Source organism: Oncorhynchus clarkii, chromosome 19 (assembly GCF_045791955.1).
Source record: "Oncorhynchus clarkii lewisi isolate Uvic-CL-2024 chromosome 19, UVic_Ocla_1.0, whole genome shotgun sequence".
Classification (NCBI taxonomy): Eukaryota; Metazoa; Chordata; class Actinopteri; order Salmoniformes; family Salmonidae; genus Oncorhynchus; species Oncorhynchus clarkii.
The window spans coordinates 6897217-7041395 of NC_092165.1; the positions used below are offsets into that span (position 1 = coordinate 6897217).

The 144179-nt window shown below is 42.1% G+C and overlaps 5 protein-coding genes across 7 annotated transcripts in view; 2 read left to right on the forward strand and 3 right to left on the reverse strand.

Annotated features, from left to right (window-relative positions):
• The window catches only part of LOC139374659 (equilibrative nucleobase transporter 1-like), a 4558-nt gene extending 4175 nt beyond the window's left edge, over positions 1 to 383 (forward strand). The window contains exon 10 of the mRNA XM_071115712.1: positions 59 to 383. Coding sequence (XP_070971813.1) covers positions 59 to 199 — 141 coding nt within the window. The 3' untranslated portion in view covers positions 200 to 383. The remainder of the gene's footprint in view (positions 1 to 58) is intronic.
• Positions 384 to 3363: 2980 nt separating this feature from the next.
• Positions 3364 to 14862, reverse strand: LOC139374654 (uncharacterized). 2 transcript variants are annotated; one of them, XM_071115705.1, is made up of 5 exons: positions 14513 to 14862; positions 12828 to 13225; positions 9720 to 9784; positions 9156 to 9313; positions 3364 to 8873 (listed from the first exon to the last, which is right to left on the reverse strand). In XM_071115705.1, exons 1-5 carry the CDS (start codon positions 14754 to 14756, stop codon positions 5953 to 5955), a joined length of 3786 nt encoding a protein of 1261 aa, XP_070971806.1. In that variant the 5' UTR covers positions 14757 to 14862; the 3' UTR covers positions 3364 to 5952. The 2 variants fall into 2 exon arrangements, with proteins under 2 accessions (XP_070971806.1, XP_070971805.1); XM_071115704.1 differs by having other exon boundaries at positions 13778 to 14836.
• A 19997-nt stretch (positions 14863 to 34859) lies between these two features.
• Positions 34860 to 47695, forward strand: LOC139374658 (uncharacterized). Its single transcript, XM_071115711.1, has 8 exons — positions 34860 to 34938; positions 37300 to 37405; positions 38542 to 38655; positions 39240 to 39353; positions 41673 to 41976; positions 42416 to 42455; positions 43878 to 44147; positions 44289 to 47695. The coding sequence occupies exons 2-8, from the start codon at positions 37353 to 37355 to the stop codon at positions 44606 to 44608; spliced, it is 1215 nt and encodes a 404-aa protein (XP_070971812.1). The 5' UTR covers positions 34860 to 34938; positions 37300 to 37352; the 3' UTR covers positions 44609 to 47695.
• Positions 47696 to 69933: 22238 nt separating this feature from the next.
• On the reverse strand, positions 69934 to 115955 carry LOC139374100 (calcium-binding protein 2-like). Of its 2 annotated transcripts, none has more exons than XM_071115091.1 (7): positions 115858 to 115955; positions 111643 to 111825; positions 75966 to 75996; positions 74866 to 75000; positions 74622 to 74731; positions 74280 to 74427; positions 69934 to 70394 (listed from the first exon to the last, which is right to left on the reverse strand). In XM_071115091.1, the coding sequence occupies exons 1-7, from the start codon at positions 115918 to 115920 to the stop codon at positions 70369 to 70371; spliced, it is 696 nt and encodes a 231-aa protein (XP_070971192.1). In that variant the 5' UTR covers positions 115921 to 115955; the 3' UTR covers positions 69934 to 70368. The 2 variants fall into 2 exon arrangements, with proteins under 2 accessions (XP_070971192.1, XP_070971193.1); XM_071115092.1 differs by lacking the exons at positions 111643 to 111825; positions 115858 to 115955 and adding exons at positions 90282 to 90494; positions 90984 to 91041.
• Positions 115956 to 121798: 5843 nt separating this feature from the next.
• Positions 121799 to 136563, reverse strand: LOC139374101 (prostaglandin D2 receptor 2-like). Its single transcript, XM_071115093.1, has 4 exons — positions 136385 to 136563; positions 135709 to 135821; positions 133774 to 133922; positions 121799 to 123091 (listed from the first exon to the last, which is right to left on the reverse strand). Exons 1-4 carry the CDS (start codon positions 136561 to 136563, stop codon positions 122159 to 122161), a joined length of 1374 nt encoding a protein of 457 aa, XP_070971194.1. The 3' UTR covers positions 121799 to 122158.
• Between the last annotated feature and the right edge of the window lie 7616 nt (positions 136564 to 144179).

The window sequence follows — 144179 nt, forward strand, 5'->3', positions numbered from 1 at the left end:
CGTGTAAGGTTAAGGCTACGCTCTCAAAAGGGCTGTCTTTGTCATCTTTCCTCCTCAGGTGAACATCGCTCTGACTCTCCTCACTCTACTGGCGTTCATCCATCCAATCAACATCTTCTACCACTGCAGGAAACTGACCAATCAGAGGGAGGATATGGCCGGCGGTGCTGACATCACATTGGCTGAGGCCAAAATGTAGGGCACATTACATGATGGTCCTGAGCCAAGGGAAACAGGAATTGTCTTATTTCTAAATGTTTAAAGGGAATATGTGAATATTTAAAATAATAAAACGCTTTTTTTATACTTATGTTTTACAGTAATCCCATATTCCATCAGTATGTTTTGTTGGATAGTTGTCAATAAAAATGATTATCCATTAATGTGTCCTCATTTTTAAGCATAAGTCATAGCAGACTGTCATGCCGGAAGTCGTCAATGAAAACAAACTGGTTTTCGGTTAAATTGAATCACGCAGTCCAAAACAAACCAGTTGGCGATCACATATAAATTTAGGCTGATAAAGATTGGTATTCAAGGTTTTCGTCTCGTGTAGGCAAGAGTTGCAATTTCCGATTCACACCCAATATCCCGAGTTTCACAACAGCTTTAGAAATGGAGGAAACCACGTTTAGCTACAATTTTGTTCCGAGTCGAAGGGTGGATGAAGTGATCGACGTGATGCGTTCTAGTTTTACACAACTTCAAAAACAACGGATCTTTACATATGTCAACAGAGGAAGTCGTGGTTTTATTTCTGTCCATCTCTGAAGTGCCGTTGGCTCGTTGTATGGGTTCTCTGCAAAAAGCGTTACTGGCGGAGATAACCAAGCTGTCGAAAAGTCAGGTCGCCGACGTTCTTACGGTGAAAGGTCCAGTACCGAGAACGGAGAGAGCAGAGTGCTTCAGTTAGCGGCGGAAGAAGCTGAAAATGAAGATGTCAATTACGACAACGATGGCACAGACACAGGTAGTTCATTCTACACACACAATCAATATAACATACAAAACATTGTCCAATATGTGTGTAGCTTACTGCTGTATAATTGATTGTAATCAAACACACAGTAGAGAAGGTATTTTGATCAAGTTTGGGGGTACATTTATGAAATGTAGCCCATAACAAGTTAGGAGATAAAAATCGGTTAAAGTTATTGCCAATGTTGACGCTTGCCTTACTTCCCCAACAACAACAGGTCACATGTAGACCACAGTGATACCAAAGCAGACCCGGATCCAGCATACTGTGGCAGTGGATCAAGCCTCCACCACACATGCAGTCATCTGTGGCCATATGTTCAGGACAGGATGATGCACCTACGTGTCCACACGGGAGAGAAGCCTTACTCCTGCTCCGACTGCAACAAGACCTTCCACAGACAGGTAGGAACTGGGTAGAAGTAGCAAAACATGATTTCAGCTTGTGGTGAGAGTGATAAGCTCTTTGGAACTAGCTACTTTCAGTGCCAACCTACCCATTGTTATTTTTATTGGCCGACAGGAATCTAACACAAACTACTACAGGGGGGGCAAATTCTTCTCCAACGCCATGGCAGTCGCCACCCACGAGCGAGCAGCCGTTTCCGTGCTGTGAGAAGACGTTTGCGACCGCCGGTATGACGAAGGCGCACGCCCTGTGCCACCTGACTGAGCAACCTCACCCGTGTCCCCAGTGTGACCATTTCTTCAGAACAGTGTATGATCTGAGTCATCAGCTGGTGACACAAAGCCCTTCCTGTGTGAGAAGTGTCCCAAGGCCTTCAGGACAGCCAGGATTCTGCATAACCACAAGGTCAGTCAAGTTAGGTTGAGAGGACTGGTCCCTGGTTTTGCTGTCAGTGATAATGTAGGTAGGAAACACTGTTCATAAGGGATTGAGGAAGTGTAGGAGCGATGTGGACTCCTGTATTTACTCTAAACAATACTACACACAATGGTAAACTATAGGTATGCTTTAAGAATGGTTGTTTTTGAAATTCTATATTTAACAAAAAAAAATCTTGGCATATTAAAGGACTGGCGATGAGAATAGCTAAATGGCGCCGTGAGAAACTCAACATTGTTCCCTGTATTAGGTCCACCACATGGAGGACAGTGACCACGCCTTTGAGGACTGCAACAAGACACCCCTTCACCTGAAGCTCCACTCAGAGGACAAGCCCTCCGTCTGTCCAGACCGTGGCAAGGGATTCCTCTGGCCCGACCGCCACCACCGCCGTACCCACGTTACAGAGCCCAAGTCCGGGAAGATCCACGTGCCTGCGGGCGTTCACCAGGGAGTGACACCTTAATGTTGAGCACCGCGTCGAACGGTCCACCCCCATGGGTCAAAGTTGAACTGTCATCTGGATTGGAGGCGAAGACTAGGACAGTCCAGGTCAAACCGCCTTCGTTCAGGTGTTTTACAGGTCTGAACTGGATCACCACAGCTGTGACGAGGAGACGGAGACATAGACAGTTCCAGCAGAAGAGGAGGATCACAATGAAGAAGTCAGAGCAGTTTGATGTTGAAAGAAGAAAACGTGTTCCCGTCTTATAAACTACTTCTGTCAGTGTCTAGTAGTACACTCCATAGACACCAGCTTGTGTCAGGTAGCAGGGAATACAGGTCTAGGACCAGTTGTTAGAACGCATCTTGTCAGCACCAAGAACAGGTCTAGGACCAGTTAGACTGCAGCTTGTGTCAGGGCCGGGGAGTGCTGTAGCAGCAAGAACAAGTCTAGGCACTGTTGTTAGAATGCAGCGTGGGTCAGCAGGAAGAACAAGTCCCAGGCCCGTTTTTATGATTGTAGCCAACCAGGGAGTGGGACAGCCTCTGACCTTGTTCCAGGCACCTGTAGTGAGGTTCACAACTCCTGGTAGAGTCACAGCACCATCTACAGCCCAAACAGTGAAACTACTCTGCGACTAGTTTACATGCCTGTGGTATCATCCAAAGCAACACCCATAGCACCAGTATAGTATCCAAACCCATAGTAACACTAGTAAATCCCTGACAAGTCTCACCCGTAGCAGCTAAACACAGTAGCAGCACCAGTCACCTCCATGGCCAGACCAGACATCACAACTATGGCAGCACCAGTCACCTCCATGGCCAGACATCACAACTATGGCAGCACCAGACATCACAACTATGGCAGCACCAGTAACTCCCAGGTGAAGACCAAACAGAAGAAAATGTTTTCAGGCAGCACCAGTCACCTATGGCCAGATCACAACTATGGCAGCACCAGTAACTCCCATGAAGAACAGAAGAAAATGTTTTAGTTAAATAAATTATATATAGAACAGGGAGGGACCCTTTTAGTTGCAAAATGTTTTGCTACAGCGTGTAACCAATTCACTCAGTCATAGCTACTACTCCTCCATGCTAACAGTTGGCTGAAGTAAACCCTGATATGAGTGTCAATGAAAAGACCCACTGAAACATCTCTCTAAAACAAAGTTTACTTACAAATACCCAAAAGCCATTGACAGTAAGAATGTACACAGTGATAAATGCTATTTGTATGACCAAACAAACTGATCAGATATACTTCAAGTTTCTTTCATAAAGAGCCATTCTAACATGCAAACAAACACAGGATGAAGAACTGATGATGTCACCATGTTTAGGATTACAAATGTGTTAGTTTACTATTCTAACATTTAATCCTCGGAACATTTGATTAAACAGTTAAGACTATAAAAGTTACATGTTCGAGTTCTTGTTAGGTCTACAGCATAATGTACAGTGCCTTGCGAAAGTATTCGGCCCCCTTGAACTTTGCGACCTTTTGCCACATTTCAGGCTTCAAACATAAATATATAAAACTGTATTTTTTTGTGAAGAATCAACAACAAGTGGGACACAATCATGAAGTGGAACGACATTTATTGGATATTTCAAACTTTTTTAACAAATCAAAAACTGAAAAATTGGGCGTGCAAAATTATTCAGCCCCCTTAAGTTAATACTTTGTAGCGCCACCTTTTGCTGCGATTACAGCTGTAAGTCGCTTGGGGTATTTCTCTATCAGTTTTGCACATCGAGAGACTGACATTTTTTCCCATTCCTCCTTGCAAAACAGCTCGAGCTCAGTGAGGTTGGATGGAGAGCATTTGTGAACAGCAGTTTTCAGTTCTTTCCACAGATTCTCGATTGGATTCAGGTCTGGACTTTGACTTGGCCATTCTAACACCTGGATATGTTTATTTTTGAACCATTCCAATGTAGATTTTGCTTTATGTTTTGGATCATTGTCTTGTTGGAAGACAAATCTCTGTCCCAGTCTCAGGTCTTTTGCAGACTCCATCAGGTTTTCTTCCAGAATGGTCCTGTATTTGGCTCCATCCATCTTCCCATCAATTTTAACCATCTTCCCTGTCCCTGCTGAAGAAAAGCAGGCCCAAACCATGATGCTGCCACCACCATGTTTGACAGTGGGGATGGTGTGTTCAGGGTGATGAGCTGTGTTGCTTTTACGCCAAACATAACGTTTTGCATTGTTGCCAAAAAGTTCAATTTTGGTTTCATCTGACCAGAGCACCTTCTTCCACATGTTTGGTGTGTCTCCCAGGTGGCTTGTGGCAAACTTTAAACAACACTTTTTATGGATATCTTTATGGATATCTTTAAGAAATGGCTTTCTTCTTGCCACTCTTCCATAAAGGCCAGATTTGTGCAATATACGACTGATTGTTGTCCTATGGACAGAGTCTCCCACCTCAGCTGTAGATCTCTGCAGTTCATCCAGAGTGATCATGGGCCTCTTGGCTGCATCTCTGATCAGTCTTCTCCTTGTATGAGCTGAAAGTTTAGAGGTACAGCCAGGTCTTGGTAGATTTGCAGTGGTCTGATACTCCTTCCATTTCAATATTATCGCTTGCATAGTGCTCCTTGGGATGTTTAAAGCTTGGGAAATCTTTTTGTATCCAAATCCGGCTTTAAACTTCTTCACAACAGTATCTCGGACCTGCCTGGTGTGTTCCTTGTTCTTCATGATGCTCTCTGCGCTTTTAACGGACCTCTGAGACTATCACAGTGCAGGTGTATTTATACGGAGACTTGATTACACACAGGTGGATTGTATTTATCATCATTAGTCATTTAGGTCAACATTGGATCATTCAGAGATCCTCACTGAACTTCTGGAGAGAGTTTGCTGCACTGAAAGTAAAGGGGCTGAATAATTTTGCACGCCCAATTTTTCAGTTTTTGATTTGTTAAAAAAGTTTGAAATATCCAATAAATGTCGTTCCACTTCATGATTGTGTCCCACTTGTTGTTGATTCTTCACAAAAAAATACAGTTTTATATATTTATGTTTGAAGCCTGAAATGTGGCAAAAGGTCGCAAAGTTCAAGGGGGCCGAATACTTTCGCAAGGCACTGTATGTTAAGTCTGATTTCCTCCACAGTACCAATACATCTTCATTTGTTTGTTTCAGCTGCAATATATTTTATATAGTGTTATTCTCAGAGAACTAAATTAATCCTACAGACACTATGAAAATTCAACCTTGTTGGTTAACCAAATATGTAGTATATATACACAATTCTGAAATGTAAAAAATATAAATCTAGAGTTTTCCTAAAACAAATGAATAGGTTCAGAAGTCCCAGACTTCGGACGGTAAACTAGTTTAAACAACAGTATATGCATTCAGTAAAACATTTTTTGTAATACTTAAACAACACATGTGTACAGTAGTTATGCTAACGGTTCAAAGAATGATAAGGCACTAACCGAAAAGGGACTTCTCTCTGAATTTAGTTTATATCTACACACTGAAAACACAACAGTAACATGTTTAACAGTCCAACATTTTAACCAAGAAAGGTTAAGTCTTTTAAGTTTCAGAGATTGAGTGATAGTCTTCACAAAGTCCATCTCATCAACTTGGAGAGAGAGAGAAGACCCATAATTAAATCTATGTATTGAGTGACAGTCAGCAAGTTGTGTTCATCCTTTCAGACCGTTGTGTAACCCTGTGTGGTCGCGGTCAGACCGTTATGGTGCAGAAACAGCATCTGGTCAAGGCCCTCTGGAGGAATATTGGTTCTCTTCCTCTGAGTCACCCCCCCTCCATCCTGCAGGAACATCTGGACGGCACTGCCTGCGACAGCCGGGGCAGCTAGGTAGGCACGTGCCACTTTGGCCAGCAGGGGGAGCTGTCCTGATCTAGCCTTCCACCACTGTAAAGGCTCCACGCCCAGGGTGGCCCCCTTCTCTGCTCTGAAGACAGACAGCTCAATGTCCACTGTCTCTTCCACTGAGGGCTGCTTGTTCTGGGACTGGGAGCTGAATAGGTCCCCTAGAAGGAACTCCATGCCAGTCTGCTGGGAGGTGGGCTCCAGTTTCAGCTCCATGTTATCACTCTCACTGTCGTCGTTCACAGAGCTACCGGTGGCTTCCTCGTCTGAATCACTCTCTGTTCGCTCTTTGAAACTGACCGGGGTGATCTCCTTCAGCCTTTTGCTTCTTCTCAGGACGTCTCCCTCCATCTCTCCTGATGAGGTGGTCGAGGAGGATCCCCTCTTCTTCCTCTTCCTGCCCCCTGGAGACGCTGCCTCGGCCCTCCTCCGGTCCTCCTCTACGATCCGGACCACTTCTTTCTTCAGCCAGGCGAAGGTGGTCGCCTGCTCTCTGACGTCCATGAAGCCCAGGCCGTGAAACTGGGGGTCGAGGGCGCACGCTACACACAATACCTGGTTGATCTGGGGGTCGTTGTATCGGCGGGAAAGGCCCCACCTTATCTTCTTTTTGAGTTCCTTCAAGATGGTGGAGTCGTTGCGATGGCGGGGGTGGGGGGCGAAATGTCGGTCGAGCAGGCCGGTGAGGATGGGCTTGACCAGCGAGAGCCTGGGGAACGGTTCCTTGGCCAGGGTATGGCACGCCACTTCTAGGGGTTTCAGCAAGGAGGAGAGATCCTCCAACACCTTCCAGTCAGATCGCTTGGGCACAGGGACCAATGAGTTGGAGCTGTCGGTGGTGTCAGATTTAGCACGGACAGCGGAAGTGGAGTTTGTGTCATGTTTGTCAGCGGTTTTCAAAGCGGCAGTCGCCCCCGAATCCAAGTCAGTGGGACTTCCTGTGTCTTGTCCAGTTTGGATCTCACTGTCTATTTGTTTTAGTGTCTCAGAGATCATGTTTTGATGGCGGAGGAGCGTCTTAACCACACTGTAAAGCCCATTCCAGCCTGGTTTCCCATAGGCCCAAGCCTTCAGCTCGGCCGTCTCCTGCTTCTGTAGGACTACGATCAGTTTCCTGGCTGGGTGAAGAGTTACCATGTCTTTATCATGGAGGGAGAAGAGGCTGTAGAGAAGGTGTTGGAATACACAGAGGGTCTTTAAGATGATGGAATGACTCATGACTTCCTCTATGCAGCTCTGAACAGCTGTGAAGAAACAGGGTATGGGTGGAGAGTGGGACTCCTCGCTAGTGGAGTTGGCTCGTTCGATCGCTCGTTCCAGACCTGAGAGATCATCAGAGGATATGGAGTCCTCCATCTCCAGGAATGTGGTGGAGTTCGGGTGGTGGTGACGGGCACCTCCACCCACCCCTTCTCCACTTCTCTCTCTCTTCTTCACACATACCTTCATCTTTTCCATCTCTTCGCCCCCAAGCAGGATGAAACTGGGCTGAGAGATGTCCCACTCCTGAGCCACGGACCTCACTGTAGCCTCGACCACGCTCAGATCCATATCCCCAGTTCCCGTCTCACCCAGACGCTGCGTGGCCAAAGCCAGGTTATGGGAAGTGAAGTCAGCGTTGATGAAATGGGCCCACAGGGTGGCGTATCTCTCCTGGTCTCCCTGCCAGTCATGACACCACACGTCAGCACTAACAGCTACGTGGTGAGATACTTGGTTCTGGGTCTGTGAGTGGAAACGGGCAGCTTTTCTTGTTGAGGAGCTGGGTTTGAATTGAACTGGAATATTAGGCTTGGAAGTATCTTCCTCATTGAACCCAGTGCTGTTGGTCAGCAGCTTGGCCCAGGTCTTTCTTCCCTCGGTGTGGACGTCCCTCAGCACCTCCTCCAGTAGAGAAGCTGAAGGAATCTCCTTGCAGGAAGGCAGCAGGGTCTGGATCAGCTGCTTGAAGCCCTCCCCCTCCACTGTATCCGGGGGCAACAAGTCTTTGATGAGGAAGTTAGTGATGGCTGTGGTGGTTTGATTGGTCAGGAAGTTAGAGAGCGTCCTCTGTCCCGGTGTAGCGGTGGAACCCGCGGTCACAGTATCGGTCACTGCTGAACTGCCGTTCCCACTCCAAGTCCAGTCCTCATTACTGTAGTTGCTGTTGGTGGTTCTGTGGGTGGAGGGGCTGCTAGAACGAGGTGCTCTGCCGCCCGTAGTGGGGTAAGGCCTGAAGCGCGAGGACGAAACCCAGGGCTTGTTGCCGTCCTTGATTACGTCCCGGCGCTTCATATGGTGCATCTGGACCAGGTGGTTCTCCAGCTGGGTGACAGTAGCACTGTAGTCCACCTGTTGACCACACAGCTTGCACATGACTTTGTCCTTGTCCAGCGGCTGGCCGTTGGGGTCCGGCTCAAACCCAAAGAACTCCCATACGGGGCTGTTGGGCTGAGAGGGGCTCAACAGTATCTCAGCACCCTTTACAAAGTCGTACTTCACGGTTGTTGCCAGTCCCGTCTGATTGGTGTTTTGAGGTGGGTTGAGGACAGGGGTGGGGTCAGTGGCATCAGTCTGTAACCCGCTACTGACATCACTGATGACTGGCAGGGGGCTCCCTGATTGGCTGTTGTCTGACCAGCTGTAAGAGCCATTGGCGTCTGGGAGACTGCTAGTTCCGCCCACTGGCACGACCTGGATGTCACGGAAGATCCGCAGTAAGATTTCCTTGTCCCCGAATTCACACTTGATGTTCTCACCTGTGAGAGTGACAGTAAGAGAGAGAATATTGTGTTTAATAACAGTGTTCGTGTGAGTCAAAATATAGGCACTGCTTTATTTAGCATCTCCCTGATCAGTTCCCTTTTACTACAAGATAACAGCGTAATTCCATAATTATTACCAAAAACATACTTTTCCATCACATGGGACGAATACTAGGAAGCTCCAATTGTTATCAAGTAATAAATAATATTATACCAGTTAATAACGCCGAACAACGTTAATTCCGTTGCGCTAGACATCTCAATCACCAAACGTACCGATCCCTAGACCCAGCATGGCAGCGTACTCCTGGCCAATCCAGACCTTGAGTTCTGTCCCCTCAGGGATGGGCTGGGAGACCCTGTAGAAGATCTGACCGCGGTACTGGAACACCGTCAGGTTGTGTTCTTCCTCGCAGGCAGCACACGCAACATACCTGAACAGGGATGAGAGGCATGACAATGCAGTGATATTAACATTGCATAGCCCATGGAGCAGTTTCCCCAGACACAGATGAAGTCTAATCCTGGACTAAAAAATATTCTCAATGGAGAATCTCCATTTATCTTGTTTTTCAGTCCAGGACTAGGCTTAATCTGTGTCCTGGAAACAAGCCCTAAATGTATATCTTGACTAAAGATGATATTCACATAGATATGAGACATATGAAGTAGGGATGTCTGTTTAGACATTAGAAACATATTACTAAATTACTTATATTCACTGGGTTAACTAATAAGATCACTACAGGAATACGTGTTTAAATTGAAAAAGGTTAAACAGATCGCTGACAACCCGAAAGACTAAATGCAGACATCATTGTTTCAAACTTAACTTCTCACCTCATCCAGTTTGCTTTGTTTTCATCTGAGGCATCTACGAAGTAGTAGGAATCATTTTCTTTGATCTGGGAACAAGAGAAGAGAATCAACTATTAGCTGATTTGTAGACCAAACTGACCACATTTGCATGTAGTTTACAGTGTATAGGTCAGCCTTTATCAAGACTATACTGAACAAAATGTAAATGCAACATGTGTTGGTCTCGTGTTTCATGAACTGAAATAAAAGATCTCAGAAATGTTCCATACTCACAAAAAGCTTATTTCTAAAAAAAATATTGTGCATAAATGTGTTTACATCCCTGTTAGCGAGCATTTCTCCTTTTCCAATATAATCCATCCAGCTGACAGGTCTGGCATATCAAGAAGCTAACTAAAAATTATCATTACACAGGTGCAGCTTGTGCTGGGGACAATAAAATGCCACAAAAATTTGCAGACAATACAATGCCACAGATGTCTCAAGGTGACGGAGCGTGCAATTGGCATGCTGACTGCTGGAATGTCCAGCAGAGCTGTTGCCAGATAATTGAATGTTAATTTCTCTACCATAAGCCGCCGCCAACGCCATTTGATTGCTGGATCGAATCCCCAAGCTGACAAGGTAAAAATCTGCCGTTCTGCCCCTGAACAAGGCAGTTAACCCACTGTTCCCCGGTAGGCCGTCATTGTAAATAAGAATTTATTCAACCTTATGGCAAGCCTCCAATTCAGGAGTACAACTGTGCTAAACAAGCCTCCAATTCAGGAGTACAACTGTGCTAAACAAGCCTCCAATTCAGGAGTACAACTGTGCTAAACAAGCCTCCAATTCAGGAGTACAACTGTGCTAAACAAGTCACATAATAAGCTGAATGGACTCACTGTGTGCAATAAGTGTTCAACAGGATTTTTGAATGACTACCTCATCTCTATACCCTACACATAAATATATGTAAGGTCCCTCAGTCAAGCAGTACATTTCAAAACAGATTCAACCACAAAGACCAGGGAGATTTTCCAATGCCTCGCGAAGGGCAACTATTGGTAAATAGGTTAAAATAAAAACAACAGACACTGAATATTCCTTTGAGCATGGTGAAGTTATTAATTACCCTTTGGATGGTGTATCAATACAACCCAGTCACTACAAAGATACAAGCGTACTTCTTAACTCAGTTACCAGAGAGGAAGGAAACCGCTCAGGGATTTCACCATGAGGCAAATGGTAACTTTAAAATCAGTTACAGAGTTTAATGGCTGTGATAGGAGAATACTGAGGATGGATCAACAACATAGTAGTTACTACACAATACTAACCTAATTGACAGAGTGAAAAGAAGGAAGCCTGTACAGAATAAAAATATTCCAAAACATTCATCCTGTTTGCAACAAGGCACTAAAGTAAAACTGCATAAAATGTGGCAAAGTAATTAACTTTTAGTCCTGAACACGTTGGGGGCAAATTCAATACAACACATTACTGAGTACCACTCTCCATATTTTATAGCAGGGAAGTCATCACGAAGGTTCGCAGTGGCTTGTGGGTCTGTGTAACCACGTTCATACACACCCAACCACACGAGCAAAACATTTTAATGTCCCCCAAACTGCAAAATGTATGACAAGACCTGAAAATAGTTGTCTAGCAATGATCAACAAACCATTTCACAGAGCTTGAAGAATTTTGAATATAATAATGGGCAAATGTTGCACAATTCATGTGTGGAAAGCTGTTAGAGAGACTTACCCAGAACGACTCATAGCTGTAATCGCTGCCAAATTTGCTTCTACTCAGGGGTGTGAATATTTCTGTAAATATTTCTCTTTTTACCTTTATTTAACTAGGCAAGTCAGTTAAGAACAAATTCTCATTTTCAATGACGGCCTAGGAACACTGTTCAGGGGCAGAACGACAGATTTGTACCTTGTCAGCTCGGGGGTTTGAACTTGGAACCTTCCGGTTACTAGTCCAACGCTCTAACCACTAGGCTACCCTGCCGCCCTTTCATTTTCAATACGTTGATAAAATGTCTAAAAACATGTTTCATTTTGTCATTATGGGGTATTATTTGATTTCAGGCTATAACAACAACATGTGGAATAAGTCTAAGGGTATGAATACTTTCTGAAGGCCCTGAACATACTCTGTTACACAGCTTCCATATTGTAATGAAACCAGCAGGGAGTAAGGCTCGAACCCTCAACCTTCTGGCCAGACGCCCAGCGCGCCATCGACTGTGCCACAAAAGCATGCTGAAGTGGCAGAGTCGATATCCGCGCTTATAAACCAGGGTCGCTACAATATTCTGTTACACCGCGATTTAGTCAGGATGGTGGATCAGGCTAATATCCACCTGTCCATACTGACAGCCCAGGCTAATATCCACCTGTCCATACTGACAGCCCAGGCTAATATCCACCTGTCCATACTGACAGCCCAGGCTAATATCCACCTGTCCATACTGACAGCCCAGGCTAATATCCACCTGTCCATACTGACAGCCCAGGCTAATATCCACCTGTCCATACTGACAGCCCAGGCTAATATCCACCTGTCCATACTGACAGCCCAGGCTAATATCCACCTGTCCATACTGACAGCCCAGGCTAATATCCACCTGTCCATACTGACAGCCCAGGCTAATATCCACCTGTCCATACTGACAGCCCAGGCTAATATCCACCTGTCCATACTGACAGCCCAGGCTAATATCCACCTGTCCATACTGACAGCCCAGGCTAATATCCACCTGTCCATACTGACAGCCCAGGCTAATATCCACCTGTCCATACTGACAGCCCAGGCTAATATCCACCTGTCCATACTGACAGCCCAGGCTAATATCCACCTGTCCATACTGACAGCCCAGGCTAATATTCACCTGTCCATACTCACAGCCCAGGCTAATATCCATCTGTCCATACTCACAGCCCAGGCTAATATCCATCTGTCCATACTCACAGCCCAGGCTAATATCCATCTGTCCATACTCACAGCCCAGGCTAATATCCACCTGTCCATATTCACAGCCCAGGCTAATATCCACCTGTCCATATTCACAGCCCAGGCTAATATCCATCTGTCCATACTGACAGACCAGACTAATATCCATCTGTCCATACTCACAGCCCAGGCGTATTTGAGGCAACTCAGAGGGCCGCGGGTCAACTCTCCTACGAAGGGTCCAAACGTCCACCCCTGATGCAGTGACAGGGTCTTGGCAAACACCCCTGCCTCTTCCTCCTCTGCTGACCCCCCAGGCACAGGCCCACTGCCCCACCTCCGCAGGCTGAGGCACGGGGGGATGGAACCCACCGCACGGGGGTCACCGCCCTCCAACCATGGCTCACCGCAGACCACCATGTCTGGGATGAAGTGAAGCGATCTGTCAGTACCGTGGCCACCACCGAAGTTACCATGGCCACCACCGAAGTTACCATGGCCACTGCCGAAGTTACCATGGCCACTGCCGAAGTTGCCTTGGGAGCCGTTGTCGTTGTTGTAGTGGTGACTCTGCTCTGAACCTGGGTAGAGGTGGAGAGGAAATTAGTAGAAGCTGTCTGGACTGTGGATGGAGGAAAATGCACACCAGAATCAGGCTGGCAGCAGGACACCTCTGTTCTCTACCCCCAGAAATAGAATATGAGCAAGCAGACTGCAGTCTCTTTCCCTCTCTTACACACACACACTATTGGGGGGGATATATACAGTTACATAGAGATATTATTTGACGATATATAAATATTTTTTTGTGCTGGTCAGTTGTACCTGCACCAAAACTCCAGTATTATTTCTTCATAGCTTGTTCTCAATGTTTTAAAAAATGATGAGCAAAAACAACATCAGCGCTTATTTTTTTACAGGACTTCCCGTGACTGATCAAAACTCATGTTCATGGCTCTCTCTTGCCCCTTTGAAGCAGACAGTGAGCAATGTTATATGTTTGGACATTGAATCACAATATCGAATCGCAATACATATCGTATTGGCACCTATGTATCGTGATAATATCGTATGGTGAGGTCCCTGTCAATCCCCAACACACACACGGTGCAAATAACTTGCTGATTACACACCTGATGTCTCTGATGATTGACGAATGGAGGCTCCAACACCACCATCACCATACATGAGTTGATAAAACACATCAGGGTGGTGAGCCCTTAAATGTGATCTCAGGTTGGTCGGGCTCCCAGTTTTGCACGGAACTATCCTTCGGCACAACCGACAAATGGCCTCCTCCTTATTTTCAGGCTCCCCTTTATCATTTGGTTTTACACCAAAATGAACCCAGACTGTGGATGTAGCTCGTTTCTTTGAGACTAGATCCATCGTTCAATGGCTCAAATTTGCTAGTTAGCACAGTGAAATAGGTTTACCTGGATACCACGATATAGCCTAAAGATTAGGCCTCCCGATGATGAAATCCTAAACGGTTATCGAGTTACACACAATAATTACCAATTTAGAATGTTTACAGAATATACCGCGTCTGTACATTGTTACTTAATTGCCAACAAATTCAGCAACATATCCGACGAACAACAAGTTAATGTGTACGATATCAGTGACCCTTAAAGGCGATATCCGATACTTCTTTCTCATCGAGGACAGAGTTTGACTGACATCTCTGGTTGACCAATCATATTCAGGCGTTTTGGTGCGTTAGCAAATCATGTTCAAGTATTGAGTTGTATATCATGCATGACAGCGAGTGAAAGAAAAAAAATAGACAATATTATGTCCCCAAAAAAGCATAGGCTACAATTCTAAAAACGTTTGAATGTAGGCTACCTTGAATGTAGACTCACCTGATGGCTCAAAATAGTACCCATGCCCAGACGTTGCCGATATAAACTCAGAAAATATATCAGGGTGTCGTAGTCGCAGGTGATGTCTTAGATTGCTCGTGTTTCCTCCTTTGACAAAAACAATCCTCCGGCATAACCGGCAAACCGCCTCATCAATATTCTGAGGCTCTCCTTTCTCGTTTGGCTTAAAACCAAAATGCACCCAAATTGCGGATTTGACTTTGGGTTTAGAGACAAGATCCATTCTCACGACCGACCATTATAATCTACGCGTAGCAGTAGCCTACACTCGGTTGAGGGCTGGTCTTTCAATTTGGGTGCGCTCGTTCTACTGACCGCCCAGTAACCTACCCCGTCGAGGCATGCGTGCACTCGATATACCGGGCTCAATTTTGCAAGTGTCACCAAATGTGCAGTCTCACTTAAAAAAGTGAGAAAAATATGTATACAAGTATTGAAATATCGAGTACTATGGGTGGGCTGCATGGAAATGTAGGAAAACAACTACAGAGAACGTCGTGGTATACCACTGGCCTATGCGAAATGCACAGCATGGAAGTGAGTGAAATTGAGAGAGAGAAATCGACACTGGGTAATTTAGTCTTGGGGAAAAACACATCGAAGCCTACAATTCTAAAACGTTAGGAATTCAACATTTGAATGTAGATTTCAATGCCAGTGCAAATGACTTACAGCAGAGCAGACTCACATGATGGATCAGAGAAGTAGTATCCATTGCCGATATAAACTCAGAAAAACAGTAGGATGTTTTAGATTACTCATGTTTCCACTTTTGACACAAACAATCCGACATAACCTGTAAACGGTCTCATCAAGAGTATGAGGCTCTCCTTTGCCGTTTGGCTTAAAACCAAAATGCACCCAAACTGCGGCTTTGACTTCAGGTTTAGAGACAATACCCATTTTCACGGCTGACCATAGCCTATAATAATAATAATAACGAAGGCGTCCACGCGCTTCCCAGCCGAAACAGTTCGGAAAAGTTCGTGCATATATTATGACGACATTTTCTGACGTTTTGGACGTCGGCGAGGGTTTATCGGATGTTCGGGCACACAAAACATTTTCTGGAGGCAAGGCGAAGATCAGAGCCGAAGTCTATGTACACCCCTTCCTCCGTGATTGGTCAACAGTAGGACTCTACAATAAGGTCTTTGTTGTCGTCCAACTGGAGACAACTCGTTTTAATTGAAAAATACTGCACTATACATCTTAGTTAGATGTAAAATTGCGCAAAAACATCAAAATGAATGACAGATTTATTGAGTTATGTTAGAATCACTTTGACTATTTTGAGAAAGTACAGGTTACGGCGTCTCAAAATGGACAAACATGACTATTGCCGCTTTCTTCTCGGTTTTCAAACGAAGGTATTTTTTTAAGAGACTTTACGAGCAGTGCGGTTCGGTTCGACTAGTCGAGTTTGGCTCGGCACCAGCTGAACTTCTTTTTCGGCGGTGTTTATCAGCGGTTGGCATCCAACGTTATGGTGTCTTACCGCCACCTACTGTACTGGAGTGTGGGCCAGAGACAGGGAGCAACTAAATCCTACCTGCCAGCCCCGTTGCTCTTAAAAAAAAGATAACAAAATATTTGAGACTATATCTAATGACGTTCAACTCAATGCACTCTTTAAACTAATGTCCTGTATCCCTTTCTCCCTCATACTAGATCTCATCCCCTCTCATGCTCCACATGCTCCACTGTCTCTGTTTCCTGGAAATACTCACATTTTCCTGTTGGAAGCTTTCCTATCACATGTAAGGTCTTATTCAACTGACTGTGTCCCACCCTTAATCTTGTAAATATAGCCTCCTCTCTTCTGTTCCTTCCTGCCGTTCTCCCTTCCCCAACTTTCCTCCTGGGCCTGCTGATACTGAATCAGACTGATGGATAGTTCTCCTCACCAGGGCCTGGGCCTGTTTATACTGAATCAGAATGATGGATAGTTCTCCTCACTAGGGCCTGGGCCTGCTGATACTGAATCAGACTGATGGATAGTTCTCCTCACTAGGGCCTGTTTATATTGAATCAGACTGACAGATAGTTCTCCTCACCAGGGCCTGGGCCTGTTTATACTGAATCAGACTGATGGATAGTTCTTCTCACCAGGGCCTGGGCCTGTTTATACTGAATCAGACTGATGGATAGTTCTCCTCACTAGGGCCTGGTTATACTGAATCAGACTGATGGATAGTTCTCCTCACCAGGGCCTGGGCCTGTTTATACTGAATCAGACTGATGGATAGTTCTCCTCACCAGGGCCTGGGCCTGTTTATACTGAATCAGACTGATGGATAGTTCTCCTCACTAGGGCCTGTTTATATTGAATCAGACTGACAGATAGTTCTCCTCACCAGGGCCTGGGCCTGTTTATACTGAATCAGACTGATGGATAGTTCTCCTCACCAGGGCCTGGGCCTGTTTATACTGAATCAGACTGATGGATAGTTCTCCTCACTAGGGCCTGTTTATATTGAATCAGACTGACAGATAGTTCTCCTCACCAGGGCCTGGGCCTGTTTATACTGAATCAGACTGATGGATAGTTCTCCTCACCAGGGCCTGGGCCTGTTTATACTGAATCAGACTGATGGATAGTTCTCCTCACCAGGGCCTGTTTATACTGAATCAGACTGATGGAGAGTTCTCCTCACCAGGGCCTGGGCCTGTTTATACTGAATCAGACTGATGGAGAGTTCTCCTCACCAGGGCCTGGGCCTGTTTATACTGAATCAGACTGATGGATAGTTCTCCTCACTAGGGCCTGTTTATACTGAATCAGACTGATGGATAGTTCTCCTCACCAGGGCCAGGGCCTGTTTATACTGAATCAGACTGATGGATAGTTCTCCTCACTAGGGCCTGTTTATACTGAATCAGACTGATGGATAGTTCTCCTCACCAGGGCCTGGGCCTGCTTATACTGAATCAGACTGATGGATAGTTCTCCTCACCAGGGCCTGGGCCTGCTGATACTGAATCAGACTGATGGATAGTTCTCCTCACCAGGGCCTGGGCCTGCTGATACTGAATCAGACTGATGGATAGTTCTCCTCACCAGGGCCTGGGCCTGTTTATACTGAATCAGACTGATGGATAGTTCTCCTCACTAGGGCCTGTTTATACTGAATCAGACTGATGGATAGTTCTCCTCACTAGGGCCTGTTTATATTGAATCAGACTGATGGATAGTTCTCCTCACCAGGGCCTGGGCCTGTTTATACTGAATCAGACTGATGGATAGTTCTCCTCACTAGGGCCTGTTTATATTGAATCAGACTGATGGATAGTTCTCCTCACCAGGGCCTGGGCCTGCTGATACTGAATCAGACTGATGGATAGTTCTCCTCACTAGGGCCTGTTTATATTGAATCAGACTGACAGATAGTTCTCCTCACCAGGGCCTGGGCCTGTTTATACTGAATCAGACTGATGGATAGTTCTCCTCACCAGGGCCTGGGCCTGTTTATACTGAATCAGACTGATGGATAGTTCTCCTCACCAGGGCCTGGGCCTGTTTATACTGAATCAGACTGATGGATAGTTCTCCTCACTAGGGCCTGTTTATACGGAATCAGACTGATGGATAGTTCTCCTCACCAGGGCCTGGGCCTGTTTATACTGAATCAGACTGATGGATAGTTCACCTCACAAGGGCCTGGGCCTGTTTATACTGAATCAGACTGATGGATAGTTCTCCTCACTAGGGCCTGTTTATATTGAATCAGACTGACAGATAGTTCTCCTCACCAGGGCCTGGGCCTGTTTATACTGAATCAGACTGATGGATAGTTCTCCTCACTAGGGCCTGTTTATACTGAATCAGACTGACAGATAGTTCTCCTCACCAGGGCCTGGGCCTGTTTATATTGAATCAGACTGATGGATAGTTCTCCTCACCAGGGCCAGGGCCTGTTTATACTGAATCAGACTGATGGATAGTTCTCCTCACCAGGGCCTGTTTATACTGAATCAGACTGATGGAGAGTTCTCCTCACCAGGGCCTGGGCCTGTTTATACTGAATCAGACTGATGGAGAGTTCTCCTCACCAGGGCCTGGGCCTGTTTATACTGAATCAGACTGATGGATAGTTCTCCTCACTAGGGCCTGTTTATACTGAATCAGACTGATGGATAGTTCTCCTCACCAGGGCCAGGGCCTGTTTATACTGAATCAGACTGATGGATAGTTCTCCTCACTAGGGCCTGTTTATACTGAATCAGACTGATGGATAGTTCTCCTCACCAGGGCCTGGGCCTGCTTATACTGAATCAGACTGATGGATAGTTCTCCTCACTAGGGCCTGTTTATACTGAATCAGACTGATGGATAGTTCTCCTCACCAGGGCCTGGGCCTGCTGATACTGAATCAGACTGATGGATAGTTCTCCTCACCAGGGCCTGGGCCTGCTGATACTGAATCAGACTGATGGATAGTTCTCCTCACCAGGGCCTGGGCCTGTTTATACTGAATCAGACTGATGGATAGTTCTCCTCACCAGGGCCTGGGCCTGTTTATACTGAATCAGACTGATGGATAGTTCTCCTCACTAGGGCCTGTTTATACTGAATCAGACTGATGGATAGTTCTCCTCACTAGGGCCTGTTTATATTGAATCAGACTGATGGATAGTTCTCCTCACCAGGGCCTGGGCCTGCTGATACTGAATCAGACTGATGGATAGTTCTCCTCACTAGGGCCTGTTTATATTGAATCAGACTGACAGATAGTTCTCCTCACCAGGGCCTGGGCCTGTTTATACTGAATCAGACTGATGGATAGTTCTCCTCACCAGGGCCTGGGCCTGTTTATACTGAATCAGACTGATGGATAGTTCTCCTCGCTAGGGCCTGTTTATATTGAATCAGACTGACAGATAGTTCTCCTCACCAGGGCCTGGGCCTGTTTATACTGAATCAGACTGATGGATAGTTCTCCTCACCAGGGCCTGGGCCTGTTTATACTGAATCAGACTGATGGATAGTTATCTTAGTTTCTCATACTCTTAGGTATAGTCTCAGTAGCTGCCCCACACTCCTCCGTCCACCACGGGACTGCTTTCCTCCTCCTCCTCCTCCCTGAACTCTTAGGTATCGCCTCAGTAGCTACCCCACACTCCTCCGTCCACCACGGGACTGCTTTCCTCTTCCTCCTCCCTGAACTCTTAGGTATTGCAAGGCAGACTCTTTCCCTCTGGCTGCATCCATCCTGGTCCCTCAGCCATCAGTCAGGCACTTCAGATCTTTCCTTTCCATTCAGATATTCCATCACTTGTCCATTTTCATCCCCCCCCAGAGCTTGTTGTGGTGGGCATTAAAATCCCCACACCACATGACCGTACTTCTATCCTGGCCCTCCACCCTCTCCAGCACTTCTAGGTCCAATACCTGACACAGATTCTAGTAGTTCACTACCACTATCATCCCTCCTCTCAACCACACCTCCACCACCACATATTTCTGTTCAATACCTCTGCCTAGCATCCTGTAGGGAAGTCCTTGCTTCATGAAGGTGGCACATCCCCCCTCTCCCACTACATATCTGTCCCTACGAACCACTACATATCTGTCCCTACGAACCACTACATATCTGTCCCTACGAACCACTACATATCTGTCCCTACGAACCACTACATCTCTGTCCCTCCCTCCCACTACATATCTGTCCCTACGAACCACTACATCTCTGTCCCTCCCTCCCACTACATATCTGTCCCTACGAACCACTACATATCTGTCCCTACGAACCACTACATCTCTGTCCTCCCTCCCACTACATCTCTGTCCCTACGAACCCCTACATATCTGTCCCTACGAACCACTACATCTCTGTCCCTCCCTCCCACTACATCTCTGTCCCTACGAACCCCTACATATCCCTGTATTATAAACTCCACATTCGGTTTGAGTCATGTTTCCTGCACACAGATCACATCAGCCTTAGCTGGCATATCCACAATGAACTGCTTGAACTCCTGCCCATTGGCCAACAGGCTTGGAGCATTCCATTGTTGTATTACCACCATAACTAAGATCCAGTAATACATGGCTCCACCCTCCGCTGATTGAGGTCATCTCCCACCTCTTCCCATGTCAACCCTGTCATACTCAGATGTCTCCCAACAGCTTTCACTATTAGCTTAATCTTCTCCGTTTCAGACTTTACTTCAGCAGTGCTGTTGATAACTCCTGCTATGAACGTCACTAGCTTTCTCTTATCTACGTATACCATATCGCCACCCACCTGCCCCATAATCCCCGGTCTAGATGCTCCTACCCATCTCTCTCTTGAACCTGTATCTCTCTGGACCTGGACCATCCTCACTGCTTCCGTATAAGACACCCTTCACTCCACTCTCACTTGTTGTACCACTGCCTTCTTCATAGCCTCACACCCACTTTATGTCACACGATGAGCACCCCCACAGCTGGGGGGCACTTTGGGTTTACACCATCCCCACATTTCCCATACTCATGCTCCTCTCCACGCCTGGCACATCTATTTTTCTCTTTACAGGCTGTTGCCACATGCCTCAACCTCTGGCATTTATAACATCTTAAAGGCTTCGGTACATAAGCCCTCACATAATAACTCATATATCCTATGGTTACTTTATTTGGCAGTATCTGGTCCTTGAAGTGTAGATTGCGCTATCTACCCTAACTCCACTCCTTGTTGCTTAGTTGCTTGACGACTTCCCCCATCAACTTTTTTTTATCACAGCCGTCAACCTTATCAGACTCATCGCCCCCTACTCCCCCATCCTCCCTAAACATCAGAACCACTTTATGCTCCTCCTCACCTCCATGCTCCTCCTCACCTCCATGCTCCTCCTCACCTCCATGCTCCTCCTCACCTCCGTGCTCCCCTCACGTCTTATCTTGCCCTTCCTCGGCACTTTCTACCTCCGAACATGGCGCAGATTGAAAAAGCTCTCGGAGTGAAGCAAATAGAGAAGTGGAAGGTGGTGTGGAGCAGCCGGAATGATCAAGCAGGGAAGCAGTGGATTAAAGGTGTGATAACAGGAATGCCTGTGAATTTGGACGAACTATCCCTTTAAATCTAGTCTGTTACACTACAAGGTAAGGAAACCAATGTGTCAGTTTGTAATTTGGATGAACTATCCCTTTAAATTGTGCTGCAGGAGCATGTGGGTTGTGTTCACTGTACTGTATGTTTTTCACACTCTAGATTAAGGATGCTAAATCAAACTGAACATGCATTCTTTATTGGCTTCCAAAGGAAAGCGTGAATTTAATCCATATGCTCTGACCAGTGGTTGTGGTTTTGGCCGTGACTTATTGACCAATGATAATGTAGCATATCTGTTTTTAGCGCATGACTATACATAAGAATATACACCAAAAGCATTATGGGTAATGTGTGTAGATTGATGAAAAAAAACAAGATTCAATCCATTGTGGAAAAATTCAAAAGGTGTCTGAATACTTTCCGAATGCAATGTATATGTATATATATACATACATACACACACGTATGTATGTACTGTATGTATATATATATGCATAATTACATACACACACTACCGTTCAAAAGTTTGGGGTCACTCAGACATTTATTTTACATTTTTAAGAAAAGCACCTTTTTTTGTGCATTAAAATAACATCGAATTGATCAGAAATACAGTGTAGACATTGTTAATGTTGTGAATGACTGTTGTAGCTGGAAACGCCTGATGTTTAATGGAATATCTACACAGGCGTACAGAGGCCCATTATCAGAAACCATCACTCCTGTGTTCCAATGGCACGGTGTGTTACCTAATCCAAGTTTATCATTTTAAAAGGCTAATTGATCATTAGAAAACCCTTTTGCAATTATGTTAGCACAGCTGAAAACTGTCTCAAACAGGGGAAAACAATACATGTCGTCTATGCACTGAAATAGCGAATGGAGGACGCTTTTTCCCAACTTATGTAACCGATGTGAAATGGCTAGCTAGTTTGCGCGGTGGTGCGAGTTAATAGCGTTTCAATCGGTAACGTCACTCACTTTGAGACCTTGAAGTAGTTGTTACCCTTGCTCTGCAAGGGCCGCGGCTTTTCTGGAGCGATGGGTAACGAGCTTCGAGGGTGATGCTTCGAGGGTGTTGATGTGTGCAGAGGGTCCCTGGTTCAAGCCCAGGTTGGGGCGAGGAGAGGGACGAAAGCTATACTGTTACACTTAATATTAGGCAAGTTGAGAAATAAATATAGTAAGCCTAGCCTATAGAAAACTGATGGGATCCTCCTCTTTTTAACATCACTGTTTTCTCATGCAATTTCATAGCCTTTAGAAATGTTGAGCAACATGAGCTCTTGGGCTCTCATCAAATGTTTTTTTCTTAGATTTTTTTATAACATTTGCATTGATGTCAGAGTGATCAGAGGGACAATAGAGTGCTGAGTACCAGGCCGTTATCAAGTTTGGTAGGCTACTAATGACCATCAGCAGCATCAGAGCTTAGAGAAGCCTAATTACCATGACTAATCGGTCACATGGAGTTTGACTGCCATCCTGACTCGTGACTGCCGTTGTGGCTGTAATATGGTCACCATAACAGCCCCTGTAAGAGGCATTCATTGTTACATCCCTGTACATACAAGACTGCAATTACAACCAGTTGCATGTTGTTATTACAGTGTAACTATGAATTATTACAATTAATGACAATACTTGTTAGTGTAATCACATATATAATTATACTATAATATGGACCCCTTTAAAATGAAGCGTTACCAAGATTTCTATGTCACATGAATGGGTTTCCTGACATGATAAATACTTCTCCAGGCGCTGTGAGATCTGATAAGTTCGTAGCGTAACTGCAAAATAAAGAGGATCTGAAACACCACTTGTTCTTGATTAAATGGGTCAGGTGTTTATGAATTACTAGGCTACTTGTGAGGTTAATGAATCACGGTTCTCCGTCAGATACATATGGCCTAAAATGGTGGAGTGGTGAATACTACAGTCTATAGACTGTCTGAAACAAATTCAACTCTACAGTTGGTGACAAGAATTGAATTAGAAACTACTGGCAAGAAAAGGATCAACTAAATCACGTGATGATGGTGCACCTTTACAAGTAGTCCATCTAAATCACATGATGGTGCACCTTTACAAGTAGTCCATCTAAATCACATGATGATGCACCTTTACAAGTAGTCCCTCTAAATCACATGATGGTGGTGCACCTTTACAAGTAGTCCATCTAAATCACATGATGGTGGTGCACCTTTACAAGTAGTCCATCTAAATCACATGATGATGGTGCACCTTTACAAGTAGTCCATCTAAATCACATGATGATGGTGCACCTTTACAAGTAGTCCCTCTAAATCACATGATGATGGTGCACCTTTACAAGTAGTCCATCTAAATCACATGATGGTGGTGCACCTTTACAAGTAGTCCATCTAAATCACATGATGATGGTGCACCTTTACAAGTAGTCCCTCTAAATCACATGATGATGGTGCACCTTTACAAGTAGTCCCTCTAAATCACATGATGGTGCACCTTTACAAGTAGTCCCTCTAAATCACATGATGATGGTGCACCTTTACAAGTAGTCCATCTAAATCACATGATGGTGCACCTTTACAAGTAGTCCATCTAAATCACATGATGATGCACCTTTACAAGTAGTCCCTCTAAATCACATGATGGTGGTGCACCTTTACAAGTAGTCCATCTAAATCACATGATGGTGGTGCACCTTTACAAGTAGTCCATCTAAATCACATGATGATGGTGCACCTTTACAAGTAGTCCATCTAAATCACATGATGATGGTGCACCTTTACAAGTAGTCCCTCTAAATCACATGATGATGGTGCACCTTTACAAGTAGTCCATCTAAATCACATGATGGTGGTGCACCTTTACAAGTAGTCCATCTAAATCACATGATGATGGTGCACCTTTACAAGTAGTCCCTCTAAATCACATGATGATGGTGCACCTTTACAAGTAGTCCCTCTAAATCACATGATGGTGCACCTTTACAAGTAGTCCCTCTAAATCACATGATGATGGTGCACCTTTACAAGTAGTCCCTCTAAATCACATGATGATGGTGCACCTTTACAAGTAGTCCCTCTAAATCACATGATGATGGTGCACCTTTACAAGTAGTCCCTCTAAATCACATGATGATGGTGCACCTTTACAAGTAGTCCCTCTAAATCACATGATGATGGTGCACCTTTACAAGTAGTCCCTCTAAATCACATGATGATGGTGCACCTTTACAAGTAGTCCCTCTAAATCACATGATGATGGTGCACCTTTACAAGTAGTCCCTCTAAATCACATGATGGTGCACCTTTACAAGTAGTCCATCTAAATCACATGATGGTGCACCTTTACAAGTAGTCCATCTAAATCACATGATGATGGTGCACCTTTACAAGTAGTCCCTCTAAATCACATGATGGTGCACCTTTACAAGTAGTCCATCTAAATCACATGATGGTGCACCTTTACAAGTAGTCCATCTAAATCACATGATGATGGTGCACCTTTACAAGTAGTCCCTCTAAATCACATGATGGTGGTGCACCTTTACAAGTAGTCCCTCTAAATCACATGATGATGCACCTTTACAAGTAGTCCATCTAAATCACATGATGGTGGTGCACCTTTACAAGTAGTCCATCTAAATCACATGATGGTGCACCTTTACAAGTAGTCCATCTAAATCACATGATGATGGTGCACCTTTACAAGTAGTCCCTCTAAATCACATGATGATGGTGCACCTTTACAAGTAGTCCATCTAAATCACATGATGATGGTGCACCTTTACAAGTAGTCCCTCTAAATCACATGATGATGGTGCACCTTTACAAGTAGTCCATCTAAATCACATGATGATGATGCACCTTTACAAGTAGTCCCTCTAAATCACATGATGATGGTGCACCTTTACAAGTAGTCCATCTAAATCACATGATGGTGGTGCACCTTTACAAGTAGTCCATCTAAATCACGTGATGATGGTGCACCTTTACAAGTAGTCCATCTAAATCACATGATGGTGGTGCACCTTTACAAGTAGTCCATCTAAATCAACTGATTTATCACACTAAACTAATACAGCAGCCATCAGCATTACATTATCAGAGTACTGAGGCAGTGCTGGACAGATACCTTCATTTGTTAATGCTGTACAACAAGACACAAAAAAAGAGAGAGGGAAGTAGTAAAACAAGGTCAGTGCTGTGTACACTGAGTCTGTAATGTTACCATCTGTCATTGTTTTGACTGGTTGGCTGGTTGATTTCATAAAAAGATCTCAGCATTCTTTTACAAAAATACATATCTCTTGATTCATCTGCTAAACATCAAATGAACAAAGATGGACATGATTCATCATTTATAGTATTTTTACATACAAATTGTTTATAATAAATAATACATTACTGAATACATTTTGTTAAAATTCTGGTGATTGTTGCTATGTCACTTAAAATATGTATGAACAAATAGAGAGAGTGAAGTAACGGAACAGGTGGAGAGAGAGGAGAAGGGGAGAAAGGTGTAGAAAGAGAGATGAGGAGAGGGGGAGAAAGGTGTAGAAAGAGACGAGGAGAGGGGGAGAAAGGTGTAGAAAGAGATGCGGAGAGGGGGAGAAAGCTGTAGAGAGAGAGATGAGGAGAAAGGTGTAGAGAGAGAGATGAGGAGAGGGGGAGAAAGGTGTAGAAAGAGAGTTGAGGAGAGGGGGAGAAAGGTGTAGAAATAGAGATGAGAAAGGTGTAGAAAGAGAGATGAGGAGAGGGGAGAAAGAGAGAAGAGGAGAGGAGAGGAGAGGGGGAGAAAGGTGTAGAAAGAGAGATGAGGAGAGGGGGAGAAAGAGAGATGGGGAGAAAGGTGTAGAAAGAGAAGAGGAGAGGGGGAGAAAGGTGTAGAAAGAGAAGAGGATAGGGGGAGAAAGAGAGAAGAGGAGAGGGGGAGAAAGGTGTAGAAAGAGAGATGAGGATAGGGGGAGAAAGGTGTAGAAAGAGAGATGAGGAGAGGTGGAGAAAGGTGTAGAAAGAGAGAAGAGGAGAGGAGAGGGGGAGAAAGGTGTAGAAAGAGAGATGAGGAGAGGGGGAGAAAGGTGTAGAAAGAGAGAATAGGAGAGGGGGAGAAAGGTATAGAAAGAGATATGAGGAGAGGGGGGAAAAGGTGTAGAAAGAAAGAGGAGAAGGGGAGAAAGGTATAGAAAGAGAGATGAGGAGAGGGGGAGAAAGGTGTAGGAAGAGAGAAGAGGGGTTGGGGAGAAAGGTGTAGAAAGAGAGATGATGAGAGGGGGAGAAAGGTGTAGAAAGAGCAGGTTGAAAGAAAATATATTCTGTAATTTAATCTCTGACCACTCTCTTTATATCATAAAGACATAGAATATAATGAATATTGGGTCTCTGTACCTCTGAAAGCATCCCTTCACTCCCATCATGTCTGATGTCTCTGACAACATCTCAGGACCAATCAGTTCCACAAAGTCCTCTGCTTCCACCTAGCGGAACAAAGGAGTGATTACAACTGTCACAGCTATTTCGAAAAAAACTGTTAGGAATACTGTTTAATGTTTTCTGATCTATGTTTGTTTGTAGTACTGCTTTAAACCATGAGTGAGCTGAAGACATTTCCACTTTATTAAACATTTTAATGGACAGTAAATATGTTAAATTCAATAGAGAATCTCAAAAGTTAGTTTCTTGTTAGGCATACATCTTGGCCATAATCAAATGTGTTTTACTCGACAGAACCAACAAAGATGCATTTGTTTGTTTCAGTTACAATATGTTTTATATGGTGTTATTTTCTCAGTTTACAAAATCATGAGAGATAATTTATTTGAACATAAATATTTTCCATATAGCAACAGCATTGATGTATTGTTTTCTTAGTCTCAGTTTTAGAGTTATCCTTGTAAACAATTTCTGCAGACACTTTATCAAAATAAAACCTTTAGTAAAGTCTACCTTTTATTTATATAAAATGGTTAGTAAATAGAATTTCAGCAATGTAACAAAATATACAGTGGGGAAAAAAAGTATTTAGTCAGCCACCAATTGTGCAAGTTCTCCCACTTAAAAAGATGAGAGGCCTGTAATTTTCATCATAGGTACACTTCAACTATGACAGACAAAATGAGAAAAAAAATCCAGAAAATCACATTGTAGGATTTTTAATGAATTTATTTGCAAATTATGGTGGAAAATAAGTATTTAGTCACCTACGATCAAGCAATATTCCTGGCTCTCACAGACCTGTAACTTCTTCTTTAAGATGCTCCTCTGTCCTCCACTCGTTACCTGAATTAATGGCACCTGTTTGAACTTGTTATCAGTATAAAAGACACCTGTCCACAACCTCAAACAGTCACACTCCAAACTCCACTATGACCAAGACCAAAGAGCTGTCAAAGGAAAGCAGAAACAAAATTTTAGACCTGCACCAGGCTGGGAAGACTGAATCTGCAATAGGTAAGCAGCTTGGTTTGAAGAAATCAACTGTGGAGCAATTATTAGGAAATGGAAGACATATAATACCACTGATAATCTCCCTCGATCTGGGGCTCCACGCAAGATCTCACCCCGTGGGGTCAAAATGATCACAAGAACGGTGAGCAAAAATCCCAGAACCACATGGGGGGGGGACCTAGTGAATGACCTGCAGAGAGCTGGGACCAAAGTAACAAAGCCTACCATCAGTAACACACTACGCCGCCAGGGACTCAAATCCTGCAGTGCCAGACGTGTCCCCCTGCTTAAGCCAGTACATGCCCAGGCCCGTCTGAAGTTTGCTAGAGACCATTTGGATGATCCAGAAGAAGATTGGGAGAATGTCATATGGTCAGATGAAACCAAAATACAACTTTTTGGTAAAAACTCAACTCGTCGTGTTTGGAGGACAAAGAATGCTGAGTTGCATCCAAAGAACACCATACCTACTGTGAAGCATGTCGTTGAAAACATCATGCTTTGGGGCTGTTTTTCTGCAAAGGGACCAGGACGACTGATCCGTGTAAAGGAAAGAATGAATGGGGCCATGTATCGTGAGATTTTGAGTGAAAACCTCCTTCCATCAGCAAGGGCATTGAAGATTAAACGTGGCTGGGTCTTTCAGCATGACAATGATCCCAAACACACCGCCCAGGCAACGAAGGATTGGCTTTGTAAGAAGCATTTCAAGGTCCTGGAGTGGCCTAGCCAGTCTCCAGATCTCAACCCCATAGAAAATCTTTGGAGGGAGTTGAAAGTCCGTGTTGCCCAGCAACAGCCCCAAAACATCACTGCTCTAGAGGAGATCTGCATGGAGGAATGGGCCAAAATACCAGCAACAGTGTGTGAAAACCTTGTGAAGACTTACAGAAAACGTCATTGCCAACAAAGGGTATATAACAAAGTATTGAGATAAACTTTTGTTATTGACCAAATACTTATTTTCCACCATAATGTGCAAATAAATTCATTAAAAATCCTACAGTGTGATTTTCTGGATTTTTTTCTCATTTTGTCTGTCATAGTTGAAGTGTACCTATGATAAATTACAGGCCTCTCTCATCTTTTTAAGTGGGAGAACTTGCACAATTGGTGGCTGACTAAATACTTTTTTGCCCCACTGTAAGTCTACAGTTTATCTAAAACATAAATTAATATGTTCAGTAATGTAACAAAGAGTCCCATCAACAGTACACACTAGCTTAAAAAACAGAACACAAAATAGCTTAAAAAACAGAACACAAAATAGCTTAAACAACAGAACACAAAATAGCTTAAACAACAGAACACAAACTGGGTTAAACAACAGAACACAAACTGGGTTAAACAACAGAACACAAACTGGGTTAAACAACAGAACACAAACTGGGTTAAACAACAGAACACAAACTGGGTTAAACAACAGAACACAAACTGGGTTAAACAACAGAACACAAACTGGGTTAAACAACAGAACACAAACTGGGTTAAACAACAGAACACAAACTGGGTTAAACAACAGAACACAAACTAGCTTAAACAACAGAACACAAACTGGGTTAAACAACAGAACACAAACTGGGTTAAACAACAGAACACAAACTGGGTTAAACAACAGAACACAAACTGGGTTAAACAACAGAACACAAACTGGGTTAAACAACAGAACACAAACTAGCTTAAACAACAGAACACAAACTGGGTTAAACAACAGAACACAAACTGGGTTAAACAACAGAACACAAACTGGGTTAAACAACAGAACACAAACTGGGTTAAACAACAGAACACAAACTGGGTTAAACAACAGAACACAAACTGGGTTAAACAACAGAACACAAAGTGGGTTAAACAACAGAACACAAACTGGGTTAAACAACAGAACACAAACTAGCTTAAACAACAGAACACAAAATAGCTTAAACAACAGAACACAAACTAGCTTAAACAACAGAACACAAACTAGCTTAAACAACAGAACACAAACTAGCTTAAACAACAGAACACAAACTAGCTTAAACAACAGAACACAAACTAGCTTAAACAACAGAACACAAACCAGCTTAAACAACAGAACACAAACTAGCTTAAACAACAGAACACAAACCAGCTTAAACAACAGAACACAAACCAGCTTAAACAACAGAACACAAACTAGCTTAAACAACAGAACACAAACTAGCTTAAACAACAGAACACAAACTAGCTTAAACAACAGAACACAAACTAGCTTAAACAACAGAACACAAACCAGCTTAAACAACAGAACACAAACTGGGTTAAACAACAGAACACAAACTGGGTTAAACAACAGAACACAAACTGGGTTAAACAACAGAACACAAACTGGGTTAAACAACAGAACACAAACTGGGTTAAACAACAGAACACAAACTAGCTTAAACAACAGAACACAAACTGGGTTAAACAACAGAACACAAACTGGGTTAAACAACAGAACACAAACTGGGTTAAACAACAGAACACAAACTGGGTTAAACAACAGAACACAAACTGGGTTAAACAACAGAACACAAACTAGCTTAAACAACAGAACACAAACTGGGTTAAACAACAGAACACAAACTGGGTTAAACAACAGAACACAAACTGGGTTAAACAACAGAACACAAACTGGGTTAAACAACAGAACACAAACTGGGTTAAACAACAGAACACAAAGTGGGTTAAACAACAGAACACAAACTGGGTTAAACAACAGAACACAAACTAGCTTAAACAACAGAACACAAAATAGCTTAAACAACAGAACACAAACTAGCTTAAACAACAGAACACAAACCAGCTTAAACAACAGAACACAAACTAGCTTAAACAACAGAACACAAACTAGCTTAAACAACAGAACACAAACTAGCTTAAACAACAGAACACAAACTAGCTTAAACAACAGAACACAAACCAGCTTAAACAACAGAACACAAACTAGCTTAAACAACAGAACACAAACCAGCTTAAACAACAGAACACAAACCAGCTTAAACAACAGAACACAAACTAGCTTAAACAACAGAACACAAACTAGCTTAAACAACAGAACACAAACTAGCTTAAACAACAGAACACAAACTAGCTTAAACAACAGAACACAAACCAGCTTAAACAACAGAACACAAACTGGGTTAAACAACAGAACACAAACTGGGTTAAACAACAGAACACAAACTGGGTTAAACAACAGAACACAAACTGGGTTAAACAACAGAACACAAACTGGGTTAAACAACAGAACACAAACTGGGTTAAACAACAGAACACAAACTGGGTTAAACAACAGAACACAAAATAGCTTAAACAACAGAACACAAAATAGCTTAAACAACAGAACACAAACTAGCTTAAACAACAGAACACAAACCAGCTTAAACAACAGAACACAAACCAGCTTAAACAACAGAACACAAACTAGCTTAAACAACAGAACACAAACTAGCTTAAACAACAGAACACAAACTAGCTTAAACAACAGAACACAAACTAGCTTAAACAACAGAACACACACCAGCTTAAACAACAGAACACAAACCAGCTTAAACAACAGAACACAAACCAGCTTAAACAACAGAACACAAACCAGCTTAAACAACAGAACACAAACTAGCTTAAACAACAGAACACAAACTAGCTTAAACAACAGAACACAAACCAGCTTAAACAACAGAACACAAACTAGCTTAAACAACAGAACACAAACTAGCTTAAACAACAGAACACAAACTAGCTTAAACAACAGAACACAAACTAGCTTAAACAACAGAACACAAACTAGCTTAAACAACAGAACACAAACTAGCTTAAACAACAGAACACAAACTAGCTTAAACAACAGAACACAAACTAGCTTAAACAACAGAACACAAACTAGCTTAAACAACAGAACACAAACTAGCTTAAACAACAGAACACAAACTAGCTTAAACAACAGAACACAAACTAGCTTAAACAACAGAACACAAACTAGCTTAAACAACAGAACACAAACTAGCTTAAACAACAGAACACAAACTAGCTTAAACAACAGAACACAAACCAGCTTAAACAACAGAACACAAACTAGCTTAAACAACAGAACACAAACCAGCTTAAACAACAGAACACAAACCAGCTTAAACAGAACACAAACTAGCTTAAACAACAGAACACAAACCAGCTTAAACAACAGAACACAAACTAGCTTAAACAACAGAACACAAACCAGCTTAAACAACAGAACACAAACCAGCTTAAACAACAGAACACAAACCAGCTTAAACAACAGAACACAAACCAGCTTAAACAACAGAACACAAACCAGCTTAAACAACAGAACACAAACCAGCTTAAACAACAGAACACAAACCAGCTTAAACAACAGAACACAAACCAGCTTAAACAACAGAACACAAACCAGCTTAAACAACAGAACACAAACTAGCTTAAACAACAGAACACAAACTAGCTTAAACAACAGAACACAAACCAGCTTAAACAACAGAACACAAACTAGCTTAAACAACAGAACACAAACTAGCTTAAACAACAGAACACAAACTAGCTTAAACAACAGAACACAAACTAGCTTAAACAACAGAACACAAACTAGCTTAAACAACAGAACACAAACTAGCTTAAACAACAGAACACAAACTAGCTTAAACAACAGAACACAAACTAGCTTAAACAACAGAACACAAACTAGCTTAAACAACAGAACACAAACTAGCTTAAACAACAGAACACAAACTAGCTTAAACAACAGAACACAAACCAGCTTAAACAACAGAACACAAACCAGCTTAAACAACAGAACACAAACTAGCTTAAACAACAGAACACAAACCAGCTTAAACAACAGAACACAAACTAGCTTAAACAACAGAACACAAACCAGCTTAAACAACAGAACACAAACTAGCTTAAACAACAGAACACAAACTAGCTTAAACAACAGAACACAAACTAGCTTAAACAACAGAACACAAACTAGCTTAAACAACAGAACACAAACTAGCTTAAACAACAGAACACAAACCAGCTTAAACAACAGAACACAAACCAGCTTAAACAACAGAACACAAACCAGCTTAAACAACAGAACACAAACTAGCTTAAACAACAGAACACAAACTAGCTTAAACAACAGAACACAAACTAGCTTATTAAACAACAGAACACAAACACAACAGTAAAAAAACAACAGTGATGTGAGGATGCAGAAAGAACCAGTGGAGGCAACAACAGGCAGATAGCAAGGAGAGGGGGGCCAGATGACGTTGGGACAGACATGTCCAAGTGTCAGGCCAGGTTGTCCTCAGTCACGGTCCAAGAGCCTCAGGCCCTCCAGAAGGGGAGACTGAGAAAGAGAAAAGATGAGGGTTAGTCAGAGCATGACAAAGACAATAGTACACACCACATGCACTGAGGGTAGAGACTAAATTGTGTTGCTGTGGACACTGGGTAATCTGACGAACACTCACATACTTGTTTGACCTCTCTGTGATACTATAGGACTACTTATGTTACTTGTTAGTTGAGGTAGCATTCAATGTCCTGCATTTGTGTTAACCATGGCAACCAGCATTGTAAATAAAGAGATGTGCAGAAAGATAATCAGCCTTGGTGTCTGTGGATCCTTTCCCCTTATGTCAGCCAGGCCTATATTTTCAAAGAAACACCATTTATTACAATCTCTAGTTGAGGGCGGCAGCCTAGTGGTCAAGAACTTTAGGCCACTAACAGGAAAGGTTGATGGTTCAAATCTCCAAGCAAGGCAGTTAACCCCCCAACAACAATGTTAATAAAGGCAGCACCACTCTGATTAAAAGGGTTGGGTTAGTGTCTGTTTTCACAGTCTAGAAGGATGTTAAATCTAACTAAACATACATTCTTTATTGGTTTTCAAAGGAAAGCATCCATATGCTCTGGCCAGTGGTTGTAGGTTGTCAATTACATATTGACTGATGAGAATGTAACCTCTGTTTTTACATTACATTATCAGGTAAATTGACTGAGAACACATTATCATTTGCAGCAACGACCTGCGGAATAGTTACCGGGGAGAGATGAGCCAATTGTAAACTGGGGATTATTAGGTGACTGTGATGGTTTGATGGCCAGATTGGGAATTTAGCCAGGACACCGGGGTTAACACCCCTACTCTTATGATAAGTGCCATGGGATCTTTAATGACCGCAGAGAGTCAGGACACCCGTTTAACGTCCCATCCGAAAGATGGCACCCTACACAGGGTAATGTCCCCAATCACTGGCCTGGGGCATTGGGATATTTTTTAGACTAGAGGAAAGAGTGCCTCCTACTGACCCTCCAACACCACTTCCAGCAGCATCTGGCCTCCCATCCAGGGACTGACCAGCACCAACCCTGCTTAGCTTCAGAAGCAAGCCAGCAGTGGTATGCAGGGTGGTATGCTGCTGGCAAATTAAGCTACCAGCTTTATTGCAACAAACATCGCACATGTCTCTATAATTGACTACACAACCAAAATAGGCCTAATAATGCTTGAGTTTATTAAATATTTTTCAGCAAGTTTCTAATCATAATAAGAGCATGTATAGACACAAATTGCGAAAACCATTAGGTTAAAGATGTTTTAATTCAAATCACTTGAAAATAAACAATAGCATAAAATTGTCTTTGTTGTTATTTTAATTTGATATCACTAAACCCAAGCTATTGGCTATGCAAAAAACGGGTTGGGTCTCTTAGAAAAGGTTTTTAGAAGAACAGAAGGGAAAGTCGTTTGTCTTGAATGTATAATATAACATAACAAATATAATATATCCTGGCCAACCTTTACTGACCGATGCAGTCGCAGATGAAATTGAAAGTACTTCGTTGGTTTCCTCCCCTTTTTATAGACGTGTCAATTATTTGCTCCTGTCTCTACTGAAAATGCAGCTGGAAAATGGTAAGTCATGTTTTATAAAAGTATTAGGTTAAGATCTGTTTGATGACTGGCAGGTAGGTATGCTATTTATTATTCAAACTATGCGAAACTTTAGGACTCATAACGTTGTAACAATTGCCTTTCCTCCCAGGTAGGATTTGAAGTACAAATCTAATGACACATATCTCGCAGAATGACAGATTGCGCACAATGAAGTTCACGAAAATGGTTTTACAATAAATATTAGACCTAACCCTATTTTTTTTTTGTTCTCAGCATACATTGTCAAATGTTTGGCCTCTGCTATTTTACTCGGTTTAAAAGGCGGTACTGGACAAGTAAACTACCTGGAGGCGTTCCAGATAGTATTCCAGGAAGTATTTTTTTGCAGTTGTGCTGGGAGCATAGGCGTCACTTACATAAGGCCAGTGGAAGCTAAGTTTTCCCTAAAGTAAATTGAATTGCCAAAAATTATATAGCATTATTAACGTACTACTGTCTATACACAAATACATTATACAATTATTCGAAATTGACTACTAAAAGCGTGATTTTGCCACAGATAAATAAAAAACTGTATTTATTATTTTGAAAGTTCTAACATATTTTATGAAAAAAACATGTTGTATGTTTCTGAATGGTGCATCATGCTGCCTTATTGACATTATGATTTAGTGGCACAGATTAACCCGGGGCAACCTGGGCCATTTGAATTGAATCCCCAATGACTTACTTTAGGGTGTGAACTGGTATGGTCAGATTTTATTAAAACATAGCTATGTTAACAATGCTTGTTATGCATTTGTTGACATTCATCCAAGGACACATTGACTTGCATTTTCTCATGAAATCATGTGACTTATAGTTAGAGAAAAGGATTCCAGTAAAGTTGGAGAACCAGAAATGTGACACCTGTTTGATAGATCACACATTTACCATCTAGAGTTGCTATCTTGTCATCTTTTCCCTAACCACATTGGAACATTCTAATCTTCTCTGTCAGATAAATATTGCCTAAAATATTTAATATTTACTTAGCATTATATTATAAGAGTTTTGAGGCAGTGCTGGACAGACACCTTGATTTGTTAAGACACTTATTTATGTGTGTACTATATTGTAGCCTACTAGTGAGCATTACTGTCAGTCCATGTTTTCATTATACTGATAACTACTGTAGTGTATCCTACTAGTGAACATTACTGACAGTCCATGTTTTCATTATACTGATAATTACTGTAGTGTAACCTACTAGTGAACATTACTGATAGTCCAGTCCATGTTTTCATTATACTGATAATTACTGTAGTGTAACCTACTAGTGAACATTACTGTCAGTCCAGTCCATGTTCTCATTATACTGATAACTACTGTAGTGTAGCTTACTAGTGAACATTACTGGCAGACCAGTCCATGGTTTCATTATACTGATAACTGATGCACTCAGGATTCCATTCCATGTTTTATTCATGCATTAGAAAGGTACAGAGCTAGTGAAGAACAATGGGAGAATAATTGTAAAAATATTTTTTTCCCCCAATTTTGTGGTATCCAATTGGTAGTTACACTCTTGTCTCATCGCTGCAACTCTCATACGGATTCTGGAGAGGCGAAGGTGGGACAAGGATGTCCCTGCCGGCCAAACCTTCCCCTAACCCAAGCGACACTGGGCCAATTGTGCGCTGCCCCATGGGTCTCCTGGTCACGGCCAGCTGTGACAGAGCCTGGACTCAAACCAGGATCTCTAGTGCCACAGCTAGCACTGTGATGCAGTGCTTTAGACCACTGTGCCACTCAGGAGGCCAGGAGATTCTTAATTAGGAAAATATCGGTCCACACCTTTACCCCTCCTTCCTCCTTTTCTCCATGACCCAGAAACCGAGAAGTGGTGGATTAGTAGGCGAGTGGAGGAGTTTGTTCTCCTCCTTGATTATTTCCTTCGCACAACTGTTTCCTACCGGCGGCTATCGCGGCTATCGCAGAAGAGTTTCTTGGAGCAGACAACCATGCACAACTAGCTACATTCATTTGGTTAACTTTAGACATTTATTTTGGGAGTCCACCCCTGTAAACGTCATAATCATGATGCCAGGAGATAATCATTTCAGTCATGTGCATTTGTTTCCATGTTTCCTTCCCTATCCTCCTCTCTTCGATTTACTCAAAAGGAAGAGAGGAGAGGAGTCAAACAAAACCAATTGGGAATCCCCACCAATTGTATCCCCACATTGCTTTAGGTAAAGTCCAACAAACTATATCAGAACTTCCATTCTTATAATCATAAAATAATACAACAGGAACAATGTGTATTGGACTTTTTACCAATCACTAAGTTTTTGAGTCAAAGGTTGTATTAATATCTGGGAATTTTGTTATTTACAGATTGATATGGGACCAGTTCTCTTCAGGATTGTAAGGCCTCTCTGAGAGTTATAATGAGTTATCATCAAGGGGAGCCCATGGATGATGAGACCATGGACCCTAAGAGGTATGTACAGGTTTCCTTGATTTTTATTTAACTAGGCAAGTCAGTTAAGAACAAATTCTTATGTTCAATGACAGCCATGGAACAGTGGGTTAACTGCCTTGTTCAGGGGCAGAATTACAGATTTGTACCTTGTCAGCTCGGGGATTTGAACTTGCAACCTTTCGGTTACTAGTCCAACTCTCTAACCACGCTACGCTGGACACCACACATGTAGTCTTAAAACTAGACAGTAGTCTTAAAACTATCAGGCATGCAACAACCTGTGTCAAAGGTTTAAGAAATAGCATGTTTAGTCAATATAATTTTGTTTCATTAAAACAATAAGGTTGAACAATTATTGAAAGATAAATATGAACAAAAATAAGCAAGGGTAAAAATGTGAGTTTTTATCAATGGAGGCAGTTAAGTATGTTTGTCCCATGGAGGTGCACTTAGAACATAGTCTAAGTTTAAGCATGGGTAGCGTCATTGACGGAGTTAACCATTTTGAGGTAGTCAACAGGGTGGGGCTTCGCATCACATAATTCAGGTCAGCAGGAGGGATCAGCCAGTTAATAATACTCCTGAGAAAATATTCTATAATGGCAGGTGGCAGTAAATCAACAACCTTGGCTTTATACCTGTTCAGACTATACACACCACAGGGCAGTAGATGGTGCTCTGCACCCTTTTAGTTTATTTGTGAACTGCCAATACACTCATAGAAAATAAATTACTACTTTAAAATGGAGATGACCCTCAATGGCGTTGCCCATGCAGTCACAGAAGACAGCAGTGCAAGGATAGGTGCGCCATCTTCCTATATCTATGGTTTGGCTTCAGGTGGACAGTACATTTCCACTGTACATCTAACCCCTAGTGGGCAGCAGCAGCCAGGCCAAGCGCTGGCGTGGTATTCTCTGCATTGATGTCATTGACAGATTTAGACGAATATGACTAGTTTGTGGAAACAAATTGACTGCTTCACCAACATTGGCTTATTGTTTCCATGCCCCGACAAAACACTGACCAGGAACTAACCAAGAGTTGTTGGTCTTGGATTACACTGTCTCTGTACACCCATGCAGATTGGAGATAGAATGTGAGATTTTTTAATTATATTGTTTGATAAATGATGGATCTTATATTTCTTGAAGTGTCCATACTGAGAAAAAAAAGTCACCAACCCCCAGTTGTGATTCACTGAAGAGCAACCAATCGATGGGGTTACCTATTTCTTTAAAGGAGGGAATCTCTACTCAAGATGAACGGTGAGATTATACTCTAATATTAACCTTTTACTGCAGTGGGCTAAAACAGAGTGTTTCTTGGTAGTCTTAAAGAAATATACTTTGAAACAAAAGTCTACACCTCACACACATGATTATGGGATTAAAAACACACCTGTACCATGTCAGATATGGAGTTGAAATGTATTCAATTATGAGTTTTGTATCATATTAAACTTTATATACATCACAGAAGACTGAAATATAACAAAACCGTTTGACATAGAAACACTGGATTTTCGCCAGGTTTTTAAAATAATGTTTATTAATTTCTGAAAAATATTAGTTATATTCCACCCATGAGGTCATGAGGTCATTTAACTGCAGGTAAGGGCTACAGACAGTTAAATGAGGATACAGACCGATATTCTAATAATTAAGCCACTTTGTAATGCTTATATTCTATGGGGCTGTCCTGCCACTGTGCTGTTCCCTGTTAGTTTAAAGTGGAGAGACTTTACTCAGAAAGAGGAGTAAGATTACATTCTATTCAATTTGATGTCAACACTTATTAAAAGATTTTTGTTACTTTCACTTTTCAAAGTTGTGAATTTCTGTACTTGCAGATGCAGCTATCTGGAGCGAACATCATCATTTGGGAGTAATCTAAATTTTTCATGTGAGAGTGACCAATCATTGCATTTCACCTATTTTATCAAGGAGGGAGACTATGAACCAAGGTGAGATTTTATGATTCCATACATAATTCTAAATAGCAGTTTGTGTCATTACGATTAAGTGCTGGCAGAGGGCACACTGACATGTTTCATTTGAACAGTGCTTGGGTTATTAAGTTCAGTCGCCTATTATCAACGCAGAATCAATCTCTGGTAAGAAATGCTTTCCTCTCCATCTTAAATAAGCATGCCCCATTCAAAAAATGTAGAACTAAGAACAGATTTAGCCCTTGGTTCACCCCAGACTTGACTGCCCTTGACCAGCACAAAAACATCCTGTGGCGTTCTGCATTTTTTAACCTTTATTTAACTAGGCAAGTCAGTTAAGAACAAATTCTTATTTTCAATGACGGCCTAGGAACAGTTAACAGTGGATTAACTGCCTGTTCAGGGGCAGAATGACAGATTTGTACCTTGTCAGCTCGGGGATTTGAACTTGCAACCTTCCGGTTCCTAGTCCAACACTCTAACCACTAGGCTACCCTGCCGAATAGCCCCCGCAATATGCAACTTTTCAGGGAAGTCAGGAACCAATATACTCAGTCAGTTAGGAAAGCTAAGGCAAGCTTTTTCAAACAGAAATTTGCTTTGTGTAGCACTAATTCCAAAATGTTCTGGGACACTGTAAAGTCCATGGAGAATAAGAGCACCTCTTGCCAGCTGCCCATAGCACTGAGGATAGGAAATACTGTCACCCCCCCCCCCCCCCCGCTCCTCCTTCACCCAAATGAACTGCAAAATCTGGATCCCTGCAAATCAGCTGGGCTAGACAATCTGGACCCTCTCTAAAATGATCCGCCAAAATTGTTGCAACCCCTATTACTAGCCTATTCAACCTCTCTTTCATATCTTCTGAGATCCCCAAAGATTGGAAAGCTGCCACGGTCATCCCCATCTTCAAAGGGGGAGACACTCTAGACCCAAACTGTTATAGACCTATATCCATCCTGCCCTGCCTTTCTAAAATCTTTGAAAGCCCAGTTAATAAACAGATCACCGACCATTTTGTACGTCTCTGTATATATCAATGTTGTCGCTCTTGCTGCTGATGATTCTCTGATCCAGCTCTACGCAGACAACACCATTCTGTACACATCTGGCCCTTCTTTGGACACTGTGCTAACAAACCTCCAAACGAGCTTCAATGCCATACAACACTCCTTCCGTGGCTTCCAACTGCTTTTAAATGCTAGTAAAACTAAATGCATGCTCTTCAACTCTTCAACAACAAGATTGCTGCCCGCACCTGCCCGCCCGTAAAGCATCACTACTCTGGACGGTTCTGACCTAGAATATGTGGACAACTACAAATACCTAGGTGTCTGGTTAGACTGTCAACTCTCCTTACAGACTCACATTAAGCATAATTCAATCTAGAATCGGCTTCCTATTTTGCAACAAAGCCTCCTTCACTCATGCCGCCAAACATACTCTCGTAAAACTGACTATCCTACCGATCCTTGACTTCGGTGATGTCATTTACAAAATAGCCCCCAACACTCTACTCAGCAAACTGGATGTAGTCTATCACAGTGCCATCCGTTTTGTCACCAAAGCCCCATATACTACCCACCACTGCGACATGCATGCTCTCGTTGGCTGGCCCTCACTAAATATCCGTCGCCAAACCCACTGGCTCCAGGTCATCTACAAGTCTTTGCTAGGTAAAGCCCCACCTTATCTCAGCTCACTGGTCACCATAGCAACACTCACCCGTAGCACGCGCTCCAGCAGGTATATTGCACTAGTAATTCCCAAAGCCAACACTTCCCTTGGCAGCAGAGAACTGGAAGGAAGGCGGCCAATGACTGGAACGAATTGAAAAAATCTCTGAAGCTGGAGTCTCATATCTCCCTTTCTAACTTTACCGATCACTGTACCTGTACACAGCCAATCTGTAAATAGCACACACACCTCATCCCAATATTATTACTTACCCTCTTGCTCTTTTGCACCCCAGTATCTCTACTTGCACATCATCATCTGCACATCTATCACTCCATTAATGTATTAATGCTAAATTGTCATTATTTTTGCCTCTAGGGCCTATTTATTACCGACCTCCCTACTCTTCTACATTTGTACACACTGTTCATAGATTTGTCTATTTTTATTTTATTTTGTGTTATTGACTGTACATTTGTTTATGTGTAACTCTGTGTTGTTGTTTTTGTCATACTGCTTTGCTTTATCTTGGCCAGGTTGCAGTTGTAAATGAGAACTTGTTCTCAACTGGCCTACCTGGTTAAATAAAGGTGAAATAAATCAAAAAAATTATCTAGTCAGATTAAAGACCCTCCCTGCCTTTACTCCATCAAACAGAATCCAACCAGGAGAGGTGGTCTGTGATATCTGCTCTGAGGTCAAAGCTGTGAAGTTCTGTCAGACCTGCAGTGTGTCCTACTGTGAGACCCACATCAGACAGCACTATACAATAGCAGCACTGCAGAGACACACAGTGGTGGATGTGACTGGAGACCTGGTACAGAAACTCTGTCAACATGACTTCAGTCCTCTGGACGTGTTCTGTAGGACAGACCAGATGCTGATCTGCAGTCAGTGTGCAGAGACAAACCACAAAGGACATGATACATTCTTTCATAATAGAGAACAAGCTGGAAGACAGGTATATTTATCTTCTTCACACTGATACCTCTGCATATTAAAAGGATGGTTCACAGAACAAATAAATGTATAATTTCCCACTTACTAATGCTGTTGTCGATCGACTCATGCAGTTTTGGGCCAGTTAGATTTTAGCATAAAGAGTAACTGCCACACATAATTTAATTAGCTTTTGGTCTGGGAAAGCTAGTGCTATGCAGAGGCTACTGAAAGTGACTAAATAAACCAAATATGTACTGTCTATCTATCAGCAACAGCCAAGCAGAATGGAAAACCATAGAAATAAGCATTTTCAGAGAAATATCCTCTAAAGAGCAATCCACAGTTGTTCAATGCAAATAATGCATATTCATCAAATCTTACCAGTTGTATATTCAGCACAATCACAATGTTGTGTTCTCTATAAATTATTGATTCACTCTCCCTTTTCATTGTTAAAGGTATTTGAAGACGAACATCAAAGTCAGAACTTAGTTGATGGTAGGTGTATTTACAGTCAGGATATTAACTGATCCCATTGGGTTACACAGTTGTTAAGATACACTACATGACCAAAAGTATGTCGGGTGAAGTCGGGTACTGATGTTGGTACTGATGTTGGTACTGATGTTGGTCGATTAGGACTGGTCCAATTCATCCTAAAGGTGTTGATGGGGTTTAGGTCAGGGCTCTGTGCAGGCCAGTCAAGTTCTTCCACAGCGATCTTGACAAACCATTTCTGTATGGACCTTGCATTGCGCACGGGGTCATTGTCATGCTGAAACAGGAAAGGTCCTTCCCCAAACTGTTTCCACAAAGGTGGAAGCACAGAATCATCTAGAATGTCATTGTATGCTGTAGCATTAAGATTTCCCTTCACTTGAACAAAGGGGCCTAGCCCGAACCATGAAAAACAGCCCCAGACCGTTATTCCTTCTCCACCAATCTTTACAGTTGGCGCTATGCATTCGGGCAGGTAGCGTTCTCCTGGCATCCGCCAAACCCAGATTAGTCCATTGGACTGCCAGATGTTGAAGAGTGATTCATCACTCCAGAGAACGCCTTTCCATTGCTCCAGAGTCCAATGGCGACGAGCTTTACAACACTCCAGCCAACGCTTGGCATTGCACATGGTGATCTTAGGCTTGTTTGCGGCTGTGAGGCCATGGAAACCCATTTAATGATGCTCCTGAAGAAAAGTTATTGTGCTGACATTGAACATTTCTTGTGAGGAACTTGCTTCCAGAGGCAGTTTGGAACTCGGTAGTGAGTGATGCAACCAAGGACAGACAATTTTTACGCACTACGCTCTTCAGCACTTGGCGGTCCCATTCTCTGAGCTTGTGTGGCCTACCACTTTGCAGCTGAGCCGTTGTTGCTCCTAAATGTTTCCACTTTACAATAACAGCACTTACAGTTGACCAGGGCAGCTCTAGCAGGGCAGAAATTTGACGAACTGATGGCATCCTATGACTGTGCCAAGTTGAAGGTCATTGAGCTCTTCAGGAATGCCATTCTACTGCCAATGTTTCTATGGCGATTGCATGGCTGTGTGCTCGATTTTACACACCTGTCAGCAACGGGTGTGGCTGAAATAGTTTTATCCACTAATTTGAAGCGGTGTCCAAATACTTTTGTATATACAGTATAGTATATCATAGGTTACAGAATATTATTCTACTGGTTTGATCAGTAGGTCAGGTTTCTTTGCAACATACATTTGAGTAATATACGTGTTTGTAATATACGTGTTAAAATATATTACTTTGTCATTTTATGCTGTAGCGTTAAGATTTCCCTTCACTGGAACAAAGGGGCCTAGTCCGAACCATGAAAAACAGACCCAGACCATTATTCCTTCTCCACCAAACTTTACAGTTTAGCAATATACGTGTTATTAATATCATTTTTTCTCCATGAAAGTACTACTCCCTCCAGGAGAGATCCAGTTCCTGTCGGTGACTTCAGACTCTGTGTCTCTGAGCTGGGGTCCACCTGAAGGACTGACCAGACCACAGAGGTTCAGGGTGACCTGGGGATGTGAGGGGCAAACAAACTGCTCATTAAGAGTGAAAGGTGGGTATCACCTTGAAATAAATGGACTCAAACCTGGTGAAAAGTATCAGTTCAATGTGGTCACAGAGGGAGACGATGGAAGACAAAGTGGATTGGTCTCAGCATCTGTATTCACAGGTACAGTAACTTATGTTTATCAAAGCCTAGGTTATTTGTTTTACTAGACCTTTTACTGATTTTCATATTATCTGTCTAGAAGAAAATTAGCAGCAAATATTCCTTTATTATTCACTTACTTTTATTTCTTGACACATCTAGTGGTCCCAACACCAAGGGAGTTAAAGGTAGACCAAATAGGAGCAACGTCCTTCACCCTCCACTGGTCCAAGGCTGCAGGAATGGAACAAACCCCTCAGGGTTTCCTCATAGTCCTCTGTTGCCAAGGAACAGAACCCACTACAGATATTACTGAGGACTGCAACAAAACATTCTTCAATTTGAAACCTAACAATCAATACATAGTCAGTGTCTCAACTGTGCTGACCAATGGGGAACAGAGCACACCTGTCTTTTCAACCATCTGCACAAGAAAGACAAAACAAAAGGGTAGGGAGCATGAGACTTGCAAAATTCTTTAAGGCTTAAGGCCAAACCACAGAGGGGGAATTTGTCATACGAGCGTTAACGAGTATGCTTATGTTGGAAATATAATCTATATTGGTGTGAATGAGAGGAAACAGACTTGAGCATCAGACATGTCACTAGTGTATATTAACAGGTCAAAATTGGACAGTTTTTTTGAGTATGTGGAGCGATGCTTTTAAAATGAGCTGGACAGTTTTCAGAAAATAGACTGTTAGTGTAATGTTACCTCTGGAAAAGTGAAATGCATCACTAAAGATTGTCTATTTAGTGTTTATCAGGGTTTTTTCTGTCATATTTGGTTTCTAGCAGCTAATCTGATATACAGAGAAGTATCAAATGGCTACTATTCATTCTCTGTACCAGTGGTGATTTTAGTATGTAAATCTTGGTTATGTAAATCTTGGTGGGGCACAACAAATAAATGTGGGATGCATGCCAGCAAAGCCACTACACAACACAACACTAAACAATACATTAATTGCACTATAAACAGTGACAAACGGTGCCTACAAACTGTTAGGGCCTACATAAAGCTGTCCCAACAGCATAGTCCCAGCACCTTACCACTGCTAAACCTGGCTATCAGCAGAGCCTTGTCTGGCAGCGAAACAGTTCATTCAGCCTCATTTACTGCCATTTTAAAAAACAAAGCTGATATGGCTGACTTGCTTAAACAAATATGGTTTCTATTGACAATTGGGATGTACAAACTATGGCACAAGGGAACGATGAGCGGATAAGAAGCAATCCGTAAATTCAATTAAGAAATTAATGAGCGAGCTAAGACGGACGTAGTCAATATAACTATTTCTTCAACACTTTTGGAATGTACAGCAACAGAATTCAGAACATGCGGCGTTCTTACAGTATTCCCCATGTGCACTGTCAGAACCGTAGGATAAATGAAGGGGCCATATAAGCAGACAATGAAAGCTCTTACAATATTTGATTATGGCATTTCTCTAAAACAGGCTAAAGGCTACATGTGCACCACCAAGTCAGAACAGTAGGCTAAGTTATGAGGGGGAAAGGGAGCCAATTATTAGGGTGAGGCACATGGGCTACTAACAGCTTACTGCACAATATACACTTAGTATTACTTTATTAGCTACAGGATACATATCTCCCTGGCATATTACATTATTTATGCAGCAGCGAACAAAACATTTTTGGACTCAGCTTGTTGTGCTGTAATCACTTGAACAGGAAGGTGGCGCGACGGTCCTTGTGGGCAAATTTTGTCATGAGTCCTTGTCATCAAAGCCTGGCATTCTCTGGATTTATGGTGCTTTCAAGACAACTGGGAAATAGGAAAAAACAAGGTTGAATCATGATGTCAGTGATCTTCAGGTCCGAGCTCTAGAAAGAGGCCAGAGTTCTCGACTCGGAATTCTGAGTTGGATGACTGTTCAAAATCTATTTTCCCAGTCGGAGATTTTTTTTCAGAGTTTCGCAGTTGTCTTGAACTCACTGTCTGAGTCTGAGATTTCCCAGTTCTGAGTTTAATGTTGTTTTGAATGCGGCAGAAGTCATGCTGGATTGACAGCATGGACAATGCATTCAACATTTTATGGTCTATGGTGTTGCACGTGAATGTTTATAATTTTAAGCTTGGGAAAGAGACCCTTAAACCCAGACTTGGACCGCACACCCTCTCCACTGAATAGCAGGCTAGTGATTGCTTTGCAATGCTTGCAGTTAGCCACTGATTCCTTCCAAACCCCTCATTGTGGAATTTGCGATTTCCAACTTGTTCTGTAATGTTTATGTCCAATAGCCGATGAGCACCAATACGTTTTATCTATAATTTATCTTCATATGACAATGATTAGAAAAAGATTTGCCAGTAGATTGTAGACTTGATTCATGATGATGACTACTTGTCTTGCTTGCTAGATAAGATTTTGAATGTATGATGTTGATGATCAGTCCAGTCCAAAGCTACGGTAGGTATAACATGATTTGACGTTGTCCTATATTAGTACATTCACACTGTCTGTTTTATCTAGAGGCAACCGAATAGGCTTCTTAGAACTGTATGTTGTCTGGGTGTACTGAGAAGAGCCGCTGAGATTTTAAACACTAGATTTACGATGGCTTGGTGATAAGACAACATTCCATACCATGATTAGTGTATGTGGGCCTGTCAGTCGGTGCCAGGGAGACCCACTCTACAGTTTATTTAGGGAAAGGACCTAGTGTCTATGTTTCATTAGTATTTCTGTATAAACAAGTAGTAAATGAGCTAGAGACAGAAACTTGTTGCGATGTAATCTTGATGTCTGTTGCATGGGAGCACCATGTACTTTTGTATAAATTCTCTTATCTGTGACTTGTCATGAACATCCAGGAGGATGGACTTTGCTATACAATGCTGTGGGTTAGTCCTATTGGTTGGGCTCTCAACGAATCACCTACGGGTGATTACTGCAGTAATTAAATAATGAAGTTTGATTGTTTTAAAGAAATCTAAAAGTCTCTCCTTTGATTAGAATAATTGCACCACAATTTGGCGACGAGGATGGGATAAAAACTTCATTTTCTGATTGTTCCCAGTGAAACCCAGGTTAACCGTGCACAGGGAGTTGCATTAGATGCAGCTGGGGAAAGCCACATTCCACTATTTGGAGCAGATCGGATCCCTACATGGCTGGGAGTGTCAGCTGAATGGATACATCATTTCGAACAGAATTATATTAAGGTTGATACTGGTTTCTTTCAATAATTAAACTTGAAAGTGCACAGAATTAATAGAAAAATGTTAGACATTAATTGAACATTGTTAATATTAGAGTGCGTAGTTAGGTGAAAATGTTGAGTGAGCAAGAAGAAACGTAGCTAATGATATATTTTTCTTGAAAGACATGCTACCCTTATCCTAGGTTGTGGAGTTGGTATGGAAAGGAGAAGTATAGTCTCTTATTTACCGAGGTCAGAAGTGGGCAGTTAGGCGAAAAGGGTGCTCATTGTCTTTAAAGTATTCCTGAGGTACGTGATGAACCCTAGGAATGTACGTGATGAACCCTAGGAATGTACGTGATCTTCAATAAAAGTTCATGAGAAATCCTGTTTGAAGAACAGCTTGTGCGAACTGGTGTGTTTGTATGACGTCTCGACATTGTATTTCGGCCAGTCTTTTAGGGTGTGGTCGGTCACTGTATCTTGGTGGGACCGATCCCTGCATGTTTCCCAAATTTGGAAACCTTGAGGAGATTTATGTTTATGGTAAAATTGGTTATAGTAAAATGTTATTCCAAATTTGTGCCCCATTTATATAAGAAAAATATTCCTGCAAGTTATACAAATATTGATTAAGTTTGGGAATAGCATTGTGTGAATGTGATATGAGAGCTATGTGAATAAGGAAATAAATCTGGAGTTTGGATAATAACATTTAGAAATATGTATAATAAGATGATTGAAACTTGGAGTTTTGATATAATGTTATCTTGGGGTTCTGTACATCACTGCCCATCATAGAATATTACAGGGTGGTATTGAGAGCGGGGTGTTATTTTAGATAATAGCAGCAAGTCTGTAGTTTCTGGGGGGCTAGACTTTGCTGTGGTTTCTGGGACGATAGAGAACCATCTAGGATCTAGGATCCCATGACCGGGCGGGGCAGTGTCCGGGAAACTTTTTCTGAGCCAATGGATTGGTTGATGTGAGTACCTAAGAATGTATAACATTCTATATGGATTGTGATGGTGTGTATAATCGATTACTAGAGATTTGATAAAGTAATGCTAGGAATATAATGAGATGCAACTTCAACAACCTATACGTAGACGTACGTTGGTTCAGAGTTGGTCCCTTTGATGGATCATTTGATGAAGATGAGGTTTAAGCATTATTAAACTGTCTACAAAGTATGGGCAAACTCCACTTTTGGTTAACTTACCCTAACGATGTAGCTATGAAACGCTTATGGGATTTTTTTCTGTCCGGGTACTACATTTAACATAAAACTTCCCATAAGGCAGTATGAGAGGAGTTGCTATATTTATCGACTAAGCCCTTTTCCCATACAGTTAGAGCGAATTAAGGTGGAATCTCGATGTCCTTGGCCTCTCAACGAATCACCCACGGGTGGGTCGTTGACAAGCTCCATTACTGCAGTAATTAAATAATAAAGTTTGATTATTTTTAGGAAATCTAAAAGTCTCTCCTTTGATTAGAATAATTGCACCACAACGTCATTTCATCTGTGACCAATGACCTTCTTGGGTGGGCACTTTGAATGTAAATCTACGGCAGCACCTAAGGGGCAATAATTTTCGAGCTCTCCCCGTAGATTTTGCTGTGACGTAGTGTCCCCATGAGTGACAGAACACTGAGCCAATCACGGCACAACTTGAGAACATGATCAACACCTAGGCTCTTTATTTTCTGCTGGCTGCCCCACTACCACAGAAAGCACTGAGCTAGCTGAAACATTTTGGAGCTGCCTTACTCAAAAAAGCAAAAAGAGCCTATGTTTGTATGCGGCTTTATTAACTTAATTTTTTTTATTTTTTTTACATTGTTTGTAAACTGATATGATTAATGCCGAAATAACATGAAAAACAGGCAACTACTTTTTTTTCTAAATGGGTCTCCACTGAAAGAGCACTCTAAACTGCTGCGTGACAAAGAAAACAATAATAAATCAAGTATAATTAAATCTAATAGATTAGACTAAAGACATAGGCTATTGTTATCAAGGATGCAATGCAAACAAATTAGCAAGTACAAAGGAAAATAAATGGTTTAGACAAGGGGTACTCAACTCTTACTCTACGAAGTCTGGAGCCTGCTGGTTTTCTGTTCTACCTGATAATAAAACTTGAAATAGCTTGGCTAAACCAGACTGAATACAGCTAGCTCGGCTAAACCAGACTGAATACAGCTAGCTCGGCTAAACCAGACTGAATACTGCTAGCTTGGCTAAAACACACTGAATAATGCTAACCTGGCTAAACCACCGTGAATAATGCTAGGATGGCTAAACCACACTGAATACTGCTAGCTCGGCTAAACCAGACTGAATGCTGCTAGCATGGCTAAACCAGACTGAATGCTGCTAGCTTGGCTAAACCAGACTGAATACATCTAGCTCGGCCAAACCAGACTGAATACATCTAATTCGGCTAAAACACGCTGAATACTGCTAACCTGGCTAAACCATCGTGAATAATGCTAGCATGGCTAAAGCACACTGAACGCTGTTTAACCAGGCTAGTTCAGTAGGGGTTTAACCAGGCTGGTTCAGTAGGGGTTTAACAAGGCTAGTTCAGTAGGGGTTTAACCAGGCTAGTTCAGTAGGGGTTTAACCAGGCTAGTTCAGTAGGGGTTTAACCAGGCTAGTTCAGTAGGGGTTTAACCAGGCTAGTTCAGTAGGGGTTTAACCAGGCTAGTTCAGTAGGGGTTTAACCAGGCTAGTTCAGTAGGGGTTTAACCAGGCTGGTTCAGTCAGGGTTTAACCAGGCTGGTTCAGTAGGGGTTTAACCAGGCTAGTTCAGTAGGGGTTTAACCAGGCTGGTTCAGTCAGGGTTTAACCAGGCTGGTTCAGTAGGGGTTTAACCAGGCTAGTTCAGTAGGGGTTTAACCAGGCTGGTTCAGTCAGGGTTTAACCAGGCTGGTTCAGTAGGGGTTTAACCAGGCTAGTTCAGTAGGGGTTTAACCAGGCTGGTTCAGTAGGGGTTTAACCAGGCTAGTTCAGTAGGGGTTTAACCAGGCTAGTTCAGTAGGGGTTTAACCAGGCTAGTTCAGTAGGGGTTTAACCAGGCTAGTTCAGTAGGGGTTTAACCAGGCTGGTTCAGTAGGGGTTTAACCAGGCTGGTTCAGTAGGGGTTTAACCAGGCTAGTTCAGTAGGGGTTTAACCAGGCTGGTTCAGTAGGGGTTTAACCAGGCTAGTTCAGTAGGGGTTTAACCAGGCTAGTTCAGTAGGGGTTTAACCAGGCTAGTTCAGTAGGGGTTTAACCAGGCTAGTTCAGTAGGGGTTTAACCAGGCTAGTTCAGTAGGGGTTTAACCAGGCTAGTTCAGTAGGGGTTTAACCAGGCTAGTTCAGTAGGGGTTTAACCAGGCTGGTTCAGTAGGGGTTTAACCAGGCTAGTTCAGTAGGGGTTTAACCAGGCTAGTTCAGTAGGGGTTTAACCAGGCTAGTTCAGTAGGGGTTTAACCAGGCTAGTTCAGTAGGGGTTTAACCAGGCTGGTTCAGTAGGGGTTTAACCAGGCTAGTTCAGTAGGGGTTTAACCAGGCTAGTTCAGTAGGGGTTTAACCAGGCTAGTTCAGTAGGGGTTTAACCAGGCTGGTTCAGTAGGGGTTTAACCAGGCTGGTTCAGTAGGGGTTTAACCAGGCTGGTTCAGTAGGGGTTTAACCAGGCTGGTTCAGTAGGGGTTTAACCAGGCTGGTTCAGTAGGGGTTTAACCAGGCTGGTTCAGTAGGGGTTTAACCAGGCTGGTTCAGTCAGGGTTTAACCAGGCTAGTTCAGTAGGGGTTTAACCAGGCTGGTTCAGTAGGGGTTTAACCAGGCTGGTTCAGTAGGGGTTTAACCAGGCTAGTTCAGTAGGGGTTTAACCAGGCTGGTTCAGTAGGGGTTTAACCAGGCTAGTTCAGTAGGGGTTTAACCAGGCTGGTTCAGTAGGGGTTTAACCAGGCTGGTTCAGTAGGGGTTTAACCAGGCTGGTTCAGTAGGGGTTTAACCAGGCTAGTTCAGTAGGGGTTTAACCAGGCTGGTTCAGTAGGGGTTTAACCAGGCTGGTTCAGTAGGGGTTTAACCAGGCTAGTTCAGTAGGGGTTTAACCAGGCTGGTTCAGTAGGGGTTTAACCAGGCTAGTTCAGTAGGGGTTTAACCAGGCTGGTTCAGTAGGGGTTTAACCAGGCTGGTTCAGTAGGGGTTTAACCAGGCTGGTTCAGTAGGGGTTTAACCAGGCTAGTTCAGTAGGGGTTTAACCAGGCTGGTTCAGTAGGGGTTTAACCAGGCTAGTTCAGTAGGGGTTTAACCAGGCTGGTTCAGTAGGGGTTTAACCAGGCTGGTTCAGTAGGGGTTTAACCAGGCTAGTTCAGTAGGGGTTTAACCAGGCTAGTTCAGTAGGGGTTTAACCAGGCTAGTTCAGTAGGGGTTTAACCAGGCTGGTTCAGTAGGGGTTTAACCAGGCTAGTTCAGTAGGGGTTTAACCAGGCTAGTTCAGTAGGGGATTAACCAGGCTGGTTCAGTAGGGGTTTAACCAGGCTGGTTCAGTAGGGGTTTAACCAGGCTAGTTCAGTAGGGGTTTAACCAGGCTGGTTCAGTAGGGGTTTAACCAGGCTAGTTCAGTAGGGGTTTAACCAGGCTGGTTCAGTAGGGGTTTAACCAGGCTGGTTCAGTAGGGGTTTAACCAGGCTGGTTCAGTAGGGGTTTAACCAGGCTAGTTCAGTAGGGGTTTAACCAGGCTGGTTCAGTAGGGGTTTAACCAGGCTGGTTCAGTAGGGGTTTAACCAGGCTAGTTCAGTAGGGGTTTAACCAGGCTGGTTCAGTAGGGATTTAACCAGGCTAGTTCAGTAGGGGTTTAACCAGGCTGGTTCAGTAGGGGTTTAACCAGGCTGGTTCAGTAGGGGTTTAACCAGGCTGGTTCAGTAGGGGTTTAACCAGGCTAGTTCAGTAGGGGTTTAACCAGGCTGGTTCAGTAGGGGTTTAACCAGGCTGGTTCAGTAGGGGTTTAACCAGGCTAGTTCAGTTGGGGTCATTAGGCATACCACCATTTCGTAATATTGTGGAATTGCACACGCTGTGTGGAGGACGCTGTGACAGAAGCTGTGTTTGTGTGGCACCTGTGAGTGGTGTCACTCGCAAAATACGCCTCCTCACTCCCTCTCCTTCTGCCCTCCCTCCCCCTCTGCTCCCCATCCATCCCTCCCACCCCCTTCATGCCTCCATCCCCCTCTGCCCTCCCTCCCCTCTGCTCTCCCTCCCCCTCTGCTCTCCATCCATCCCTCCCACCCCCTTCATGCCTCCATCCCCCTCTGCCCTCCCTCCCTCCCTCCCCCTCTGCTCTCTGTCCCTCCCACCCCCGCTGCCCTCCATTCCCCTCTGCCTTTCATCCCTCCCGCCTCCCTTTTCCTCAGGAGAAAATGCTCATTTTATGTAGTGTAGTTAGCATGGTTCAGGCTTGTCTGGATAGACCCAGGTTTTCTGAATGTGTCAAGGATGGCACCAACATTTTGTTTAGCAAACTGAGTCTGAATGTGTCTAAGACAGTGCTATGTGCTGTGCTCTCTGAGGTGGAAGAGATATTGTCTGCAGCCCAAATGTCACCCAATTCCCTACGTGGTGCACTTCTTTTGACCAGAACCCTATTGTCCTCAGGTGGCTGCCCTGCCCTTGCCCTTAGTCTGCCTCATGTCCCTCCTATCACCATGGATACACATTCCTGAAAACTATTGCACTGTACTTTGCTTAAACCTGTTCTGCCAGTTCATGTCCTTAAATATTAGAATTTTCCAATGTGGTTAGCCAAAAAGACGACAAAATAGTTCACACGTTCATCATCCAGGGTTGCTATTAAACAGATATGTCACATTTCTGGTTTGTCCATGAATTGTTTCCTGCTTGTAGCAGGGTGCATTTACAGGAATCCTTTTCTCTAACTTTAAGTCACATGATTTCATGACAAAACATTTCAGCAGTGATGGTGTGTAGTACAAGTCAATGAGTCCTTGGTTTAATGTAAACAAGACGCATACAAAGCATTGTTAAAAAAAAACATGTTTTCATTAAGTATGACCTTACCAGTTCATGCCCTAAAAGAAGACAAGGTTCCAATGTAGTCCATGAAGAGGTAGGTCTATTAGGATTATGTGCACACCTATTCTACAAATTAAACCGCAGTAACTACACATTTAGTCAACATTTAGTTAAGACTGAAATTCAGCTTTCATCTTTTTTTATCTTGTGACAAAGTGTCCTGGTTCAATTATATTCCGTTTCAGAGAAAATGGATGGGTAAATAGTGACTACAAAATCCAAGTAAAAACCAAGGCAAACAGCAGTAAGTAAAGTTACTGTACTCTGTCTTTGTTCCACTGTGATTTGACTGTAGTTACTGCGGGTTACCTTGGTATCAGGCTCTGAGTTCAGGTCATCCCAAACCTGACACACAACATGAGACAGCCAGTGATCCAGTTATCACCAGAATAAACATGGCACAATCCTGCAGAACAATTATGGTTGAACTCACATTGAAACACAAATACCCAGATATGGTAAGATAGATAGCAAACAGAATATGTAAAAGCTAGCTAACATTAAGTAAATGACGGTGTTAAAACTATATTTATGCAAAGTTAAATATTTCTTTAAGAATATACAGTCGCGGCCAAAAGTTTTGAGAATGACACAAGTATGAATTTTCAAAGTCTGCTGCCTCAGTTTGTATGATGGCAATTTTCATATACTCTAGAATGTTTTGAAGAGTGATCAGATGAATTGCAATTAATTGCAAAGTCCCTCTTTGCCATGCAAATGAACTGAATCCCCAAAAAACATTTCCACTGCTGTCACAACTTCTGCCGAAGTCGATGCCTCTCCTTGTTCGGGCGGTGCTCGGCAGTTGATGTCACCGGTCTTCTAGCCATCATTGATCCATGTTTCATTTTCTATTGGCTTTGTCTTGTATTCCTACATACCTGGTTCCAATCCCATTCTCACCCAGAGCCCATTGTCGCACATATATTTGTGTTCGTCACTTTTCCTGAATTTTCCCGTCGTTCCCAGCATAAGGCGCTAGTAGATAAAGGCGCAGCTGGAATTTTTAAAGTGTTAGCTCATAATTTAGGGACGCCTATTGTTCCCGTGGATGTGCCTTTCCCCGTTCACGCCTTAGATAGTCGACCATTAGGGTCAGGGCTTATCAGGGAGACCACTTCTCCTTTGAGTATGGTAACGCAGGGGGGTCACACGGGAAATATTAGTATTTCCCTTATTGACTCTCCTGCGTATCCCGTGGTGCTAGGCCTACCCTGGTTAGCTTATCATAAGCCCACTGTTTCTTGGCCACAGAGGGCACTCACAGGGTGGTCGCGATTGTGCTCAGGTAGGTGTTTAGGGGTTTCCGTTCTCCACTGCGCACATTCCCCCAGAATATGCCGATTTGGCTCTCGCCTTCTGTAAAAAGAAGATGACTCAATTACCACCTCATTGGCGGGGGGATTGTGCGATAGATCTCCTGGTAGGTGCTGCACTTCCCAGGAGCCACGTGTATCCCCGTCGCAAACGGAGACATATGTCTGCGAATCCCTGCGTCAGGGATCCTGGTAGGTCCTCCACTTCACCCGTCTCCCCGAGTTTCTTTTTTGTGAAGAAGAAGGATGGAGTTCTGCGCCCGTGCATAGATTATCGAGGGTCTAAATCAAATCATGGGGAGGTACAGTTACCTGCTACCTCTTATCGCCACGGCGATTGAGTCAATGCACGGGGCGAACTTCTTCACTAAACTTGATCTCAGGAGCGCTTACAACCTGGTGCATATCCAGGAGGGAGACGAGTGGAAGACGGCATTTAGTACCAACTCAGGGCACTATGAGTACCTTGTTATGCCGTACGGGTTGATGAATGCTCCATCAGTCTTCCAATCCTTTGTAGACAAGATTTTCAGGGACCTGCACGGGCAGGGTTTAGTGGTGTATATCGATGACATTCTGATGTACTCCGCTACACACGCTGAGCATGTGTCTCTGGTGCGCAAAGTGCTTGGTCGCCTGTTCGAGCATGACCTGTACGTCAAGGCGGATGGATGCCTGTTCTTCCAACAGTCCGTCTCCTTCCTAGGGCATCGCATTTCCACATCAGGAGTGGAGATGGAGAGTGACCGCATTGCAGCTGTGCATAATTGGCCGACTCCCACCACGGTGAAGGAGGTGCAGCGATTCTTTGGGTTTGCCAACTACTACCGGAGGTTTATCCGGGGTTTTGGTCAGGTAGCTGCTCCCATTACCTATCTGCTGAAGGGGGGCACGGTGCGCTTGCAGTGGTCAGCTGAGGCGGACAGGGCTTTTAGGCACCTGAAGGCTCTGTTTACCTTGGCTCCTGTGTTGGCCCATCCGGATCCCTCTTTGGCGTTCATAGTGGAGGTGGACGCTTCCGAGGCTGGGATAGCGCTCGGGTACGCCACCGAAACTCCACCTCCACCTTCTCTAAGAAGCTCTGCCCGACGGAGCGAAACTATGATGTGGGGGACCGGGAGCTGTTGGCTGTCGTTAAGGCTTTGAAGGTGTGGAGACATTGGCTTGAGGGGGCTAAACATCCCTTTCTCATCTGGACTGACCACCGCAATCTGGAGTACATCCGGGAGGCGAGGAGAATGAATCCTCTCCAGGCAAGGTGGGCCATGTTTTTCACCTGTTTTGTGTTGACCCTCTCTTTCAGACCAGGCTCCCAGAACGTTAAGGCAGACCGACTGTCCCGCCTGTATGACACAGAGGAGCGGTCCATGGATCCCACTCCCGGCCTCTTGTTTGGTGACGCCGGTAGTGTGGGAGCTGGACGCGGTCATTGAGCGGGTGTTACGTGCAGAGCCCATTCCCCCTCAGTGTCCAGCTGGGCGTCTGTACGTTCCGTCTGCTGTCTGCGACCGGCTGATCTATTGGGCCCACACTTCACCCTCCTCTGGTCATCCTGGGATCAGTCTGCCGGTGCGCTGTCTTAGTGGGAGGTACTGGTGGCCCACTTTAGCTAAGAACGGGTTTACGTTTCCTCCTGCTCAGTGTGCCCAGTGCAAGGCTCCTAGACACCTGCCCAGAGGTAAGTTACAACCCTTACCCGTTCCACAATGGCTGTGGTCGCACCTGTCGGTGGATTTTATAACCGATCTTCCACCTTCACAGGGTAACACCACGATCCTGGTCGTTGTGGATCGTTTTTCTAAGTTCATGTCGTCTCCTCCCTTTGCCCGGTCTCCCTACAGCCCTACAAACTGCGGAGGCCCTGTTTACACACGTCTTCCGGCACTACGGGGTGCCTGAGGATGTAGTGTCTGATCGGGGTCCCCAATTTACGTCAAGGGTCTGGAAGGCGTTCATGGAACGTCTGGGGGTCTCGGTCAGCCTTACCTCAGGTTTTCACCCCGAGAGTAACGGGCAGGTAGAGAGAGTTAATCAGGATGTGGGTAGGTTTCTGAGGTCTTATTGCCAGGACCGGCCGGGGGAGTGGGCGGCGTTCATGCCCTGGGCAGAGATGGCCCAGAACTCACTCCGCTGGGGTATCAGCCGGTTCTGGCTCCTTGGCATCAGAGTCAGACAGAGGCTCCTGCGGTGTACGACTGGTTCCGGCGCGCGGAGGAAACATGGGACGTCGCCCACGTCCACCGTCAGTACGCCGTACTGCGCCAGAAAGTTGGCGCAGGCCGTCACCGCAGTGAGGCACTGGTGTTGGCACCGGGGGACCGGGTCTGGCTCTCGACACGAAACCTGCCCCTCCGCCTGCTCTGCCGGAAGCTGGGTCCGGTTTGTGGAGCCATTTAAAGTCCTGAGGAGAGTGAACAAGGTATGTTATAGGTTACAGCTTCCCCCCGATTACAGTATTAACCCCCATGTGTCTCTCCTCATGCTTGTTCGGGCGGTGCTCTGCGTCACCAGTTTCTAACCATCATTGATTCTGCATCTGTATTCACAGTGAGGCGAAAACTTTTGGAGGATGGCCTGGTGTCAAGAAGGACAGCAAAGAAGCCACTTCTCTCCAGGAAAAACATCAGGGACAGACTGATATTCTGCAAATGGTACAGTAATTGGACTGCTGACGACTGGGGTAAAGTCATTTTCTCTGATGAATCCCCTATCCGATTGTTTGGGGCATCCGGAAAAAAGCTTGTCCGGAGAAGTCAAGGTGAGCGCTACCATCAAGTCCTGTGTCATGCCAACAGTAAAGCATCCTGAGACCATTCATGTGTGGGGTTGCTTCTCAGCCAAGGGAGTGGGCTCACTCACAATTTTGCGTAAGAACACAGCCATGAATAAATAATGGTACCAACACATCCTCAGAGAGCAACTTCGCCCAACCATCCAGGAGAAGTTTGGTGACGAAAAATGGCTTTTCCAGCATGATGGAGCACCTTGCCATAAGGCAAAAGTGATAACTAAGTGGGGAGGGGAACAAAACATTGATATTTTGGGTCCATGGCCAGGAAACTCCCAAACCTTAATCCATTGAGAACTTGTGGTCAATCCTCAAGAGGCGGGTGGACAAACAAAAACCAACAAATTCTGACAAACTCCAAGCATTGATTATTCAAGAAAGGACTGCCACCAGTCAGAATGTGGCCCAGAAGTTAATTGACAGCATGCCAGGGCAGATTGCAGAGGTCTTGAAAAAGAACTCTTTGCATCAACTTCATGTAATTGTCAATAAAAGCCTTTGACACATATGAAATGCTTGTGATTATACTTCAATATTCCATAGTAACATCTGACAAAAATATCTGAAGACACTGAAGCAGCAAACTTTGTGGAAATTAATAATTGTGTCATTCTCAAAACCTTTGGCAACGACTGTACATTCTCCTTGACTAAATCGTTATAACCTTATACTGAAAGAGAGAGAGACAAGCTTATATTATGGGTTTGGATGGAGCAAGAAAGTAGAACTAAGCTCATAAGGCATTTATTAGTTAAATTATATAGAGTGATTTTAGAAAAATGTAATTAAGTCCAAAATGTATGTAGCAGCTGCATATTGCTATTTTTTTCAGTTTCACTGTTTATAAAGTGAAGCCAGCTTAGAAATGGAACCCAAGAGCCCAATTCAGCTGACAAATTAGCTGAGATTGCACCAATTAGATGCTAGTAACAATCACACCTAGGTTATCTATTTAAGCTGACCGGTTCTGCTCACACATCCTTGCTGTTACTGCTGGTATGCGTTTGCTTCTTTTGCTCCTACCACCACCCCAGCTTCCACCTGTTAGGTTCTGTTATCCTGCTGAATGGTAAAGCCTACCATGCTCACTGTGAAGTGACCTACCCTGAAGCAGCAGAGCCTATATCGCCAAGACTTGCATTATTAATTCTTTAAAATATTTAATATGTATTTTAACATGTTTCTGATAGTTTCATAGTTTCCCCAAAGTTCTGCTAAGAGACAAGTCAAAATTTACTGGGGGCAGGGGCTGGTCCAGCTCAAGGTGTCATAAAAAAATTCACCCCCCTCCCCACAGATACAAATATTACCACATGATTCTCCCCTTGTACTGTAAAATAAATTCAACACCCTCCCCCTCATACAATTAACTCAAAATAATGTTTACTACGACAAATAACAAACACTGTATCAATCCTGTGTTAATAAATATGGATGTCAACTTTGCCACTTCAGCATGCTTTTGTTGCACGGTCGGTGCCACGCAGGGCTACGGTCCAGAAGGTTGAGGGTTCCCTGACCACCACAGATGAGCTCACTCTCCCTGCCTGTTTCATTACACTACGATCAGAGCCAGCTGCAGACTATGAACAGCAAGGGGTAAAACAGACTTTCAACATTTTGATGCCATATTTATAATTCTAGAAGATAGTTGCAACACCTTTTCCACCAACAGGTTTCTGTGCCAATACACAACACAACCAATAAACAAAACATACCGACTTCAGGCCCTTCAATATCACCTTTTCAACACCACAATAAATAGACTATGTAAATCTCGACAAACAGAAAATACATCCCTCCTTATCTTCTAGGTTTACCCAGTATCTAACGCTTGACAATCTCTGAATGTCATTCAACCTTTTGGTGTTTTGTAACAGATGTCTCCTTCCATTCATCAATTGGCCGCTGCACAGTTTGGATTAATTGATTGATTTTATTTGTCACGAAAAAAATACATACAGTTGAAGTTGGATGTTTACATACACTTAGGTTGGAGTCATTAAAACTTGTTTTCAACCACTCCACAAATTTCTTGTTAATGAGGATAGGGGGCAGTATTTTCACTTTGGATGAATTGCCTGCCCATAGTGAACTGCATCAAACTCTGTCCTATATTGCTAATATATGCATATTATTATTACTATTGGATAGAAAACACTGAAGTTTCTAAAACTGTTTGAATTATGTCTGTGAGTATAACAGAACTCATAGGGCAGGCAATCTTCCAAACAAGAAGTGATATTCTGAAAGTTGGGGCAACTTTGACGTCATCGCCCCCTCCTTTCCCAACAAGATATGGATCTGGAAGCACTTCCTACGCCTTCCACTAGATGTCCTCTCATTCAGTAGAAAGTGTAATGGAGCATTTGCTGTGAACTTTGACCTAATGGAAGGGAAAATAGTGTCCCAACAGAATGCCATTTTGCTGTGGCGCATTTCTCTGTGGGTGCTACCGTCGTTCCATTTGGCTGCAGCTGAAAACGTATGATCCGGTTGGAACGTTATTGGATATATATGATAATAACATCCTGAAGATTGATTCTCTACTGAGTTTGACCTGTTTATTAGGCCTGGAATATATCTTTTGGAAGTTTTTGTGCGAGTTATCTTGGACCAGCAGTCAGTTTTTGGGCACGTGAGCTGAAAGTGATAGCAAATGCTGCTACTTGGACACTAGTATTGGACATTATGGAACAAAACAACGGTTTATTGTGGAACTAGGACTCCTTGCACTACATTCTGATGAAAGATCATCAAAGGTAAGGGAATATTTATGTTTTAATTTCGTATTTCTGTTGACCCCAACATGGCGGTTACGTCTGAGCGCCGTCTCAAATTATTGCAATGTTAGGCTTTTTCCGTAACATTTTTTTAAAATCTGACACAGCGGTTGCATTAAGAACCAGAGTATCTTTAATTATATGTAGAACATGTATCTTTAGTCAAAGTTTATGATGAGTATTTCTGTTATCTGGCGTAGCTTTCTATAATTCCTCCGGATATTTTGAAGGAATTTCTGAACATGGCGTCAATGTAAACTGAGATTTTGGGTTCCCAGGAAAATCTCAAATGAAATGAAATAAATACATTCAAACACAAGCGTGGCCTTTTGTTAACAACACTGTCATCTCAGATTTTCAAAATATGCGTTACAGCCAACGCTAGACAAGCATTTGTGTAAGTTTATCATGGCATAATGCTATGCTAGCTCTGCTGGCAGCAGGCAACATTTTCACGAAAATAAGAAAAGCTACCAAATTAAATTATTTACCTTTGAAGAACTTTGGATGCTTTCACTCAGGAGACTCCCAGTTAGATAGCAAATGTTCCTTTTGTCCAAAAATATTATTTTTGTAGGCGAAATAGCTCCCATTTCTTCATCATGCTTGGCTGAGAAATCGACCGGAAAATGTTACAACTATAACGCCAAACTTTTTTCAAAATTTGCTCCATAATATTGACAGAAACACGGCAAACGTTGTTTAGGATCCATCCTCAAGGTGTTTTTAACATATATATTCGATAATATATCCGTCGAGGCAATTGGTGTCTCATAAGAAGCGTTTGGAAAAATGGCTACCTCAGTATTTTACGCGAGATTTTCTGTGGGAGACACCATGTGACAACATGCTATATATGGTCCCTTAGGGCCATTCTTCAATGGAAATGCCTAAAAAGACGTCACAATGCTTTAGACACCTTGGGCAATACGTGAAAAACGTAAGCTCATTCGTAGCTCATTCACAGCCATATAAGGAGTCATTGGCATGAGGCGGTTTCAAAAAATGCGGCACTTCCTGGTTGGATTTTTATCTGGGTTTCGCCTGTAACATCAGTTCTGTGGCACTCACAGACAATATCTTTGCAGTTTTGGAAACGTCAGAGTGTTTTCTTTCCAAAGCTGTCAATTATATGCATAGTCGAGCATCTTTTCGTGACAAAATCTTGTTTAAAACGGGAACGTTTTTCATCCAAAAATGAAATACTGCCCCCAGAGGTTCAAGAGGTTAAAGATTTGGATAAGCAGTTATCTGACTGTTCCCTGGGACTTGAACACTTCCTGCGTGAGTTGGGACAGTTATATGAAGCTTCCTGCTCCCTTCCTGAAAGTAGCCAACATCGGAAACAGATGGAGCTTCTCCCTGGATTGTGTGCGCAGATGCTGTTGGATGGTTTCCCTGTTGAGCTTCTGCATGGAGATGCATCAAATATCCCTCTGAAATGGATATCAGCTGTTCTGACTCAGCTTCATACTCTTGTCCAATCCAACAGCAAGATCCGGGTTGTGACAGTTTTGGGGGTTCAAAGTACAGGGAAGTCCACACTCCTCAACACCATGTTTGGGGTCCAGTTTGCTGTCAGCAGTGGAAGATGCACCAGAGGGGCCTTCATGCTACTGATTAAAGTCAACAAAGACTTCAAGGAGGAGCTGAAATGTGACTTCATCATGGTGATCGACACAGAGGGGTTGAAATCACCAGAGTTGGCTCAACTAGATGATAGCCATGAACATGAAAATGAATTGGCAACACTGTTGATTGGACTCAGTGATGTCACTATCATCAACATGGCCATGGAGAACTCCACAGAGATTAAAGACATTCTACAGAGTGTTGTTCATGCTTTTATCAGGATAAAGGAAGTGGGGAAGAAGCCTAAATGGGATTTTGTGCACCAGAATGTGTCAGACATGTCTGCTCATGACAACAACATGAGGGACAGGAAGAAGTTGCTGGAACAGTTGAATGAAATGACCCAGGCAGCAGCCGGAATGGAGAAGAAGGAGAATATCACCAAGTTCACTGATGTGATGGATTATGATCCAGACACAAGCAGCTGCTACATCCCAGGACTCTGGCATGGGACTCCCCCTATGGCTCCAGTCAATGCTGGATACAGTGAGGCTGTGTATGATTTAAAAAAGAGCTTGATGCAAGATTTCAGAAAATGCCAGAGAAATTATGACTTGACACATTTCCTGAAGTGGACACAAAGTTTTTGGGAGGCAGTGAAATTTGAGAAATTCATCTTTAGTTTCAGAAACAGCTTGGTTGCAGATGCATACTCCAGATTATGCTCGGAGTACAATGGCTGGGAATGGGCCTTCCAGAAGGAGATGTATACATGGATGGTGAGTGTTGAAACTAAAATATCCAATATTGGCATGACAGATCAACATCCCCAGAGGTTCGTAAGAGATGTGCTACAATACTTGATGATAGAAGCATTTGAGAAGCTTTCGGGGGGAGATAAGGAAATCCAAGGCAATCTAGTGAAATACTTCGAAAAGCAAGATGGCCATGTCAATCTGGTGGAAAAATACAGGGAGGACTTTGTGTCCAGTGCCAAAACACTGAGACGAGAGACAGAAAACACAGTGAGGAACAAACTGCTAGGAGCTGTTGAGATCAAAGAGGGGATGACAGAACTGGATGACATCAAGTGCTCACAAGCAAGTACACTAGAAAGAAAAGTGCTGGCTTTGCTTCAAACCTGTAAACAGAACAGATCTGTCCTATCGGATGAGGCCCTCAGAGAAGATTTTGAAAGAATGTGGAAGAAAACTCTGTCTGAGATTAAATTCAGAGGACTCCCAAGAAGACATGTTGCTCAGGATGCCTTCAGAATTTTACATGACCATTTATCTATGAGGTCGGGTTACGTCAATAGTATGTTGGTTGGAAACAGCTTGGTTGATTGTGGGAAGACACCCTTTGTTGTAGAGTCAGGGGATTGGTGGCAGAAGACTAAAGGCTTTGTGATGCGCTTGAATAGAGACCATCTCAGGATGAAACTGCAAGAGTTGTGTGACAACATCATAAAAAAGTGTCAGGAGTTTATAACCCAGAAGGTGAAAAACAAAACAGATTACCATGATACTTACATCAAAGAGCTGCTTGAAATAATTGATGAAACATCTCAACAAAACAAGAAACGTAAAGTTCCTGAGGAATGTGAGGTTAAACTGAAGCTGCACATCTGTGGCATAGCAGCAAGAACATTTCAGAAGAAACATGATAATTTCATTGCATTCAATGACCCAAGGAAGTGTCTGGGACAAGTACCTTACACTCTTCATAGACTTATTTCATAACCGAGACCAGTGCCTAAATAAAGCTGAGGAGTTCTCAAAGCTCTGTCTACAGCCAGCTGTACAGGACTATGTGACCAAAATTATATGTCCTGATGTGGTTGATGAAGTGAGGGTTAGGGTTAGGGTTAGGGGTTAGGGTTAGGGTTAGGGGTTAGGGGTTAGGGTTAGGGTTAGGGGTTAGGGTTAGGGGTTAGGGTTAGGGTTAGAGTTAGGGGTTAGGGTTAGGGGTTAGGGTTAGGGTTAGGTAAAGGGTCAGAGGATTACAGCACCCGAGGAGCTTTCCAGTTCTCCATTTTGAAACAACTCCTGACTGATGGAGAATATGAGAAATATAGAGAATACATAAATCGATATGAAAGTTTTGTGAAGGACTGGCTGTTTGACCACATTGTTCAACAACTCTCAAAGGACAACAGACTAGAGAAATAATAATATAATAAACATGTTTCAGAGATAGTCAAGATCATCACTGCGGCAATTTCAAAGATTAGAAACACAACCCACACTGTAAAATATATCAAGACATTCATTCAGAATATGTGCTGTGCCCTTGAAGAAAAGCTTGTTTTTCCAAAGGATGCTCTGGATTCCATCATGACTCTGAACTACTCTGCTAACACAGAACAGTTTGCTGACAACCTCACAGGGTTTGTGGGAAAACTGGAACAGTCACTGGCAGCTAAATATGAGAAGGAAGGAGACATCAAAGAGAGACTCAAATCTCTGCCATTTAACCCTCAGGACAAGATGTTCACCTGTCTGTTTGGATGTGGCAAGCAAGCAATGTCCCTTCTGCTGTGCACCCTGTGAAGCAGGAGGCAAGGAGCATACCAAACACTTTACCTCCATTCACCGTCCACAAGGTGTCACTGGTTGGATGAATTTAAAGACAACTGTGTTAAGAACTGACATATGTTCATCCTCTGTGATTAGTGACAGAAAATTCAACACAAACCTGACTGAAGGCAAACCTCACCTCTACAAGGACTACCAGACATAACTGGAGATTCCAGCATCAAGGCTTCAGACTACTGGAAGTATGTGATGACCACATTCAATGAGACAATTGCTGAAGACACACATGCACTTCCTGCTGATATCCCAGAGGACTGGAAGGTATTAACAACTGATGATGCACTGAAGAGCTTGAAAAACGCATTCAACATGAAATAAAGTGGAAAACGACATCATGATTCTTCTTGACTCAAACGTATAATTGGCCAATCAAAGATTTCAGACATGGCAACCAGAAATATCTCACCAAGCATGAACATTTCTTTTTAAATCATTAAGCCAGAAGCCGGTCACTTCAACCAAGTACTTGTGAAAAAAATGGCTATCTCTCAATTCCAATACAATTTCATCATCCCACAGCTGATTGGGTACTTTTTACCTTTCACTTATCTTGATTGGTTTGTTGAAGGAAAAAACTATTAATCAAAAAGTACCACCTTTCACAATCATAAAAAACTAGAAACATCTTAGACTAAACTAGGATACTGACCATCCAAAAGATACCACTGAACTCGTACCAGATAGTTGCAGATAAAAGCCTATATTATATTGGCATATCAATGTAGGAACACATGTCGCTACAGGAAACACCTTCATCAAGGCCTTGTAGCAAGGGTAGTGTTTGAGTGGACATCACTGACTGACAGGTACCTGCAGTATAGGAAGGAAGGTGGAGTTATACCATACTGTAGATTGACAGATACCTGCAGTACAGGAAGGAAGGAGGAGTTATACCATACATACTGTAGACTGACAGATACCTGCAGTATAGGAAGGAAGGAGGAGTTATACCATACATACTGTAGACTGACAGATACCTGCAGTATAGGAAGGAAGGAGGAGTTATACCATACATACTGTAGACTGACAGATACCTGCAGTACAGGAAGGAAGGAGGAGTTATACCATACATACTGTAGACTGACAGATACCTGCAGTATAGGAAGGAAGGAGGATTTATACCATACATACTGTAGACTGACAGATACCTGCAGTATAGGAAGGAAGGAGGAGTTATACCATACATACTGTAGACTGACAGATACCTGCAGTATAGGAAGGAAGGTGGAGTTATACCATACATACTGTAGACTGACAGATACCTGCAATATAGGTAGGAAGGCGGAGTTATACCATACATACTGTAGACTGACAGATACCTGCAGTATAGGTAGGAAGGTGGAGTTATACCATACATACTGTAGACTGACAGATACCTGCAGAATAGGAAGGAAGGTGGAGTTATACCATACATACTGTAGACTGACAGATACCTGCAGTGTAGGTAGGAAGGAGGAATTATACCATACATACTCAATCAATCAAATGTATTTATAAAGCCCTTTTTACCTCAACATATAATTATAATTATACAGAAACCCAGCCTAATCCCCAAACAGCAAGCAATGCAAATGTAGAGGGACAGTGGCTAGAACAAACTCCCTAGAAAGGCAGGAACCTAGGAAGAAACCTAGAGAGGAACCAGGCTCTGAGGGGTGGCCAGTCCTCTCCTGGCTGTGCCGGGTGGAGATTATAATAATACTAATAGTAATAATACTGTTGACACAATGTTAGAGAAATAGAGAGATTTAATACTGTTGACACAATGTGTCACGCCCTGGTCGAAGTATTTTGTGTTTATTTTCATTTATTTGATCAGGCCAGGGTGTGGCATGGGGTTTTGTATGTGGTGTGTTGGGTTTGTAGCTTAGTGGGGTGTTCTAGTGAAGTCTATGGCTGTCTGAAGTGGTTCTCAATCAGAGGCAGGTGTTTATCATTGTCTCTGATTGGGAACCATATTTAGGCAGCCATATTCTTTGGGTGTTTTGTGGGTGATTGTCCTTAGTGTCCTTGTAACTGTCTTGTGTGTTAGTTTGCACCAGTTTAGGCTGTTTCGGTTTTCACGTGACGTTTATTGTTTTGTATTGATTCGTGTTTACGTTGTTTTATTAAACATGAATCTCAATAGCCACGTCGCATTTTGGTCCGACTCTCTTTCGAACCTAGAAAACCGTGACACAATGTTAGAGAAATATATTCACAATTGTTTTTAGAACCATCTTGATTAGAAGTGAATGTAGATAATGTTCATTGTGATTACAATACGTATATCAGTGCAAAATAGAAGTGTAGCTCTGTAAAAATGAAGTAAAGGTCATTTTATTTGGTTGATATTTGATTTTGTGTATTGTCTTTGATTTGATTCAGTTTGATATTGTATGTCATTCATCTTTGAAAGACCAGCCCAATGATGGGCCGAAAGGGATCCCAACGTCATGCAGAATGTACATCATGTTATTGTCAATGGTCCGTTAGAGGTTTATACCTATGGAGATGTGATTATGTTTAGATTATCATGACAACACGCCTCTGAAACGGATGCATACATACTGTACCCCGGAAAAAGCTTTTATAGTCCTGGTCTTCGTCTGATACAACTGGGATGTATTGTATTAAGGGCTACTGTAGTTGCGTGCTAAAAGATTATGTAACAAGTTCATTTTTCTTTCGTTTATTTTTGTCAGTTTTGTCAAATGTAAAGAATGTTATAATTTGATTTAATAAAAAAAATTGCAGCATTATTTTACTGTAGAAAAATGCATGTAACATTGTATGATTCCTCTCCCAAACATCAAACTAACAAGGATGTATAGTTCAACATTTAATGTTTAACAAAAAATGTTATTGACACAAAGTTATTTTTAAGTCATTCCCTTTTAGGAAATTAAATTAAATACATAAATAATAAAATTTATGAATTACATCACGATTATATAATCAGACAGTTGCACTGTTCTTAGTATCTGATCAATAATCTGAAAAGAATGTACAATTTGTCAATAAATCAGCATTTGTTAAAGATGCAGTCTGGGATCTACTTCAGGATTGGTGGGTCCCCTGCGGAATGGTTGAGCTAACGTAGGCTAATGTGATTAGCATGAGGTTGTAAGTAACAAGAACATTTCCCAGGACATAGACATATCTAACATTGGCAGAAAGCTTAAATTCTTGTTAATCTAACTGCACTGTCCAATTTACAGTAGCTAAGACAGTGAAAGAATACCATGCTATTGTTTGAGGAGAGTGCACAGTTTTGAACATGAAAAGTTACTAATAAACAAATCAGGCACATTTGGGCAGTCTTGATACAACATTTTGAACAGAAATGCAATGGATCAGTCTGAAACGTTGCACATACACTGGCCATCTAGTGGCCAAAATCTAAATTGCAGCTGTGCTGGAATAATACATTATGGCCTTTCTCTTGCATTTCAAAGATGACGGTGAAAATTACAAAAAACTGTTATTTTTTTCTATGTATTATCTTTTACCAGATCTAATGTGTTTTATTCTCCTAGATTCCTTTCAAATTTCCACAAACTTCAGTGTTTCCTTTCAAATGATACCAAGAATATGCATATCTTGCTTCAGGGCCTGAGCTACAGGCAGTTAGATTTTGGTATGAAATTTTAGGCAACATTTTTTTTTAAAGGGGCCGGTCCTTAAGAGGAGCACCTCCAATTCGTTATATATATATATATATATATATATATATATGTGTATATATATATATATATATATATATATATATATACACATATACGTATATACGTATATGTACATATATATATATATATACACATATATATGTATATATATACATGTACACATATATATATATATATATGTGTACATGTGTATATATATATGTATATACATATACGTACATATATATGTGTACATGAGTGTGTATATATATATATATATATATATATATATATATATATATATATATATATATATATATATACACATGTACACATATATATGTACGTATATGTATATACATATATATACAGTTGAAGTCGGAAGTTTACATACACTTAGGTTGTCGTTATTAAAACTCGTTTTTCAATCACTCCACAAATTTCTTGTTAACAAACTAAAGCTTTGGCAAGTCGGTTAGGACATCGACTTTGTGCATGACACAAGTAATTTTTACAACAATTGTTTACAGACAGGTTGTTTCACTTATAATGCACTGTATCACAATTCCAGTGGGTCAGAAGTTTACATACACTAAGTTGACTGCCTTTAAACAGCTTGGAAAATTCCAGAAAAATATATCATGGCTTTAGAAGCTTCTGATAGGCTAACTGACATAATTTGAGTCAATTGGAGGTGAACCTGTGGATGTATTTCAAGGCCTATCTTCAAAATCAGTGCTTCAAAATCTTTGCTTCACATTCAAAATTAAAAATCTTTGCTTCACATCATGGGGAAATCAAAAGAAATCGCCCAAGACCCCAGAAAAACAATTTTAGACCTCCACAAGTCTGGTTCATTATTGGGAGCAATTTCCAAATGCCTGACGGTAACACGTTCCTCTGTACAAACAATAGAAAGCAAGTATAAACACCATGGGACCACGCAGCCGTCATACCGCTAAGGAAGGAGATGCGTTCTGTCTCCTAGAGATGAACGTAAAAGTGCAAATCAATCCCAGAACAACAGCAAAAGGACCTTGTGAAGATGCTGGAGGAAACAGGTACAAAAGTATCTATATCCACAGTAAACCGAGTCCTATATCGACATAACCTGAAAGGCTGCTTAGCAAGGAAGAAGCCACCGCTCCAAAACCGCCATAAAAAAGCCAGACTACGGTTTGCAACTGCACATGGGGACAAAGATCATACTTTTTCCCACCATAATTTGCAAATGTCCTCTGGTCTGATGAAACAAAAATAGAACTGTTTGGCCACAATGACCATCGTTATGTTTGGAGGGAAAAAGGGGAGGCTTGCAAGCCGAAGAACACAGTCCCAACCGTGAAGCACGGGGGTGGCAGCATCATGTTGTGGGGGTGCTTTGCTGCAGGAGGGACTGGTGCACTTCACAAAATAGATTAAATCATGAGGATGGAAAAATATGCAGATATATTAAAGCAACATCTCAAGACATCAGTCAGGAAGTTAAAGCTTGGTCGCAAATGGGTCTTCCAAATGGACAACGACCCCAAGCATACTTCCAAAGCTGTGGCAAAATGGTTTAAGGACAACAAAGTCAAGCTATTCGAGTGGCCATCACAAATCCCTGACCTCAATCCTATAGGAAAATTGTGGGCAGAACTGAAAAAGCGTGTGCGAGCAAGGAGGCCTACAAACCTGACTCATTTACACCAGTTCTGTCAGGAGGAATGTGCCAAAATTCATAAACAAGAAATTTGTGGAGTGGTTGAAAAACGAGTTTTAATGACTCCAACCTAAGTGTATGTAAACTTCCAACTTCAACTGTGTATATATATAATATATATATGTATATATATAATATATATATGGATATTTCGTAGGACGTAACATATCATACAAAATGGATGCTGTAATACACATTTAAGGGGACCCATTTTTGCTCGTGAGCACTACTTTTAAAATTACTGGCTTAAACTATACAAAAGCAATACTAGCTGATAACATAGTGTAGCACTGAACATAATACACGAAAAGCACTTTACAAATAGTATTATTATTATCATTACAGTGTTACAGTTAAACAACAAATACATACAGTATTAGGAGGGATTGTTGCTATAGCAATGAAAAAAAGTAAGAACAAATACCCTAAAAACAACATGAAATATTTGTACATCAATAATACTGTAATTACATGTACAACAACATACTGAGGACTGGTCCATAACATCTAACAGAGGAGGTTTTGTTGTTTACTAGTCTCTTAAAGTCATGTCATCACGGTCTTCTGGCCAGGAGAGTCAGCGAGACATCATCCTGACAAACTCTGTGGAAAGAACACAAAATATGAGCTACATTTTTATTAGTATGGTGACAACACTGTGAGTATTAGTATAGTGACAACACTGTGAGTATTGGTATAGTGACAACACTGTGAGTATTGGTATAGTGACAACACTGTGAGTATTAGTGTAGTGACAACACTGTGAGTAGTAGTATAGTGACAACACTGTGAGTATTGGTATAGTGACAACACTGTGAGTATTAGTGTAGTGACAACACTGTGAGTAGTAGTATAGTGACAACATGGTGAGTATTAGTGTAGTGACAACACTGTGAGTATTGGTATAGTGACAACACTGTGAGTATTGGTATAGTGACAACACTGTGAGTATTAGTGTAGTGACAACACTGTGAGTAGTAGTATAGTGACAACATGGTGAGTATTAGTGTAGTGACAACATGGTGAGTATTAGTGTAGTGACAATATGGTGAGTAATAGAATAGTGACAACATAGTGATTATTAGTATAGTGACAACACTGTGAGTATTGGTATAGTGACAACACTGTGAGTATTGGTATAGTGACAACACTGTGAGTATTAGTGTAGTGACAACACTGTGAGTAGTAGTATAGTGACAACATGGTGAGTATTAGTGTAGTGACAACATGGTGAGTATTAGTGTAGTGACAATATGGTGAGTAATAGAATAGTGACAACATGGTGAGTATTAATATAGTGACAACATGGTGAGTATTAGTATAGTGACAACATGGTGAGTATTAATATAGTGACAACATGGTGAGTATTAGTATAGTGACAACATGGTGAGTAGTAGTGTAGTGACAATATGGTGAGTAATATCATAGTGACAACATGGTGAGTATTAATATAGTGACAACATGGTGAGTATTAATATAGTGACAACATGGTGAGTATTAGTATAGTGACAACATGGCGAGTAGTAGTGTAGTGACAATATGGTGAGTAATATCATAGTGACAACATGGTGAGTATTAATATAGTGACAACATGGTGAGTATTAATATAGTGACAACATGGTGAGTATTAGTATAGTGACAACATGGTGAGTAGTAGTGTAGTGACAATATGGTGAGTAATATCATAGTGACAACATGGTGAGTATTAATATAGTGACAACATGGTGAGTATTAGAATAGTGACAACACGGTGAGTATTAGAATAGTGACAACATGGTGAGTATTAGTGTAGTGACAACATGGTGAGTATTAGTGTAGTGACAACACAGTGAGTATTAGTATTGTGACAATATGGTGAGTAATATCATAGTGACAACATGGTGAGTATTAATATAGTGAACACATGGTGAGTAATAGTGAAGTGACAACGCAGTGAGTATTAATGTAGTGACAACATGGTGAGTATTAATATAGTGAACACATGGTGAGTATTAGTGTAGTGACAACACAGTGAGTATTAATGTAGTGACAACATGGTGAGTAATAGAATAGTGACAACATGGTGAGTAATAGAATAGTGACAACATGGTGAGTATTAATATTGTGACAACATGGTGAGTATTAGAATAGTGACAACATGGTGAGTATTAATATAGTGACAACATGGTGAGTAATAGTGAAGTGACAACACAGTGAGTATTAGTGAAGTGACAACATGGTGAGTAATAGAATAGTGACAACATGGTGAGTATTAATATAGTGACAACATGGTGAGTATTAGAATAGTGACAACATGGTGAGTAATAGTGTAGTGACAACATGGTGAGTAATAGAATAGTGACAACATGGTGAGTAATAGAATAGTGACAACATGGTGAGCATTAGTGTAGTGACAACATGGTGAGCATTAGTGTAGTGACAGCATGGTGAGTGTTAATATAGTGACAACACTGTGAGTATTAGAATAGTGACAACATGGTGAGTATTAATATAGTGAACACATGGTGAGTAATAGAATAGTGAAGTGACAACACAGTGAGTAATAGTGAAGTGACAACACAGTGAGTATTAGTGAAGTGAAAACACAGTGAGCATTAGTGTAGTGACAACATGGTGAGTAATAGAATAGTGACAACATGGTGAGTATTAGTGTAGTGACAACATGGTGAGCATTAGTGTAGTGACAACATGGTGAGTAGTAGTGTAGTGACAACATGGTGAGTATTAATATAGTGACAACATGGTGAGTAATAGAATAGTGACAACATGGTGAGTATTAGAATAGTGACAACATGGTGAGTAATAGTGTAGTGACAACATGGTGAGTAGTAGTGTAGTGACAACATGGTGAGTATTAATATAGTGAACACATGGTGAGTATTAGAATAGTGACAACATGGTGAGTAATAGTGTAGTGACAACATGGTGAGTAGTAGTGTAGTGACAACATGGTGAGTATTAGTGTAGTGACAACATGGTGAGTATTAGTGTAGTGACAACATGGTGAGTATTAGTATAGTGACAACATGGTGAGTATTAGTATAGTGACAACATGGTGAGTATTAGTGTAGTGACAACATGGTGAGTATTAGTGTAGTGACAACATGGTGAGTAGTAGTGTAGTGACAACATGGTGAGTATTAATATAGTGACAACATGGTGAGTAGTAGTGAAGTGACAACATGGTGAGTATTAGTGTAGTGACAACATGGTGAGTATTAGTGTAGTGACAACATGGTGAGTAGTAGTGAAGTGACAACATGGTGAGTATTAGTGTAGTGACAACATGGTGAGTAGTAGTGTAGTGACAACATGGTGAGTATTAATATAGTGACAACATGGTGAGTAGTAGTGAAGTGACAACATGGTGAGTATTAGCATAGTGACAACATGGTGAGTATTAGTGTAGTGACAACATGGTGAGTAGTAGTGTAGTGACAACATGGTGAGTATTAGCATAGTGACAACATGGTGAGTATTAGTATAGTGACAACATGGTGAGTATTAGTGTAGTGACAACATGGTGAGTATTAGCATAGTGACAACATGGTGAGTATTAGTATAGTGACAACATGGTGAGTATTAGTGTAGTGACAACATGGTCAGTATTAATATAGTAACAACATTGTGAGTATTAATATTGTGACAACATGGTGAGATTAGTATAGTGACAACATGGTGAGTAATAGAATAGTGACAACATGGTGAGTATTAGCATAGTGACAACATGGTGAGTATTAGTATAGTGACAATATGGTGAGTATTAGTGTAGTGACAACACAGTGAGTATTAGTGTAGTGACAACATGGTGAGTAATAGTATAGTGACAACATGGTGAGTAATAGAATAGTGACAACATGGTGAGTAATAGAATAGTGACAACATGGTCAGTAATAGAATAGTGACAACATGGTGAGTAATAGAATAGTGACAACATGGTGAGTAATAGAATAGTGACAACATGGTGAGTAATAGTATAGTGACCACATGGTGAGTAATAGAATAGTGACAACATGGTGAGTAATAGAATAGTGACAACATGGTGAGTAATAGTATAGTGACAACATGGTGAGTAATAGAATAGTGACAACATGGTGAGTAATAGAATAGTGACAACATGGTGAGTAATAGAATAGTGACAACATGGTGAGTAATAGAATAGTGACAACATGGTGATTATTGTTGTCACAGCATTGTGAGTTTAGTATGGTGAAACAGAGTAAACATAGTGTTGTAGTGTAGAGCAACCTTCATCATATCTCATGTCACATTTCCTCTCTGATCCATTAGTTCTCCCCTTCTCCCCTCTCTCCTTCTTTCTCTTAGTTTCTTTCTACTCCTCTCCACACCCTTTCCTCCCACTCCCTTCTCTCCCCCTTTCTTCCTCCTCACTCACCCTCTCTCCCCTTTCAAGTTCACCAAATCGTCTCCTTTTCTCCTCCCACTCTCCCCTCACCTTCTCCCCCTCATCCCACACTCTCCCCTCACCCTCAAAGTCGAGCAAGCCGTCCCCGTTGAGGTCGACATCTCGGAGGATCTCGTCGATCTCTGGTTGGTTGAGCTGCTCCCCCACCAGCTTTTTCATGGCCTCCTTCAGTTCAGCCAGGCTTATCTGACCATCCCCGTTAGAGTCAAACTGGAGAAGAAGAAGGACGAGGAGGAGGAGGAGGACAGGAGGAAGTAAAGTGAGGTGAGGGAGTGAGGGACAGAAAAAGGGTAAGAGTGTCGTAGAAAGGAAGGGGGAGAGGAGATTAAATGGATAGAAAGAACAGGTTAAGAGAAAATAACATTATAAACAGATATAATATGATTAATATTGTCTCTCCGTACTTCTTTGAAAGCATCCCTGAGCTCCTTCACTCCTATCATGTCTGCTGTCTCTGCCAACATTTTAGGACCCATCAGCTCCACAAAGTCCTCAAAGTCCACTCTGCCGCCACCTAGATGGAAACAAGAGTCATTACAGAAATGGTCACAGGGGTGATGAAGAGCTTCAAATACTATACACAGAGGGTATGCCCTCGCTTTCTCTGGTTAATGTGTGTGTGTGTGTGTGTGTGTGTGTGTGACTCACAGATGTTCTGGCTGAGTTCGATGAGCTCCATCTCTGTGGGCATGTACCCCATAGTCCTCATGCACTCTCCCAGTTCCTTACAGCTGATGTAGCCATCTTTATCCTTATCAAACTCCCCGAACGCCTCCTTCAGCTCTGCACAGGGAGGAGGGGGATGTGGGAGAGGAGAGAGGGGTAGATACGGGTGAGGAGAGGTGGATAGGGGAATGGGAGGAGAGAGGGGTAGATACGGGTGAGGAGAGGTGGATGCGGGGAGAGGAGAGCGGGGGGGTGTTGAATAGAAATGAGAAAAATAGACATGGTTTCTTATATTCATTTTAGGCTCTGACGACAAGCCACACCCATAGCTGCAGGAAGTAGGAGGGATGAGGGTGCTGCAGCCCCCCTGATACATATTTTTAAAAATATAATTGTGAACAAGGTCTCTATTACTCCTGTATGAGCGGTGGAAACACCTGCAGCCACATCAAAGTATCTTTCAGTTTGAGGGAGGACAACACAGTAGAGCCAGAACACTGGGATTCATTGGTGTTGTCTGGGAGTAAATACAGTATGTTGAAAATATGAGTATGTATGGAAAAGACAGGAAGATGGAGAGAGAAACAGGGTGAGAGGGAGGATGGTGGTGTTGACTGAGAGAAACAGGGAAGGAGAGGGAGGATGGTAGTGTTGACTGAGAGAAACAGGGAAGGAGAGGGAGGATGGTGGTGTTGACTGAGAGAAACAGGGACAGGGGGAGGATGACGGTGTTGACTGAGAGAAACAGGGTGAGAGGGAGGATGGTGGTGTTGACTGAGAGAAACAGGGAAGGAGAGGGAGGATGGTGGTGTTGACTGAGAGAAACAGGGACAGGGGGAGGATGACGGTGTTGACTGAGAGAAACAGGGACAGAGGGAGGATGGTGGTGTTGACTGAGAAAACAGGGACAGGGGGAGGATAATGGTGTTGACTGAGAGAAACAAGGACAGAGGGAGGATGACGGTGTTGACTGAGAGAAACAGGGACAGAGGGAGGATGCCCGTGTTGACTGAGAGAAACAGGGAAGGAGAGGGAAGATGATGGTGTTGACTGACTCTGTGTAATGTCTCTTATATCTGTACCTTCAATCTCTTCTGGCCGTAGGTCTCTGTCCTGCAGGGTTTCAGATTGGAGGGGACACACACAGAGTGACAGACACAGTGTGTTAGCTCGCACGGACACAGACACACACACAACGATAAGGACCCTGAATATACTGTAGTGTAGATGAACAGAAATACACACACACACAATGGCTGACAGAGAAACATCCTCATAAAAACCAAGAGAACTGCACATCTTTGATTTAGCTCCATCTGAATGTTGCGGACTGAACTGGACAGGAAGTAAAGCATTTCATATGGACTCATTTCATATGGACTCATTAGATAGGGAATAATTTGATATGGACTCATTAGATATGGACTCATTTGATAGGGAATCATTTGATAGGGAATCATTTGATATGGACTCATTAGATATGGACTCATTAGATATGGACTCATTAGATATGGACTCATTAGATAGGGAATCATTTCATATGGACTCATTAGATAGGGAATCATTTCATATGGACTCAGAAGATAGGGAATCATTTCATATGGACTCATTAGATAGGGAATCATTTCATATGGACTCATTAGATAGGGAATCATTTCATATGGACTCATTAGATATGGACTCATTAGATATGGACTCATTAGATAAGGAATCATTAGATATGAACTCATTAGATAGGGAATCATTAGATATGGACTCATTAGATATGGACTCATTAGATATGGACTCATTAGATAGGGAATCATTAGATATGGACTCATTAGATAGGGAATTATTAGATATGGACTCATTAGATAGGGAATCATTAGATATGGACTCATTAGATATGGACTCATTAGATATGGACTCATTAGATATGGACTCATTTGATAGGGAATCATTTGATAGGGAATCATTTGATATGGACTCATTTGATAGGGAATCATTTGATAGGGAATCATTTGATATGGACTCATTAGATATGGACTCATTTGATATGGACTCATTTGATAGGGACTCATTACATATGGACTCATTAGATATGGACTCATTAGATATTGACTCATTAGATATGGACTCATTAGATATGGACTCATTTGATATGGACTCATTAGATATGGACTCATTAGATATGGACTCATTTGATATGGACTCATTAGATATGGACTCATTTGATATGGACTCATTTGATAGGGAATCATTTGATATGGACTCATTAGATAGGGAATCATTTGATATGGACTCATTTGATAGGGACTCATTTGATATGGACTCATTAGATAGGGAATCATTTGATATGCTCATTTCATATGGACTCATTTCATATGGACTCATTTCATATGGACTCATTAGATATGGAATCATTAGATATGGAATCATTAGATATGGACTCATTAGATATGGACTCATTAGATATGGACTCATTTGATATGGACTCATTAGATATGGACTCATTTCATGTGGACTCATTAGATATGGACTCATTTCATATGGACTCATTTCATATGGACTCATTTGATATGGACTCATTTGATATGGACTCATTTGATATGGAATCATTTGATATGGACTCATTTGATAGGGAATCATTTGATATGCTCATTTCATATGGACTCATTTAATATGGACTCATTTCATATGGACTCATTAGATATGGAATCATTAGATATGGAATCATTAGATATGGACTCATTAGATATGGACTCATTAGATATGGACTCATTTGATATGGACTCATTAGATATGGACTCATTTCATATGGACTCATTAGATATGGACTCATTTCATATGGACTCATTTCATATGGACTCATTTGATATGGAATCATTAGATATGGACTCAATAGATATGGACTTGATAGGGAATCATTTTAGAGTGAGAGATGGCATAATCTTAAATACAGAGGATTCATTCACTTCTCTCTCACGCATGTTGCCTCCCTCTCTCTCTCCCTCCCTCATCTCTAAAACCCCTTCAATTCATGTTACGCAGCCAGACCGGCGATTTGTTACAGGATTACACAGCATGTGATCTAACTGGCTTTTGCAACCCCTCAGTTCGCTCAACACAGTCCTATTCCGTCCCCTGTGATTGGCTGCACTGCTCTGTCTGTCAGTGGTAGGCTACATCGAAGCCGTCATGTCCCAAATGGCACCCTATTCCATGTATAGTGCACTACTTTGACCAGGGCCCATCAATCCAAAACAGTGTACTATATGGGAAAAGGGTGCCATTTGGGATGTAGTCAGTGTGAGGTAGACACAGGCAGCGTGTTAGAGGGGATCAGTTTGTTGCAAGGGGATTTGTAGAGTAATCAGTGATGTTGTGCAATCTGACTGTAGTCAGTCTCAAACACACAGTAGGTTCTGCCAATGACTGGACACACACACACACACACACACACACACACACACACACACACACACACACAGGGTTCTGCCAGTGACCAGGTATGCATTTCACTGTTAGTCTACTTGTTGTTTACTAAGCATGTTACAAATAATATTTCATTCATGTGACAAATAACATTTCATCATGCAGCCAGGGTCATAGGTCAAACAGATTACAGGGCCAGAGTTGCCATGCAGCCACGGTTATAGGTCAAAACAGATTACAGGGCCAGAGTTGCCATGCAGCCAGGGTCATAGGTCAAACAGATTACAGGGCCAAAGTTGCCATGCAGCCAGGGTCGTAGGTCAAACAGATTACAGGGCCAAAGTTGCCATGCAGCCAGGGTCAAAGGTCAAAACAGATTACAGGGTCAGAGTTGCCATGCAGCCAGGGTCATAGGTCAAAACAGATTACAGGGTCAGAGTTGCCATGCAGCCAGGGTCATAGGTCAAAACAGATTACAGGGTCAGAGTTGCCATGCAGCCAGGGTCATAGGTCAAAACAGATTACAGGGTCAGAGTTGCCATGCAGCCAAGGGTCATAGTTCAAACAGATTACAGGGTCAGAGTTGCCATGCAGCCAGGGTCATAGTTCAAACAGATTACAGGGTCAGAGTTGCCATGCAGCCAGGGTCATAGGTCAAAACAGATTACAGGGTCAGAGTTGCCATGCAGCCAGGGTCATAGGTCAAAACAGATTACAGGGTCAGAGTTGCCATGCAGCCAAGGGTCATAGTTCAAACAGATTACAGGATAGAGTTGCCGGGCCACAAATGGAGATGAGGAGATTTGGGGTGTTTAGTACAAGTGAGGAACACGTGCACATACGCATGCATGCACTCAGAAAAACCTTTTTTAATATCACCAAGCCTGTACATCCTCAGTCCTAAACCAGAGATACTTCTATAGGATATATGTTACAGTAACGTATTGAGCCCTAAACCAGAGATTCTTCTATAGGATATATGTTACAGTAACGTATTGAGCCCTAAACCAGAGATTCTTCTATAGGATATATGTTACAGTAACGTATTGAGCCCTAAACCAGAGATTCTTCTATAGGATATATGTTACAGTAACGTATTGGGTCCTAAACCAGAGATTCTTCTATAGGATATATGTTACAGTAACGTATTGAGCCCTAAACCAGAGATTCTTCTATAGGATATATGTTACAGTAACGTATTGAGCCCTAAACCAGAGATTCTTCTATAGGATATATGTTACAGTAACGTATTGAGCCCTAAACCAGAGATTCTTCTATAGGATATATGTTACAGTAACGTATTGAGCCCTAAACCAGAGATTCTTCTATAGGATATATGTTACAGTAACGTATTGAGCCCTAAACCAGAGATTCTTCTATAGGATATATGTTACAGTAACGTATTGAGCCCTAAACCAGAGATTCTTCTATAGGATATATGTTACAGTAACGTATTGAGCCCTAAACCAGAGATTCTTCTATAGGATATATGTTACAGTAACGTATTGAGCCCTAAACCAGAGATTCTTCTATAGGATATATGTTACAGTAACGTATTGAGCCCTAAACCAGAGATTCTTCTATAGGATATATGTTACAGTAACGTATTGAGTCCTAAACCAGAGATTCTTCTATAGGATATATGTTACAGTAACGTATTGAGTCCTAAACCAGAGATACTTCTGTAGGATATATGTTACAGTAACGTATTGAGCCCTAAACCAGAGATACTTCTATAGGATATATGTTACAGTAACGTATTGAGTCCTAAACCAGAGATACTTCTGTAGGATATATGTTACAGTAACGTATTGAGCCCTAAACCAGAGATACTTCTATAGGATATATGTTACAGTAACGTATTGAGTCCTAAACCAGAGATTATTCTATAGGATATATGTTACAGTAACGTATTGAGCCCTAAACCAGAGATTCTTCTATAGGATATATGTTACAGTAACGTATTGAGCCCTAAACCAGAGATTCTTCTATAGGATATATGTTACAGTAACGTATTGAGTCCTAAACCAGAGATTCTTCTATAGGATATATGTTACAGTAACGTATTGAGCCCTAAACCAGAGATTCTTCTATAGGATATACAGTTGAAGTCGGAGGTTTACATACACCTTAGCCAAATACATTTAAACTCAGTTTTTTTGTAAAAATTCACTGTATTAGGTCATTTAGGATCACCACTTTATTTTAAGAATGTGAATTGTCAGAATAATAGCAGAGAGAATGATTTATTTCAGCTTTTATTTTTTTCATCACATGCCCAGTGGGTCAGAAATGTTCATACACTCAATTAGTATTTGGTAGCATTGCCTTAAAATTGTTTAACTTGGGTCAAACGTTTCGAGTAACCTTCCACAAGCTTCCCACAATAAGTTCGGTGAATTTTGGCCCATTTCTCCTGACAGAGTTGAGTCAGGTTTGTAGGCCTCCTTGCTCGCACACGCTTTTTCAGTTCTGCCCACAATTTTTCTATGGGATTGAGGTCAGGGCTTTGTGATGGCCACTCCAGTACCTTGACTTTGTTGTCCTTAAGCCAGTTTGCCACAACTTTGGAAGTATGCTTGGGGTTATTGTCCATTTGGAAGACCCATTTGCGACCAAGCTTTAACTTCCTGACTGATGTCGTGAGATGTTGCTTCAATATATCCACATATTTTTCCATCCTCATGATTTAATCTATTTTGTGAAGTGCACCAGTCCCTCCTGCAGCAAAGCACCCCCACAACATGATGCTGCCACCCCCGTGATTCACGGTTTCAAACCATAGTCTGGCTTTTTTATGGCGGTTTTGGAGCAGTGGCTTCTTCCTTGTTGAGCGGCCATTCAGGTTATGTTGATATAGGACTTGTTTTACTGTGGATATAGATACTGTTGTACCTTTTTCCTCCAGCATCTTCACAAGGTCCTTTGCTGTTGTTCTGGGATTCATTTGCACTTTTTGCACCAAAGTACGTTCATCTCTAGGAGACAGAATGCATCTCCTTCCTGAGCGGTATGACGGCTGCGTGGTCCAGTGTTGTTTATACTTATGTACTATTGTTTGTACAGATGAACCTGGTACCTTCGGGCGTTTGGAAATTGCTTCTTTTGATTTTCCCATGATGTCATGCAAAGAGGCACTGAGTTTGAAGGTAGGCCTTGAAATACATCCACAGGCACACCTCCACTTGACTCAAATTATGTAAATTAGTCTATCAGAAGCTTCTAAAGCCATGACATCATTTTCTGGAATTTTCCAAGCTGTTTAAAGGCGCAGTCAACATAGTGTATGTTAACTTCTGACCCACTGGAATTGTGATACAGTGAAATATAAATGAAATAATCTGTCTGTAAGCAATTTTTGGAAAAATTACTTGTCATGCACAAAGTAGATGTCCTTACCGACTTGCCAAAGCTATAGTTTGTTAACAAGAAATTTGTGGAGTTGTTGAAAACAAGATTTAATGACTCCAACCTAATTGTATGTAAACTTCCGACTTCAATTGTATGTTACAGTAACGTATTGAGTCCTAAACCAGAGATACAGTGCTTTGCAAAAGTATTCATCCCCCTTGGTGTTTTTCCTATTTTGTTCCATTACAACCTGTAATTTAAATAGATTTTTATTTGGATTTCATGTAATGGACATTCACAAAATAGTCCAAATTGGTGAAGTGAAATGAAAAAAAATGACTTCACTGAAAAGTGGTCCATGCTTATGTATTCACCCGTTTGCAATGAAGCCCCTAAATAACATCTGGTGCAAACAATTACCTTCAGAAGTTACATAATTAGCTAAATAAAGAGTCCTAACCCAGGAAGTTTTCTGTAGGATATACACCTCTTTTCAGTTCGCTGCAGCTAGTGACTGCAATGAGCTGCAACAAACACTCAAACTGGACAGTTTTATCTCAATGTCATTCGAAGACTCAATCATGGACACTCTAACTGACAGTTGTGGCTGATAATACCTTCTTGACCTTTGTGCTGTTGACTGTGCCCAATAATGTTTGTACCATGTTTTGTGCTGCTACCATGTTGTGTTGCTACCATGTTATGTTTTGTTCCTACCATTCTGTGTTGTCATGTGTTGCTGCCTTGCTATGTTGTTGTCTTAGGTCTCTCTTCATGTAGTGTTGTGTTGTCTCTCTTGTTGTGATGAGTGTTTTGTCCTATTTATACTGTTTTCATTTATTTATTTTAATCCCAGGCCCCGCAAGAGGCCTTTTGCCTTTTGGTAGACCGTCATTGTAAATAAGAGTTTGTTCTTAACTGACTTGCCTAGTTAAATACAGGTTAAATACAAATAAAAAATAAATGCAGTAATGTTTTGAGTCCTAAACCAGAGATACTTCTATAGGATGCATGTAAGATGTTGAGTTTGGATGGTGGAGGATAGTCACAGCTCTACTGATGCTGAGGTGATGACGCAGCCATAACAAGCCACATCTGTTATCTAAAAGTAAAGGCACACATCTCTCGTTCACAAACTCAAAGTCCATCATTTATCTCAATGATATCAAAAGCTTTGTCATTCTTTCTGATGAATGTCAGAAAGAATTTCCCTACACCCACAAACAAGCCTTTTGCTCCACCCGCAATAACATCTGCTAAGCACGTGACTAATAACACGTCATTTGAATGATGACCCGAACGTCAGTGTTAATACTATGATGTAATCTAAATGCACAATGGGTTCTAATTCACAGCAATTGAGAGTTTTTCTCTACTTTTGTTGAAACAATTACCCTAAGCACACCCATTTCCTCCCTGCCGTGTGCTTTCTAGGGTGGCTGGAGAGTTTGGAATGTGTCCCGATGGCCTTGTTTCACACGTGTTCTGTCTTCTGCTCTGTTCTGTGACTGACAGCCAATGACATCACAACCACATCCCCAGGAATAGTAATACAACAGGATTGGATTAGAGTGAACAGGAGAGAGATTGTATGTATGCTAAACAGTATCAAGATAAATTACTAATGATAGGCACTATGCTCATCAAGATAAATTACTAATGATGATAGGCACTATGCTCATCGACTTGTTTACACACAGACACACACAATTGTATTTAGACTTTCACCTTCCAACCAAGGTGTTGGGGCTTGGTTGGACTTATAGGTTCAAATCCCCAGCAATACGCATCATCATAGCTCTTATTGGTTCATATCCCCAGCAATACGCATCATCACAGCTCTTATAGGTAAATATCCCCAGCAATACGCATCATCATAGCTCTTATAGGTTCATATCCCCAGCAATACGCATCATCATAGCTCTTATAGGTTCATATCCCCAGCAATACGCATCATCATAGCTCTTATAGGTTCATATCCCCATCAATACGCATCATCATAGCTCTTATAGGTTCATATCCCCAGCAATATGCATCATCACAGCTCGTATAGGTTCATATCCCCAGCAATACGCATCATCATAGCTCTTATAGGTTCATATCCCTAGCAATATGCACCATCATAGCTCTTATAGGTTCATATCCCCAGCAATATGCACCATCATAGCTCTTATAGGTTCATATCCCCAGCAATATGCACCATCATAGCTCTTATAGGTTCATATCCCCAGCAATATGCACCATCATAGCTCATAAATCCACTCTGGACCTACAGACACCTCCAACTGGTCTCAGACATGAGATCAGCTTTCCTCTCCATTTCAGAGAACAGGGGATTGTAGGATTACATAACCAGTACTTTGTGTTCCGTATCAATAGACTATTAACCCTTATGCCATTCTAACTCATAATAACATGAGTGGTTCAAATGGTCCGAATCCCTGCCATTTACCCTCCTCGCCTTTGTAGCTTTTAGGTCAAACCTTTGTAGAATAGGTTCTAATGATCTGATCGATTGGCAGCCCTGTATAGATAGCAGTACTACACTCTGTGGTTGGTTCAAACGGTCCATCGCTTTCAAATTGACCAATCCCTGCCCACATGCCTCTATGCTGGCCTCCTATCAGCATGAGGGATGGGCGTTCCTGAAACGTTTCTGTGAGTCGCATCGTTTGGCTGCCGAACGGCTCTTCAGAACCGTGAACACATTGAAACATCTCTAACGTAAAGCCCAAAAAGTATGCTACCATTATATCAGACCGTTAGATGCACATTCAAATGCATTTTTTACCTGGCCAAAGTGTTAACGTAGATCTGCTGCAATTTTTGTTACGCATTGCTAAAATGAGCGACCAGAATGACGTGCTGTCCCCGCTATGTATTGTTTCTGCAGTGAGGATTCACCCTCTTTAGATAATGTTGTAACGTTAGATAATGTTGCTGTAACGTATCTGCAGATAATAATTGTTTTGAGCTCATAAAGCAGTAAGAGCAGTATGCAAATCAGGGCGCCAAATGAACGGCTCTTTTACTAATGCGATTCGATTTCCATCGTTCATCAAAAAAAGCTGTTGGTTCATGAAATACCCATCACTAATAAGCATCTCCAATTCAAAATGACGGAATCAAAACCACACCATCTCCACACATGTGATGTTTCTCCCCAACAGTTCATCTAAGGACAGATCCTCTATCAAGTGCTAGCTCGTCAGTTACTCTAAGTACCTGGCCCAAATGGGAAAAAAACACCTGGCTAATAGTACTTAGCATTAGCCTAGCATAGCTGCTATCAGGAAATTACTCCCCTATGTGTGTGATTATGGATGTGTACAAAATGGCACCATATTCCCTATGTAGTGCACTACTTTTGACCAGAGCCCTGGTTAAAAGTAGTGCACTAAATAGGGAATAGGGTGCCACTTGGGACTGATCCAATATGATCTCTTCTCACTCGAACAAAGACATTCATCTGGAATAAGAGGCCATATCAGACGCTGCTCGCTCGGTGAGCAGGAGATGAATCCATCATCTAAATTACAACGTTGAGAAACAGGCTGAGCACTGACCATGTCATCGCCACACACTTCAACAACATCTACAGAACAATCTGTTCTAGGACTTCGTTCTCTTTTATCTTTGTTTGTTCTACTCAAAACGTAGGAACTTTAAGGATTTTATCTCGATCAAGTCCTTTCTGGGTATCAATTAAAGCACATATGTCAGAGTCAAGGCCCGCGGGCCACATCCGGCCCGCAAGAAGGTTTTTTACGGCCCCTGGGATGATCTTGATTTATTATTAGAACCGGCCCGCAGCAAGCCGGCAGCCCGCAGATCTTTTACACGCACCAATACTACATTTCCCACAATGCAAAGGTGACGCACCGAGCAGTAGGCTGCTTCATTTCAATATTTATTGGCACAGCAGTCGTCAGCATCACAGTAAAATTAACTTTCAGATACCCATCAAAAATGGCAAAACGGAAGGTGGATACTGAGAACCGGGGGTTTCAAACAAGGTGGGAGTCGGAGTATATGTTCACGAAGGCCACCTGGAAAACCTGTGTGTCTTCTGTGTGGAGAAAGTGTGGCGGTACTGAAAGAGTATAATCTGAGACGACATTATGAAACGAAACACGCGGACAAAAACAAGAATATGGACATGGAACAAAGGCTACAAAAGGCAGAGGAATTAAAACGAGGCCTCAAATCTCGACAGGCTCTGTTCAAAAAAGCCAAATCACAAGGCCAGGCTGCTGTCAAGGCCAGTTTTATTTTGGCAGAAGAGATCGCTAAATCAGCCCGGCCATTTACGGAGGGGGATTTCATCAAAAACTGCATGATTAAAGTTTGTGACGAAGTTTGCCCAGAAAAAAGGCAACTCTTTTTAAATGTGAGTCTGAGCAGAAACACCATTGCCGAGAGAGTAGACCAGTTGTCCATCAATCTAAAAGAGCAGCTTGTGAAAAAGGGAAAAGATTTTATTGCATATTCCTTGGCTGTGGATGAGAGCACCGACATTTCTGACATTGCCCAGTTGTCAATTTTCATCCGCGGAGTGGACTCCAGCCTAAGCGTGACAGAGGAGTTTTTGGCTTTACGTCCTATGCATGGCACAACTACGGGGCATGATTTGTATGAAGAGGTGTCAAGATGTGTAAATGAGATGGAGCTGCCTTGGGAAAAACTCGTGGGTTTGACAACCGACGGAGCACCTGCGATGTGTGGACACAGGAGCGGACTGGTGGCGAAGATACGGGAAAAGATGCAAGAGGAAAACGCGACAGGTGAGCTGACAGCTTATCATTGTATCATACACCAGGAAGCGTTGTGCGGTAAAGCCTTGAAAATGGAGCATGTAATGAGCATCATCACGCGCACAGTTAACTTTATCAGAGCCAAAGGTTTGAATCACCGCCAGTTCAAGGCATTTCTGACGGAGTTAGAAACGGAGCATGGTGATTTGCCTTATCACACAGAGGTGCGATGGCTAAGCCAGGGAAAGGTGCTTCAAAGATGTTTCGAGCTTCGTGAGGAGATTTGTCTATTCTTGGACAGCAAAGGGAAAGACACAACACAACTCCGAGACGAAATGTTTCTGTGTGAAATGGCTTTTCTGTGTGACATTACGAGTCATCTGAATGCAATAAACTTGCAGCTGCAGGGTCGGGATCGTGTCATCTCTGATATGTACAGTACAGTGAAGGCATTTAAAACCAAACTGACTCTGTGGGAGACGCAGATGCGGAAAGAAAATTTGAGCCACTTTCCCAGCTGCCAGACCATGAAAGAGAAGCTCTCTACCAGTGCGTTCCCGAGCACACAGTTGGCTGATAAAATAGGTATGCTTACCACTGACTTTCGACGCCGATTTGCTGACTTTGAAGCACAAAAAAGCAGGTTGGAACTGCTCGGTAACCCATTTGCTGTTGACGTGGAAAGCTCACCACCAAACCTCCAAATGGAGTTGATTGACCTCCAATGCAATGATGCACTGAGGGAAAAATATGCGGCAGTGGGTGCGGCAGTGGGTGCTGCGGAGTTTGCCCGTTTCCTCCCCGGCACAATGCCCCAGCTGCGCATCCAGGCTGCTCAAACGTTGTCTATGTTTGGCAGCACATACCTGTGTGAACAACTGTTTTCTTTGATGAACCTGAACAAAACATCACACAGAAGTCGACTTACTGCTGAACACCTCCACTCAATTCTGAGGATTTCTTCAGCTCAGAGCCTTACCCCGAACATTGATGAACTTGTGGAAAAGATGGGACACCACCAAGTATCACCCTCAACCTCAAACAAGTGAACATTACTGTGCAATCACATATTTAGAGTTTTTACTCAGTTCAAGTTTAAAAGTTAAAATTTAATATTTGTTTTCACTGCATGTTACTTCTCCTTAAACAAAGTGTTGTTTTTGATTAATAGATTTTTGCACTTTATTTTTTTGTATTTCAATCCAATTATATTTTAAAAATATTTCAGTTGAGTGGATGATAGAAAATTGCTATTATTGTTTTTTCTTTGAAGTAAATTTAGCCCACTTTTGCTAAAATAGAAAATATAGTCTACTGATGGTGCCTTGAATACCGGTTTCTTTCATTTAATGTTCATGTTATGGGGATATTTATATAAAGGAAATTTGTCTTTTGTGTCTGTTGAAAATTAAAGATTACTGACAGAGCCATAAGAAAATATTGCTTTATTTATCTGATCATATTGTAATATATTTGTTAGGTTTTCAGTAGGTTCAATTAGGTTCACTAGACTATATGCGTCATTTAAAAATTTTTCAATGAACATTCGAACAGTCCGGCCCTCGTCTTGTAGCTGATTTTTTTATTTGGCCCTCCGTCCATTTGACTTTGACACCCCTGAATTAAAGGGATCCTTCAGGGTTTTGGTACTGTTCCCTTTATCTACTTCCCCAGAGTCAGATCAACTCGTGGATACCTTTTTTTTGTATGTCTCTGCGTCCAGTATTAAGGAAGTTAGAGGTAGTTTTCCAAGCCAATGCTAAGTAGTGTTAGAGCAATGGCTGGAAGTCTACAGGTACAGCTAGCATGCAGTCATTGCTTCCTTCAAACTGCATGCAGACATAAAAATGGTATACACAAGTTCATCTAACTCTTGGGAAGTGCAAAAATCCCGAAGTATCCCTTACTGTAATTGTTTTTAATTAAAATGATCAAAAAGTGGCTTTTTAGCTAAATTACGTTTCTCAAGCAATACACTTGCTAGGAAAGTCTGGGAGTGGTCTGAGCAAGACATTGAGACAAATGGGAGGCAAATGTAACCTGAAGAATAGCTGTTATTGGCAGTGAGGTTTGAATCTCCCTTTGCTATTGGTCTATTAACTTAAATCAACTGGTGATGTCGCCAGGCAGGCCAAAAATCCACCCATGCAAAACAAGCTGAATTTTCAATGTGCTCTTTTCAAACAGCTCTTACACTAATTGGACATTATCATCATTGTTACAATTTCACAGTATTATTCCCACTTCACGATGGGAGATTCTGACATAAAACACAGCAGGATGTGGTATACCATTGAACGTGTTGCTTGCTAAAATAATGTTGCACGGTGCTCTATATGTAAAGTAAATATACTAACAACGATTCATAGCAGATTCAATGGATATGAGACACTCACAGGGTTGGCAGATGGTCTTTGGTGGAGATGATGTAGAAGTGGTCTCCTCCAATCATGCTGCTCAGAATGTAATGGTGATGACGATGTCACAGGGGTGATGCTGGTGTCATAGAAATATAACCTAATATTGAGTGGATAGTATCAGAGCTGTGGATAGGATCAGAGCTGTGGATAGGATCAGAGCTGTGTACAGGGTGGTGAGTGGATAGGATCAGAGCTGTGGATAGGATCAGAGCTGTGGATAGGGTGGTGGGTGGATAGGATCAAAGCTGTGGAATAGAATCAGAGCTGTGGACAAAGTGGTGAGTGGATAGGATCAGAGCTGTGGATAGGATCAGAGCTGTGGACCGGGTGGTGAGTGGATAGGATCAGAGCTGTGGATAGGATCAGAGCTGTGGGTAGGATCGATCAGAGCTGTGGACAGGGTGATGAGTGGATAGGATCAGAGCTGTGGATAGGGTGGTGAGTGGATAGGATCAGAGCTGTGGATAGGGTGGTGGGTGGATAGGATCAAAGCTGTGGAATAGAATCAGAGCTGTGGACAAAGTGGTGAGTGGATAGGATCAGAGCTGTGGATAGGATCAGAGCTGTGGACCGGGTGGTGAGTGGATAGGATCAGAGCTGTGGATAGGATCAGAGCTGTGGGTAGGATCGATCAGAGCTGTGGACAGGGTGATGAGTGGATAGGATCAGAGCTGTGGATAGGGTGGTGAGTGGATAGGATCAGAGCTGTGGACAGGGTGGTGAGTGGATAGGATCAGACCTGTGGACAGGGTGGTGAGTGGATATGATCATTGCTGTGGATAGGGTGGTGAGTGGATATGATCAGAGCTGTGGACAGGATCAGAGCTGTGAATAGGATCAGAGTTGTGGACAGGGTGGTGAGGGGATAGGATCAGAGCTGAGGATAGGATCAGAGTTGTGGACAGGGTGGTGAGGGGATAGGATCAGAGCTGAGGATAGGATCAGAGCTGTGGACAGGGTGGTGAGTGGATAGGATCAGAGCTGTGGACAGGGTGGTGAGTTGGTAGGATCAGAGCTGTGGACAGGGTGGTGAGTGGATAGGATCAGAGCTGTGGACAGGGTGGTGAGTGGATAGGATCATAGCTGTGGACAGGGTGGTGAGTGGATAGGATCAGAGCTGTGGACAGGGTGACGTTTGATGAAGGGATCATGATGGTAATGATATTATGGGATGGATGTAAGATCTTGGTGAACGTACAAGCTGATATGGTGTTACACTCTTTTAAAAGTTTGTCAAGGATCACAGAGAACTGGTGATTTGTTCAGACAAAATGTCTGAAATCGATAAATGGATGACTATTATATCAGTATAGTATGTAGTTTACTTTAGAGTGTGTGTGTGTGTGTGTGTGTGTGTGTGTGTGTGTGTGTGTGTGTGTGTGTGTGTGTGTGTGTGTGTGTGTGTGTGTGTGTGTGTGTGTGTGTGTGTGTGTGTGTGTATCTCTGTAAGGTTACATACGAGCTGGCTCTGAATGAACGCCTCTCTGAGGAAGATGCAGGCGGGGCCCACGATGTTGTGTAGAACAGTGCAGTTCTGGACCACAGCACACAACGGCTCCTCAAACACTCTTCTCCTTTCATCTTCCTCCTCTTCTTCCTCCAGGGCCCCCACACCCCCCGGCATTGCCGCCGCAGCCAATGGGGCTCCGCTCCCCTCCGAGGGCAATACCCCCTTAGGGAGGGGAACCAATCAGATCGATTAACCAACCATATGCCAACCAATCAGAATGATCAGAAAAGGTGTGTTCAGCCAATAAAATTGGCAGGTGAGTGAAGCAGTTGTTCAGCCCTGTTCCTTATTGTTCTAAGACACACTAGGCTGTAGACCAGATCACTAAAGTAGCAATGCTTCCTGGTTTCAGTCGTTCCTAGCAGCGTGTATGAACCAATATTCTGTACAGTCAACTCAGTGTCATCAATGCTAATAAACATTTAAAAAATGATATTTCTGATTCAGCTAAAAGTCAATGTGCAAGAAACAATGTCGATTTTTTTGAAGTCATGCACATTGCAAGTCTTAGAAAGGTAACTTTCACACCGCCTACAGTAAAAAAAGAAAAGATACGTCTGTCTCTCTCACATCTATAGAATCAATAGATCTCCAATATTAAATACACAAATAATCTAAACGACAGTAAATAATTGAGGAATAATCCCTTACCTTCCTCATTTTGCTTCTCTTATTTCCCATCAGCTTTTCTTTCTCTCTGAGTCCTCCTCTCCTCCCCCTCTCTTTCCCCCTGTCCCGTGCCCCGTCCCTCTCCTCTCTCTCCCTCCCTCTCTCCAGTTAGCTATTACATAAACTCTCCAGCCAAAGTCCCGGCCCAAACCTAAAGTTCTAATCTATCCCAGAATTGAGCTCTTCAGCCACCAATAGAACACTACTGATGTTGATGATAATCAAGATAATAATCCAGCCAATGAGGTCCTCCTAACTGCTGAATCAATGATTCGATTGGTCTATTGAGAGACTAGGTTGCCATGCGGTCGCCATGTGTCTCTGGTCAACGCTCCTTGAATTGGTGGGAACCCTCACACATGGTGCTACCGGCAGGATAAATTAGGAGAGCAAGGTGATTCTATAGTCGGTTTATTTCTCTCTCTCTCTCTCTCCCTCTCTCTCTCTCTCTCTCTCTCTCTCTCTCTCTCTCTCTCTCTCTCTCTCTCTCTTTCACTCCATTTATGTTCCCTTGATTACCCTCAATTTAGTCAATATCAGCCCTTTATCGTTCTTTTCCTCACTCACTCACTCACTCTGCAAATCACCAGTTTGACAGAATTGAGAGGGAGGGGGGGGAATTAGAGGGGAAACGGGATGCCTTTTTAATCCTCAACATTTCAGATTAAAGGAATAGAGCGATGGGACTAGTAGAAAATGAGGGATGGAGAGGAGGAGATGCCAGAAAGAGGAAATGGAGGGATAGAGAGGAGATGTCAGAAAGAGGAAAGGGAGGGATAGAGAGGAGATGTCAGAAAGAGGAAAGGGAGGGATAGAGAGGAGATGCCAGAAAGAGGAAAGGGAGGGATAGAGAGGAGATGCCAGAAAGAGGAAAGGGAGGGATAGAGAGGAGGAGATGTCAGAAAGAGGAAAGGGAGGGATAGAGAGGAGATGTCAGAAAGAGGAAAGGGAGGGATAGAGAGGAGATGCCAGAAAGAGGAAAGGGAGGGATAGAGAGGAGATGTCAGAAAGAGGAAAGGGAGGGATAGAGAGGAGATGTCAGAAAGAGGAAAGGGAGGGATAGAGAGGAGATGTCAGAAAGAGGAAAGGGAGGGATAGAGAGGAGATGTCAGAAAGAGGAAAGGGAGGGTTAGAGAGGAGGAGATGCCAGAAAGAGGAAAGGGAGGGATAGAGAGGAGGAGATGCCAGAAAGAGGAAAGGGAGGGATAGAGAGGAGGAGATGCCAGAAAGAGGAAAGGGAGGGATAGAGAGGAGGAGATGCCAGAAAAAGGAAAGGGAGGGTTAGAGAGGAGGAGATGCCAGAAAGAGGAAAGGGAGGGATAGAGAGGAGGAGATGTCAGAAAGAGGAAAGGGAGGGATAGAGAGGAGATGTCAGAAAGAGAAAAGGGAGCGATAGAGAGGAGATGTCAGAAAGAGGAAAGGGAGGGATAGAGAGGAGATGCCAGAAAGAGGAAAGGGAGGGTTAGAGAGGAGGAGATGCCAGAAAGAGGAAAGGGAGGGATAGAGAGGAGGAGATGCCAGAAAGAGGAAAGGGAGGGTTAGAGAGGAGGAGATGTCAGAAAGAGGAAAGGGAGCGATAGAGAGGAGATGTCAGAAAGAGGAAAGGGAGATCACAAGGTCCAGGTATAGTAGAACAAAATAAATGTCGAGGATTATCTTTTATTGACTCATTGATGCAAGTGGGTTTGGTCCATTTCCTGCTCATAGTTGTGACGTCAAATGGAGGCAAGGGTTTTTACGGTAAGGGTTTTTACGGTAAGGGTTTTTACGGTAAGGGTTATTGTGGTAGTAGCTTATTCCCGGGGGACGAATTTTGTTGTTTTAAATCATGTGAACACCATTATTGAAAGTGTGGTTTGGTGGTAACATGTATGTTTATGACCTGAATGTGTTTGTGTTCCATTTTCATACCGTCATTGAAGTTGATTGTCAATTAGGTAATTAGTAGGGTTTGCGATGCATTCTGGGTAATGGGTATTGCTACAAGAAGCAAGCCATTGTTTGAGAGAGACAGGCAAGACAGACATATAACAGGGTGGCATGCTGCTGGCTTTACAGGAAATGAAGCCCTGGTGGTCTTCTGTTAGAGTTTTATGTTAATCATGTCAGTTTATTAGACCTGCCTTTCTGTTCATCGTCCTATTTGATTTTGTAAGTAATTGTACAGTTCCCCGGCTCATTTATCCTCACTTAGCAAATAAAAAGCCTCACAATGGCAAGATAAAGCACATCTTCCTCCTATGCCTCCTCACTGTTAAAATCTAACCTCATGGTCAACCTTACACCTCATTTTGCCTCCTCACTGTTAAAATCTAACCTCATGGTCAATCTCACATCTCATTTTGCCTCCTAACTGTTAAAATCTCACCTCATGGTCAATCTCATACCTCATTTTGCCTCCTCACTGTTAAAATCTAACCTCATGGTCAATCTCACATCTCATTTTGCCTCCTAACTGTTAAAATCTAACCTCATGGTCAATCTCACATCTAATTTTGCCTCCTCACTGTTAAAATCTAACCTCATGGTCAATCTCACATCTCATGTTGCCTCCTAACTGTTAAAATCTAACCTCATGGTCAACCTCACACCTCATTTTGCCTCCTCACTGTTAAAATCTAACCTCATGGTCAATCTCACATCTCATTTTGCCTCCTAACTGTTCAAATCTAACCTCATGGTCAACCTCACACCTCATTTTTATTCTATCCATTCTATTTCTATATTCTCCTCTTGCAGATGTTTTGGGTTCTTGGCCAGCTGTTCTTTCTGTGTGGATCTACCCAGCAGGACTTGGGTTCCAACAGAAGATAAAGGCATTGCTTGGATTTAAACAGCCAGCGTAGTAATACAGTTTAAATACTGCTTAAAGCAGGGGTTACATGAGACTCCTGCTTTAGAACATTTAGAATGCAATATCAAGGAACGTTTAGAATGTCTAGGAACAGTTAGAATGTCTAGGAACAGTTAGAATGTCTAGGAACAGTTCGAATGTCTAGGAACATTTAGAATGTCTAGGAATAGTTAGAATGTCTAGGAACAGTTAGAATGTCTAGGAACAGTTAGAATGTCTAGGAACATTTAGAATGTCTAGGAACAGTTAGAATGTCTAGGAACAGTTCGAATGTCTAGGAACATTTAGAATGTCTAGGAATAGTTAGAATGTCTAGGAACAGTTAGAATGTCTAGGAACAGTTAGAATGTCTAGGAACAGTTAGAATGTCTAGGAACAGTTAGAATGTCTAGGAACAGTTAGAATGTCTAGGAACATTTAGAATGTCTAGGAACAGTTAGAATGTCTAGGAACAGTTAGAATGTCTAGGAACAGTTTGAATGTCTAGGAACATTTAGAATGTCTAGGAATAGTTAGAATGTCTAGGAACAGTTAGAATGTCTAGGAACAGTTAGAATGTCTAGGAACATTTAGAATGTCTAGGAACAGTTAGAATGTCTAGGAACAGTTCGAATGTCTAGGAACATTTAGAATGTCTAGGAATAGTTAGAATGTCTAGGAACAGTTAGAATGTCTAGGAACAGTTAGAATGTCTAGGAACAGTTAGAATGTCTAGGAACAGTTAGAATGTCTAGGAACATTTAGAATGTCTTGGAACAGTTAGAATGTCTAGGAACAGTTAGAATGTCTAGGAACAGTTAGAATGTCTAGGAACATTTAGAATGTTTAGGAACCGTTAGAATGTCTAGGAACAGTTAGAATGTCTAGGAACAGTTAGAATGTCTAGGAACATTTAGAATGTTAAGGAACCGTTAGAATGCCTAGGAACAGTTAGAATGTCTAGGAATAGTTAGAATGTCTAGGAACAGTTAGAATGTCAAGTAACAGTTAGAAGCCAACATTGTCTCGTTTTGCCGTGGATGATTGGGAAGAAGATTCTGGCACAAATGAGACAGATGGTATCAGCATTATGAGAAATGGATGAAGAATATGAGGGTGAAAATGTCACAGTGAATTATGATGTAATAGTTGTATTATGAAAAACGATTATGTACTTCATATCTTCATGATCAAATAAGCCCTGAAATTGCTGCTGGAATATGTTCAAGTTGTACATTATGATCATTTGAGAAATTGTCAATTTTTTTCCTCCTAAATGTAATTTGCGTAAGTGTGAGTTTGTGCTGAAAGTGTTTGTGTGTGTGTTTGCTCCACCAGCAGTGTGGTGACTACAGTAGAGAGTAGCTGTGTGTCCAGGCCATTAGAGTAGAGCTGGGCACCACAGCACTAATACCTATTGTCATATTGGAAGGGCAATCACACACACTCCTCCCTCTGTATCTCTCTGTCTTGTTCTATTGCTCTTCGTATCACCCCCTCTCTCTTTCTTCTCTCTCTCTCTCTCTCTCTCTCTCTCTCTCTTTCTCTCTCTCTCTCTCTCTCTCTCTCTCTCTCTGCCTCTATCACTCCCTGTCTCCCTCTGTATCTCTCTCTCTCGTTCTATCGCTCTTTGTATCACCCCCTCTCTCTTTCTTCTCTCTCACCCCCTTGTCACTTCTCTCTCCCTCTATCACTCCCTCTGTCTCCCTCTCTCTCTCTCTGCCTCTCTCTCCCTTCCTGTATTCTGTATCTCCATATTTTGATAGAGCTCCCTCCCTCCCTCTCCCCCTCTCTGTATCAATCTATAGCAAACTGCAATGGAACGTCCCAACACTAACTACAGCACCAAGCCCAGTTTTGCATGAGAGGCTGCAGTACTCAATCTAGACGACTAGAGGCAGTCATTCTAGAGAATCCTCACTAGATGGCAGTCTAACACAATCAGAAGATCAATGGTCACCGTCTGACTCTCCGGTTGAGGACCACTGAGTGTGCAGGCTTGGGTTCCAACTAGGCCAGCTCTGTCAGATCATAGTGAATGCTGTTGAGCAATTTATATACATGTCTTCCTCCGGTTGACCCATTCTTAGGGTAGCCTACCTGAAATAAAGATGGTACTTTTTTTTGTATTATGAGGATGGTTGCACTAATCAAATCAAATCAAATTAAATTTTATTTGTCACATACAGATGGTTAGCAGATGTTAATGCGAGTGTAGCGAAATGCTTGTGCTTCTAGTTCCGACAATGCAGTAATAACCAACAAGTAATCTAACTAACAATTCCAAAACTACTGTCTTGTACACAGTGTAAGGGGATAAAGAATATGTACATAAGGATATATGAATGAGTGATGGTACAGAGCAGCATAGGCAAGATACAGTAGATGGTATCGAGTACAGTATATACATATGAGATGAGTATGTAAACAAAGTGGCACTAGTTCAGGACCTTTTGAGAATTGTAACTTTTTGGTCTCAAAAAACACTTTAGATCAGATTTAATTGTAACATTGTGTCATAAAGAGCCACAGGAGGCTGGTGGCACCTTAATTAGGGAGGATGATCACGTGGTAATGGCTGGAGAGGAATAAGTGTAAAGGCATCAACATCATCCAACACATGGTTTCCTGCCTTTATCATGAGCCGTCCTCCCCACAGCAGCCTCCACTGTAAAGAGGTTAACTAAAAACATGACTAGAGTAAGTGTCAAATAAAATAACAGGGTTGACTGTAACAGGGTTGACTGTAACAGGGTTGACTGTAACAGGGTTGACCGTAACAGGGTTGACCGTAACAGGGTTGACCGTAACAGGGTTGACTGTGACAGGGTTGACTGTAACAGGGTTGACTGTAACAGGGTTGACCGTAACAGGGTTGACCGTAACAGGGTTGACCGTACCAGGGTTGACCGTAACAGGGTTGACTGTAACAGGGTTGACTGTAACAGGGTTGACTGTAACAGGGTTGACCGTAACAGGGTTGACCGTAACAGGGTTGACCGTAACAGGGTTGACTGTAACAGGGTTGACTGGAACAGGGTTGACTGGAACAGGGTTGACCGTAACAGGGTTGACCGTAACAGTATTGACCGTAACAGGGTTGACTGTAACAGGGTTGACCGTAACAGGGTTGACCGTAACAGTATTGACCGTAACAGGGTTGACTGTAACAGGGTTGACCGTAACAGGGTTGACCGTAAACAGGGTTGACTGTAACAGGGTTGACTGTAACAGGGTTGACTGGAACAGGGTTGACTGGAACAGGGTTGACTGTAACAGGGTTGACCGTAACAGGGTTGACTGTAACAGGGTTGACCGTAACAGGGTTGACCGTAACAGGGTTGACCGTAACAGGGTTGACCGTAACAGGGTTAACTGTAACAGGGTTGACTGGAACAGGGTTGACTGGAACAGGGTTGACCGTAACAGGGTTGACCGTAACAGTATTGACCGTAACAGGGTTGACTGTAACAGGGTTGACCGTAACAGGGTTGACCGTAACAGTATTGACCGTAACAGGGTTGACTGTAACAGGGTTGACCGTAACAGGGTTGACCGTAAACAGGGTTGACCGTTACAGAGTTGACGATTTCATCTGCCTTAAATCTCCTAGTGACAGGAGGAATGGAAGCGTGTTGTGTGCAACAGGGAGTGACAACTGAACCCAATATGTGTCTCTTCTTTGTTAAATTGTTCAAGCCTTCCTCTCTATCTAATGGGTTACAGGTGGACACTCCACCAAACAACACACCAGAAAATGACCAGGAAGGGTAGAACCAGCTCGCCTGCTTTACCACGATGGTTTCTGGTTTCTTTTGAAAAGAAAGAGAACAGTTTCACCGTATTAAAAGGAGAGTTCAGTTCACGTAGACGGTGTTGATTTTAAAATGAGAGACAGATGTAAATGAATCACTAATCACATCAAATAAATAATCATATTCAGAAGTTACTTTCTCAAAGCAACAAATAAATAGGGCTTTACAATGATGCTGAAAACTTGGAGAAACGTCAGGGTTCGGTGGGTTAAAATGTTCCTAGAGTTCACAGAGGTGCACGGAGCAAGTCTGTATTCGTAGAAGAAAATCTGATTGATTAAATTCTCCATGTGGTCTGTGTTAAAGTGCACTTCAATTAATATAACAAGATTTTAAAATTCAATATTGGTGCATCATTTCTACTTAAAATATCAAAGGGAGACGAAAGGGAACGTGGAACGACCCCTGAATGACCATGTCTGATAACTGAAGGGCTTCATACAGAACAGGGAAAGAAAGTCCACATTCAGCAAACAGCAGAGAAATTCACATGTAAAACCATAGTCCTCTGACTCCTCGGTGTGATGTCATGTTGTGTTCACAGCTGAGGAATAAACCTACAGTCAAGTAACAACACATGTAACCCCGGATCAAACAGCAGAGGAAATGTGATTGTCTCCTCTTTTCAACGGCATTAAACACAACAGATCTCTTAGGTTGTATCCCAAAAGGCATCCCTATTCCCTATATAGTGCACTACTTTTAACCAGGGCCCAATAGTCGTCCACTATGTAGGGAATAGGGTGCCAGTTTGGGACGCAGGCTTAGACATAGTAGGATGACAGGAGAGAGGGAAGAAACAATCTCATGTCGCAGAGTCAACAACTTTATGATGGTGTTCAGAAGACAGGCCATCCTGACCCTGGCTTAACCTGGACTCTGGATCACAATGCTCTGGAAAGGCACAGAGGTGTGTGTGTGTGTGTGTGTGTGTGTGTGTGTGTGTGTGTGTGTGTGTGTGTGTGTGTGTGTGTGTGTGTGTGTGTGTGTGTGTGTGTGTGTGTGTGTGTGTGTGTGTGTGTGTGAGAGAGAGAGAGACAGAGAGCTTGGGTCTGTGTGTGTGTGTGCTTGCGTAACTACGTGTGTGTGTTCTTACGTGTGTGAGCCTGCGTCTGTCTGCGTGTGTGACTGCTTCCTGACCCTTTCCTCTGAGCCTCTTGAAGGTTGAGCGGAACTTTAATCAAGTTAAATGCAATAGTCTGATGTGTTGTGTGTGTGTCATCTGTTGTAACATCTAGTCATCATCTGTCTAGTCCTACTGACTCACGCAACACTGATTCATTCACTAGTTCATCTGTCTCATGGGTTTTCCATCAAAAGACACATTTGTATATTTTCCACTGCAAGATACATCTCCCCGATCTTTCCTCCTCTCCTCTCTTTCCTCCTCTCCTCTCTTTCATCCTCTCCTCTCTTTCCTCCTCTCCTCTCTCTCCTCCTCTTCTCTCCCCTCTCTCCTCCTCTCCTCTCTCCCCTCTCTCATTCTCTCCCCTCTTTCCTCCTCTCCTCTCTCTCCTACCTCTTCTCTCTCCCCTCTCCTTCTCTCCTCTCTCTCCTCCCTTTCCTCTATCTCCCTCTCTCCTCTCTCTCCTCCTCTCCTTCGTTTCCTCTCCTCCTCTCCTCCTCTCCTCTCTCTCCTCTCTCTCCTCTTCTCCTTCGTTTCCTCTCTCTCCTCCTCTCCTTGGTTTCCTCTCTTCCTCTCCTCTCGCTCATCCTCTCCTTCCTTTCCTCTCTCTCCTTCTCTCCTCTCTCTCATCTCTCCTCTTCTCCTTCCTTTCCTCCTCTCCTTCGTTTCCTCTCTCTCCTCCTCTCCTCACTCTCCTCTCTCTCCTCCTTGGTTTCCTCTCCTCCTTGGTTTCCTCTCCTCCTCTCCTCTCTCTTCCTCTCCTTCCTTTTCCCTCTCTCCTCCTCTTCGCTCTCTCCTCCTCTCCTCTATCTCCTCCTTTCCTTCCTCTCCTCTCTCTTCTACCTCTCCTCTCTCTCCTCATCTCCTTCCTTTCCTCTCCTCTCTCCTCCTCTCCTTGCTCTCCTCCTCTCCTACTCTCCTACCTCTCCCCTCTCTCTAGTACACATATCCAGGCATCAGATATCTCAGAATGAACTGTGAAACAAATAAACACTCACACACATATTATAGTTCTACACTACATCAACAATTGAGGCCAACAGCAGCAGCAGCATGTCGTTGCTTGTTCATATGGAAGTTGACAGGTTTTAGATTGTCATCACAGAAGATACCATCATTATATATATATATTGTGTTGGTTCTTGTATGTGTAGTAGGTACATGCATGTATAGCTTTGTACACTCTGGGCAGGTTTGATCAATTAGCTCAGTTGGTCAGGTGTGAAGCCTAGCTGGAAGAAAACCCTGCAGTTCCTGCAGCACTCCTGGTACAGGGTTACGTACCCCTGATCTAGTCTGTTACTTTAACAATGATGTCTCTTCCTGTCTTTCTATCTCTTCTTATCTCTTCTATCTCCGTCTCACTCGCTCTCTCTATGTCTATCTCTCACTCTCTATTTCTCTCTCTCACTCTCACTCTCTCTCACTCTCTCTCACTCTCTCTCACTGGATTGTTTCATATTTCCCATTGATACTCCCACGCTCTCCATAATTTCCTATAGACCTGTAGTGTGTAGTGTGATTGTGTTTTCTTCATCTGCTGTATATGAGATTTGCGTTGTCTGGTATGTTCTAGAATGATTGGAATGGATTACAATAGGGCCACAATGACAGAAGGAGAGCGAGACCAGAGAGAAAGACAGTGGGCTAGAAAGACAGTGAGAGAGAGGGAGGGAGGGATAGAGAAATAGAGAGAGATAATCACTTATATTCTGTATGACAGCTGTCAAACGACTATGTCAGATCAGCTCAGCTTGTTTGAACTGTCTGTCTATATATACAGTGGGGAGAACAAGTATTTGATTCACTGTACACTTCCACTGTGAGAGACAGCATCTAAAACAGACTGTGGTCCCAGCTCTCTTCGGGTCATTGACCAGGTCCTGCCGTGTAGTTCTGGGCTGATCCCTCACCTTCCTCATAAAATGCAAATTACAGTGCCTTGCGAAAGTATTCGGGCCCCTTGAACTTTGCGACCTTTTGCCACATTTCAGGCTTCAAACATAAAGATATAAAACTGTATTTTTTTGTGAAGAATCAACAACAAGTGGGACACAATCATGAAGTGGAACGACATTTATTGGATATTTCAAACTTTTTTAACAAATCAAAAACTGAAAAATTGGGCGTGCAAAATTATTCAGCCCCCTTAAGTTAATAATACTTTGTAGCGCCACAATTTGCTGCGATTACAGCTGTAAGTCGCTTGGGGTATGTCTCTATCAGTTTTGCACATCGAGAGACTGAAATTTTTTCCCATTCCTCCTTGCAAAACAGCTCGAGCTCAGTGAGGTTGGATGGAGAGCATTTGTGAACAGCAGTTTTCAGTTTTTTTCCACAGATTCTCGATTGGATTCAGGTCTGGACTTTGACTTGGCCATTCTAACACCTGGATATGTTTATTTTTGAACCATTCCATTGTAGATTTTGCTTTATGTTTTGGATCATTGTCTTGTTGGAAGACAAATCTCCGTCCCAGTCTCAGGTCTTTTGCAGACTCCATCAGGTTTTCTTCCAGAATGGTCCTGTATTTGGCTCCATCCATCTTCCCATCAATTTTAACCATCTTCCCTGTCCCTGCTGAAGAAAAGCAGGCCCAAACCATGATGCTGCCACCACCATGTTTGACAGTGGGGATGGTGTGTTCAGCTGTGTTGCTTTTACGCCAAACATAACGTTTTGCATTGTTGCCAAAAAGATCTGACCAGAGCACCTTCTTCCACATGTTTGGTGTGTCTCCCAGGTGGCTTGTGGCAAACTTTAAACGACACTTTTTTATGGATATCTTTAAGAAATGGCTTTCTTCCTGCCACTCTTCCATAAAGGCCAGATTTGTGCAATATACGACTGATTGTTGTCCTATGGACAGAGTCTCCCACCTCAGCTGTAGATCTCTGCAGTTCATCCAGAGTGATCACGGGCCTCTTGGCTGCATCTCTGATCAGTCTTCTCCTTGTATGAGCTGAAAGTTTAGAGGGACGGCCAGGTCTTGGTAGATTTGCAGTGGTCTGATACTCCTTCCATTTCAATATTATCGCTTGCACAGTGCTCCTTGGGATGTTTAAAGCTTGGGAAATCTTTTTGTATTCAAATCCGGCTTTAAACTTCTTCACAACAGTATCTCGGACCTGCCTGGTGTGTTCCTTGTTCTTCATGATGCTCTCTGCGCTTTTAACGGACCTCTGAGACTATCACAGTGCAGGTGCATTTATACGGAGACTTGATTACACACAGGTGGATTGTATTTATCATCATTAGTCATTTAGGTCAACATTGGATCATTCAGAGATCCTCACTGAACTTCTGGAGAGAGTTTGCTGCACTGAAAGTAAAGGGGCTGAATAATTTTGCACGCCCAATTTTTCAGTTTTTGATTTGTTAAAAAAGTTTGAAATATCCAATAAATGTCGTTCCACTTCATGATTGTGTCCCACTTGTTGTTGATTCTTCACAAAAAAATACAGTTTTATATCTTTATGTTTGTAGCCTGAAATTTGGCAAAAGGTCGCAAAGTTCAAGGGGGCCGAATACTTTCGCAAGGCACTGTAATTACTTAAAAATCATACAATGTGATTTTCTGGATTTTTGTTTTAGATTCCGTCTCTCACAGTTGAAGTGTACCTATGATAAAAAATTACAGACCTCTACATGCTTTGTAAGTAGGAAAACCTGCAAAATCGGCAGTATATCAAATACTATTTCTACCCACTGTATATATCTATGATTTATCTTATTTTTACAGCACCTTCAGCACCCTTACTTCCCACAGCTATGGAAATTGGCCTTTACTACAGTAGTCCAGAGAAACAAATTAATTAACACATTCATGAAAAGGCAAAACAAACAGTACAAAAATGAATCATAACATTTTGAAGTGTCTGTCCTATATCTTTGAGACATAAGAAAGCTCAGGAAATACTGTGTATATTTATTTTTTGGACACACAGTTATCTCCTTTTTTGTGTTACTTCCATGTATTTTTTGACCCGGTACTGGGTTACCTTCAGGTTACCTTCAGACGAGTCCCGTCCCGGGTCTTAGAGCAAACAGAGAACCCCATCGTGTTAGATATCTCCAGCTTAAACAGACACGTGTGTCAATCGACTCGATTTGAACCATCTCCTTTCTTAATGTTACTTTTCATGTAGTGTTTCCTAAGTGTTATTTTGAACTATTTCCTGTAGTTTTTCCTAAGTGTTATTTTGAACTATTTCCTGTAGTTTTTCCTAAGTGTTATTTTGAACTATTTCCTGTAGTTTTTCTTAAGTATTATTTTGAACTATTTCCTGTAGTTTTTCCTATGCTAGGTCCTAAGACGAGTCTTTAACCACCTTCTAGTCTCATCTGAGAGTGAATCTGTCTGTAAAGGCATCATTTTATCCTCTGAGTGGTTTAATTTCACCACCATAACCCTCCCTCCATCCCTCCATCCCTCTCAATGATTCCCAATCAATCTATCTTCCCTTTTTCACCTCTCCCTCATCCCAGGGCAGCAGGAAGCCTAGCGGTTGAGAGTGTTTGAATCCCGGAGCCAACTAGGTGGAAAATCAGTGACCATGAGCAAGGCACTTAACCCTAATTGCTCCTTTAAGTCTCTATGGATAACAGCGTCTACTAAATTACAAAAATGTCAATGTAAAACTTTTCTGATAATTTTTGTTGTTTTTGTCCTTCTGTCAATAGCTCTGTTGCCATGGAGATCAATGACTTGCAGAGCAACAGGCAGAAGGAAAGAATGAAAGATAGAAATCACCCTTTAAGGAAATCAGAACTACAGGGGGTTGAGGTAGAAATCCCCTTTAAGGAAATCAGAACTACAGGGGGTTGAGGTAGAAATCCCCTTTAAGGAAATCAGAACTACAGGGGGTTGAGCTAGAAATCACCTTTAAGGAAATCAGAACTACAGGGGGTTGAGGTAGAAATCACCTTTAAGGAAATCAGAACTACAGGGGGTTGAGGTAGAAATCACCTTTAAGGAAATCAGAACTACAGGGGGTTGAGGTAGAAATCCCCTTAGGAATTCATGTTTTGGAATGTTTTTTGTTTGTTGTTGCTGTAAATCCATACTGACCCCCCTTGAGTCCCAAATGGCACCATATTCCCTACATAGTGCACACATTTTGACCATCAGCCCTATGGGATCTCCTTCAAAGTAGTGCATTATGTAGGGAACAGGGTGCCATTTGAGACACTCTCCTAGCCCTCACTAAAACACTAATCTGGAACCATGACTGTTACCATAACAACACACCTTCAATGGTACCATTCAGTCTGATTGTCAGTATTGCTGGCAGGCCCCTAGCATTGTATCCATTCAGGAGAAGTCTCAGGAGTCGTAGTATCAATGACAACTGTCCATCTCTCTCTCTCTCTCTCTCTCTCTCTCTGTCTGTTTATGTGTGTGTCACCCTATTAGGTCTGGAAGTGTTAAATAACTACAGTGACTCAGTGAGAACCCTGTCTATTCTCTACATGACTCCTGATGATATATGGGGAGTCTTATGTAGTCCTGTAAATGTTGTAACATAATGGTACTGCAGTCGGAGTCAAATGAGTCAGCAAGACATCTGTGGACATGTTCGATTAATATAATGACTGTTTCCCCTCTTTCTCTCGCTCTCTCTCCCCCTTTCTCTCATTCTCTCTCTCCCTCCCTCTTTTTCTCTCTCTCTCCTCTCTCTCTTCCAGTGTCTCGCATTCATCTCATCTTCTGTTCCACCTACTTCAGGTGAACATTGAACATTAGTGAACATTGAACATTAGTGAACATTGAACATTGAACATTGAACATTGACATTGTATTTAATTCAAAGCTTTATTTTTCATGGTCAAAGCATTATGGTTTATTTCCTCCACCACCTAATCTGTTGTTTCTCAGTGTACGGTGTGTTAACATGAAGGGCTGATGAACAGCGGTTACAACAGAAAGATGTTGCTTCATGACGAGTTTGGAGGGTACTATGGTGTTAAATGCTGAGCTAATGACGAGTTTGGAGGGTACTATGGTGTTAAATGCTGAGCTAATGACGAGTTTGGAGGGTACTATGGTGTTAAATGCTGAGCTAATGACGAGTTTGGAGGGTACTATGGTGTTAAATGCTGAGCTGTAGTTGATGAACAGCATTCTCACATAGGTATTCCTCTTGCCCAGATAGGTTAGGGCAGTGTGCAGTGTGGTTGCGATTGGGTCGTCTGTGGACCTATTGGGGCGGTAAACAAATTGGAGTGGGTCTAGGGTGTCAGGTAGGGTGGAGGTGATATGGTCCTTGACTAGTCTCTTAAAGAGTGCTACGGGGTGGTAGTCATTTAATTCAGTTACCTTAGCTTTCTTGGGGACAAGAATAATGGTGGCCATCTTGAAGCATGTGGGAACAGCAGACTGGGATAAGGATTGATTGAATATGTCCATAAACACACCAGCCAGCTGGTCTGCGCATGCTCTGAGGACGCGACTAGTGATGCCGTCTGGGCCTGCAGCCTTGCGAGGGTTGAAATGTTTAAATATTTTACTCATGTTGGCTGCAGAGAAGAAGAGCATGCAGGTTTTGGTAGAGGACCGTGTCAGTGGCACTGTATTGACCTCAAAGCGAGCAAAGAAGTTGTTTAGTTTGTTTGGGAGCAAGACATTGTGGTCCGCGACGGGGCTGGTTTTTCTTTTGTAGTCCGTGATTGACTGTAGACCCTGCCACATACCTCTCGTGTCTGAGCCGTTGAATTGCGACTCTACTTTGTCTCTATACTGACGCTTAGCTTGTTTGATTGTCTTGCGGTGGGAAAAGCTACTCTGTATGTATTCGGTCATGTTTCCGGTCACCTTGCCCTGATTAAAAGCAGTGGTTCGCACTTTCAGTTTTGCACGAATGCTGCCATCAATCCACGGTTTCTGGTTGGGGAATGTTTTGATAGACGCTGTGGGTACAACATCACCGACATCACCACACTTGCAAATAAACTCGCTCACCGAATCAGCGTATTCATCAATGTTATGGTTCGACGCTTTGCGGAAAACATATCCCAGTCTCGACCCCGCCTTGTGCAACTGGGTCCTGAAGATCCTCAACACAGGGGCCCCACAAGGGTGAGTTCTCAGCCCTCTCCTGTACTCCCTGTTCACCCATGACTGCGTAGCCATGCACGCTTCCAACTCAATCATCAAGTTTGCAGACGACACTACAGTGGTAGGCTTGATTACCAACAATGACGAGACGGCCTACAGGGAGGAGGTGAGGGCCCTCAGAGTGTGGTGTCAGGATAATAACCTCACACTCAATGTCAACAAAACAAAGGAGATGATCGTGGACTTCAGGAAACAGCAGAGGGAGCAGCCCCCTATCCACATCGACGGGACAGTAGTGGAGAGGGTGGAAAGTTTTAAGTTCCTCTGCGTACACATCACGGACAAACTGAAATGGTCCACCCACACAGACAGCGTGGTGAAGAAGGCGCAGCAGCGCTTCTTCAACCTCAGGAGGCTGAAGAAATTCGGCTTCTCACCAAAAACACTGACAAACTTTACAGATGCGCAATCGAGAGCATCCTGTCGGGCTGTATCACCGTCTGGTACGGCAACTGCTCCGCCCACAACCGTAAGGCTCTCCAGAGGGTAGTGAGGTCTGCACAACGCATCACCGGGGGAAAACTACCTGCCCTCCAGGACACCTACACCACCCGATGTCACAGGAAGGCCAAGAAGATCATCAAGGACAACAACCACCCGAGCCACTGCCTGTTCACCCCGATATCATCCAGAAGGTGAGGTCAGTACAGGTGCATCAAAGCAGGGACCGAGAGACTGAAAAACAGCTTCTATCTCAAAGGCATCAGACTGTTAAACAGCCACCACTAACATTGAGTGGCTGCTGCCAACATACTGACTTAATATCTAGCCACTTTAATAATGGAAAAATGTATGTAATAAATGTATCACTAGCCACTTTAAACAATTCCACTTTATATAATGTTTACATACCCTACATTATTCTTTCATATGTACATACTGTACTCTGTACCATCTAATGCATCTTGCCTATGCCATTCGGCCATCACTCATTCATACATTTTTATGTACATATTCTTATTCATTCCTTTACACTTGTGTGTATAAGATAGTTGTTGTGAAATTGTTAGGTTAGATTACTTGTTAGATATTACTGCATGGTCGGAACTAGAAGCACAAGCATTTCACTACACTCGCATTAACATCTGCTAACCATGTGTATGTGACAAATACATTTGATTTGATTTGAACAATCAATCCTACTATCTATGCTGCTCTGCTACACTCTCTATAAACACTATACTGCTTCCTCTATCTATAAACAATACACTGCTTCCTCTGTCTATAAACACTATACTGCTTCCTCTGTCTATAAACACAATACTGCTTCCTCTGTCTATAAACACTATACTGCTTCCTCTGTCTATAAACACTATACTGCTTCCTCTGTCTATAAACACTATACTGCTTCCTCTGTCTATAAACACTATACTGCTTCCTCTGTCTATAAACACTATACTGCTTCCTCTGTCTATAAACACTATACTGCTTCCTCTGTCTATAAACACTATACTGCTTCCTCTGTCTATAAACACTATACTGCTTCCTCTGTCTATAAACACTATACTGCTTCCTCTGTCTATAAACACTATACTGCTTCCTCTATCTATAAACAATACACTTCTATAAACACTATACTGCTTCCTCTGTCTATAAACACTATACTGCTTCCTCTGTCTATAAACACTATACTGCTTCCTCTGTCTATAAACACTATACTGCTTCCTCTGTCTATAAACACTATACTGCTTCCTCTGTCTATAAACACTATACTGCTTCCCATGTCTATAAACACAATACTGCTTCCTCTGTCTATAAACACTATACTGCTTCCCATGCCTATAAACACAATACTGCTTCCTCTGTCTATAAACACTATACTGCTTCCTCTGTCTATAAACACTATACTGCTTCCCATGCCTATAAACACAATACTGCTTCCTCTGCCTATAAACACTATACTGCTTCCTCTGTCTATAAACACTATACTGCTTCCTCTGTCTATAAACACTATACTGCTTCCTCTGTCTATAAACACTATACTGCTTCCCATGTCTATAAACACTATAATGCTTTCTCTGCCTATAAACCCTAAGAACAGTGCTTACATAAGATAACTACACTTCCTTACGTAAGGTCAACCCTGGTGTCATAATCAGAATTGTTTTATTGCTGCAGCTTTTTCCCAATCTGGCAGTTGGGTGCGGGGAGCGTTTGATTAGGTCTGATTTAGCGGCATCCCAACTCTGGGGTGATTACTTTTGTCTGACTCACTATGCCCTGAGAACAAGAGGTCACTGATAGGATTAGATGATTAGAAATAGAATTAATGGATCGGTCGTATCATTGACTTCAATGAGGACGCCTGTTCTATTCATAATTTTTCAATGCATTTAATCCTGCAGAAAAACTTGGCCCAGGGAACAATGGGTCAGGAACACTGACATTCATTCTCTCTTCTCTTTCTCTTTATTTCCCCGTCTCTTTATTGCTCTCCTCCCTCTCTTTTCATTCACTCTCTCTCTCTCTCTCTCTCTCTCTCTCTCTCTCTCTCTCTCTCTCTCTCTCTCTCTCTCTCTCTCTCTCTGTCTCTCTCTCTCTCACTCTCTCTCTCTCTCTCTCTCTCTCTCTCTCCTCTCTCTCTGTCTCTCTCTCTCTCACTCCTCTCTCTCTCTCTCTCTCACTCCTCTCGCTCTTCTCTCTCTTCTCTCTTTCTCCTCTCTCTCTCTTTTCCTCACTCTCTCCACTCTCTCTCTCTCTCTCTCTCTCTCTCTCACTCCTCTCTCTCTCACTCCTCTCTCTCTCTCTTCTCTCCTTTCCTCTCTCTCTTCTCTCTTCTCTCTCCTCTCTCTTCTCTCTCCTCTCTCTCTCTCTCTTTTCCTCTCTCTCTCCTCTCTTCTCTCTCTCTGTAGCTCTCGTTCTCTTGTACTATGTCTCTGGTCTTGGTGAAGGTACTCCACATCTGAGAACTAAACCCAGGAAAAGTGTTTGAACAGACTAAACAATTGTTATTTGTGTGTGAGTGTCTTCTCTCATTTAATATTATCACAGAAGAGTGCTCCAACTACTTTTCTATGCAACCACATGAAACCAGACTGGAATAAGTCACAAGTAAAGAAACCCAAAGTTACAGAGACAGACCAACAGTAAAGATGTCACAGACGTATAAGGACTCTCACAAGTCAAGTGACCTACAACTAAATGCCTTGACAAGTACTCTGCCAGGCTAGCACTCCCTCAGGTAGACTCCAACAGGTAAGGATTCCCCCAGGTAAAGACTACACCAAGTAAGAACTCCCCCAAGTAAGGACGCTCGCAGGTAAGGAGGTCTGTAGGTAAGGACTCCCCAAGGTAAGGACTTCCTCAGGCAATGCCATCTGTAGGTAAGGACTCCCCCAGGTAAGGACTCTCCCAGGAAAAGACTCCCCTAGGTAAGGACTTCCCCAGGTAAGGACTCCCCCAGGTAAGGACTCCCCCAGGTAAGGACTCCCCCAGGCAAGGACTCCCCAAGGCAAGGACTCCCCCAGGTAAGGACTCCCCCAGGTAAGGACTTCCTCAGGTAAGGACTCCCCCAGGTAAGGATTCCCCCAGGTAAAGACTCCCCCTCAGGTAAGGACGTCTGTAGGTAAGGACTCCCCCAGGTAAGGACTCCCCCAGGTAAGGACTCCTCCAGGAAAATACTTCTCCAGGTAAGGACTCTCCCAGGTAAGGACTCCCCCAGGTACAGATTCCCCCAGATAAAGACTCCCCCAGGTACAGATTCCCCCAGATAAAGACTCCCCAAGGTAAGGATTCCCTCAGGTAAAGACTCCCCCAGGTAAGGATTCCCCCAGGTAAAGACTCCCCCAGGTAAGGACTCCCTCGGGTAAAGACTCCCCCAGGTATGGACTCCCTCGTGTAAAGACTCCCCCAGGTAATGATTCCCCCAGGTAAAGACTCCCCCAAGTAAGAACTCCCTAAGGTAAAGTCTCCCCAGGTAAGAACTCCCCCAAGTAAGGACTCTTGCAGGTAAGGAGGACTGTAGGTAAGGACTCCCCAAGGTAAGGACTCCCCCAGGTAAGGACTTCCTCAGGGAATGCCATCTGTAGGTAAGGACTCCCCCAGGTAAGGACTCTCCCAGGAAAAGACTCCCCCAGGTAAGGAATTCCCCAGGTAAGGACTCTCCCAGGTAAGGACTCCCCCAGGTAAGGACTCCCCCAGGCAAGGACTCCCCAAGGCAAGGACTCCCCCAGGTAAGGACTCCCCCAGGTAAGGACTTCCTCAGGTAAGGACTCCCCCAGGTAAGGATTCCCCCAGGTAAAGACTCCCCCTCAGGTAAGGACGTCTGTAGGTAAGGACTCCCCCAGGTAAGGACTCCCCCAGGTAAGGACTCCTCCAGGAAAATACTTCTCCAGGTAAGGACTCTCCCAGGTAAGGACTCCCCCAGGTACAGATTCCCCCAGATAAAGACTCCCCCAGGTACAGATTCCCCCAGATAAAGACTCCCCAAGGTAAGGATTCCCTCAGGTAAAGACTCCCCCAGGTAAGGATTCCCCCAGGTAAAGACTCCCCCAGGTAAGGACTCCCTCGGGTAAAGACTCCCCCAGGTATGGACTCCCTCGTGTAAAGACTCCCCCAGGTAATGATTCCCCCAGGTAAAGACTCCCCCAAGTAAGAACTCCCTAAGGTAAAGTCTCCCCAGGTAAGAACTCCCCCAAGTAAGGACTCTTGCAGGTAAGGAGGACTGTAGGTAAGGACTCCCCAAGGTAAGGACTCCCCCAGGTAAGGACTTCCTCAGGGAATGCCATCTGTAGGTAAGGACTCCCCCAGGTAAGGACTCTCCCAGGAAAAGACTCCCCCAGGTAAGGAATTCCCCAGGTAAGGACTCTCCCAGGTAAGGACTCCCCCAGGTAAGGACTCCCCCAGTTAAGGACTTCCCCATGTAAGGACTCTCCCAGGTAAGGATTTACTCAGGTAAGGACTCCCCCAGGTAAGGATTCCCCCAGGTAAGGACTCCCCCAGGTAAGGACTTCCTCAGGTAAGGACTCCCCCAGGTAAGGACTCCCTCGGGTAAGGACTCCCCAAGTAAAGACTCCCCCAGGTAAAGACTTCCCCAGGTAAGGACTCCACCAGGTAAGGACTCCCCCAGGTAAGGACTCCCCCAGGTATGGACTCCCCAGGTAAAGACTCCCCCAGGTAAGGACTTCCTCGGGTAAGCACTCCCCAGGTAAAGACTCCCCCAGGTAAGGACTTCCCCAGGTAAGGAGTCCCCCAGGTAAGGACTTCCCCAGGTAAAGACTCCCTCAGGTAAGGACTTCCCCAGGTAAGGACTTCCCAAGGTAAAGAGATCCCCAGGTAAAGACTCTAACAGGAAAGGACTTTCTCAGGTAAGGACTCCCCCAGGTAAGGACTCCCCCAGGTAAGGACTCCCCCAGGTAAGGACTCCCCAGGTAAAGACTCCCCCAGTTAAGGACTCCCCCAGGTAAGGACTCCCCCAGGTATGGACACCCCAGGTAAAGAATCCCCCAGGTAAGGACTTCCTCGGGTAAGCACTCCCCAGGTAAAGACTCCTCCAGGTAAGGACTCCCCCAGGTAAGGACTTCCCCAGGTAAGGACTTCCCCAGGTAAGGACTCCCCCAGGTAAGGACTTCTCCAGGTAAAGACTCCCCCAGGTAAGGACTCACCCAGGTAAGGACTTCCCCAGGTAAAGACTTCCCCAGGTAAAGACTCTAACAGGATAGGACTTTCTCAGGTAAGTACTCCCCCAGGTAAGGACTCCCACCGGTAAAGACTCTAACAGTTGAGTCGCTCCACCTGTCCCAGTATTATACCTGTCCGAAGACGGAGGCGATGATGGGTTTGAGCCTCCTCCTCTCGGGGGTCTTGAGCCCCCAGGTCTCCTCTGGTGCCTCTGTAGCGGTGGACAGACTTCTGGTCTTAGTCTTCTTAGAAGGCCTCTTTATGCTGCAGGAGCTCCATCTCCTCAACTTCTCTATCTTCTTCTTGATGGAGCCCTGACAGACAGACAGAGACGTATGTGAATCAGGATACAGTGTATGTCCTAGGTAAAGATGCTCAGATGGGGAGATAAAGAGATGGTTAGGATACAGTGTATGTCCTAGGTAAAGATGCTCAGATGGGGAGATAAAGAGATGGTTAGGATACAGTGTATGTCCTAGGTAAAGACGCTCAGACTGAGATGTTAGAATATACAGATGTGCTACCTTAATTTGATCATTCTGTTGTCCCAGATCATTTTCCTGCTCAGCAAAATGCAAATTGTACTGTATTCAAGGTTTTAAGAGGCTTCTAAAGTTTGTAATTTCCACTGAAATGTATCAATCCCTACACATGTCCATTAACTAATACATTTCCTGTTGCTGCAGGATTGGTTTTCTGCTGCGAGAAGCAGGGTCAAATTAAGATAGCACATCTGTCCTGGAGAAAGAGACAAAGACAGACGAATGTTGACCTGTATGTGTCTTGGGTAAAGACACACAGACAGAGATGGAGATACGTTCATGATACCTTATGATACAGGACCCAAACAGAGAGTTAACTGATGTTCTGATACAGGACCCAGACAGAGAGTTAACTGATGTTCTGATACAGGACCCAGACAGAGAGTTAACTGATGTTCTGATACAGGACCCAAACAGAGAGTTAACTGATGTTCTGATACAGGACCCAGACAGAGAGTTAACTGATGTTCTGATACAGGACCCAGACAGAGAGTTAACTGATGTTCTGATACAGGACCCAGACAGAGAGTTAACTGATGTTCTGATACAGGACCCAAACAGAGAGTTAACTGATGTTCTGATACAGCACACAGAGAGTTAACTGATGTTCTGATACAGGACCCAGACAGAGAGTTAACTGATGTTCTGATACAGCACACAGAGAGTTAACTGATGTTCTGATACAGCACACAGACAGAGAGTTAACTGATGTTCTGATACAGGACCCAAACAGAGTGTTAACTGATGTTCTGATACAGGACCCAAACAGAGAGTTAACTGATGTTCTGATACAGGACCCAAACAGAGTGTTAACTGATGTTCTGATACAGCACACAGAGAGTTAACTGATGTTCTGATACAGGACCCAGACAGAGAGTTAACTGATGTTCTGATACAGGACCCAGACAGAGAGTTAACTGATGTTCTGATACAGCACACAGAGAGTTAACTGATGTTCTTATACAGGACCCAGACAGAGAGTTAACTGATGTTCTGATACAGGACCCAAACAGAGAGTTAACTGATGTTCTGATACAGGACCCAAACAGAGAGTTAACTGATGTTCTGATACAGGACCCAAACAGAGTGTTAACTGATGTTCTGATACAGCACACAGAGAGTTAACTGATGTTCTTATACAGGACCTAGACAGAGAGTTAACTGATGTTCTGAAACAGGACCCAGACAGAGAGTTAACTGATGTTCTGATACAGGACCCAAACAGAGAGTTAACTGATGTTCTGATACAGGACCCAGACAGAGAGTTAATTGATGTTCTGATACAGGACCCAGACAGAGAGTTAACTGATGTTCTTATACAGGACCCAGACAGAGAGTTAACTGATGTTCTGATACAGGACCCAAACAGAGTGTTAACTGATGTTCTGATACAGGACCCAGACAGAGAGTTAACTGATGTTCTTATACAGGACCCAAACAAAGAGTTAACTGATGTTCTGATACAGCACACAGAGAGTTAACTGATGTTCTTATACAGGACCCAAACAGAGAGTTAACTGATGTTCTGATACAGAACCCAAACAGAGAGTTAACTGATGTTCTGATACAGCACACAGAGAGTTAACTGATGTTCTGATACAGAACCCAAACAGAGAGTTAACTGATGTTCTTATACAGGACCCAGACAGAGAGTTAACTGATGTTCTGATACAGGACCCAGACAGAGAGTTAACTGATGTTCTGATACAGGACCCAGACAGAGAGTTAACTGATGTTCTGATACAGGACCCAAACAGAGAGTTAACTGACAGTGCTGTATGTTCTGATATAGAAAGTATATAGCCTCCAGTTATGTAGTAGGTGTGAGTGAAGACTCACAATAGGCCACTTTACTACTGTACTAGAAGACTCACAGTAGGGCACTATACTACTGTACTAGAAGACTCACAGTAGGGCACTATACTACTGTACTAGAATACTCACAATGGGGCACTATAATACTGTACTAGAAGACTCAAAGTAGGGCACTATACTACTGTACTAGAAGACTCACAGCAGGGCACTATACTACTGTACTAGAAGACTCACAATAGGGCACTATAATACTGTACTAGAAGACTCACAATGGGGCACTATAATACTGTACTAGAAGACTCACAATGGGGCACTATAATACTGTACTAGAAGACTCACAGTAGGGCACTATACTACTGTACTAGAAGACTCACAGTAGGGCACTATACTACTGTACTAGAATACTTACAATGGGGCACTATAATACTGTACTAGAAGACTCACAGTAGGGCACTATACTACTGTACTAGAAGACTCACAGTAGGGCACTATACTACTGTACTAGAAGACTCACAGTAGGGCACTATACTACTGTACTAGAAGACTCACAATAGGGCACTATAATACTGTACTAGAAGACTCACAATGGGGCACTATAATACTGTACTAGAAGACTCACAATGGGGCACTATAATACTGTACTAGAAGACTCACAGTAGGGCACTATACTACTGTACTAGAAGACTCACAGTAGGGCACTATACTACTGTACTAGAATACTTACAATGGGGCACTATAATACTGTACTAGAAGACTCACAGTAGGGCACTATACTACTGTACTAGAAGACTCACAGTAGGGCACTATACTACTGTACTAGAAGACTCACAATAGGGCACTATAATACTGTACTAGAAGACTCACAGTAGGGCACTATACTACTGTACTAGAAGACTCACAGTAGGGCACTATACTACTGTACTAGAAGACTCACAGTAGGGCACTATAATACTGTACTAGAATACTCACAATGGGGCACTATAATACTGTACTAGAAGACTCACAGTAGGGCACTATACTACTGTACTAGAAGACTCACAGTAGGGCACTATACTACTGTACTAGAAGACTCACAGTAGGGCACTATAATACTGTACTAGAAGACTCACAATGGGGCACTATAATACTGTACTAGAAGACTCACAAAATGGCCACTATACTACTGTACTAGAAGACTCACAATAGGGCACTATAATACTGTACTAGAAGATTCACAATGGGGCACTATACTACTGTACTAGAAGTTGCTAAGTTATTTCATGCATTAAAACAGGATAAAAAGAGGATGTTTCTTAATCGTTAAGTTCTACGTACGTTTTGGGATGTATAAAGTGATGTTATACTTTATACCCAGTGATTGTTGAGGAATATAACTTAGAAATGCCTCATGAGCTCAGTTCAACTGTCTTACCCCATCAGAACCCAAAGTAAGCTTGTTTACTCTGTTTTTCAACAACATAATTGTAAACAAACAGCCTCAAAACATGGTTAAAAGTATAATTGTTATGTTATGAACTCTCAGTCCCCTGCATCCATAGCTCTGTCTATGAATTTGAGAGTAGTTACATTTCTCCAGCACCAACCCCTTTTTAGCGAAACAGGGGCGAGGAGTACACTTTGTTATTGTTTCAGATGAACATTCCAGCTTTAAACACAAACACAGGACAATTCAGTGTCGAACAAGGATTACGGAATGCATTATGGGAAATGTTCCATCACGGTATATGGCCCTAACAGAGATGACCATTTTCATGGAATCATTGGCTTGGCATTTCAAATAAGGCGTTGAGCTTTGTTTTGCGCGAGATGGATATGATTGGAGTGTCTAAATGACTCTACTTCATAAATGACACACACACACACACACACACACACACACACACACACACACACACACACACACACACACAGACACACACACACACACACACACACACACACACACACACACACACACACAGACACACAGACACACACACACTCTCTTACCTTTTTCTCCAACCTTCCTTCAGGGATGTCTTCCAGGGGTAAGATGCTTCCGGCTTCACTCATCCTTCTAAACAAACTAACACAAATATCAGGCTAACTTCCTCTATCACTCATATGCGGTTTCTCTGACTGGTTCTGTCACTCTCACTCGCGTTTGTTTGTTCACTCTATGTCTTTCTGTCTCATCTGTCACGCTCTCTGTCACACTCTCGTTCTTCTATTCACTCCATCTATATCTCTCACTGTACATCTGCCACTGTTGATCATCTGTGGAGCATCTCTCACATCTCTGTCACCTGTCCCTCCCTCCATCCCTCCACTCTCTCTCTCTCTCTCTCTCTCTCTCTCTCTCCTCTCTCTCTCTCTCTCTCTCTCTCTCCTCTACTCTCTCTCTCTCTCCTCTACTCTCTCCCTCTGTCTCTCTCTCTCTCTCTCTGTCTCTCTCTCTCTGTCTCTCTCTCTCTCCTCTCTCTCTCCCTCTCTCTCTCTCTCTCTCTCTCTCTCTCTCTCTCTCTCTCTCCCCTCTACACTCTCTCTCTCTCTCTCTCTCTCGCTCTCTCTCTCGCTCTCTCTCTCCTCTCCTCTCTCTCTCTGTGACATGTCACTATTAATCCCTTATTTTCTGTGTTGCAGCGGTGCTTTCTGTCGCTCTTGATTTGTCCCCAATCCTCTTACATTTCCATACTCCTGTGTATTGTTATTTTGCAGATTTGTATTTATTTGTTTGTCAATCCACACAATGCAGGCACACAAAGACAGTCACACACGTACGTGCCAACACACACTCACACACATGCGCATGCGTATACACTTGCGTGTTTAACATTTGTAACATTTAAACACTCAAATGGGGCGGCAGGGTAGCCTAGTGGTTAGAGCGTTGGACTAGTAACCGGAAGGTTGCAAGTTCAAACCCCCGAGCTGACAAGGTACAAATCTGTCGTTCTGCCCCTGAACAGGCAGTTAACCCACGTCATTGAAAATAAGAATTTGTTCTTAACTGACTTGCCTAGTTAAATAAAGGTAAAATAAAAATAAATAAAAATGATTTTCCAACTGAGATGGTTCAGGTCATTCATGCCCAAATCATGAATCATACGTGCGTGTGTGTTTGCTCATGTGTGCATTTGTGTATGTGTGCGCCACTCTCTCTGTGTGTGTGTATGTGTGTGTATGTGTATGTGTATGTGTGTGTGTGTGTGTGTGTGTGTGTGTGTGCGTGTGTGCGCGTGTGTGCGTGTGTGCGTGTGTGTGCGTGTGTGCGTGTGTGCGTGTGTGTGTGCGCGTGTGTGCGTCACTCTCTCTCTCTCTCTGTGTGTGCGTGTGTGCGTCACTCTCTCTCTCTCTCTGTGTGTGTGTGTGTGATCTAAGCAGACGACTCAGCCTTAATGCCACATGTGCATCTGTCTGTAAGTAAGTGAACCCCCTGCATTAACCCCTATTTAAAAAGCACTTCAGATCACTCCCTCCATCCATCCATATCTCCTTCCAAAACCCTCTGTTCTCTCTCTGTCTCCCTTTACTCTCTCTCTCCTCTCTTTATCTGCGTTTCCCTCACTATATCACTTTCCTTCCTCTCTTTCTGTCACTCTCTCACTCCCTTTTTTCTATCTCTGTCTCCCTTGTTCTCTCTCTCTCTCTCACTATTTTTTTCTCTCTCTCTCTCTCAATTCAATTCAATTTGCTTTATTGGCATGACGTAACAATGTACATATTGCCAAAGCTTACTTTTGATATTTACAATATTCAAATAATAAGAATCAAAATTGTCAACGGGACAACAGTAACAACAATAACCAATGGTCAAAATATCCATACATTGAACAATAACAATAAGCATAGAGGACATGTACGGGTTGATTGTTCTGTCAGACACTGTCCTTCACCTAATGGCAGGCAGCAATGTAGTGCGCTGCCAACCCACAGCCCTCTGCTTCCTCCCAAATAGCCACGGTGTCGATGTAGGGCCAGATAGCACTGCATTTTGCTTTCTGCTTGTGTTTCCCAATAACAAATGTAGTTTTGTTTTGACTGTGTTATAATTTGGTTTATTCTGATTGAGTATGATGTTCTGGTTCTGAGTCTTCAGTGTGTTAGTAGAACAGGTTTGTGAACTCAGCCCCAGGACTAGCTGGACGAGGGGACTCTTTAATTTGCTCAGCTCTTGACATTGCAGGGCTTGTAATGATATGAGAGGGAGTCACTGTATTTTAGACGTTTCCAAACTGAATAGCTCTTTTTGAGTTTTTATTATTCGTAGACATTGGCCTAATTCTGCCCTGCATGCCTTGCTTGTAGTTTTCCTGTAGGAGAATCTTACAGAACTCTGCATGCAGGGTTTTAATGGGGTGTTTGTCCCATTTGATGAAATCTTGTTTTGCAAGTGGACCCCACACCTCACTGCCATAAAGTGCAATTGGTTCAATGACACATTCAATTAGTTTTAGCCAAATTTGAATAGGTTTTTCCATTTGAATTTGTTTTTAATGGTGTAGAATGCACTGCGTGCTTTCTATCTCAGTTCATTCACTGCATCATGAAGGTGTCCAGTGGAGCTTATTTTTTAAACCTAATGTAACGATTATCTTCTTCTTCTGGCGAGGAGTACGAAGGATCGGACCAATGCGCAGCGTGGTAAGTGTTCATGTTATATTTATTAGAACAGAAACACTAAACAAAATAACAAAGAAAGTGAAACGAAAACGAAACAGTCCTGTAAGGTGCAGCAACACAAAACAGAAAACAACTACCCACAAACACCAGGTGGGAACAGGCTACCTAAGTATAGTTCTCAATCAGAGACAACGATTGACAGCTCTGATTGGGAACCATACCAGGCCAAACACATAGAACGATAACACACAGAACAAACATAGAATGCCCACCCCAACTCACGCCCTGACCAAACTAAAATTGAGACATAAAAAAGGAACTAGGGTCAGGACGTGACACCTAAGTAATTGTAGTGTGTGCAGTATTCCATATATTTTGTACCAATTGAGAACTTTGGTCTAATTCCCTGAGATCTAGATCTTCTCTGGAAAATCTTGAGTCTTTTTGGGGTTTACTGCCAGGGTCTAGGTCTGGCAGTACTGCTCTAGCAGGTCCAGGTCTCTCTCTCACTCCCTTTTTTCTATCTCTACCTCCCTTTACCTCTCTCTCTCTCTCTCTATATATATATATATATATATATATCTGATTGCCTCCATTCCATTTCTTTCGTCATGCGGTTTTCAGTCTCAATCCACCTGAGCTCCACGTCAGTGACCACACTTAGCTGGTTAACAAATACAGTCAAGTCAATAATACAGTGAAAGCAATCAAACTAAACACCAGGCCAGGAGTTTTTCCATGTGACTTGTTCATTTACAAAAAATCTTGCTCCTAGTTGTAGCCAATGCATAACTAGAGCTCATAACTACTTAACTAAATATAGCTCAAAGCTAGTTACCTAACTAGAGCTCACAGCTAGTTAACTAACTAGAGCTCATATCTAGTTAACTAACTAGAGCTCATAGCTAGTTAACTAACTAGAACTCCTAACTAGTTAACTAATCAGACTTCATAACTAGTTAACTAACTAGAACTCCCAACTAGTTAACTAACAAGAGTTCAGAACAATCTTTAAGAAGGTGTGATTGCTCCCAGGTGTGGTGGATTGATGGGTTATTGTGGAGCAGAAGGTGGAATGTGAAAGGAGATATCTATTTAGTTGCAATACTGAATGCATTCAACTGAAGTGTGTCTTCTGCATTTAACCCAACACTTCTGAATCAGAGAGGTGCCTGGGACTCCCTTAATCCATGTCCACGTCATCAGCGCCCGGGGAGCAGATGTTGTTGGGGAGGTTAACTGCCTTGCTAAAGGGCAGAACGGCAGATGTTTCCACCTTGCCGGCTCTGGGATTCAAACAAGCAACCTTTCGGTTACAGTCCCAACGCTCTAACCGCTAGTGGCGTCCTGACTCGACACGTTGATGACCTGCTTGAGCTGGCCGCCTCAGGAGTCTGAACAGAGCTCAGCCTGGACCCTAGTGTTGATGCCTGTCCTATAGAGGACACTTACATCTACCTGCCTTACTTGTTGTCATGTTGATACATGCTTTGACATTCATATCAGGTCGTGGACCACTAAGAGCTAGGATACCTAGGGCCGGTCTCCCAGATTTAAACCTAATCCTAGACTAAAAAGCATGTTCAAGGCAGATTCTCCAATGAAAGTGTTTATTTTTTGTCCAATACTAAGATCTAGACATAGTAATGCTAGGTTCATCAGTCAACCTCACACCCCTAGGAACAGAAAACCCCCAGGGTCTGGAAGAGTTTTAATGCCGTTGTTTTAATAATCTCTGTGTGTTTTCCTCTGTCACGAGAGACTGGCTTCGTAATAACATCCTCCTCGGTCATTCCTAGCTCTTTCCTGGAACCCAGAAATAAACAGCCTTTTTGTCACCGGCTGATATGGACTAATAAATTCCTTCTTTCCTTGAACGAGTGATCATGGTGTGCATGTGGTGGATGAGAGAGAGAGAGAGAGAGAGAGAGAGAAATAAATATAATCTGTCCATACTGGGTGAAAGCAGAGTGGAGTGAACATGGTTCTGTGTCGTGTTGACCTGGCTCGACTCCACAGGGATTAGAGATTCCACTCTCTGTCTGCCTGTGTCCTAAATGGCCCTATTCCCTCAATGGTGCACTACTTGTAGAGGGAAAGAGAAAGGAAGAGAGCTGGAGAGAGAGAGGCGGAGAGAGAGAGAGAGAGAGGTGGAGAGAGACAGAGAGGCAGAGAGAGAGAGGCAGAGAGAGAGGCAGAGAGAGACAGAGAGGCGGAGAGAGCGAGGCGGAGAAGCGATAGTATTGATGAAGTATCTATTGAACATAATGCAAAAATCCCCATCAAAATCTTTCAGTTTAAACTAGACATATCGGGGGTTTGGAATACGTCTCAATCCTGTACCGGCCTTTCACATCTGAGGTGGAAAATAGCAGAGCTACAGCGTTGTTTATCAGACTAGAAACAGTCCCAAAAACTGGACTCTTTGCCAAGTGTCTAAAGCTGTCATCAAGGCGAAAGGTGGCTACTTTGAAGAATCTCAAATGTAAAATATATTTTGATTTGTTTAACACTTTTTTGGTTACTACATGATGTGTTATTTCATAGTTTTCATGTCTTCACTATTATTCTACAATGTAGAAAATAGTCTAAATAAATAAAAACCCATGTCCAAACATGTGGCTGGTCCTGTATTTCCTGAGCGTTCTTATATCTCCTAGATATCGGACAGACACATTAAAACCTTCTGTTTTGACGCAATGAATGTATTATTCAATGTGTTTCCATGGGCTTTAGTAGTAAAGGCCCAATTCAATACCTTATCAAAACAGGTTTTTACATTATTTTACATTACCTAGAGGTTAAGCAGAAAGCTAAAGAGGATCATACATTTAATGCATCAAAACCAATGGTGCTGAAATGTGATGAAAGGGTCAGCTGTTTGAACTGAAAGTAGAGGTCTGGGATGTGACAGGTCCTACTTGTATGTATCTACTGCTCTCTGGATGTGATACAATCACTTTATTTGCCAAGAGCATTAACACAAACCCAGAATGTGACTTAGTGGCCAGGTGCTGCCAGCAACAGACAATGCACAGACAGAATACAGACACACAGTCAACACAGTCAACAGCGTCATACATAGTATAAATACAGACAACAGACAATGCACAGACAGAATACAGACACACAGTCAACACAGTCAACAGCGTCATACACAGTATAAATACAGACAACAGACAATGCACAGACAGAATACAGACACACAGTCAACATAGTCAACCATGTCATACACAGTATAAATACAGACAACAGACAACTCTGGAGAGTGAAACTGCTGATGTGAAAGGGGATTTATAATCACATTTTGATTGATTTCTTTATTGATAGACAACTGCTTTCAAGAACACACACACACACACACAATTTCCACCAAAACGATGTCAGAGAATGAACTCTTTGTGAAATGCCAGATCATTTTGTTATTATATTAATATTCTACAAACGGTCACAAAAAAAATGGAATTCAAGTTAAAGAGAAACAACTAGTTAAACACGGACAGTTATTGAGGAACAGTTAAACAATGGGACAGGATGTAGTAATATACAGCACAGGATGTAGTAATATACAGCACAGGATGCAGTAATATACAGCACAGGAAGGACTCCTGGAGGCCAGCAGAACAACAGAGGTGATTCTTATTGTCTCAGTTGATGTCAACGACATTTTCTCATTCTCAGTATATAGTCAGTTCAGAGGGTCCTCTCCTTGCTCCAGGTCTCCACAACTGGCTTTGACGTTGTGGTTGATGGAGGCAGAGGAGGGCAGATGGTCTTCCTGGAGATGCGGAGACCCTGGAGTTCCCAGACAGCTTGGTGACGATAATGAGTTCCCTCCCAGGCTCCCCCTTCCCTTCCTCCACCCCTTCCTGATACTCAACCCCAGCCCCCCCTCTCCTACTCCACCCATCCCTCCCTCCTCCACCAGTCCCTCCATCAGCGCCCCCAGACTCTGTCTGATCCGGACGCAGAAGTTGGGACAGCTGAACGCGTACAGCACCGGGTTTAACACCGGGTTCAGGAAGGCAAAGGTCGTCGCTATTGGCAACCCCACCTCCACCAACACGACCTTGGTCGGCCAGTACTGGGCGGCAACCTCAATGAGGCAGAACACGTGATAAGGCGCCCAGCAGAGGGCAAACGTCGCGATGACTGATGTCACCATTTTGGTGAAGCCACGGGATAGGCTGGGCTCGGTCCGTCTAGAAGACAATTTGACGGAGGTGGAGGTAGGGGTGGAGCCTTTTGGGTTGGGGGTGGAGCTTTTGGTGTTTGTGTTGGGTTTTGACTCTCTACGTTCCACGTTGGTAACAATCAAAGCCCCAGTGAGTCTACTACTGCTGTTATTCCTCCTCCTCTTCCTCCTCTGGCTCAGACTGATGCCAAAGAGGGCGTAGCTCCCTGCAATCACCACTAGGGGGAGTAGGAACGCCAGGAGCGTCTTGGACACGGCGGTCGCCGCCTGCCGTACCCTACAGTCCCTCTCCAGCATCCCTGGCGACGAGTACAATCCAAAATGGTGGTAGCAGAGCTTCCTTCCGTCCGTCTTCTCCGTCACCGCCCGGAACAGGACGTAAGGGAAGGTGTTGGCCGCCGCCCACAACCAGCCCAAAGCACACACCTTGGAAGAAGAGAAAGGAGATTAGAAGATGACTTCATTGTCCAGTGCATGGATGTCTAACAGAAACGTGTCTTCTGCCTTATGCACTTTAGACAGAGTTATTGTTAAAGTGTCTACAATATTACAACAATGGGCAACACCCTATTGATGATTAAACACAGAGACACTGGAAACACTCACAGGTAATAATACATTATATAATCACATCATCAACGTACGAAAACAGAACTAATGACGTAACAGAACTAATGACGTTACAGAACTAATGACGTAACAGAACTAATGACGTAACAGAACTAATGACGTAACAGAACTAATGACGTAACAGAACTAATGACGTAACAGAACTAATGACGTAACAGAAATAATGACGTTACAGAACTAATGATGTAACAGAACTAATGACGTAACAGAACTAATGACGTTACAGAACTAATGATGTAACAGAACTAATGACGTAACATAACTAATGACGCAACAGAACTAATGACGTAACAGAACTAATGACGTTACAGAACTAATGACATAACAGAACTAATTATGTAACAGAACTAATGACGTAACAGAACTAATGACGTTACAGAACTAATGACGTAACAGAACTAATGACGTTACAGAACTAATGACGTAACAGAACTAATTATGTAACAGAACTAATGACGTTACAGAACTAATGATGTAACAGAACTAATGACGTAACAGAACTAATGATGTAACAGAACTAATGACGTAACAGAACTAATGACGTAACAGAACTAATGACGTAACAGAACTAATGACGTAACAGAACTAATGACGCAACAGAACTAATGATGTAACAGAACTAATGACGTAACAGAACTAATGACGTAACAGAACTAATGACGTAACAGAACTAATGACGTAACAGAACTAATGACGCAACAGGACTAATGACGCAACAGAACTAATGACGCTACAGAACTAATGACGTAACAGAACTAATGACGTAACAGAACTAATTATGTAACAGAACTAATGACGTAACAGAACTAATGACGTTACAGAACTAATGACGTAACAGAACTAATGACGTTACAGAACTAATGACGTAACAGAACTAATTATGTAACAGAACTAATGACGTTACAGAACTAATGATGTAACAGAACTAATGACGTAACAGAACTAATGATGTAACAGAACTAATGACGTAACAGAACTAATGACGTAACAGAACTAATGACGCAACAGAACTAATGACGTAACAGAACTAATGATGTAACAGAACTAATGACGTAACAGAACTAATGACGTAACAGAACTAATGATGTAACAGAACTAATGACGTAACAGAACTAATGACGTAACAGAACTAATGACGTTACAGAACTAATGACGTAACAGAACTAATGACGTAACAGAACTAATGACGTTACAGAACTAATGATGTAACAGAACTAATGACGTAACAGAACTAATGATGTAACAGAACTAATGACGTAACAGAACTAATGATGTAACAGAACTAATGACGTAACAGAACTAATGACGTAACAGAACTAATGACGTAACAGAACTAATGACGTAACAGAACTAATGACGTAACAGAACTAATGATGTAACAGAACTAATAACGTAACAGAACTAATAACGTAACAGAACTAATGACGAAACAGAACTAATAACGTAACAGAACTAATGACGTAACAGAACTAATGACGCAACAGAACTAATGACGTAACAGAACTAATGACGTAACAGAACTAATGACGTTACAGAACTAATGATGTAACAGAACTAATGACGTAACAGAACTAATGATGTAACAGAACTAATGACGTAACAGAACTAATGACGCAACAGAACTAATGACGCAACAGAACTAATGACGCAACAGAACTAATGACGCAACAGAACTAATGACGCAACAGAACTAATGACGTTACAGAACTAATGACGTAACAGAACTAATGACGTAACAGAACTAATGACGTAACAGAACTAATGACGCAACAGAACTAATGACGCAACAGAACTAATGACGTTACAGAACTAATGACGTAACAGAACTAATGATGTAACAGAACTAATGACGCAACAGAACTAATGACGCAACAGAACTAATGACGTGACAGAACTAATGATGTAACAGAGCTAATGATGTAACAGAACTAATGACGTAACAGAACTAATGATGTAACAGAACTAATGACGTAACAGAACTAATGATGTAACAGAACTAATGACGTAACAGAACTAATGACGTAACAGAACTAATGATTTAACAGAACTAATGACGTAACAGAACTAATGACGTTACAGAACTAATGATGTAACAGAACTAATGACGTAACAGAACTAATGATGTAACAGAACTAATGACGTAACAGAACTAATGACGCAACAGAACTAATGACGCAACAGAACTAATGACGCAACAGAACTAATGACGCAACAGAACTAATGACGTTACAGAACTAATGACGTAACAGAAATAATGATGTAACAGAACTAATGACGCAACAGAACTAATGACGCAACAGAACTAATGACGTGACAGAACTAATGATGTAACAGAGCTAATGATGTAACAGAACTAATGACATTACAGAACTAATGACGTAACAGAACTAATGACGTAACAGAACTAATGACGTAACAGAACTAATGACGTAACGGAGCTAATAACGTAACAGAACTAATGACGAAACAGAACTAATAACGTAACAGAACTAATGACGTAACAGAACTAATGACGTAACAGAACTAATGATGTAACAGAACTAATGACGCAACAGAACTAATGACGTAACAGAACTAATGACGTAACAGAACTAATGACGTTACAGAACTAATGATGTAACAGAACTAATGACGTAACAGAACTAATGATGTAACAGAACTAATGACGCAACAGAACTAATGACGCAACAGAACTAATGACGCAACAGAACTAATGACGCAACAGAACTAATGACGTTACAGAACTAATGACGTAACAGAACTAATGATGTAACAGAACTAATGATGTAACAGAACTAATGACGCAACAGAACTAATGACGCAACAGAACTAATGACGTAACAGAACTAATGATGTAACAGAGCTAATGATGTAACAGAACTAATGACGTAACAGAACTAATGACGTAACAGAACTAATGATGTAACAGAACTAATGACGTAACAGAACTAATGATGTAACAGAACTAATGACGTAACAGAACTAATGACGTAACAGAACTAATGATTTAACAGAACTAATGACGTAACAGAACTAATGACGTTACAGAACTAATGATGTAACAGAACTAATGACGTAACAGAACTAATGATGTAACAGAACTAATGACGTAACAGAACTAATGACGCAACAGAACTAATGACGCAACAGAACTAATGACGCAACAGAACTAATGACGCAACAGAACTAATGACGTTACAGAACTAATGACGTAACAGAACTAATGATGTAACAGAACTAATGACGCAACAGAACTAATGACGCAACAGAACTAATGACGTGACAGAACTAATGATGTAACAGAACTAATGACGCAACAGAACTAATGACACAACAGAACTAATGACGTAACAGAACTAATGACGTTACAGAACTAATGACGTAACAGAACTAATGATGTAACAGAACTAATGATGTAACAGAACTAATGACGTTACAGAACTAATGATGTAACAGAACTAATGACGTAACAGAACTAATGATGTAACAGAACTAATGACGTTAAAGGAACAAATGACGTAACAGAACTAATGATGTAACAGAACTAATGACGTAACAGAACTAATGATGTAACAGAACTAATGACGTAACAGAACTAATGACGTAACAGAACTAATGATTTAACAGAACTAATGACGTAACAGAACTAATGACGTTACAGAACTAATGATGTAACAGAACTAATGACGTAACAGAACTAATGATGTAACAGAACTAATGACGTAACAGAACTAATGACGCAACAGAACTAATGACACAACAGAACTAATGACGCAACAGAACTAATGACGCAACAGAACTAATGACGTTACAGAACTAATGACGTAACAGAAATAATGATGTAACAGAACTAATGACGCAACAGAACTAATGACGCAACAGAACTAATGACGTGACAGAACTAATGATGTAACAGAGCTAATGATGTAACAGAACTAATGACATTACAGAACTAATGACGTAACAGAACTAATGACGTAACAGAACTAATGACGTAACAGAACTAATGACGTAACGGAGCTAATAACGTAACAGAACTAATGACGAAACAGAACTAATAACGTAACAGAACTAATGACGTAACAGAACTAATGACGTAACAGAACTAATGATGTAACAGAACTAATGACGCAACAGAACTAATGACGTAACAGAACTAATGACGTAACAGAACTAATGACGTTACAGAACTAATGATGTAACAGAACTAATGACGTAACAGAACTAATGATGTAACAGAACTAATGACGCAACAGAACTAATGACGCAACAGAACTAATGACGCAACAGAACTAATGACGCAACAGAACTAATGACGTTACAGAACTAATGACGTAACAGAACTAATGATGTAACAGAACTAATGATGTAACAGAACTAATGACGTAACAGAACTAATGACGCAACAGAACTAATGACGTAACAGAACTAATGATGTAACAGAGCTAATGATGTAACAGAACTAATGACGTAACAGAACTAATGACGTAACAGAACTAATGATGTAACAGAACTAATGACGTAACAGAACTAATGATGTAACAGAACTAATGACGTAACAGAACTAATGACGTAACAGAACTAATGATTTAACAGAACTAATGACGTAACAGAACTAATGACGTTACAGAACTAATGATGTAACAGAACTAATGACGTAACAGAACTAATGATGTAACAGAACTAATGACGTAACAGAACTAATGACGCAACAGAACTAATGACGCAACAGAACTAATGACGCAACAGAACTAATGACGCAACAGAACTAATGACGTTACAGAACTAATGACGTAACAGAACTAATGATGTAACAGAACTAATGACGCAACAGAACTAATGACGCAACAGAACTAATGACGTGACAGAACTAATGATGTAACAGAACTAATGACGCAACAGAACTAATGACATAACAGAACTAATTATGTAACAGAACTAATGACGTAACAGAACTAATGACGTTACAGAACTAATGACGTAACAGAACTAATGACGTTACAGAACTAATGACGTAACAGAACTAATTATGTAACAGAACTAATGACGTTACAGAACTAATGATGTAACAGAACTAATGACGTAACAGAACTAATGATGTAACAGAACTAATGACGTAACAGAACTAATGACGTAACAGAACTAATGACGTAACAGAACTAATGACGTAACAGAACTAATGACGCAACAGAACTAATGATGTAACAGAACTAATGACGTAACAGAACTAATGACGTAACAGAACTAATGACGTAACAGAACTAATGACGTAACAGAACTAATGACGCAACAGAACTAATGACGCAACAGAACTAATGACGCTACAGAACTAATGACGTAACAGAACTAATGACGTAACAGAACTAATTATGTAACAGAACTAATGACGTAACAGAACTAATGACGTTACAGAACTAATGACGTAACAGAACTAATGACGTTACAGAACTAATGACGTAACAGAACTAATTATGTAACAGAACTAATGACGTTACAGAACTAATGATGTAACAGAACTAATGACGTAACAGAACTAATGATGTAACAGAACTAATGACGTAACAGAACTAATGACGTAACAGAACTAATGACGCAACAGAACTAATGACGTAACAGAACTAATGATGTAACAGAACTAATGACGTAACAGAACTAATGACGTAACAGAACTAATGATGTAACAGAACTAATGACGTAACAGAACTAATGACGTAACAGAACTAATGACGTTACAGAACTAATGACGTAACAGAACTAATGACGTAACAGAACTAATGACGTTACAGAACTAATGATGTAACAGAACTAATGACGTAACAGAACTAATGATGTAACAGAACTAATGACGTAACAGAACTAATGATGTAACAGAACTAATGACGTAACAGAACTAATGACGTAACAGAACTAATGACGTAACAGAACTAATGACGTAACAGAACTAATGACGTAACAGAACTAATGATGTAACAGAACTAATAACGTAACAGAACTAATAACGTAACAGAACTAATGACGAAACAGAACTAATAACGTAACAGAACTAATGACGTAACAGAACTAATGACGCAACAGAACTAATGACGTAACAGAACTAATGACGTAACAGAACTAATGACGTTACAGAACTAATGATGTAACAGAACTAATGACGTAACAGAACTAATGATGTAACAGAACTAATGACGTAACAGAACTAATGACGCAACAGAACTAATGACGCAACAGAACTAATGACGCAACAGAACTAATGACGCAACAGAACTAATGACGCAACAGAACTAATGACGTTACAGAACTAATGACGTAACAGAACTAATGACGTAACAGAACTAATGACGTAACAGAACTAATGACGCAACAGAACTAATGACGCAACAGAACTAATGACGTTACAGAACTAATGACGTAACAGAACTAATGATGTAACAGAACTAATGACGCAACAGAACTAATGACGCAACAGAACTAATGACGTGACAGAACTAATGATGTAACAGAGCTAATGATGTAACAGAACTAATGACGTAACAGAACTAATGATGTAACAGAACTAATGACGTAACAGAACTAATGATGTAACAGAACTAATGACGTAACAGAACTAATGACGTAACAGAACTAATGATTTAACAGAACTAATGACGTAACAGAACTAATGACGTTACAGAACTAATGATGTAACAGAACTAATGACGTAACAGAACTAATGATGTAACAGAACTAATGACGTAACAGAACTAATGACGCAACAGAACTAATGACGCAACAGAACTAATGACGCAACAGAACTAATGACGCAACAGAACTAATGACGTTACAGAACTAATGACGTAACAGAAATAATGATGTAACAGAACTAATGACGCAACAGAACTAATGACGCAACAGAACTAATGACGTGACAGAACTAATGATGTAACAGAGCTAATGATGTAACAGAACTAATGACATTACAGAACTAATGACGTAACAGAACTAATGACGTAACAGAACTAATGACGTAACAGAACTAATGACGTAACGGAGCTAATAACGTAACAGAACTAATGACGAAACAGAACTAATAACGTAACAGAACTAATGACGTAACAGAACTAATGACGTAACAGAACTAATGATGTAACAGAACTAATGACGCAACAGAACTAATGACGTAACAGAACTAATGACGTAACAGAACTAATGACGTTACAGAACTAATGATGTAACAGAACTAATGACGTAACAGAACTAATGATGTAACAGAACTAATGACGCAACAGAACTAATGACGCAACAGAACTAATGACGCAACAGAACTAATGACGCAACAGAACTAATGACGTTACAGAACTAATGACGTAACAGAACTAATGATGTAACAGAACTAATGATGTAACAGAACTAATGACGCAACAGAACTAATGACGCAACAGAACTAATGACGTAACAGAACTAATGATGTAACAGAGCTAATGATGTAACAGAACTAATGACGTAACAGAACTAATGACGTAACAGAACTAATGATGTAACAGAACTAATGACGTAACAGAACTAATGATGTAACAGAACTAATGACGTAACAGAACTAATGACGTAACAGAACTAATGATTTAACAGAACTAATGACGTAACAGAACTAATGACGTTACAGAACTAATGATGTAACAGAACTAATGACGTAACAGAACTAATGATGTAACAGAACTAATGACGTAACAGAACTAATGACGCAACAGAACTAATGACGCAACAGAACTAATGACGCAACAGAACTAATGACGCAACAGAACTAATGACGTTACAGAACTAATGACGTAACAGAACTAATGATGTAACAGAACTAATGACGCAACAGAACTAATGACGCAACAGAACTAATGACGTGACAGAACTAATGATGTAACAGAACTAATGACGCAACAGAACTAATGACACAACAGAACTAATGACGTAACAGAACTAATGACGTTACAGAACTAATGACGTAACAGAACTAATGATGTAACAGAACTAATGATGTAACAGAACTAATGACGTTACAGAACTAATGATGTAACAGAACTAATGACGTAACAGAACTAATGATGTAACAGAACTAATGACGTTAAAGGAACAAATGACGTAACAGAACTAATGATGTAACAGAACTAATGACGTAACAGAACTAATGATGTAACAGAACTAATGACGTAACAGAACTAATGACGTAACAGAACTAATGATTTAACAGAACTAATGACGTAACAGAACTAATGACGTTACAGAACTAATGATGTAACAGAACTAATGACGTAACAGAACTAATGATGTAACAGAACTAATGACGTAACAGAACTAATGACGCAACAGAACTAATGACACAACAGAACTAATGACGCAACAGAACTAATGACGCAACAGAACTAATGACGTTACAGAACTAATGACGTAACAGAAATAATGATGTAACAGAACTAATGACGCAACAGAACTAATGACGCAACAGAACTAATGACGTGACAGAACTAATGATGTAACAGAGCTAATGATGTAACAGAACTAATGACATTACAGAACTAATGACGTAACAGAACTAATGACGTAACAGAACTAATGACGTAACAGAACTAATGACGTAACGGAGCTAATAACGTAACAGAACTAATGACGAAACAGAACTAATAACGTAACAGAACTAATGACGTAACAGAACTAATGACGTAACAGAACTAATGATGTAACAGAACTAATGACGCAACAGAACTAATGACGTAACAGAACTAATGACGTAACAGAACTAATGACGTTACAGAACTAATGATGTAACAGAACTAATGACGTAACAGAACTAATGATGTAACAGAACTAATGACGCAACAGAACTAATGACGCAACAGAACTAATGACGCAACAGAACTAATGACGCAACAGAACTAATGACGTTACAGAACTAATGACGTAACAGAACTAATGATGTAACAGAACTAATGATGTAACAGAACTAATGACGTAACAGAACTAATGACGCAACAGAACTAATGACGTAACAGAACTAATGATGTAACAGAGCTAATGATGTAACAGAACTAATGACGTAACAGAACTAATGACGTAACAGAACTAATGATGTAACAGAACTAATGACGTAACAGAACTAATGATGTAACAGAACTAATGACGTAACAGAACTAATGACGTAACAGAACTAATGATTTAACAGAACTAATGACGTAACAGAACTAATGACGTTACAGAACTAATGATGTAACAGAACTAATGACGTAACAGAACTAATGATGTAACAGAACTAATGACGTAACAGAACTAATGACGCAACAGAACTAATGACGCAACAGAACTAATGACGCAACAGAACTAATGACGCAACAGAACTAATGACGTTACAGAACTAATGACGTAACAGAACTAATGATGTAACAGAACTAATGACGCAACAGAACTAATGACGCAACAGAACTAATGACGTGACAGAACTAATGATGTAACAGAACTAATGACGCAACAGAACTAATGACACAACAGAACTAATGACGTAACAGAACTAATGACGTTACAGAACTAATGACGTAACAGAACTAATGATGTAACAGAACTAATGATGTAACAGAACTAATGACGTTACAGAACTAATGACGTAACAGAACTAATGACGTAACAGAACTAATGACGTAACAGAACTAATGACGTTAAAGGAACAAATGACGTAACAGAACTAATGATGTAACAGAACTAATGACGTAACAGAACTATTGACGTAACAGAACTAATGACGTAACAGAACTAATGACGTAACAGAACTAATGACGTAACAGAACTAATGACGTAACAGAACTAATGACGTTACAGAACTAATGATGTAACAGAACTAATGACGTAACAGAACTAATGACGCAACAGAACTAATGACGCAACAGAACTAATGACGCAACAGAACTAATGACGTAACAGAACTAATGACGTTACAGAACTAATGACGTTACAGAACTAATGACGTAACAGAACTAATGATGTAACAGAACTAATGATGTAACAGAACTAATGACGTAACAGAACTAATGACGTTACAGAACTAATGACGTAACAGAACTAATGATGTAACAGAACTACTGATGTAACAGAACTAATGACGTAACAGAACTAATGATGTAACAGAACTAATGACGCAACAGAACTAATGACGTAACAGAACTAATGACGTTACAGAACTAATGACGTAACAGAACTAATGACGTAACAGAACTAATAACGTAACAGAACTAATAACGTAACAGAACTAATGACGTAACAGAACTAATGACGTAACAGAACTAATGACGTAACAGAACTAATGACGTAACAGAACTAATAACGTAACAGAACTAATAACGTAACAGAACTAATGACGTAACAGAACTAATGACGTAACAGAACTAATGACGTAACAGAACTAATTATGTGACAGAACTAATGACGTAACAGAACTAATGATGTAACAAAACAGAAAGTAAAACCTTCCAGGCGGCGCTGATGGAGCGGTGGTTCTGGCTCCAGACGGGCCGCGCCACCAGGAGACAGCGGTCCAGAGAAATGGCCGCCAGGAGGAAGGCTGACACAAACATGTTGAGGAAGAAGACTGAGGACTGGGCCGTACACAGCAGACCTAGAGGATAGGATCAACTTTATTGTTCCCGAAGGGAAAACAGTGCTGCTGTATTGTAAACATCAATGGTGTAACTCATGTGGGGCTGAGTGGCGCAGCGGTCTAAGGCACTGCATCGCAGTGCTAGAGGCGTCACTAAAGACCTGGGTTCGATTGCGGGCTGTATCACAACCAGCCGTGATCAGGAGTCCCATCGGGCTCCATACAATTGGCCCTGTGTTGTCCGGGTTAAGGGAGGGTTTGGCTGGTGTAGGCCGTCATTGTAAATAAGATTTGTTGTTAACTGACTTGCCTAGTTAAATAAAGGTTCAATGAAAAATGTGACAGATACACTATTAATCTAACATATCTCTCTATACACTACATGACCAACAGTATGTGGACACCTGCTCATCAAACATCTCATTCCAAAATCATGGGCATCAATATGGAGTTGGTTCCCTATTTGCTGCTATAACATCCTCCTCTCTCATGGCGGCATTGTCATGCTGATACAGGCAAGGGCCTTCCCCAAACTGTTGCCACAAAGTCGGAAGCACAGAATTGTCTAGAATGTAATTTTATGCTGTAGCGTTAAGATTTCCCTTCACTGGAACTAAGGTGCGAACTGAAGTGCGCTACACACTTCAGCGGTCCTGTTCCGTGAGTTTGTGTGGCCTACCACTTTGTGGCTGAGCCGTTGTTGCTCCAAGACGTTTCCACTTCACAATAACAGCACTTGCAGTGGACCGGGGCAGCGCTAGCAGGGCAGAAATTTGACACTGACTTGTTGGAACGGTGGCATCCTATGACGTTGCCACGTTGAGCTCTTCAGTAAGGACTTTCTACTGCAAATGTCTATGGAGACTGCATGGCTGTGTGCTTGAATTTATACACCTGTCTCCAACGGGTGTGGCTGAAATAGCCAAATCCACTCATTTGAAAGGGTGTCCACATACTTTTGTGTATGTAGTGTAGATTACCAATACCCATGTCATACATATCTTGTACATACAGTATACATATACATTTAATGCACACTGTCAGTGGCTTACTAGTTTAACTCCTACGTATTGCTGTTAATGTATTTCAATGTAGGCGTACCTATAGACACGACAATGGAGAGGCTGTTGTCATAAAGCCCCTAGTCATCAGAATGGCAGAATTTGTCAGCCATTTTATCTGGGACCCTCTATTGTTAGGACGTCACATGGAAGTAGTTCACATCTACCCAGCGCAGAGGTTATAAAGGTTACAAAGGTTATAAAGGTTATAGAGGTTATAAAGGTTATAAAGGTTATAGAGGTTATAAAGGTTATAGAGGTTATAAAGGTTATAAAGGTTATAAAGGTTATAGAGGTTATAAAGGTTATAAAGGTTATAGAGGTTATAAAGGTTATAAAGGTTATAAAGGTTATAGAGGTTGTAAAGGTTATAGAGGTTATAGAGGTTATAAAGGTTACAAAGGTTATAAAGGTTATAGAGGTTATAAAGGTTATAAAGGTTATAGAGGTTATAAAGGTTATAGAGGTTATAAAGGTTATAGAGGCTATAAAGGTTATAGAGGTTATAAAGGTTATAAAGGTTATAAAGGTTATAGAGGTTATAAAGGTTATAAAGGTTATAGAGGTTATAAAGGTTATAAAGGTTATAGAGGTTATAAAAGAAAATGCCTGAGCGGAGTTCCCACCTCTGGAGTTGAGCAGGAAAGGAAGTTAGGTTGAGTTAGCTATATCCCGGAAAACCGGATGCATCTGGTTGTTGGCAACTCCGCTAACGGTGACTGATATATGGTCTATGGGCGTACCTCCCAGCTCCCAGCTGTGTGAGGAGTGCAGGTAGTGTGTAAAGAGAGGGAGGGTCAGCGTAGCCAGGAAGTCTGACAGGGCCAGGTTGAGAACCCAGACAGAGGCCACGGTCCTGTGAAGAAAAAAGAAGGGAATTCACGTTATTCCCAACTTATTCTGGTCCCTCCGGACGCCACACACACTGTCTAAGCAGAAAACACTACACTGACACAACCTGTGAACCAGGGTAGAATTAAAAGCAGCAAATTCAGGAAATAAACTCATATTACAATTCAATAGTATAAAATAATGACATTTATTTTCAGTAACTCCTCAATAAAGTGAAAAGGAGAAGTTATTTTCTTTCAAACGTTTTTACATGTCTGCATTGTTTATTCAAATCGCTTCCTGAACTGACTGCCTTCATTTAGATATGAGCCAAACCCTGCTGTGAGCACACACACACACAGCAACCCCCCCACACCCACCACACACACACAGCGACACCCCCCCCCACACCCACCACACACACAAACAAAAAAACGCCACACACACACAGCAACCCCCCCACACCCACCACACACACAAAGAAACCCCCCCACCACACACACACAGCAACCCCCCCACACCCACCACACACACAAAGAAACCCCCCACCACACACACACAGCAACCACACACCACCAGCCAACCTACCGGCGGCGCAGGCGGAAGCCGACCACCCAGAGGACCAGAGCGTTCTCCAGGATACCCAGACAGGAGACCAGGCCGTGGACCCACACCACCACCAGGTTGACCCCTGTGTTGTTGTTTAGAGAGTGGTCCAGCATGGTCTGGAGGAGAGGACAGAACGCAGAGGAGGAGGAGTTGAACATCCTGGATGAGAGTGATGAGGAAGTGGAGGACAGTTGGAGGTCTTGGCTCTGGAGGGAAAGAGAGGGATGAATGGGTGGTATATATGCTGTTGTAGAAAGGGCAGACCACAGAGGAGGAGGAGTTAGACATTATGGCTCTGGAGAGAGAGAGAGAGAGCGAGAGAGAGAGAGAGAGAGAGAGGTGGGAGGGGGAAATGAGTGACATGTAATGTCATTATGACATCTGTTGACATTAACCATGAGTCTTTTCCATGTACAGGCAGACAGACAGGTACCATACATTACTGTAGTGGGCAGAAATCCACTACTGGGCCTATATTATTTTCCATTACATGAAATAATCCACTTATGGCCTGTAAATAGGGTACTCTTGACTCATGACATTAACTGTGATTACATTCATCTACAGTATTAACACCTTTAAGATCCTCATCACTGATGATGGGGTGGACCAAGTCTTTTCCTGTTCATGTGTTTTGGAAACCTTGGAAGCCTCATTATCCTGCTTGCAAAACCTTACTGGGAAAAACACCGAAATGACTGTGCCAACTGATTGCTCACACCTGTTACTGCAAGTTTAGATGGCTGTTTCTTAAGCTTACCGTATGCTTTACATTTGAAACAGTTTGGGCATGTATTAGGATAACATTTTGTGACGTTTTTGTTAGGATTAGGGTTAGGGTTAGGGTTAGGGTTAGGGTTAGGATTAGGGTTAGGATTAGGGTTAGGTAACTGAAGTCTTGGTGATTGGTCAGCAGTACTACTCCTAGTAGGAGTGGGGGAACATGAAGTGTTACCTAAATGTAAAATTGCGCAACTAAGACCTTTTCAGTAAAAAAGTCGAAATGAATGACAGATTTCTTGATTTAGCTTAGATTAATTTTGAGGAAGTGTTTCTGGCCATGCTGTTTCCGGCTATTTCTGGCTATGCTGTTGCTATGGTGGCTCAAGAGGGACAAACAACAGTAATATTGCTGCTTTTTTAAAATTTGACATGCGAAGGTCTTTAGGGAGTATGAGACAGTCTCTTCTCCTAGCCAAGTTCTGCTAGGAGCAAACAGTACATATGTATGTGGACACATTTAGACCTACTGGAATATATTTGTGGTTTTATCATGGGGATTATTTATTTTGGACAACTGTATACTGACTGACCAGAACTGGTGACATACAAACTTTTACAAATGATTTGCTGCTGGAATCATTGGAATTTCTGTCTTGACGGATTTTGAACAGAATTGAATGTAACGTTTGAATTCATTGGAAGACAGAGATTGTGGCGTAATTGCACCAGTGAGTTGATTTAATTTAGTGAGTCAGTGAGACAGACACAGTCATGCACATCTGCACGTCCGCACGCTCAGAGACAGACCGATAGTCAGAGAAGAAGACAGAGATGAGCATGATCACACTTTGCTCTCGAGAACCCATGGCCCTAACGAGGCATTCTGCTTTATCCCAAGGGTTGTCAGCTGTGAGCTCTGCTTATCGGTTTGAACTATAGAAACGTCCATAATCATTGGTTGTGATACGGTTTTAACTATAGAAACGTCCATAATCATTGGTTGTGATACGGTTTGAACTATAGAAACGTCCATAATCATTGGTTGTGATACGGTTTGAACTATAGAAACGTCCATAATCATTGGTTGTGATACGGTTTGAACTATAGAAACGTCCATAATCATTGGTTGTGATACGGTTTGAACTATAGAAACGTCCATAATCATTGGTTGTGATACGGTTTGAACTATAGAAACGTCCATAATCATTGGTTGTGATACGGTTTTAACTATAGACACGTCCATAATCATTGGTTGTGATACTGTTTGAACTATAGAAACGTCCATAATCATTGGTTGTGATACGGTTTGATCTATAGACACGTCCATAATCATTGGTTGTGATACGGTTTGATCTATAGACACGTCCATAATCATTGGTTGTGATACGGTTTGAACTATAGAAACGTCCATAATCATTGGTTGTGATACGGTTTGAACTATAGAAACGTCCATAATCATTGGTTGTGATACGGTTTTAACTATAGAAACGTCCATAATCATTGGTTGTGATACGGTTTGAACTATAGAAACGTCCATAATCATTGGCTGTGATACGGTTTGAACTATAGACACGTCCATAATCATTGGTTGTGATACGGTTTGAACTATAGAAACGTCCATAATCATTGGTTGTGATACGGTTTGAACTATAGACACGTCCATAATCATTGGCTGTGATACGGTTAGAACTATAGACACGTCCATAATCATTGGTTGTGATACGGTTTGAACTATAGAAACGTCCATAATCATTGGTTGTGATACGGTTTGAACTATAGAAACGTCCATAATCATTGGCTGTGATACGGTTTGAACTATAGAAACGTCCATAATCATTGGTTGTGATACGGTTTGAACTATAGACACGTCCATAATCATTGGCTGTGATACGGTTTTAACTATAGAAACGTCCATAATCATTGGTTGTGATACGGTTTGAACTATAGAAACGTCCATAATCATTGGTTGTGATACGGTTTGAACTATAGAAACGTCCATAATCATTGGTTGTGATACGGTTTGAACTATAGAAACGTCCATAATCATTGGTTGTGATACGGTTTGAACTATAGAAACGTCCATAATCATTGGCTGTGATACGGTTTGAACTATAGAAACGTCCATAATCATTGGTTGTGATACGGTTAGAACTATAGACACGTCCATAATCATTGGTTGTGATACTGTTTGAACTATAGAAACGTCCATAATCATTGGCTGTGATACGGTTTGAACTATAGAAACGTCCATAATCATTGGCTGTGATACGGTTTGAACTATAGAAACGTCCATAATCATTGGTTGTGATACTGTTTGAACTATAGAAACGTCCATAATCATTGGTTGTGATACGGTGTGAACTATAGAAACGTCCATAATCATTGGTTGTGATACGGTTTGAACTATAGAAACGTCCATAATCATTGGTTGTGATACGGTTTGAACTATAGAAACGTCCATAATCATTGGCTGTGATACGGTTAGAACTATAGACACGTCCATAATCATTGGTTGTGATACGGTTTGAACTATAGAAACGTCCATAATCATTGGTTGTGATACGGTTTTAACTATAGAAACGTCCATAATCATTGGTTGTGATACGGTTTTAACTATAGAAACGTCCATAATCATTGGCTGTGATACTGTTTTAACTATAGAAACGTCCATAATCATTGGTTGTGATACGGTTTGAACTATAGACACGTCCATAATCATTGGCTGTGATACGGTTTTAACTATAGAAACGTCCATAATCATTGGTTGTGATACGGTTTTAACTATAGAAACGTCCATAATCATTGGTTGTGATACGGTTTGAACTATAGAAACGTCCATAATCATTGGTTGTGATACGGTTTGAACTATAGAAACGTCCATAATCATTGGTTGTGATACGGTTTGAACTATAGAAACGTCCATAATCATTGGTTGTGATACGGTTTGAACTATAGAAACGTCCATAATCATTGGTTGTGATACGGTTAGAACTATAGAAACGTCCATAATCATTGGTTGTGATACGGTTTGAACTATAGAAACGTCCATAATCATTGGTTGTGATACGGTTTGATCTATAGACACGTCCATAATCATTGGTTGTGATACGGTTAGAACTATAGAAACGTCCATAATCATTGGTTGTGATACGGTTTGAACTATAGACACGTCCATAATCATTGGTTGTGATACGGTTTGAACTATAGAAACGTCCATAATCATTGGTTGTGATACGGTTTTAACTATAGAAACGTCCATAATCATTGGTTGTGATACGGTTTGAACTATAGACACGTCCATAATCATTGGTTGTGATACGGTTTGATCTATAGAAACGTCCATAATCATTGGTTGTGATACGGTTAGAACTATAGAAACGTCCATAATCATTGGTTGTGATACGGTTTGAACTATAGACACGTCCATAATCATTGGTTGTGATACGGTTTTAACTATAGAAACGTCCATAATCATTGGTTGTGATACGGTTTGAACTATAGACACGTCCATAATCATTGGTTGTGATACGGTTTGAACTATAGACACGTCCATAATCATTGGTTGTGATACGGTTTGAACTATAGACACGTCCATAATCATTGGTTGTGATACGGTTAGAACTATAGAAACGTCCATAATCATTGGTTGTGATACTGTTTGAACTATAGAAACGTCCATAATCATTGGTTGTGATACGGTTAGAACTATAGACACGTCCATAATCATTGGTTGTGATACGGTTTGAACTATAGACACGTCCATAATCATTGGTTGCAATACGGTTTTCGAAACATATGAAACTCATGTTCCATATCAGCAATAAATAATCCTTCAATTAAGGAAGAGACACTTAACATAGCAGGTTAGCACAGATAGCAGGTTAGCACAGGTAGCAGGTTAGCACAGATAGCAGGTTAGCACAGATAGCAGGTTAGCACAGATAGCAGGTTAGCACAGATAGCAGGTTAGCACAGGTAGCAGGTTAGCACAGATAGCAGGTTAGCACAGATAGCAGGTTAGCACAGATAGCAGGTTAGCACAGATAGCAGGTTAGCACAGATAGCAGGTTAGCACACAGGCTGTGTGGGAACACTAACCGTAACCCTGTGAAGTTTTTTTTCCTTTTCTTCTCCCCCTGATATGAAATATATTGTACGTTCCTTATGTTTCCAAAACCATAGCTATGCGTTTTAATGTTCAGAACGAGCATCAGGGCTCTTCATTAACAAAACTCCCCCGGACAGAAGATACCTTCTTGAATAGACGCTAAAGGTAGATAAACTTGTGTCTATGAATGACAGTGATGGATAGACATATGGTGGTGGTGGTTGGAGTGGTCCTACACTATGATAGATAGATAGATGGTGGTGGTGGTGGTTGGAGTGGTCCTACACTATGATAGATAGATAGATGGTGGTGGTGGTGGTTGGAGTGGTCCTACACTATGATAGATACAGTAGATGGTGGTGGTGGTGGTTGGAGTGGTCCTACACTATGATAGATAGATGGTGGTGGTGGTGATTGGAGTGGTCCTACACTATGATAGATAGATGGTGGTGGTGGTTGTGGTTGGAGTTGTCTTACACTATGATAGATAGATGGTGGTGGTGATTGGAGTGGTCCTACACTATGCTAGATAGATAGTGGTGATTGGAGTGGTCCTACACTATGATAGATAAGATGGTGGTGGTGGTGGTGGTTGGAGTGGTCCTACACTATGATAGATACAGTAGATGGTGGTGGTGATTGGAGTTGTCCTACACTATGACACAATTTAATTTCCAAGGAGAAATCCACAAGATCAATGATCCACAATTCTTTTGGACAGATGTTTTTTTTATGCTCCGGAGTTTAGAATTTTAGTGGCCTAACAGCTGGGGAGAGTTAACAGAGACCTAACAGCTGGGGAGAGTTAACAAAGACCTAACAGCTGGGGAGAGTTAACAGAGACCTAACAGCTGGGGAGAGTTAACAGAGACCTAACAGCTGGGGAGAGTTAACAGAGACCTAACAGCTGGAGAGAGTTAACAGAGACCTAACAGCTGGGGTGAGTTAACAGAGACCTAACAGCTGGGGAGAGTTAACAGAGACCTAACAGCTGGGGAGAGTTAACAGAGACCTAACAGCTGGGGGAAGTTAACAGCACATGTTTCATTTGCAGTGAGCATTACTGTCAGTCCTCAAAGATGAAATGACTCTACTGTTTGAGATTGGTTGACATTTTCATCATGTTTTCTCATCAAAGTAAAAACAAAACACCCACAGTCAGTGATCTCTGATCTCTGATCTCTGATCTCTGATCTCTGATCTCTGATCTCTGATCTCTGATCTCTGATCTCTGATCTCTGATCTCTGATCTCTGATCTCTGATCTCTGATCTCTGATCTCTGATCGCTGATCTCTGATCTCTGATCTCTGATCTCTGATCTCTGATCTCTGTCAAAACATTTGCTTTATTCTGTCTTTGAAAACATTTGATTTTGTCTCATAAACTTTGAGACAAATTGATTATATTTACACATCTCACACTCTCTATTCTACTAATCATAAAGCCTTTCATTGAGGTTGGGTGTGTGGTGGGACGGAGGCAGAGGTGCGCCCCCCTTTTGGTCCCCGGGACCAGGATTGAGAAACACTGCCTTTGTACAATGTAAAAATGTCCATGACCTTGAGTATCCATGACCCATCTAACTGTCTGCAACTGTACCAGGTAACCTGAATATGTAAATCATGACCCATCTAACTGTCTGCAACTGTACCAAGTAACCTGAATATGTAAATCATGACCCATCTAACTGTCTGCAACTGTACCAAGTAACATGAATATGTAAATCATGACCCATCTAACTGTCTGCAACTGTACCAAGTAACATGAATATGTAAATCATGACCCATCTAACTGTCTGCAACTGTACCAAGTAACCTGAATATGTAAATCATATAATAACCTGAAACATGAAATATGCAAACTGGAAAAAGATCTACTCAGACAAAGAAATGAACTGCAGTTTGACAGTAAAAGGTGAGTCTTTTTCTTACTCTGTATCTCTCTATGACATGACTTCTGACTGTTGGCTACCGAGGAAGCAGGGAAGGAGTGCGTGACATGTTTTGACATGTTGTCACAGTGGGGAAAACCAAATGTTTTTAAAAAGGTCTGTTTTGACAGAGATCAGATCATCCACTGACTGTGGGTGTTTTGTATCTCATTCGATGAGAAAACGTGATGAAAATGTCAACCAATCTCAAACGGTAAAGTCATTTCATCTTTGAGGACTGACAGTAATGCCCACTGCAAATTAAACATGTGCTGTTAACTTCCCCCGGCTGTTAGGTCTCTGTTTACTCTGATGATGAGGAAGTAGAGAAAACATGAGTGTGTGAATATGAATCCCACCCCTCTACTATATATAGCCTCCTACTACTGTTGAAGCGCCACTTCCTGTCTCTATATCCTCCTCATGTTTTCTCTAGCACTTCATTAGGAGTAGAATATCAGTGGATGATCTGATCTCTGTCAAAACATTTGGTTTTCCCTCCTGTGGCAGCAACATGTCAGATCTTGTTGCTGTAGTATATCTCCTAGCTGCACACCAGACCAGGTCTTGGTATGACTGAGCACTTGTGCAATTCTGACAGACAGGGTGTGTTCAAAACACTCAGGCATGCCAAAGACAGAGTCAGGGGGGTGTTCTAAACACTCAGGCATGCCAAAGACAGAGTCAGGGGGTGAAAGCCAGTGGTTTAAAGAGGCCATTTAATGTTTTAATCAGACTATGAAATCAACATAACAACAGTAGACCTGTGTCATGGCACGTTCATTTGGGGTGAGGTGGGGATGGAATGGGGGGGTGCGCATGCGGTTAGAGGTTAGATGTCAGCATATCAGCATTGAAGGCAGTGTACACACACACACACTCCTGTCAAATTGCGGTATAAAGAACCCAGACTAAATACATGTTAGTATGCCATGCCTGTACATGAACAGCTAGACATCCTGGTTAGTTGACTTAAATAAATCCACCCACTCTGCAGCAGCATGACATCACC

Coding starts and splice junctions, on each gene's coding strand:
- LOC139374101 (XM_071115093.1), bottom strand. CDS start 136,563: ATGTTCAACTCCTCCTCCTCTGCGTTCTGTCCTCTCCTCCAGACCATG. Junction 135,822..136,384: donor GGCTTCCGCCTGCGCCGCCG/GTAGGTTGGCTG, acceptor TTTTCTTCACAG/GACCGTGGCCTCTGTCTGGG. Junction 133,923..135,708: donor ACACAGCTGGGAGCTGGGAG/GTACGCCCATAG, acceptor CCTATCCTCTAG/GTCTGCTGTGTACGGCCCAG.
- LOC139374658 (XM_071115711.1), top strand. CDS start 37,353: ATGAGTTATCATCAAGGGGAGCCCATGGATGATGAGACCATGGACCCT. Junction 37,406..38,541: donor GAGACCATGGACCCTAAGAG/GTATGTACAGGT, acceptor TATTTCTTGAAG/TGTCCATACTGAGAAAAAAA. Junction 39,354..41,672: donor GAGGGAGACTATGAACCAAG/GTGAGATTTTAT, acceptor TCCATCAAACAG/AATCCAACCAGGAGAGGTGG.
- LOC139374654 (XM_071115704.1), bottom strand. CDS start 14,033: ATGGATCTAGTCTCAAAGAAACGAGCTACATCCACAGTCTGGGTTCAT. Junction 13,226..13,777: donor TCAATCATCAGAGACATCAG/GTGTGTAATCAG, acceptor ACCTCTACCCAG/GTTCAGAGCAGAGTCACCAC. Junction 9,314..9,719: donor AACAAAGCAAACTGGATGAG/GTGAGAAGTTAA, acceptor ATCCCTGTTCAG/GTATGTTGCGTGTGCTGCCT.
- LOC139374100 (XM_071115091.1), bottom strand. CDS start 115,920: ATGAGTGAAGCCGGAAGCATCTTACCCCTGGAAGACATCCCTGAAGGA. Junction 75,997..111,642: donor TCGCCTCCGTCTTCGGACAG/GTATAATACTGG, acceptor GAAACCCTGCAG/GACAGAGACCTACGGCCAGA. Junction 70,395..74,279: donor CGGCTTGCTCGACTTTGAGG/GTGAGGGGAGAG, acceptor TTCTTTCCACAG/AGTTTGTCAGGATGATGTCT.